General features: G+C 48.1%; 7 protein-coding genes across 7 annotated transcripts; 2 read left to right on the plus strand and 5 right to left on the minus strand.

The window, feature by feature from the left end:
• Window positions 1–6100: 6100 nt before the first annotated feature.
• On the minus strand, window positions 6101–66627 carry RSF1 (remodeling and spacing factor 1). Its single transcript, XM_056858730.1, has 16 exons — window positions 66428–66627; window positions 43307–43398; window positions 42337–42429; window positions 40825–41030; window positions 38715–38866; window positions 34409–36078; window positions 33834–34046; window positions 30650–30754; window positions 24449–24528; window positions 19918–19972; window positions 19182–19291; window positions 16626–16693; window positions 15386–15593; window positions 12926–13149; window positions 9177–9368; window positions 6101–6804 (listed from the first exon to the last, which is right to left on the minus strand). The coding sequence occupies exons 1-16, from the start codon at window positions 66615–66617 to the stop codon at window positions 6245–6247; spliced, it is 4218 nt and encodes a 1405-aa protein (XP_056714708.1). The 5' UTR covers window positions 66618–66627; the 3' UTR covers window positions 6101–6244.
• Window positions 66628–71601: 4974 nt separating this feature from the next.
• Window positions 71602–75671, plus strand: AAMDC (adipogenesis associated Mth938 domain containing). Its single transcript, XM_056858740.1, has 3 exons — window positions 71602–71749; window positions 74468–74563; window positions 75513–75671. The coding sequence occupies exons 1-3, from the start codon at window positions 71618–71620 to the stop codon at window positions 75651–75653; spliced, it is 369 nt and encodes a 122-aa protein (XP_056714718.1). The 5' UTR covers window positions 71602–71617; the 3' UTR covers window positions 75654–75671.
• A 6197-nt stretch (window positions 75672–81868) lies between these two features.
• On the minus strand, window positions 81869–112160 carry INTS4 (integrator complex subunit 4). Its single transcript, XM_056858743.1, has 23 exons — window positions 112043–112160; window positions 108935–109132; window positions 107074–107191; window positions 105758–105864; window positions 104396–104581; window positions 103793–103843; window positions 103076–103164; window positions 101791–101911; window positions 100022–100093; window positions 98330–98504; window positions 96266–96471; window positions 94753–94895; window positions 94527–94642; window positions 93409–93542; window positions 91901–92058; window positions 91193–91286; window positions 90584–90664; window positions 89517–89647; window positions 88537–88596; window positions 87545–87704; window positions 84849–84992; window positions 83009–83129; window positions 81869–82062 (listed from the first exon to the last, which is right to left on the minus strand). Exons 1-23 carry the CDS (start codon window positions 112097–112099, stop codon window positions 81869–81871), a joined length of 2916 nt encoding a protein of 971 aa, XP_056714721.1. The 5' UTR covers window positions 112100–112160.
• Window positions 112161–115696: 3536 nt separating this feature from the next.
• KCTD14 (potassium channel tetramerization domain containing 14) lies at window positions 115697–118951 on the minus strand. The gene is made up of 2 exons (XM_056858736.1): window positions 118904–118951; window positions 115697–116368 (listed from the first exon to the last, which is right to left on the minus strand). The coding sequence occupies exons 1-2, from the start codon at window positions 118949–118951 to the stop codon at window positions 115697–115699; spliced, it is 720 nt and encodes a 239-aa protein (XP_056714714.1).
• A 3445-nt stretch (window positions 118952–122396) lies between these two features.
• Window positions 122397–122774, minus strand: THRSP (thyroid hormone responsive). Its single transcript, XM_056858741.1, has one exon. The coding sequence runs from the start codon at window positions 122769–122771 to the stop codon at window positions 122397–122399; it is 375 nt and encodes a 124-aa protein (XP_056714719.1). The 5' UTR covers window positions 122772–122774.
• A 3852-nt stretch (window positions 122775–126626) lies between these two features.
• LOC130485526 (mid1-interacting protein 1-B-like) lies at window positions 126627–127022 on the plus strand. Its single transcript, XM_056858738.1, has one exon. It carries the CDS (start codon window positions 126642–126644, stop codon window positions 127020–127022), a length of 381 nt encoding a protein of 126 aa, XP_056714716.1. The 5' UTR covers window positions 126627–126641.
• Window positions 127023–135835: 8813 nt separating this feature from the next.
• Window positions 135836–136311, minus strand: LOC130485525 (mid1-interacting protein 1-B-like). The gene has a single exon (XM_056858737.1). It carries the CDS (start codon window positions 136233–136235, stop codon window positions 135843–135845), a length of 393 nt encoding a protein of 130 aa, XP_056714715.1. The 5' UTR covers window positions 136236–136311; the 3' UTR covers window positions 135836–135842.
• Window positions 136312–141588: the final 5277 nt, after the last annotated feature.

Below are 141588 nucleotides of genomic sequence, written 5' to 3' on the forward strand. Positions count from 1 at the left end.
GGCCTCCGGGCTATAAAAAGGGAGCAGGCCCAGCTTATACACAAAGAGCGCCGACCAGACCGTAGTGAGACGACATTGAACATTTTCATTAACAAAAATATTGGCACCAGCCTTAACATTTGTTTTGTTTTTTAAACTTCATTTACAAGGAATACAGTATTTAAACAGTCATGTACCGCAACGCTAAAAACACCAGCCGTTAGTCAACTGCAGTTAGCCCCAAGGGCAGGTCGGCCTCTCCGTTCCCAAGTTAAAATGCATCGTGTCTTCCATGCAAGCAGAGTTCACTGGTGTGGGGAGGGACAAACCAAAGAAGTGGGGGGAAAGCAACTCCAACTTTATGTACAATGAAGACGCTTCCAGATTTTTGTCCCCCCGAGATTATTCTCCCCCCCCCCCAGCTCTTACGGGCCACTTCATAGAAAACATTGTCTTTCGCGTGAAAATCATCGGGGGGGGGGGAATGGGTGCCCCGTTGCATGTATTACACAAATTCTGGCACCGGCGCACAGATTCTGAAGCGCATCTCGGGTTCCCAGCTTGGCCGCTTGGAACAAAAAAAGAGATGTGCCCTTTTGCCTACGTGAAAACGACCCGTGTAAAACATCATTCGGAAGGAAGCCAGCCCTAGATGTATACACAGCGCATAAAATCCACAGACTCCTTTTGCCCTCGGGATTGTAGCCAACTCATGATTCCATTTCTTTCTTTTTTTAAACGAGACAGTAAGTTTTCCTTAAACGAGACAGTAAGGGCACACATTTCACCGGGGTTTGTCGCCACGGCAGTTTCCCAGACGTTTCGTGATGCTACGGTGTTTAAAAAGAAAAGGGATCCCAACCATTAGAGAGGATAAATGTGCAGAAATATGGGGTGCTCCTCTGAATTGGTTGCTCTCGCAAGGAGGAAGAGCTCCGTTACACAGGGCACCGTTACACAGAGAGATCGTCTGTGAACACTCTTGGTGAACTGCATACCCAAGGGGGGATTTTTCAAAGAAGAGCTGCATATCGGGGAGCAGGGTGGGGAAGACGAAAGCAATCTGCTGCTAAAGGCGCAAGTCGGAGGGTTGTTAATGTTAACGCATAAAATCCACTTCCGTTAGTCACCCTTCGCTCTCACAGAAAGCATTTTGGCCTCCCCAAGGAAGACCAAACCCCTCCAAGGCAAACCAGCCTTTGACCCAGTGAGTCTCACGAGCAGGTCTAGCAAGATGCCCAAGTCGTTTCCGCCATATTCTTTGGGGGCTTTACAAATGCGAGCAAACTTCAGGAATGCCCATCTTGGTGGGGTTAAAACAGAGTGCCCGTCGCATCACAAGACGGGCACGTGAAAAGAAAAAAGCAGTCCTGTGAGTGAACATCGTATATGGCTACTTATGAAAACCTGACAAACTGACGCAGAACGAGCGACAGCTATTGGGTGGATCCCATGGATCCACTGCTCGCGCTTTGGTGCTCCCCTCCGGCGCAAGGAGCCTTCTGTCTCTCAAGCGTTTTGCGCCAACAGCTGAAGGAAGGCACCCGAGTTAGCGGAACGGATCTGTGGGTTCCATCCATCCCTTTGCATAAGACTATATAGCAGCCATTTTGCAGGAGGTTGACCGAACGATCCGTGTTTCAGGAACCTGCACGAATTTTGTACGAGTGGCAGCACGGATCGCAACGAATGGGATGCCAAAGCTGTGCCTTGTTGGGAAACTGGCTGTCCTCGGACCCAGGGCCATTTCTTGCCATGGAAACACGGCACACTTCATAGGATCGACTAAGGAGCACGTAGCTCTTAAAAACAGCAAGTCGATTCGCATTCCCACCCACCCAACCATTCCAGCACAAACTACCATCTAAATGCAGAAGGGCCATGGGAGTGTGCATGGCAGAAAGATGCTGAAAGGATGCACGAGAGTCTGAATTCAGTAGGAAATAGGGAAGTGGAAAAGGAGGTTCCTTTTCCACTTCCCTTCCATTACATCAAGCTTTGAGAAATAAATATTAAACCATAAAGCATTTTCCTCCAGCTGGTAAGCGCTGAGCCAGCAGCTGAGCCCGATAAACCCATCCATTTCGGCAAAAGGACATTATTCCTTTTGGATGGCTTGTTCTGCATCGACAGACTACCCAGCAAAAGCGTTACAGACACAGAGGACCCCTTTCAGTTCTTTTCAGATTTATCCAGAGCCTCTTTGTGAAATGGTATTCCCCGCCACACACAATTCCCCAGCGTGCACACAACCCGCACATGCCTTAGATCAAGTTTCTAACACACCTGCATGAAGAAGCTAAGCTAGGAATCCTGGAAGGGTACAAAATCTAATACATATGGTAAGTCATACTGCAAGTTTCTTGCATCATTGGGAGCAAGAAAGGCAAATAGGTTTTCACTCAGCAATGAGTCAACAATGCAAAGTTGGGAAGCAGCCCAAGGCCTTACTTCTGAGCAAATATGAAAAGGATTGGACTTCGATGCGCACGCCCCTCTTGGCATACCGAAGGCAAACTTCCCCATGTTACATGTGGGGAGAAATTAGTGGAGATTGTGCCGCTGGAATGGAACAAGTTCCAAAAGAGTAAAATAAGGTGCATCAAGGGTTTTTCGCAACACATTATCTTATCAACCACAGCTCATCAGGGTCTCATCTCAATTTTTAGACACGGATCCGACCTTGGGAAAATGTTCGGACAGCTGCAACAGATGTCCTATTACAGACCTGCATATTTTATGTCTCGACGTAAAGGATCAAGTCGGGCCAACGCAGACATCAAGCTAAGACGATACGCAGACGTGTAGCGCAGGTCTTAAAAAGCAGTGGCAGCAGGCAGACTGACATTGTGGCAGGTTAGTTCCCCCTCCCCCTCGACAGGCAGGCCAAAGAAGTACCTTCTCTCCTTACGGACCTCATAGCAGTTTGGTGGGAACAGTTTCAATGGGGAAAATGGTATGTGGGTTGTGTGTGTGTGAACAGCTAACCCCCACAGCTACAGCTCCAATAAAAAACAGGAAGGGCGGCCCTTGGCTACTTTTTTAGACTAATTTACATACCAGGGGCTCAAATCATACATCCATGACATCAAGTCTAGCTTTGCGTGTAGAAATCTTTAGACTACAAATGACAGCTGCAAAGCGTGGTGCTATTTTGGTAACCAAACGATGAAATTCCACTTTGCAGCCACATTTGGCTCCCAGAAATCAGGGCAATTAGAGCATCTACCTCGCCTTCCTTTGTTGATCCAACGAGCACAGCCGTCTCCCTCTTCCACAAAACTGAAACCACGTGACAGTTCTGTCTGTGGAGCCATTGCTAAGCTCACATTGCAGGAGGCAGACGTCAACCACAAGAAAGCCGTTTTTTACAATTTGATTTTCCATTGCAATCTGGGACCCCCTCCTTTCTCTTTCAAGTGCAACAAGGGTCCTTTCGTTAATCTAGTCTACTAGCAGCCACCCAGTTATCTATCTATCCATCCACCCATCTGTTTCCACGCTTGCCTTAGCAAGCTCCAAAAGGCTGCGCCGAAAAGTCAAGAATCAATCTCATTCAGCAGCACAAAAAACATCCCACAGCGGGTGTTATCACACGATCAGACACCATTTTGGTCCCAGGAAACACTGGTGCGATTAGACCAGGACGCATAAAGACACAAAATGGCACAATCCCAATATAGAAGAAGTTGCCTAGGACTTGGAAGAGGGATTGGGGGGGGGGGGAGAAAAGGAAGATAGGAAGGTTTGGGGCACTGCTAGGCATGAAATCGGAATCTGAAAGTGAAGCGGGACGGTCTAAAATTTAAAACCACGTGCTGTTAGGCACAAAGAGGGCTGTTTCTAGCTGGGCCCACGAAGGATACGCTGAGCGAAGCAGATTCATAAACTAAGTTCAAGATGCTAGCGTGACCAATACCTTTCAAAAGCTTTTGCACAAAATCAGCTGTGCAACAGCTGGATTCGCATGCAAATCCGGGCTTGTCCGGGTTTTGTGTCATTGCTGCCTTTGACACAGCTCCAGCTCCCACCGGCAGGACCCCCCCGACTGTCTTCCTGGCTGACATCAGCAACTCCCGCAAGTATAAGGAGTGTGTGTGTGGGGGGGCTACAGATTATGGACACTGTCTGCCCTTGCTAAGGATCAGAAATGCAGATGAGTGGGAGAAGTAGGGGGGCACGTCGAGTGGGTAGGAGCAACTTGATCTGGAGTATACAGAAATTGCTAAAGCACAGAATAATACTACGACTGGAGTTCCCTACAACACTAACATGGCGGTGTTAGAGGGTTTAAGGGACAGAGAAGAGCTATGGACAGATTTGGGGGCATCCCAAGGTTTCCTAGAGAGGTATTTGGTACAGACCAAATTGAATTACTATTAAAAACAGAAGAGCTTTGCTACTGACAAACTCCTAAAAATACAACACATTGGGGCAAAGAGGTGGGCAAGGGGGGGAGAGAAAACTCTTGTCTACATGCCAGCTGCATGTCTGATGCCGCCGTTGCCAGCAACGGACCCAACACCGGAATAAAACCTAGAGAAATTTTTTAAAAGAGAGCCGCGTGACCGTTTCAGATGTCAAAGCTGTGGTAGGCTGCACTTTAACACAATGTACCCCCAGAGTCTCCAACAGGTATGAAATGGAGAACTAGGTGGAAGTCCAAACCCTATTCTCGCTCACCTGCTCGTTACGGACCAGAGAGGAGGAGATATGATCTTCCAACCGGCATTACGCTGTCCATCTCCAAGAGTGGGGATATCTTGGGGACAAAGCGCTTTCTCCCAGTAATGTCCCTTCTTCAAAAGCATGGTTTCAGAGGGTAGCCATGCCGTTCTACTGGACTCAAACGGTCCAATTTAAGTCCAGTAGCACCATACAGGCCGACAAGAATTTGGGGGTATCAGCTTTCGAGAACCAAAGTTCACTTTGTCAGATAGCAATCACCATTCCAACTCGCATCTGACAAAGGGAGCTCTGGCTGTCGAAAGCTCGCACCCAAAAGTTCTTGTCGGTCTCGAAGGTGCTAACGGACTCAAATCGAGCTCTTCTAAAGCAGCTGGTCACATGATGGTTATTAAAAACGCGTGCTATGCCCGTATAAAGTGGCCCGCCAACAAACATGGACACTCAAAACAGGACACCTGGACAGACAGGTGAAGTCAGTCGCTCTCACGCCAATAAAACACTTGCACGAAGAGAAAGCCTCCGAGGACGAAAACCGCTTCAATGACGAACTTCAATTTGAAGTAGATACCTAAGAGTGTGAGAGGCGGGAGGGGTTCTTACCAGTGTCCAGCTGTGTCTTTACCCGAGTCTGGCGAAACGTATTTGCTATGAATCCCAACTCCTTCACAGCCCAACATGATATTCCCCCCCAACAGATAACATACACAGATTGTAACGAAAAGAAGAGCCTGATTTATGAACTCACCACCAGCGAGGTGTCAAAAGCTCATTACAGTACACTTCTTACTGGGGGGAAAAACCCCTTTTTAAAAGCTGTTTTATTAGGGGAACTGCGAATTAAAAGATACGAGAGCGTTTCTCTTCCTCGCTTCCTCCGCTTCTGTACGGTGTGGGTAATCCTCGGGGTCGACCCGGGCTGCTTTTCAGGAAGGCGATTACTAAAATGAACTACGGTAAGTTAACCTACAAGTCACAAAATGCAACGGTAAAGATAGTTAATTTCTCCCCCCCCTCCCCTTAAAACTGCATGTTAAATTGTAATCTAAGTTGTGAACATTTAAATATAATATATATCTCATATGAAAAAGTTGGAGCACAAGTGCTTTTCTGCGCCCCCACCCCACCCCTCCCATTCCCACACTCACCCCCAATTTAAATTTTGGGCCCTGGCCAGCTTGGAATGCTTTCTTTCCAACCACCCTACTTTTCTTCCCAGATGTTTCTGGGCGCTCATGAAATAGAAAGTCAAAAAATATACAAATCTCTCATTTACTACAAGGTCTCTGTGTGGATGAAGTTACTCAAGACCGGGGAACTGGATGAAGGAGGGGGGCAGAAGAGAATCAGAGCAGGGGAATTTACAGTAATTATCTTCAAAAGAGTTGCAAAAAAGACTGGTCACTTCATGGGAAAATGGGGTGGCGTGGGGTGGGGACCACAACTGCAGGACTGGTGAGATTCTGACTGCTAAAAAGTGATACTGTAGTGGAGTTTTCTAGGAAAAATAAAACACCTTTTAATAACTGGCCCGCTGGTATGAGCTACCGTGGAATAAATTAGCACAAAAATGGAAGTCTTATAACTGTTCACTGTTACAGACGTAATCAACAAGGTCAGTCACTCGCAAAAGTTCATCCTCGTCTTCCTCCGGCCCTACCGCCTCCTGGCCCCCACTTGTCCCATTGGGCGCTAAGCTGGCATTGGCTGTGCTGTCCTTGGGGGCGGGGGTCTTCTCGCCGGGCTTGCCAATCAAGTTCTCGATCGTTTTCCCAGGGCTCTGCCCATTGGTGGACGGCAAATCCACCAGACTGTAGTCCAACGGGCTCTCGACTTTCCCGACGTTGTCAAAGTCGTCCTCCTCGTCGCTTTCTATCCGGTAGCAGGGCTTCTTGGGGGCGTCTGGCGGCACGGGGGGCGACACGGGCTTGCTAGGGGGCGCCGGCTTGCCAGAGTCGCTGTCGGCGCTGTCTTCGTCGTCTGTTTCGATCCGGTTCAGCCGCTTCCGGATGGGCCGCTCGTCCTCGTCCCCATCGTCGTCTTCGGAGTACTCGTCCGTACTGTGGCTGCGCTTCTGGACTGACCTCTTGGACACCTTGGCTGGCTTGTCGTCTTCAGAGTCCTTGGTCAGGTAGCTCTCTGCAACAAGCAGCAGACTTAGAGCCATTATCATTGTCTGAAGTCAAGCAACGGCTACAACTACATTGCTTCCTCCCCCTACACACAGTAAACTCTACGCATACTGAAGAACGAGCTCCCCGTAACCCGAAGAAAAACGGCCACCATCTGCGGTCAAAGCTGTCTACTAAAACCACCCACCCAGCTTCTGTAGCAACGGACGCAAGAGGAGAGCTCAAAATTACGATCGAGGGTTGGATCCTGTTGGGTTGTTCCACTGACAGCAGCGCTTTGCTCCGTTGTAAGGAGCCTTCCACGGACACAAGAATAAGAGTTGGTTTTTATATGCTGACTTTCTCTACCTTTTAAGGAGAATCAAACCGGCTTGCAATCACCTTCCCTTTCCCTCTCCACAACAGACACCTGGTGAAGTAGGTGGGGCTAAGAAAGTTTGGAGAGAACTGTGACTAGCCCAAGGTCACCCAGCTGGCTTCATATGGAGAAGTGGGGAATCAAACCTGGTCCACCAGATTAGAGTCCACCGCTCAGGTGGAGGGGTGGTGAATCAAACCTGGTTCACCCGATTAGAGTCGGCCACTCATGTGGAGGAATGGGGAAACAAACCAGGTCCTCCAGATTAGAGTCGGCCACTCATGTGGAGGAGTGGGGAAACAAACCAGGTCCTCCAGATTAGAGTCCACCGCTCTTAACCACTACACCACACTGGCTCTTGTGTCAATGGAAGGCACCTTCAGCCAGAAGAAAACGCTGCTGTGAATGGAACGGATCTGTGGGATCCATCCACTTTTATTTTCAGTCTCTTCCTGTAAAGCCTTGAGGCTTGAGGCATCAAAGGCTCCGGTTCTCTTCAGGTGACTCGCTCAGGTTATTTGAAGTGGAGACAAACTGATTCCCAAGGTTTAACTAATACAAAATGGCTTGGGGTTTGGGGGTTTCAGGACCTACAGGCACAACATCTTCTAAGCCAGGGGTATCAAGCATGTGGCCCAGGGACCAGATCCAGCCCCTTGAGAGTTCTTATCCGGCCTGCGAGCCAGCCAAGGAAGCCACCCCACCCTGCTCCCTATCTGGACTGGTGAGCCGGCATGGGGCAGCCCCCCGCAAGTGTCAATGATCAAAGACTGTTAAATAAAAGAAAATACTGTAAGAGTGTTATTGTTTTAAGCATGTTTGTATTTTAAGTAAAAAATAATATCACTAATTGGCTTTGCCTGTGTTTTCTATGAAGTTTGTCTCTCTGGTACCTGGCATTAAATTTTATGGTACAAATGGCCCAGCCCGATGAAGTGACGTTTATGTCATATCCGGCACTCGTAACAAATGAGCTCAACACCCCTGTTCTAAGCAAAGCAACTGTGTTGCAGGTGACTAGAGAGCTTAAAGATTTGGAATCTTTGTTCATCTGAGCATAACACAGAATCACAGAGTTGGAAGCGGCCAGACAGGCCATCTAGTCCAACCCCCCTGCTCAATGCAGGATCAACCCAGAGCATCCCTGAAAAGTGTTTGTCCAGCCGCTGTTTGAAGACGGCCAAAGAGCTCACCTCCCTCTCTCTTCCTACAGGCCTCTCTTATAAAAATGCTTACACCTGCGAACCAATCAACAACACGTATGACGTATCAGAACAGGCTCAAAAAGGTTGGGGACCCCTGCACCAGACTGTGAACTGACAGGCTTTCCACCTTTCAATCTCTGTTTATGTATTTAAAACATTTATTAGCCACCTTCTTTCCAACTGAGCTGGAGGGGCAACCGTTGGTTGAACAAGCACCCCAAATGCCTACCACCACACCTACTGCGTCTAACCACAGTTTTAGACAGCATGGCAATCATTCAGAACCATAAGCAAGTGGGGATTTAGGAAGAACGACCGAGTAAATGAAAAGAGCAAGAGTCTAGTAGCACCTTAAAGACTACCAAAATTTCTGCCAGGGTACGAGCTTTCGTGAGCTACAGCTCACTTCTTCAGATACAGCTAGAATGTGAGTCCATCTAGCCTGCTAATGTCATTTACTTGCTTTGGACATTTACATTGCTGTTGTGTGTCTAATTCACTCTTCTCTACTTAAGGATAGATGGACTCACATTCTAGCTGTTATCTGAAGAAGTGAACTGTGGCTCACAAAAGCTCATACCCTGCCAGAAATTTTGTTCATCTTTAAGGTTCTATGGGACTCTTGCTCTTTTCTACTGCTACAGATGGACAAGCACGGCTACCCATCGTTAGTAAATGAAAGATCACCAGCGCACTTGACGTCATTCAATGTTGTTTTTGTCTCTCTCTCTCTTTCTCTCTTTCTCTCTCTGTCTCTCTCTCTCTCTCTGGGCAAACTCTACTGGGCATGTGCACAGGGCAACATATTTATTTTACCTTCACTATCTGAACTGGAAAGTCTGCGCTTGTGAACTCTTCTCAGCTCTTTCCCGTATCGGAAGCTCTTCTGAGAGCCATCGCTTTCGGAATCCTCCTTATAGTTGACTTGTCTCTTCTGATTCCGCCGAGACCTTCTCCGCCGGGTTTCCAGGTAATCCTCGTCGCTGTATTCCGACGAAGCGTTGCTCTCTGATTGGCGAAGGGGGCAGGGGGAGGAGGGAGGAAGAGAAACAACCACTCGAGTTAAGTCTGTGTAATGGAAAACCCTGCTGTGCGGACAACACCTCTGTTCAGACAAAGCCCTCTCCCAAAGGAAAAAGGCAGCCTTTGCCTGCCAGAGGGGTAACACATCCAAGAGAACTTCAGACTTTCTAGTTCTTTCTGATGCATGGAGCTTTGACTCTCAAAATCTTAGAGTCGCAAAAATCTTGTTGGTCTCTAAGGTGCTACTGAACTCGATTCTAGCTGTTCCCACTGAAAAACACTCTTTACAGAGGCTGAGAACTGGCTGCTGGGAGGGGGTGGAAGGTTCTCAACCCAGTATAGCATCAGGTTCCCAAAGAGGTTTAGTTCCCAGAGTCTCCATGAGAAAAAAATGACTTGCCCAGAGTCAAATGGACTTGCGGATGGCCACATCCTCAAATCCCCAGCTTGCAGAACATCTTAAGAACATAAGAAGAGCCCTGCTGGATCAGCCCAGTGGTCCATCTAGTCCAGCATCCCGTCTCACACAGTGGCCAACCAGTTCCTCTGGAGGGCCAACAACAGGGCACAGAGGCCAAGACTTTCATAAGAAGAGCCCTGCTGGATCAGCCCAGTGGTCCATCTAGTCCAGCATCCCGTCTCACACAGTGGCCCACTAGTTCCTCTGTAGGGCAAGCAACAGGGCACAGAGGCTGAGGCTTTCCCCTGATGCTGCCTTCTGGCACTGGTATTCAGAGGTTGACTGCCTTTGAATTTGGAGGTTCCATTTAATCATCATGGCTAGTAGCCTCTGATAGACCAATCCTCCACGAATCCGTCTAATTCCCTTTTACAGCGACCTATGCCTGTGGCCATCAGTATGTCCTCTGGCAGCCCATTCCACATTTTAGTCACTCGTTGTGTGAAGCAGGATTTCCTTTCGTCCATCCTGAATCTACCGCATCTATCTTAAGAGGCTTGCTGGGAAGAGGGGCAAAATTCCCAGAACAAATCCACAATACATAAACAATGCAGCCTCTGCTATACATTCTGTCTTCAGTAGTACATACATACCTGGTTCAGCCATTCAGCTGAAATTTCATCCTGTGAGCCCAGCGTCTAGAAGAGTCCGGCTGGGTGTTTGCCATATAGGTTGGATGGCTAAGGCTGTACACGTGGAGTTTATGTTAAACAAGACAGGCCCCACAACATACTTTGGGTGTGCTGCCCATGATTGAAAGGGCGCGTGTTTGAGTAGCCTAGACTACATGAACCACAAGACATTTTCCTTCTCATAAGAACATGAGAAAGGCAATGCTGGATCAGACCAAGGTCCATCAAGCCCAGCAGGCTGTTCATACAGTGGCCAAGCTCTAGGAAGCCCACAAATAAGACCACTGCAGCAGCATTATCCTGCCTGTTTTCCAAAGCACCTCATAGAATAGGCATGCTCGTCAGATCCTGGAGATAATAGCTATGCATCATGACTAGTATCCATTTTGACTAGTAGCCATGAATAGCCCTTTCCTCCATAAACATGTCTTCTTCAAGCCTTCTAGGTTGGCAGTCATCATCACATCCTGGGGCAGGGAGTTCCACAATTTAACTATGCATTGTGTGAAGAAATACATCCTTTTAATGTTTTGAATCTCTCACCCTCCGACTTCAGCAGATGACCCCACATTCTAGTATTATGAGAGCGGGAGAAAAGCTTCTCCCTGTCCACTTCCTCCATACCATGCATGATTTTATAGACATCATGTCTCCCCTTAACTGCTTTCTTTCCTAGCTAAACAGCCCTAAGCGTTTCAGCCACTCCTCATAGGACAATTGCTCTAGCCCCCTGATCATTTTAGTTGCTCTTTTCTGCACCTTCTCAAGCTCTGCAATAGTCTTTTTTAGGTGTGGTGACCAGAACTATACACAGTATTCCAAGTGTGGTCTCACCACAGATATGTACAAGGGCAGATGGGGGGGGGGGGGGGGAAACCAGCCACACCGGAAACCATTCACAGCCAAGAAAGTGCCAACCATGTTTGTTTATTTACCTTCCTTTATTGACAGTCTGCCTTTCTCGCCAAGACTCAAGGCAGATTACAGCATCAGAAAAACAACGCATCGATGCAGAAACAGTATAAGATACACCGTGAACAATGCAACAACCAGATTACAAAAACTAGAAAAACAATGAAGTGCAAAGAAGATCATACATACAGCAAACAGTGCGGCAAACGGCAGCCCCGTTTCTTTCGGGTGAAGGGCCCTCTTGACTAATTCCATATACTACAGCTCTATTCCCATGATAAAAACAGCCTCCTGAACAATTCCATTTTATACAATCTGCGAAGCGAAAGAAGTGTGCGAGCGATTGGGCCAGCCGGGGAGTTTCCCCGTGAATCGGGAGATCTAACCAATCGGCTTGGGAGTCACTATTTAGAAACATACGTTTCAATTTCCTACGGACAAAAAATGAAATTCAAGTATCCATAGCAGACCGGGTTTAGTTTTAATTTAGGGCTCAGTGACTGGAAGATTTGCCATACCTGGATGGCCTGGGCTAGCCCGATCTCATCAGATCTTGGAAGCTAAGCAGGGTCGACCCTGGCAAGTATTTGGATGGGAGACCTACAAGGAACATCAGGGTCATGACGCGAAAACAGGCAACGGCAAACCACCTCTGAACGTCTCTTGCCTTGAAAACCACACCAGGGGTCGCCATAAAAAATTAAGCCTGTACCCTGACCTGGATGGCCCAGGCTAGCTTGATCTCGTCAGATCTTGGAAGCTGAGCAAGGTCAACCCTGGTTAGTACTTGGATAGAAGACTACCGAGGAAGTCCAGGGTTGCTATGCAGAGGCAGGCAATGGCAAAACCACCTCTGTGTGTCTTTTGCCCTGGCCAGAACAGCCCAAGCCAGCTTGATCTCATCAGATCTCGGAAGCTAAGCAGGGTCAGCCCTGGTTACTTCTTGGATCGGAAACCACCAAGGAAGTTTGGGGTTGCTAACGCAGAGGCAGGCCATGATAAAGCATCTCTGCTGGTCTCTTGCCTTGAAAACCCCACAAGGGGCTGCCATACGTCTGCTGCAACATGACAGTCCTTTCTGCCACCACCAACTGGAGGATCTAGGCCAAATCCAGCTGCCTACCCTATCGCTGGCCGAGAGTCAAGGAGTCAAGAATCAAGAAGGGGCCGTGGCTCAGTGGTAGAGCATCTGCTTGGCATGCAGAAGGCCCCAGGTTCCATCCCCGGCATCTCCAGTTAAAGGGCCTAGGCAGGTAGGTGATGCAAAAGTCCCTTGCCTGAGACCCTGAAGAACCGCTGCCGGTCTGAGCAGACAATACTGACTGTGATGGACCCAGGGTCTGATTCAGTAGAAAGCAGCTTCATGTGTTCATGGAGAAAACTGGACTATCGACAGGACTGGCTAGCAGGCCTGGTTTGGGGAGGGGCAGATTCTGGGCTCACTATCCCTCATGCAAGGTTGCTGGTTTTTCTGGAGACCAATTCTCAACACTCAGCCCCCAGGGCTCAGCCACAAGCGGTGAGAGGGTCCGACTTACCAGAGTCCCCGCTTACATTATCCTCAGAGTCCTCCTCTTCGTCGTCTTCAGAGTATCTTTTCTTGACCGTTTTCCTCCGCAGCCGCCGGCTTTGCCTCATGGGCCTGGGACGGTGCCGCTGGGGCCGGCGGCGGCGGGATGCAGCATCGCTGTCATCATTGGAGGGCTGCTCCTCTTCGCTTTCGTCCACATTTTCGTCCGAGATGACAAACTCGTCCTGAGACCTGCGAGGGCGGGTCAGGGAGAAAGAGCATTAAAAACAGAGCATTTAAGTTAAAAAGAAAAGGGCAATCTGACGCGGTCAGAATAACCCGGCTCCTCTCCTCTCAGACTGTGTCCACGGCGGACATTCTGCGGGAGAAGGAAGGAGGGACGGCATGGTCCCTTCCTCAGACCCCACTTCGTAAGAAGAGCCCTGCTGAAAATGGTAGGATGTAAATATTATAGACAAAGCCATAGTTGCTGTGGCGGACAACCTCCTTCCATGACTTGATAAGGGAAATCTATCTTTCTTGATGCTACTGGATCGGTCAGTGTCCTTCGACGCCGCAGACCTGCACCATTTTATTATTTATTTATTTCATTTTTCCCCCAGACTTATAGCCCTCCCTCCCCATTAAGCCGGCTCAAAGCGGGTAACATCATTTAAAACATGGAATAACATTTAAAACATGAAATCACACTAAAACTCTAAAAAAAACCCAACATGATGGAGCTCTAATTCCCAAGGATACTGTAAGCGCCATACAAGTGGCACCCCTTCAATCTATATTGTTCCCATATTCGGGAGGTGGGGGGAGGCCAGTAAAGATGATCTTGGTGGCTGTCTTCAGTTGTAGGCCTGGTGGAAAAGCTCTGTCTTACAAGCCTGCTCTTAGGTCCCACAGGGCCCTGATGTTACCAGGCAGAGCATTCCACCAGGCTGGAGTCAGGGCCGAAAAGGCCCTGGCTCTTGTCGAGGACAGCCAGACATTCTTAGGGCCAGGGATCACCAGTAGGTTCTCATCCGCCGATCTTAACACCCTCTGAGGGGGTATACCAGGAGAGGCGGTATTACGCTGCTTGGCATTTAGAGACTGTACTAAGAGACTGGCCCTCTGGTGGTTTTGGTCTCCTCTGTGTGGTCACAGAATACATAGAATCATAGAGTTGGAAGGGACTATCAGGGTCATTTAGTCGAACCCCCTGCACAATGCAGGAAATTCACAACTACATCCCCCGTACACCCCCAGTGACCCCCCTACTCCATGCCCAGAAGATGGCAAAAAAAAAAAACCCCTCCAAGATCCCTGGCCAATCTGGCCTGGAGGATGTACTGGAAGGGGCCGAGCAGCTTTCCACGAGGGCAAGAATCCATTTTCCTCTCCGTCCCAATTATCAACTTATGCTGGATTTTCAGGAACAGGTTGGGAAGGGGGGCTCAGGCAACCCCCGCATGACAACTGAGGTCCCTGCTCGTTTGAAGTACATGCAACAGACTTGCACCATACAGAAAGCTTATCCATCAGAGAGCCTAGCATGCTAGCCTTTCAAGCGTGGAGCCCATGGGCACCTCGGCACTCACTGACACCTTCCCTGGCACCCACCAAGTGTTTTTAGAAAGTGAAAGAGGCCAGGTGAGGCTTTTGCCCAGCAGGGCTCCTGGTTGGCCCTTGGAGATTGGATTGGCTGTGCAGATTTTTAAGAAAGTGGCTTTGGCAGCAGCTGCCGCCACGGCACATACATCTGCACCATGTGACCGAAGGTAAGCTGTGGCAGCCGTTTTATGGCTGGCTCCAACCTCCTTAATTCACAGGATCAGCATGAGTTGGAAGCGACTTGCCGGTACTTAACACACACACACACATCACCACTTGCGGCAGTTATTTTGTGACAGCCATTCTGTGGCTGCGCCCACCAGGCCATGTCAAAATTCTGACGGTGCCCCTGCTTTAAAGCGATATTTAAGAGACCCCACGTGTTATGGCCAGCATCAAACTTTGAGAGAGGATCCTACCAATTTCACAGCACAGACAGGAGATTATCATGCTTTATGTAACCCACATTTTAAAAAAACAACTCATTGCAGCTTGAAAACTAGAATGCCAGGGAAGATTAGAATCCTTTTTGCCTATATGCTAGATTTCTAGAGGCAGGGGACTTGATTAGGGCGGTGGGAGGGAGAAGCATCCAAGCATATGATCTACTACTTCCATTCTATTACAGTTAAGAAAAGATTAAATGTTCAAGTCAGGCACTGAGAATCACTATGACCCAGGACAACTGTGGGAGTGGGTGAGGGAGGCAGAAGTGATTCAGTCAGAGCTGAGTACTTTTAAAGTCCCAAAGGATTCACGGGCACAGCACGAAGCCGCCACCTCGAGCAGCTAAGACATTTTCAAAATAAACAACCGTGGCGCTTCCAGGTTTACCAGCCGAGGCCAGACGCGCACCCCCTCCGTCATGGAAAGCGATCCTTACCCCTCGCTGATCCTGAACTCGTCCTCGCTCTCCTCCTCGTCCATGTTGCTGTCGCTGTCCAGGTCGTTCAGCCGCCGCCGTTTCTTGCGGCGAGCGGAGGCGGCCCTCGGGGGCCGCTTGCTCTCCTTCCTTTCTTCCTCCAGGATGGTGGAGATGTCCTTGCCGCGATGCCCCGTGATGTTGGACATGTCTTTGCCTCGGCCGCCGCCTGCGTCGTAGGAGAACAAGACGGCAGGATTTCAGTCCTGTCAAACTCTGAACCCTGGACCGCGCCAGTTGCTTTATCAACCCTGCCCCCACAGGCAGCCAAGAATGGGCAATGCATTCCTGCGGCTGAGAGAGGAGGAGAGACAGGCGTCTTCCTTTTTCATTACAAAACTTAAAGATGAGCAGCCTTCATTTAAGCAAGGCCAGAGGGGAGAACATAAGAAAAGCCCTGCTGGATCAGACCAAGGTCCATCAAGTCCAGCAGTCTGTTCCCACAGCAGCCAACCAGGGGCCTCTAGGAAGCCCCCAAACAAGTCGACTGCAGCAGCAGCATCCTGCATGTGTCCCACAGCACCTAACATAACAGGCATGCTCCTCTGATCCTGGATAGAATAGATATGCATCATGACCAGTATCCATTTTGACTAGTAGCCATGGATAGCCCTCTCCTCCATGAACATGTCCACTCCCCTCTTAAAGCCTTCCAAGTTGGAAGCCATCACCACATCCTGGGGCAGGGAGTTCCACAATTTAACTCTGCGTTGTGTGAAGAAATACTTTCTTTTACCTGTTTTGAATCTCTCACGCTAGTATTATGAGAGGGAGAAAGGCTTCTCCCTGTCCACTCTCTCCATACCATGCATAATTTTATAGACCTCTATCATGTCTCCCCTTATTCCCCTTATTCTTTCCAAGCGTTTTAACCACTCCTCATAGGGCAGTTGCTCTAGGCCCCTGATCATTTTGGTTGGGAGGACAGCTCCTAGGCCACTTGCACTCTAGGCCTGGGTGTTCAGGCCAAATGATACAGACTGGCGCAAACGCAGAATAGTGGCAGCATCTGAACCTAGGTCTAAATTCAAATAGCTGAGAATTTCGAAGGGCCAAATTTGGCCATGAGCAAAATTCTGTGCTACCTCCCACAAGTGCCATATAAACATTTAAATGTCTGATGCATTCGGACGCAGGAGGCGCATCCACCTAGTCAAGGTCACCCATCTGTTCAGCTCCACAGCAGCCCGATGATACATACCCCCTCCGTCCGCCTCCTTGATGTCATCCTCAATTGCCTCATCAATTGCTTCGTCAAATTCATCAAATCTATCGAAGAGGGACAAAGAGGACATTTTTAACCAGTTATGGTGTGAGCCCGGCTTTGTTGGGGAGGGCAGGCTAGAAGATTAACAAATAAATAAATATAAATAAAATATATTTCAAGGAAGGATTCAAGATTCTCAAGATGCAACCAGAACATTAAACAAATACTTTGCAACAGACAAATTGCAATTTGCATTTGGCTTTTACATATAAGGGGAGCTGACTCGCTTTGCCTTTTACTAGAAGGTATGTGAAGTATTTTCTGCACTGACAGAGGTATACAAAGTCAAAGTATTATTATTATAAGACAGAAAAATGCATGTTTTATAAGCTTTCCTATCAGAGACAAGACGACCAGTCTAAATGTTCAGGGAACGAAGTTTCGTTCCAATTGCTTAACACTGTTCTGTTTGCTGGCTCTCTTCATTTAATGGAAATATCTTGCACCAAAATTCCACATCGTAGTAATTGGGTTGGATGCAGGCCAAATTTCCCAATGGCAGAACGGGACTTTCCTCCTCCCCTCCCCACTGCCGCCCACTGATCTCCCCAAAATGCTACTCTACGGGGACAAGCCCCCCCCCCCGAGGAATGACCTGAGGGGCGCAACTGCAGAAGGGAAGGGAAGAAATGAGTGGAAATTGCCAATTTAGTTTGGATCCAACCCGCTGACAGTAGTGTCCTATGCTCAAGGGGGAGGGAAAGAAAATGAGAGGAAATCAATTTGTACCTCAAGCTCTTGGGACAACCGTCCACCAGAAAGCTCCCAATTAATGTTTTCAGGCCTCCTCCCCTGCAGACAACTTCACCAATGGTGCAACTTCCCTGCACTATTCTCTCTTGAAATTTCGATCAGACTCTCAAAAATCTGGCAGCATTTTACAGCATACACAAGCAGGGCAGGCCGACCTTTACAGATTTTTAGGTACGGAAATCCAGGCAGCAACTACGCCCTTCTGTTATTTTCTCCCCCTTATCCTTTGCAAAAAAGAACACCCAGCTGTTCTCTGGATGCTTCCAGTACCAGCCTGCATTTTATACAACCCTGCAAAATGTCACGAAGGGGGATTAAAACGTTGCTAAAATTCGTCTGACTCATAGCTGAGGCCAAGAGAGGGCTAATTTATGTCTTGTACGTTTTTTTATCGGTTCAAGTTTGGCTTCAAAGCGGATAAAACAAATGACCCCCAAAGCCAAACAAAGGCAGATGCAACAAAGACTGGGGGGAGGGGGGACATTTCATAGCCCTGGTGTTGAGCACGAAGCATCGTTTTTCCCAACAAGCTGCGACCCGTTCAAAGTGCTACGCTTGCAGAACGGTTTAATCCCCTCCTGGGAGGACAGTCGGATATCCTAGAGCAAGGAGTTGATTCTGCTGGGTCATCAAGTTTGCCTCATCTGTCAGGGCCGTGACAACTCGCCTGTGAAACCCAGCCCACCGCTTCTCGGTAACTGGGGCCGGCTTCTCCTGGAGTTGATGGTTACACCGACATCGCAGAAATAGCCCGGGGTTTGCCACCACACTGATTTTCAGGTAGCTATACCTGGAGTGTAGACACGCACCACCAATGCAGACTTTAAAATGTTATTTTAAAGGAAATCCCTGGAAATTAAGGGGTAAGGCACATTACATACATGCGTGTGCATTGGTGTATCAAAGCTCCATGGTTTTATTTTTAACGAAAAGCTATCTCAGGAGGTTGGGATTTTAACGAACTAGTAGTGCAAAGCACATGCCTAAACATTTCCCTGCTGGCTGCTTTTCAAAACCCAAACTACCCTCCCCCTCCAAGCTGGGTTCCAGATGCTGTGTTTACGAGGATAAATGCTGCCACTCCTCTCAAGGCAGTTGCAGCCTCTCAAGGCTACTTTTCATTATACAGGAACTGAGGCTGCTTTTCGTTATAAAGGAGCACTTGGGGCTTCGTTAAATGCTGGTGATACACAGTTTGCTGCTGAAAAAGACCCATGTTCTCCTGTGCAGGATCTCCATAATGTAAAATGGGGGTGTCAAACATAAGGCCCGTGGACCAGATCCGGTCCCTTGAGAATTCTTATTCAGCCCGTGGGCCAGCTGATGCAGCCACCACCCGTCCCAATACGGACTGGCAAGGCATGGCCAGGCCCGACCAAGTGACATTTATGTCCTATCCGGTCCTCGTAACAAATGAGTTCGACACCCCTGATGTTAAACATAAAAAACACTTTTTTTCCCTCACGGCACAAAGCTTTTCATTTTTTTCTGGATTTTCTCTCCTAGGCCTTCAACATTTGAGCAGAGGGGCACTGGGGCTGGGGGCCACGCATTTTGGTCAACCAATTCCCCCCCCCCCACCCAGTACTTTGGAAACAAACAGTTGTACAGAATCAGCCACTCTCCGTCACTGAAAAAAAATTGTCTTTTCTGTCTGACTGAATGGCTTTTTAATTTTTTTTACAATTCACCTTGAGTCTCAGCCGGGAAGGTGGGCTAGAAATGAAGTTCACTTACCTATAGCTTATGCACTTCCTTTGCCTAGTGGACCTCCTTTCGAGGAACTTTGCCTTTGATTTTTTTGAGTTTTTCTTCTTTTCCTCCACACTTTCGGGTATGTCTGGCTCCTGTTTCAAAGTCAGACTGAGCGTGAGGCGGAGTAAGAGACACGGCTGACATAAAAGCTTCTCTCTAACGTTGGAATGTCTGAGCGCAGCCTCAACCTGCCTGATTTTAATCGGAAACATCCGGCTGCAGGAAGAGCCGCGCAACTCACAACCACCCAAGCGTCTCACTGCGAGAAAGCCAGGCTCTCCAGACCTTATTTGCGAGCGAACTGAGCTCTCACCAAATGACACAGTTAAGGCACAGGTTGTAAGGGCGTTAGGCAGGATCCCGTATATCCGTTTTGCTCAACGTTCGCGCTCTCGTTCAGGGCAGCTACTATCAAGACAATTTGTACGCTGACTCTCTGGTGAACTCGCCCGAGGCAGGTTACCAAAAACAAAACCATTAAAAGTTATTTACAAATCTGGCATTAACACAGAAAGCATAAAAGCATAAACTGCGGATCAGCATAAAACAGCAGCTTCCAGACTGAAAACACACTGTCTGCAGGATCCGACCCAGTTAGGTTTCTAGCCCTCACTATTTACGAGATGCATGGGGAGATTTTGTTAACCAGAGTACAAGGAGAGGAGCAGACACAAGCAAAAAAAGGAAAAATAAGATCACTAGATCGAATTTAACTTACTTGCGGTGGAATGATGTTTTCAATACTAATCCCCACATACACGAGGCGTTCTTTCCTTTGAGGGGGATGCAGAGGGAGAGAAAAAGAAGACAGCAACAAGTTTACAAGGAAGTTCTTTACAATACCTGTGGTTTCCTGGTAGCTGCACCTTCCCGGACTCCCTACCTTTGTTATCTATGACAAGGACCTGTTTGCATTTATGAAGGCTAATGTACAATTTTTATTCCGGCTGCGCTCCAAGGAACTCAGATTGGCAAACATGGTTCTCCTCTTTCTAGTTTATCCTCACAACAACCATGTGAGGTAACCAGAGGGTGCGATGGGCACAAGATCATCCAGGAAGTTCCAGAGCAGAGCAGGGTTTGCTACAGCTATCCCCACACCACAGCTTGCAAATGAATTTGCAAGTGTGTTCGCAAACCATGGTACGAAGCTTACCATGGTTAGTGAAAAAATACCATTGTGGATGGAATGCTAACCCTGGTTTGTTTGCAAGAAAAAATAAGAACGGAGAAAGAGCTTGTGAAAAAGGGGAGAGCTCAAGATGGGAAAGCCCACAAGTGCTCCTTCTTTGGAGGTTTTTAAGCAGAGGCTAGATGGCCATCTGACAGCAAGGCTGATTCTGTGAACTTAGGCAGATCATGAGAGGGAGAGCAGGAAAGGTTGTGTCAGTGCTTGGCTCTCACGGCCCTTTCTTACATTCCCAGGGTAATGCCGATAGCCACTGTGGGGTCAGGAAGCAACTTTCCTCCAGGCAGATTGGCCAGGGATCCTGGAGGTTTTTTACCATCTTCTGGGCATGAAGCAGGGGACACTGGGGGAGTGGGTGTGTGTGGAAGTTTTGAATTTCCTGCATTGTGCAGGGGGTTGGACTAGATGACCCAGGAGGTCCCTTTCAACTCTATGTTTCTATGATTTCTAGAAGGCACTTCAGGTTATTTCATCATGATTAAGAGATTTGGCGGAGGGGGGGTGTCCTTTTGTATTCAGGCGACCTATGCAATATTTCATGTTAAAAAAGCTACTACAAATATGGATGGCTAATAACCACTGGGCTTATTTCCATGTCTGGGTTTATACATATCACTGTATACTATTTTAAAGCACACACCCCCGGCAGATAGTAAAATCTGCACACCAGGGCCAGGCACATCTGTGGAGGGTTCTGCCTGTCTGGAAAAATCCCCACGTATGCCGAAAAATCCAACCGTCCCCCTAAACATCCAAAATGGAGGCAAAAGACATCCCAAACAGTGGTTCCTGACATCTGCACATGAGTCGGGAACACACTGCAAACCAGAATAATTGCAAATACAATCAAAATGGCACCTGGATTGTCATGAGACTTCAGGTATTCTCAGAAGTTTCCCAACTGATAAGGACTAAACCCCAAACAAAAACAGTAGCGCTAAAATTCCTAAACCCAATTCCTAAACTTCCTCAATCCAATTAGTAGTAACAATATAAAGAATCCCCCAAATCAGGTAGAAAACTCTGTCAGTGGAACTTTTGTTTTTTGCCGTCAAGTCACATCTGACTTATGGCAACCCCTGGTGGGGTTTTCAAGGCAAGAGACATTCAGAGGTGGTTTGCCATTGCCTGCCTCCACGTCACTGACCCTGGATTTTCTTGGTGGTCACCCATACTAGCCAGGATCAACCCTGCTTAGCTTCTGAGATCTGATGAGATCAGGCTAGCCTGGGCCATCCAGGACAGGGCATCAGTAGAGTCAAAGGGGTCAAAGCAGCAGCAAAAATCCTAGGCCCAATTAGCAGTAATAATATAACGAATACACCCAAAGCTGGTAAAAATCCTTAGCAGCAGAACCAAAAGGGGTTAAAACAAAGCTACAGTTAGACATTACAATATTACACTATTCCTGCTGGATCAGACCAAGGCCCATCAAGCCCAGCAGTCTGTTCACACAGTGGCCAACCAGGTGCTTCTAGGAAGCCCAACAAACAAGAAGACTGCAGCAGCATTATCCTGCCTGTGCTCCACAGCACCTAATAGAATAGGCATACTCCTCTGATCCTGGAGAGAACAGGTATGCATCATGACTAGTATCCATTTTTACTAGTAGCCATGAATGCCCCTCTCCTCCAGGAACATGTCCACTCCCCTCTGAAAGCCTTCCAAGTCGGCAGCCATCACCACATCCTGGGGCAGGGAGTTCCACAATTTAACTAAGCGTAGTGTGAAGAAAGACTTCCTTTCATCTGATTTGAATCTCTCACTCTCCAGCTTTAACAGATGACCCCGTGTTCTGGTATTATGAGACAGGGAGAAAACCTTCTCCCTGTCCACCCTCTCCATACCGTGCCTAATTTTATAGGCCTCTATCATATCTCCCCTTAACCGCCTTCTTTCCAAGCTAAACAGCCCTAAGCCCTAATGCTCCTCTGAGACTGTAGAGAACAGGTATGCATCATGACTAGCATTCATTTTGACTATTATTATTATTATCATAGGCTACTGTATGCTCCAAGTATGATCTTTATCCCACCAAAAAGCTCAACATTGTCCATTTATATGCCCAAGGCGCTATTACCGTTGCACGTGTGTAAAACCAGGACAAACAGCTTGCTCAAGCAACCACAGTGCTAAAATGGAGGGGTGTCAGGTTAACAGCCTGAGCTGCAGTTGTTGAGAAAGCAGGGCTTGGAAGTCATTCTCGAAAAGCGCAAGGTATTAAGCTGCCGACATTGTGCAATGAAAATTAATTTCAGTGAAGGGGAGGCTCCCAACACAGACATAAAAGGAGACCCACACAGGGCCGATACAACGCTGAAAAAAGATACCTCCGGTACTGCAGTTAGCAAGTTGCTGCCCTTCCGCTTCAGTTTTCCCTTTCTCACAAAAGTCCTTTTTGAGCGTGCTGTGATCAAACACCAGATGACACCTTCATCTCTACTCTGCTATAACCTTTCTGCCCCCAGAAGATGAAGAGTTGGTTTTTATATGTCGACTTTCTCTACCACTTAAGGGAGAATCCAACCGGCTTACAATCACCTTCCCTTCCTCTCCCCACAACAGACACCCTGTGAGGTAGGTGGGGCTGAGAGAGCTGTGACTAGCCCAAGGTCACCCAGCTGGCTTCGTTTTTGGAGTGGGGAAACAAATCCAGTTCACCAGATTAACCTCCGCCGCTTGTGTGGAGGAGTGGGGAATCAAACCCGGTTCTCCAGTTCAGAGTCCACTGCTCCAAACCACCACTCTTAACCACTACACGACACTGGCTCACCACGCTACATGACACTGGCCCCGCCCAGTTTTAAAGGGGCACAATACCAAGTCCTCCATCAAACAGGTCATGGGGTGGAACATGCCCCTTTCTACCACTCCACTGCGCCATATTTATTTTTTCAAATACTTATATCCCACTTTTTCCTTTTAGCTCAGGTTTTGAAACCTGGCGCTCGTCCGAGGAGATGTCCTCCAAATTCAGTGGGTCTTCTGCTGGAGAAAGAGCGACTTCAGTGGGAGGAAGGAAGATGGTTGGATCCACCCCAATATCACCCGTCTGACTTTGACCGACTCTCCCAGCTACCTTTTCATGATTCACTCCACCTGGACCAATACAAAGGAGCCCCATGGCGCAGCGTGGTAAGCTGCAGTACTGCAATCAAAAGCTCTGCTCACAACCTGAGTTCTATCATGACAGAAGTTGGTTTCAGGGAGCCGGCTCAAGGTTGACTCAGCCTTCCATCCTTCCAAGCTCTGTAAAATGAGTACCCAGCTTGCTGGGGGTAAAGGGAAGATGACTGGGGAAGGCACTGGCAAACCACCCCATAAACAAAGCCTGCCTAGTAAACGTCAGGATGTGGCGTCACCTCATGGGTCAGTAATGACCCAGTGCTTGCACAGGGGACTCCCTTTACCTTTTACTTGACCAATACAACGATGCAAAGTTGTCTAGTTAAATTGTGGAACTCCCTGCTGCAGGATGTGGTGATGGCTGCCAATCTGGAAGGCTTTAAGAGGGCAGTAGACATGTTCATTGAGGAGAGGGCTACTAGTCAAAATGGACACTAGTCATGATGCATACCTATTCTCTCCAGAATCAGAGGAGCATGCCTATTCTATTAGGCGCTGTGGAACAAAGGCAGAAGAATGCTGCTGCAGTCATCTTGTTTGTGGGCTTCCTAGAGGCGCCTGGTTGGCCACTTGTGTGAACAGACTGCTGCACTTGACGGGCCTTGGTCTGATCCAGCAGGGCCTTTCTTCTGTTCTTATGTCTCCTTCAACATCAACCCTCTGTTTACAGACATGGCTCAAAACTTGTTCTTAGACCCTCCAAGGAGGACAGCCATTTGCTACTTTTTCCCTGGAGGCAAATGTGGTCTGTCAGTAACCGAAATGTCTGTTCCAATTTCCTCCTCTCGATTCTGAGACTCCAAAAAAAAGTCTAGGAAAGACACAGGAATAATCTAACCTAAAATAAAAGTACCACTCCAATGGCTCTGCCTCTCTTGGTTTCTGGGGTCACGGTGGCTACTAAGGCTCTGGCCAAAGGAAGAGGAATAAATACCTTCGTTCTGCTCGTTCTTTCTTTTTCAAGACAACATCCAGGTCCTGCAGCTGTTCTTCTAACTTCTCACAGAGTAATTTCTACGGGGAATTAAATAAACCAAACACGGCATTAGCAGGTTCAATGCAGCTAATCCCTTAACACGGACCCCTCCCCATTATCCCTCCAAATCGTGGCCGATGTTTCCAGAAGAGGGCTGATTGTTCTCCAGACAGCACGCAACCAGTGAAGGAAGGACATTAGTGTCAAAATGAGGAAACGCAACACACTGTTTTGGAAAGCCAACATATAATGCAAGATCAAGGCAAGGGAATCCATGGTAAAATAAGAATTGAGTCCAGTAGTACCTTAGAGGCCAACAAGATTTCCAGGGTAAAACCTTTCAAGAGCCAAAATTCCCCTCTGTCAGATACAAGAAGGAATGGAGATCCCTGAATTTGACGAAGGGAGGTTTGACTCTCAGTGTCTTATATCCTGAAGATCTTGTTGGTCTCTAAGGTGCTACTGGACTAAAATCTAGCTCTTCTACTGCAGACTGACAGGGCTAACCACCTGAAAATTGTAAAAAATAAATTCTAGACTACCCATTACATACTTGCATTGTCTGGCTGTATTGTTTCAAAAGTATCCCTAAACCCAGTCTTGCAGTTAAAGGCCTTCGCTCTTAAGGTATTGATTGGGCTGGATCCTGCAGCTCTGCTCCGATAATGGAGGCTCTGTCCTCCAACATGAGCAGCTCTCCACCAAGACTCTTCGATGTCTCTCAGAGCAGAAAGATGGCATGTAAATGAATCAAATACAAAACAGGCCAGCCCCTCCCTGAACTGTACACAAACACGGCTGCTGATGATGAGAGAGGAAGAGGAGTAAGAAGAGGGGGAGGGGGAGGTTTTTATATGCCGACTTTCTCTACCACAAGGGAGAATCAAACTGGCTTACAATCACCTTCCCCTCCCCACAACAGTTACCTTGTGAGGTAGGTGGGACTGAGAGAGTGCGACTAGCCCAAGGTCACCCAGCTGGCTTCATGCGAAGGAGGGGGGGGAACAAATCCAGTTCACCAGATTAGCGTCCGCCGCTCACGTGGCGGAGTGGGGAATCAAACCCGGTTCTCCAGATCAGAGTCCACAGCTCCAAACCACTGCTCTTAACCACTACACCACACTGGCTCTCAAGAAGTGTCCATCACACACCCCTGTGCAAATTTCTCCCACTCTGAACTGTGCCTTAAGCATAAAGCACTGGTGCCTTGAGCACCAATATGACCCATGATCAAGACTAACTAGGGGTCCTGCTTAACCAGAATTTTAGAACGGTTTGGCAGCTTGGTTAATCAGGAAACAAGTTTAGCTTTCGGCTGCAGTGGTGAGCTCCAGAAGACAGGGAACATGTGATTTCCTACAGTGACTCCAAATTTGCTTATGCAATCAAGAACATTATGTCCATGCAAGAACTGTGTGCTGTGGAAGCCTATGGAGAACTAGGGAAACAGAGTAACGCATGCGCACAAACGCTAGAATCCCCAAACGCCACAACGGGCACCAGAATGGAGAAAATATACAATGAACTTATAAGGAACTTGGTAGAATGGTGAGCAGTCTGGACATGGTTATCCATGGATACAGGATAGAAAAGATGGTAAATCTTAATAGACGTGTTTTTACCGAACAAGTCAAAGGGGCTCTTCTACTGCAGACTAACATGGCTGCCCACATGAAAATTGCAAAAGGAAGGCTAAAGAAGCAAGAGAGCACAAGCATACCTTGGAGATATTGCGGGTTTGGTTCCAGACCACTGTAATAAAGTGAATATCGCAATAAAGCGGGTCACATGAATTTTCTGGTTTCCCAGTGCATACAAAAGTTATGTTTACAGTATACTGTAGTCTATTAAGGGGAGGGACTGTGGCTCAGTGGTAGAGCCTCTGCTTGGCATGCAGAAGGCCCCAGGTTCAATACCCGGCATCTCCTGTTAAAGGGACTAGGCAAGTAGGTGATCTGAAAGACTTCTGCCTGAGACCCTAGAGAGCTGCTGCTGGTCTGAGTAGACAAGACTGACTTGGATGGATCAGGGGTCTGATTCAGTATAAGGCAGTTTCATGTGTTCACGTGCAATAGCATTATGACTAAAAAATGCAACGTATTGTAATAATAATGAAAAAGTTTGAAGTATTGCGAGAATTACCAAAATATGACACAGAGACAGGAAATGAGCACATGCTGTTGGGAAAATGATGCCAGTAGACTTGCTCGAAAACACAGTATCTTTGGGGTGCAATAAAGTGAGGCACAATAAACCAAGGTATGCCCGTACGAGGGGCATATCAGCAGCCCCATACTGAAATTTCGATTGATACTGGGATGAAAACAAGACATCAGGAAGGCAGAGGGGTAGCAATCCAGAATGACTTCCTACACCTGCACACTGAACGGATCGATATAAATGCTGCCCTTGAGAACATCACAACATGTCTTGGTGCGATCAATAATTGTGCTGAGGAACAGTTCGTCCCGGAATATACAAAGTGACTTTAAACTTTAAAATGTGCCACAGATGTGCTAGAAAACAAGTCACTGAGGAACGGGGACCACAATGTGATTGAGTTCCAATATGCTGAAGAGGAAAATTGCCCAGCATGCGCGTGACTCCAATCAAAAGGGATATTTTGTAAGAATGAAGAAGAGGGAAATGGAAGGTACTGTCTGGAAGTTTACAACCCCTCTAGGAAATCTGATGGCAGGGGTGGCACTCATTTGTGAGGAGGGGCGGATATAACATAAAGGGACAAGAGCGGCGGGAGGGCTCGCCTGGCCCCCGTGGGGGGCTGGCCGCGTCTGGCAAAGGGCGGCAGGGCAGGGGGCATGGGCCTTGGCTCAGGCTAAACAGCAGCCCTCCGGGGGCTGCATCCGGCCCACGGGCCGCCTGTCTGACACCCCTGGGTTAAGGAGTCAAGATGTGGGAGTTACAGGAAGTATAGGTCAGTATGTCAGTGTGGGTGAATATAGGAAACATGATGCAATTGCTGAGGGATGTCAGAGATATTTTTGTATGTGTAAACCAAGAGCTGAGTACCAATGCCAGGCCTTTGCAAAAGTCAGTGGGGAAATATTGATGTTGTAAATTCAGTCACATGTAGAGGTGAAAGAAAAGGACCTTGCATAAATACTTGGCTTCTTTTCTTTTTTTGTGACTGCTGTTCTGTCTCAAAGTACAAGAAGAAATTTTAAAACAGCAAAATACCAGCTGAACAAAATTAACATTGTTTCAAGTACTTTAAAACCATTAAAGCAGCCAGAGAGATACTGTGATACAAAAGACATAAAGAGGAGTTCTGAAACCAACCAAGGAAACAGTAGAGAAACTGAACAATTCTCTATCGTGTTCCGTTGCAGACGCTGGTGGAATATTTATGTTTGAATTATGGGGGGGGGACATTACCCGAAGAACCAAAACAGTCACATGGAATCACTAATATTAGACCACACTCAAAAGCCATAATGGAGTGATGGCCAGAATGAAAAAACGAAGCCTGCAAATTTGTAATAAACTGGAAGAGAGGGAATGTTAAGCAGATTTATAATTACATTAGACCAAGACTGTGACAAAGAGATCTCATGTCAACAACAAAACACGTTGGAGTGAAGGAGAAACAGCCGTCACTCTCCTCTCAAAAACATTAAAGAGCTGGCAGTTATTTGGCTGATGACTCAGAATTGACAAAATTAATCACCTGACTTCCCTAAGAACTCAAATATGTAGTATCATTTTAGGAAGCCATGGGACCAAGGGACTGGAAGGTAGCCAGAGTTTGTTAAAAAAGGATCAAATGGGTTGTAGTGGAAAGTCATCTCAGCCAAATTATGGCAACCCCCTCATGGTGTTTTCAAGGCAAGAGACCTTCAGGGGTGGTTTGCCTCTGCGTGAGACCCTGGACTTCCTTGGCAGTCTCCCAACCAAGTCCCAACCAGGGCTGACCCTGCTTAGCTTCTGAGATCTGAAGAGATCGAACTAGCCTGGGCCATGGGGTAACTCTAGGAAAATCACAGCTTTATTTTTTTACTAGAACACCTGAGTGAACACACATTATTGAGGTTAGAATGGCTTGACACACAGAAGAACAAGCCTTGCTGAGGAAGCATCAGCAAGGCCTCTGGCAAAGGGAAATCTCGCCTCACTAACCTTTCAAAATTCTTTGAGGGTGTCCACACACATGCAGATAGGGGGTGATTCCCATGGACACAGTACACTTGGATTTTCAAAAAAGCTTTGGACAGAGTCCCTCACCACATGCTTCTAAGGAAACTTAGCAGTCGTGGGATAAGAGGACAGGTCCTCTTACAGATCAGAAACTGGTTAAAAGAAAAGGAAGCAGAAAGGAGGAATAAACAGACAAGTTTTCATCACTGAGGGAAGCCAACGGTGGGGTCTCTTGAAGAGCTGCCCTTGTAACAACTGGGGAGGGGCCGTGGCTCAGTGGTAGAGCCTCTGCTTGGCATGCAGAAGGTCCCAGGTTCAATCCCCGGCATCTCCAGTTAAAGGAGCCTAGGCAAGTAGATGATGTGAAAGACCCCTGCCTGAGACCCTGGAGAGCCGCTGCCGGTCTAAGTAGACTATCCGGACTTTGATGGACCCAGGGTCTGATATAAGGCAGCTTCATATGTCAGCTTCATATGTTCACGTGTTCAACAATTGTGTTTCAATGACAGGAATGAGCTGGAACAACTGCTTAGGTCAATGAGTGTGAAGATGATACCAGGGGTATTTCACCTAGGATTATAAAATTTCTAAATCGACTGTGCAAAGAGCTAAAATGCAGCTCTCCCTATACTGGGTAACCAAACAGTGGTACAGCAGCTGAAGATTCAACTTCAGAAATTGCAAAAGGATCCTCATTGGGCTCCCTTCTCCCCAAAATATCCAAAAGTTCTTTGCATATATTAAAACGTAGAATTTAAGCTATCTGAAACCATAGGCTCAACAGGATATGAACTGTGTACGTTGAGCAAGTAAAAAGCATTCCCTGGTTCTTTGTTAAAACTCTGCATGTGACCCAATGATTCCAAGGAACAGAAGAGGCTCAGGTACGCCAATGCAAGTATCATCTCCTGCAATGAATAAATAAGGTCTAGAACTGACAGTACCAAGATGGCAGGAAGTCGAACTGGTATAGATGGCAGGGTATGAGCTTTCATGATTCCCAACTCACTTCTTCAGATACCAGCTGTGACTCACAAAAGGTCATACCCTGCCAGAAATTTTGTTAGTCTTTAAGGTGGTGCTGGACTCTTGCTCTTTTCTACTGCAACAGAGAGACTAACGTGGCTACCCATCATGGTACAGATAGCTTTCTGAAAGGTGGCTGAAGAAGATACTCAGAGGTTGGGGGGCGGGTAATAATTTATGTAAAGTTTGCTCCAGTTGCAAAATTATCTAGGTTACAGAATTTTACTGGTGTAGGGTTGGGATTGCCTGGGAGCAAAAATTCAGCTGCAATTTCGCTTTAAAAAAGATTCCAGCCCCAATTTGCAGGAAAGACAGGCTTTACATGAATGGTCCTTGTTTTTAAAAATTTCTAAGTATGCCCAGGCCTTAAGAGCTCATTTATTTGTTTTTTTATTTTACTTCATTAATACCCCGCCTTTCTCCCCAGTGGGGACCCAAAAGCAGCTTACATTACTCTCCTCTCTTCCATTTGTATCCTCACAACAACCCTGTGAGGTAGGTTAGGCCAAGAAGAGGAGTTGGGTTTCTATATGCCGACTTTTCCCACCACTTAAGGAAGAATCAAACTGGCTTACAATCACCTTCCCTTCCCCTCCCCACAACAGACACCCTGTGAGGCAGGTGGGGCTGAGAGACTCTATAGGAGCTGTGACTACCCCAAGCTCATCCAGCTGGCTTCATCATTGGGGAAACCAACCCAATTCACCAGATTAGCCTCCGCCGCTCATGTGGAGGAGTGGGGAATCGAACCCGGTTCTCCAGATCAAAGTCCACCGCTCCAAACCACAGCTCTTAACCACTACACTACTACTTAACCAAAGTCACCCAGCAAGCTTCCGCAGCAGAGTGGGGATTTGGACCTGCATCTCCCAGATCCTAGTCTGACATGTTAACCACTACATCACACTGGAGTTTGTGGGTGAGTGGGAGGTGGGGAGCAAGGGAAGGGTTTCTTTAAAAAGTAAAGACGAGACCTACGTGTTGACAAGGAGGGCAGAACCACTCTCCGTCAGGGATGATCATCAGTGGGGGCCGGAGACACGCAGTGTGGTAGCCACTGTCGCACGAGTCGCACAAGAGAATCTGTGGAAACAGGGCAAGAGGTTAGCATCTTTGCGCCCGCACTGGGGACCGCAACCGTTTTCAAACGTTTGCGTCAATATCCCGAAAACGTAGTGACAGAACCCAGACGAGCAAAGAGGACAAACCATTGGACTCCACTGGAATGCGTTTGCAAATCAGCCTGACTACCTTAAGCTCATTTCCTTTGAACATGCACACCAGTCCTGACACGGTCAGGACCCAGGGCAGGTCACAAGAGTCAACGCCATACCAAAACAAAGTCTCTGTTAATAGCATTCCATTTGGGTTCACTGTGAGCAAGCACAGGTTGAGAAACCACTTTGCCTCTTCTTTTCTGACCACGTTTGGAAACAGGTTGCCGGACATTGGTCCTGATTCAACACACTATGGGGGGGATCCTTAGGCGGTATGACAGCTAGATTCAAGTCTAGGAGCACTTTAGAGACCAATAAGTTTTTCGGCGTATGAGCTTTCGGGGTATGAGCTCTTGAAAGTCCAAGCTCCTTTCATCTGATACTTCCTTGGAGAAGAAGAGTTGGTTTTTATATGCTGACTTTCTCCACCTTTTAAGGAGACTCAAACCGGCTTACAATCCCCTTGCCTTCATCTCCCTGCAACAGACACCTTGTGAGGTAGGTGGGGATGAAAGAGTTCGGAGAGAACTGTGACTAACCCAATGTCACCCAGCAGGCTTCATGTGGAGGAGTGGGGAATCAAGGCCGGTTCTCCAGATCAGAGTCCACCGCTCTTAACCACTATACCATGCTGTCTCTCTGGAGGGAGACAGATGCTTCTGAAAGTTCCACGGGACACCTTGTCTCTGGCGAAGGGAGCTTTGATGATCGAAAGCTCATCCCCCCAAAATCTGGTCAGTCTCTAAGGTGCTACAGGACTCAAATCATAAGAACATAAGGAAAGCCCTGCTGGATCAGACCGAGGCCCATCAAGTCCAGCAGTCAGTTCACACAGTGGCCATCCAGGGGCCTCTATGAAGCCCCCAGACAATCAGACCCTTGGTCCATCAAATTCAGTATTGTCTGCTCAGACTGGCAGCGGCTCTCCAGGGTCTCAGGCAGAGAAAGGTCTTTCACATCACCTACTTGTCTAATCCCTTTAAGTGGACATGCTGGTGATTGAACCTGGGACCTTCTGCATGCCACGCAGATGCTCTACCACTGGGCCACGGCCCCTCCCTCTACTGCAGGCTTGTGCCCCGTGGCTTTTTGTCTTGCAAGCCTTTTCCAGAGGTCACCTGTGGTTGCCTTGCTGTGGAAAGGGAAAACCAGGGAAAGATCAGCTAACACCTCTGGAGACACGCACAGAGAAATACACGTAGCTGCCTTATACTGAATCGGATCATCAGCCCACCAAGGCCAGTATTGTCTGCTCAGACTGGCAGCAATTTTTCCAGGGTCTTAGGCAGAGGTCTTTCAAATCACCTCCTGCCTAATCCTTTCAACTGGGGATGCCGGGGATTGAACCTGGGACCTTCCGCATGCCAAGCAGAGACTTTCCCACTGAGCCCCAGCCACTCCTGCGGGGGGGGGGGAGGTTTTTTTTTTCTTATCTACTTCCTTTATACCCGGATTTCTCCTTTCCTCCGTTTGATCCTCACGACGACCCTGCAAGGTATGTTTGGCTGACAGCGTGTGACCGGGCCCAGGGTGATTCGACAAGTTTCATGGCAGTGTGGGGATTTGAACTTGGGTCTCCCAGATCTTGGTCTACACAGCCATGCTGACTCTCTCTTTCTGACCTCCGCTCCCATTGCAGCCGGCTGTGCCAGGGAGAGGGTGGGAGGGGATGTCAGTGGGGCCCCGGAAACAGCATGGCGCATTTGCACAAAGCAAAACTGCACTAACCACGGTTAGGATCCGAGTCTCAGGCAGTGGCGGACCTACATTTTTGGGACCCTGAAGCTTGAACTGTTATGGGGGCCCCTTTGCAACCAGCAACAATCAGGTGACATCGAACAAGGTCCAAAGGGCCTTGCTGCCCTTGCAAGGACCTCGAGGCCCAAATGGCGGAGAACAGGGTGGTGGGGTGGAGTCCTTGAAAATAGGCCAACAGTGAGCCCCTTCCCACCAGCAACGAGGTCTGGGTAACCGCTATCTTCTTCAGTGGGGTTGTTCTATGGCAAATGTATTGGTTCATCCTCTAACAGAGAGGTAGAAGGTCATCAGAAGGGGCTCGTTAGGATAAAGAGGTGAAAATCTGATTTTTGGCATTAAAATGCACAAGTGAGACGAGTGCAGCCTGAATTGAGAATTCAGATGTCTTCTTATGGTTCCTATGGGCTGTGGACTAAGGGCTGAGCTATAGAACTATTAAGCCATGCACCAACGAAAGATTCGAGGATCCAGCTGCCAAAATGTAGGCTATGAATAGATTCTGGACAGCTCAGCGAGCCCATACAGCTGGGGGTTCCGGTGCTGCAAGCCCCCGAGAAATTTTTTGAAATTTGACCAGTTATGGGGACGTTTTGAGGCCATATGAAATGGATATTAGAGCATATTCTAAGGTCAATATTAAGTACTTTAACCTAGGCTTATGATTCTATCACCAAAATAGCCTTATTTTAATCACAAACACTTAAAAAAACCCTCCATCAATTTTGTTGGAAAATTCACTTGTTAAAAAAAAAAATTAGGGGCCCTGAAGCTTAAGCTTCATTAGTTTCATAGTAGGCCGCCCCTTCCGCGGTGTTAAATAGAAGATACAATAACTTACCTTATTCGGACAGACTTTGTCCATGTGAACTGAAGACAGTTGACACACTATTTCATCTGATGTTGGAATGTCCCCAATAGAATTCTTGACACGATCAATGGATCACCCCTATTTTAATTAAATTACCTGCCACCATATCAAAAGATATGGTGGATGGAAATCCAAGAACAATGCTGGTGGTGGCCAAAGTATCTCTCCACCATATTTTCCTTAAAGAAATAAAGGCTTCCCATTTACTGCTCAAGAAATTGGGGTTGTGGGAGCTTGGGAAAAGGATAGGTTTCATAGTAGATCCGCCACTGGTCCCAGGCTTCCCCCAGTTTCGCCATGCCCAAAGCCAAGGACCTACCAGCTCCGGGTGGTTGGGGAGGCCACACTTCTTACACGGCTCGTCATCCTCGGCTGGCGCCGGCTCTTCCTCCTCCTCCTCTTCCTCCTCCCCCTCCCTCTCCTCCTCGGAGTTTTCTTCACTCTCCGACTCCTCACTTTCATCGCCGCTCGAGTATCTCCACCTGCCCCGAGTTCTAGTACCGGCCCACCGGACTTTATTTCGCTGCGCAGCCTAGAAGTCCAGTGACAAGAAATAAACCTAATTGGCTCATCGCTTAAAAAAAAAAAAAAGAAAGTAGAACCAGAAATGATTTTTTTTTTTTAAAAAACCCAAGTTGATACTTTGAATTTTGCTTCCCAGGTCAGAGAATTTAGAATGAGCAGTAAGCTATTACATATTTAAATACTGTTCCTACCCCCCACATCTTTCAAACGTGCAGCAACATTATTTATAACTATCCAGAACTATATAGATTTGCATAATTTACAGGGGGTGGGGGAGAGAAAATTAAAGTTCCTCAGCAAATTCGGGTTTTCTAGCAGCATTGGCAGTTGCCATCCTAAAACAGAAGGAAATTCGAACATCGTTTTTACCTTGCCAGCCTTGGAATTCACCTCCTTCTCTTGCTTTTTTGAGCCCTCTTTCTTGTCTGGCTTTTGAACCGGGGCTGGCTTCTCTTCCTCTTCCTCAGCCCGCTTTTTCTCGGGCTTCTGGTCTCGGGTCTCCACGATCTTGGGCGTCGGCTTTGAGATCCGGGGCGACCTCCTTAAGATGCGGCCGATGCTGACCACCTCCTCCTTTTCGGCCTCCTGAGCCTTTGATGGAGAAGGGTCGGTTTTCTTCTTGCTGGAAATTCGGATTGTGAGCTTGATCCCCTCCTTCTGCCGCTCAGAGGTGATTTCCCTGTTTTCTGTCAGACAGCTTTCTTCGTCGGAGATCAGCTTGTATTTACACTTGCTCTTCACAGGTTCTTTTTTACTCTCCAAATGTTCCTCGGCAGAACTTTGGGAGTTGTCCAATTTAGGCGCCTCTCTCCCCACAGCCTCAGACTCCTTCTGGGGTTTACAATCTTGCTCCCTGAGTCCTGATTTTGCATCGGGGAGTGTGCTTTGAGGATCGGAGTCCTCTTTTTCAGCAGCGGATTTCTCAGAGGAGAGGGCCAGAGCGGGCAGTGGAGTTGCACCTGCTCTCGTTAAGTCCGGTATCTCCCGGGGGTCATCTTTGCTTTTGAAACCCTCCTCGTCCAATGGGCCAACCAGCTCCCTCGGGGAAGATGTCTTTCTGGACTTATCAAGGAGTTCCTCGTGCAGTGGCAGTCTGTCTTTTTCTCTGACAGGTTCTTTAGCTTTCTTGAGGGACCTGCCAGCGACTGACGGGGCTGCCATGATCACCTCTGACGTCTTGGCGTCAAGCACGCCTTCCTTCGCTGGAGGACTGGTTTCCTCCTTTGAAGGCACTTTCTGAGAAATTTCAGGTCTCCTCCCACCAACATCCTTCCCTGTATGCAAAACACTTCTCTCCGCATCGCTCGTTCTTACTATCGTACTAACAGTTTCTAGAATTTTCTCCCCACTTATGCCGTTCTTCTCCTTTGGCAAGCTAGCAGAGTCCTCCTTAGTGTCAGGGGAACGATCCAACTTGTTATTTGGCATGATTTTCTCGCTGCTGACCTCCCCATTCACAAGGAACTTCCCATCAGTGATCGTAGGAACTCTCTTAAAAGTCTCTTCTTCTGGTTTCCCTTCCTCCTTCAAAACATCCTTGGTCGGGGTGATACATTTCCGCAAAGGCCCTTTCAGCGGACTGTCATAATCGTCAGTCAGCTTAATCTCCCGTTTTTTCAGAGGGATCTTGGCCTGCTGGTCATTTTTCAGCTTCTCACTTTCTTCCGCGGTTCTCTCTACAACTTCCTGGGGAGTTCTAACGTTCACACAGAACCCGAGTCTCTCGGGCTCGTGAGCGGGCTTCTCCGCACTGCTGTTCATGTCTTTTGAGTCTTTTGGCTCAAGCTTATTTTCCTTCACCTCCACTTTGATGGGCTTCACGTTTTCTTTAAAAGAGTCGCTTTCTTCTTTGGTAATTCGTGTTTCCCCGTTGTTCTCCATGGGTTTCTCGAGCTTCACTATAACTGGCAGTTTTATGATCTCTCTCTCCTCCATCTTCTCTAATTTTATCGTGTTCTCCCCTTCGGAAGCCACAGGAGGCTCTGATTCCATTGGCAGGTCTTCTTTTATCTCTTCTTTTTCTTTTATTAAATTGCTTTCTGTTTTCAAAAACAAAACAATCGTAAGCCAAATGTTTTTTCTAATTCCCCAAGACCGAACGGCTTGCAATTGCACCCAGCGCTCTACAGTGTAATGCTAAATATTGTGCAAAAGAAATTATTCAGATGAGGAAATAGAGGATTGGAAGGACAAGACAGCACAATATGTGTTGATGGCAAATCTCACGAACTATGTGAACAGAAGGCCAAGCAAAGAATTTCAAAACAAATGGAGATTATATTTCGTATCGACTTCTCAAAATCTGGTGTCATGGTACATACATATTGTGAGAACATGATTTTCTATGTCAAAATAGACTTAATAAGAATAAATTTAATCAAGAATAGTGCCATGTTGTATGTAGAAATTCGATGTAAACCAGTATAATGAAGAGATGATTAAATTTATTGAATTAGTTATAACTGTGTGACCAATTAAACCTATATGTTTTACTCAATGTTCTTATTTAGAATTTATCAACATATAGGATTAGAGTTAAACATAGAAAGATAGAATATATAACGTTTCATTATTTTAGAAATATAAAACTACCTAAAAACATACAGGGAGTGATGTTTTGCAGGGGTAGTTTAGAGTAAAAGAATGCATGAAAGTAGTTATAATATTTCAGGTTAAAAGTATACTGTGTAGCAAATTCAGTTAGGTTATTACTATTTGACACTTCTATGTTATTCATTTGTATCTTTTTAGGTATATTATGTTTTCTATTCTGTATTTTCTATATTTTTGTTCTGTTTCCATTATTAAATAACAAATATAAGTTTTTTAAAAAGCAATTATTCAGATGACACTTTTAACCAAGCGAACATTTTTGTTAAACGAAATTATAGCATACATCTACACTGCAAACATATATTTGTTTTGCACCATTTTAACCACCATGGTTTTGCCCAAAAGAATCCTGGGAATTACAGTTTGTTGCAGTGCTGGCACATCTCTATTGTACATCTTTAGCTTACCCCTCGCCCAGAACTACATTTCCCAGGGTTCTCTAGGAAGAGCATTAAACCACTTAAGTCTATAACTAAGAAAGGGAAGAGTCCGAAAGACTAGATAGAACAGACAAAGGCAGGGCCAGCCATATACCATCCTCTTGCCAATTACTATGCAACCTAACCTACGGTGTGCCAAAAAGTATACAGCAAGTGCTCCAAAGGAAAAGCGTTCACAGGGCAAGTAGCTTGAGATACAGGCAATAAACTAAGCCACAAGTCGCAGAGGATTCTCCTCACCCATCCCCTCAAGCTACTACAAATCTGATCTGGAAGGAAGTTTCATTCCCAATCTCAGAGTCTGTGAATAACTAAAAATCCAGCTTCGTCTGTTTGTTATCTTTGTTCATGCTCTCGAACTCATCCAGTTGCCTTATAGTGAATCAGACCCTTGGTCTATCAAGGTCAACCCTTGTCCACTCTGACCGGCAGTGGCTCTCCGGGGTCTCAGGTTGAGGACTTTCATAACACCTCCTGCCTGATACCTGGAAATGCCAAGGATTGAACCTGGGACCTTCTGCATCCAAAACAGGGGCTCTATCACAGAGCCACAGCCCTCCCTGCAAAGCTGTCTTATACTGAATCACAGGAAGCTGCCTTATACTGAACCAGACCCATGGTCCATCAAAGTCAGTATTGTCTACTCAGACTAGCAGCAGCTCTCCAGGGTCTCAGGCAAAGGTTTTTCACATCACCTACTTGCCTAGTCCCTTTAACTGGAGATGCCAGGGATTGAACCTGAGACCTTCTGCATGCAAAGTAATGTTCTACCACTGAGCCACAGCTTCTCCCCAGAGCACTGGCCCATTAAGGTCAGCATTGTCTACTCAGACTGGAAGCAGCTCTGCAGTCTCAGGCTGAGGTCTTTCACATCTCCTACTGCCTGGTCATTTTTAACTAGAGATGCCGGGGATTGAACTTGGAACCTTCGACGTGCCAAGCAGATGCTCTGCCACTAAGCCATGAACCCTCCCCTCTCCTGTGGCTTCTGAGATGACGGGCACAAGAGCCAGCTGGTGTTGCCCATTAGTATAGTGTAGTGGTTAAGAGCGGTGGTTTGGAGTGGTGGACTCTGATCTGGAGAACCGGGTTTGATTCCCCACTCCTCCACATGAGCAGCGGAGGCCAATCTGGTGAACTGGGTTGGTTTCCCCACTCCTCCACATGAAGCCAGCTGGGTGACCTTGGGCAACTCACAGCTCTCTCAGCCCTACCTACCTCATAGGGTGACTGTTGTGGGGAGGGGAAGGCGACTGGAAGCTGGTTTGATTCTCCCTTAAGTGGCAGACAAAGTCGGCACATAAAAACCAACTCTTCTTCTTCTTCATCCTCCCTCCCCTTCTTCTCACCTGCCATCTGCCCGACTAAGCAAAGACAACATTAATTTCCACCTGGCTTTCTAAGCTATGGGGGGTGCTGGGTTCTTAAACAGACAGCAACAAAACAGCTGCAACATTACCTCTTTGGGGTGCTTCATTCCATTCATGGGGATGAATGGTGAGTAGGCATCCCCCCACTGCTCCAAAGGATATTTATTTTAAGGCACCCCCACACCCGTTATTCGAGTAAAAATTTGCCAGAATACCAAGGCCACGACGCCTAGGCAAGAAAAGTAGCAAGACCTTGGGCTGATGCTTCTTCCTCCTTTTTGGCCTCTTCGTCTTCGATGCTGGGGCTCTCTCGCGAGGAGCTCTCCTGTTGCTGGTTTTTCAGTAGAGCGGGATCGATTTGTGCTTTCAGGAGTTCAAGCGTTTCAGCCAGCTCATTTCGGCTTCTGGATGAAAAATAAGAAGCGTGTAATACGACATACAAGGCTGGCTTCTACTGAATCAGACCCTTGTTCCATCAAAGTCAGTACTGTCTACTCACACCGGCAGCAGCTATTCAGGGTCCTAGGTAGAGATCTTCCATGTCACCTGCTACCTAATCCTTTAACCTGGAAATGCCAGGGATTGAACCCCTTCCGCATGCCAAGCAGAGGCTCTGCCACAGAGCCATGGCCCCTCCCATTACGTCAACAGCACCCTAAATCAAACAACCTGGCAGCCAACTTATCTGTTTTAGAATAGGTGAGATACATTCTTCACATAATGCATAGTTAAATTGTGGAACTCCCTGCCCCAGGATATGGTGATGGATGCCAACTTGGAAGGCTTTAAGAGGGGAGTGGACATGATAATGGAGGACAGGGCTATTCATGGCTACTAGTCAAAATAGATACTAGTCTTGATGCATACCTATTCTCTCCAGGATCAGAGGAGCATGCCTGTGATATTAGATGCTGTGGAACACAGGCAGAAAAATGCTGCTGCAGGCGTCTTGTTTGTGGGCTACCTAGAGGCACCTGGCTGGCCACTGTGTGAACAGACTGCTGGACTTGATGGGCCTTGGCCTGAACCAGCAGGGCTTTTTTATGTTCTTATGTGGTGATGGTTGCCAACTTGGAAGGCTTGAAGAGGGGAGTGGACATGTTCATGGTGGACAGGGCTATTCATGGCTACTAGTAAAAATGGATACCAGTCATGAGGCATACCTATTCTTTCCAGGATCAGGGGAGCAGGCCTACTATATTAGGTGCTGTGGAACACAGGCAGGATAATGCTGCTGCAGTCGTCTTCTTTGAGGGCTTCCTAGAGGCACCTGGTTGGCCACTGTGTGAACAGACTGCTGGACTTGATGGGACTTGGTCTGATCCAGCATGGCCTTTCTTGTGTTTTTATGTTCAGAGAACCCTTGACAATAATCGGGCTGCCGAATTCTGAACCAGATGCCATTTCCGGGCTTTCAAGGGCAGTCCAACGTAAAGCCCATTACAGTAATCAAACCGTAAGATTACAAAAGCATGGGACACCATGGCCAGGTCAGCCCAGTCTAAGGAAGGAGCAAGCTGGCGAGCCAGACACAGCTGACAGAAGGTGCTCTGGGCCACTACACCACCTTGCTTTACAAAGAACCAGTAGGTGCCTGCAGGCTCTAAAACAGGGGTGGGGAACATCAGGCCCAGGGGCCGTTTAAGGCCTGCGAAATCATTTGGTCTGGCCCTTCGTGGGTCCTGGCAGATCTCTAGCTCAGAAGGTTCTAAGACTGGTGATCCGCCCCCTCCCGTGGACAGGAATAGCCTCTATCCAAGGTGGATGTGAGTTGGTTTTGCTGAGAAAAGGAACCTTTTTCCCCCCTTGAAGAAGAGTCGTTAGCTATGGAGCTGCTAGGACCACCCAAGAAACTGTGTTAACCCTTTCCCACCCGGGCCATGGAGAAGCGTAATCCCTCTGTACTACAAAAAAGCTGGGGGAGGAAGTGGCGACAATGGAGGGGTTAAAGGGGGCAGGGCCAGAATGCGCGGCGGGGGGGAGTTCTTATCCAGTGTGTCCTCATTTCATCCCTGTAGGCGGAGGTAGCAGGAGCCGGCTGTAGAATCCGGCCCCAACCATGCGGAGCAGGAGCAACTCCGGTGTGCGGCTGGATGGCTACGCCCGGCTGGTGCAACAGACCATCCTGGGCCACCAGGTGGGCGAGTGCACCACCGGTTGTATGCCTGCCTGCTTGCCCGCGCCCTGGGGGGGTCATCTGGGGCAGCTGCCTGCTTGGGGCTTGGTTGGCTAATTTTAAAGTTGATAATTTTGTATGGCCCGTGAATGATATTATAAATATCCAAATGGCTCTTGGCGGAAAAAAGGTTCGCCATCCCTGCTCTAAAAGGTTGGGGACCCCTGCCTTAGAGCAAGGAAATACCTGACGATGCACTTCCACGAAGACCCATCCTGATCATCCTGCTCTTCCACGTACACCCGGACGTTATGCTCTTGGTCCAGCTGGTACCAGTACGTCAAGCCGTCCTTGTCTCTGCCGAGCGGCTGGAGGCGCATGGCATCCGCGTCTTCCTCGTTGATGATGTTCTTAAATTTCAGATTGTCATCGAACTGGCACTCGCAAAGGTACTACAAGGGAGCAGGGGAAAGGAGGGCAAGGTAAGCAGCACCGGAGGAGAGAGCGCTGTCCCTCCTGCCCACCCCACACGCCAGTATCAGACCTCATGACACAAGGGAGTAGATTTTGGTTCATTCTGAGATCCATTTTATGAGGTTACAAATGAGTTGACGGGGCAGGAGGATGATTTCGGCCTCTGTTACTACAGTGCGATCTTAAAAAATATATTATACGTCAGATACCAAAGCAAGCAGTTTGCACCTTTCAGCTTCCTTTCCTTTAAAAGAGACATCTGAGCTCCGTTATTTGGCATCGAACGGCATGCCGAGGCAGCTTTTTAGGCAAAGGATTTCCCTCAGCTGTGGCCTTTATGAAGAAGAAGAGTTGGTTTTCATATGCCGATTTTCTCTACCTTTTAAGGAGAATCAAACCGGCTTACAATCTCCTTCCCTTCCTCTCTCCACAACAGACAACTTGTGAGGTTGGTGGGGCTGAGAGAGTTCGAAGAGAACTGTGACTAGCCCAAGGTCACCCAGCTGGCTTCATGTGTAGGAGTGGGGAAACCACTCCCCACCCATCCACTCAAGCTGCTACAAATCTGATCTGGGGGAAAATTTCCTTCCCAACTTCAGAGTCCGTAAATAACTAAAAATCCAATGCCATCTGTTATCCCTGTTCATGCTCTTTAACTCCTCAAGCTGCCTTAAACTGAATCAGACCTTTGGTCCATCAAGGTCAACACTTGACCACTCTGACTGGCAGCAGCTCTCCAGGGTCTCAGGCTGAGGTCTTTCACATCTCCTAGGCAGAACATGAGAGGGAGGGCAGGAAGGGATAAGCCAGTGCTCGGCTCTCATGGCCCTTTCTTGCATGCCCAGAGAATTGCCAATCACCACTTTGGGGTCAGGAAACCATCTTCCTCCAGATTGGCCCAGGGATCACTGGGGTGTGTGGGGGGGAGGTAGTTGTGAATTTCCTGCATTGGCAGGGGATTGGACTAGATGACCCTGGAAGTCCTTTCCAGCTCTATGATTCTAATTTGCTGTGGTTAGGGAGGATATCCAAACAACGGCTGGCAAACCCCATTCCAACCACAGGCTGAAGGTCAGCACTAAGCCACAGTTTGCCCAATTCAGACATCGCGGCGAGAGGGCGCAAAGCAACTCAGAAGCGGAGACGGGAATCGGTGTGAGAGGGAAGGAGAAGGGAGCGCACAAATTCACAGCATGGCGCCAATCCTCTGAACAACATTTTGGCAATCAGTGGCGCTCACCCCAAGAAAGAGACCGCGCTGTTCTGAACAGCATGCACATTTACCTTTAAGATTCCCAGCTTGCATTCGATGCTCATGTCAAGATATCCTTTCTTCTCCATCTCCCACGCCCAGGTGCTGTTGAATTCTTGACACATCTACAAGACAGGATACTTATGTGTTAACTGTTGAGGGATTCAACAGGGGCATGCATATGCTGAAGCATACCTTTGGGCGTACAAAAAGGCACATGTATGCCACTCTGGGCTTGTTAAACGGACAGCAGGACAAACATTTAAGAAACAAAACAGCATTCCTACTACAGGTAAAAGTGTGCCCTCGAGCCGCAAACAACTCATGGAGAACCCATGGGGCATTCAAAGCAAGAGAAGAACAGAAGTGGTTTGCCATTGCTTTATACCCCTCTGGACTTCCTTGGTGGTCTCCCATTCAAGTGCTGGCCATGGCCAACCCTACTTAACTTTCGAGCTCCAGTGAGACTGGGCTAGGCTGGCGTATTAGGGCTGCTACAGCGTGCAGTACAGTGTGGTATAATGGCTAAGAGCAGTGGACTCTAAACTGGAGAACAGGGTTCGATACCCCACTCCATATGAAGCTTGCTGGGTGACCTTGGACTAGTCACAGTTCTCTCCAAACTCTTTCAGCCCACGTGGAGTAAATGTGGAGGCAAGCAATGGTGAACCACCTCCGAACGTCTCTTGCCTTGAAAACCCTACGGGGTCGCCCATAGATCAGCTGTGACTTGACCACACACAGGATTCCTATAAGGAGACAGCAAAGTCTGAAGATTCCTGATGTAAAAACAATTTCAGGTTGCAGAGAAGGAATTAATGAAAACACACTGGTAAAATCAAATAGGTCAAGATTAGGAGCATTGATCTTCATGATTAAGAGGTCACAAAGACTAAAACTGGACAAGGGGAACCTTCAACAGCCGCAATAGCAGGCATTTGATAGTTATCACACATAATCTGATACAAGGATTTCTAAATATGTAATGTCAAAACAGCATACCTTGATCAAGTATTTTTCCCATCGATCTGCTGTGACGGACTTCCCGATCTTCCTCATCAGTTTCAGATGAAGTTCTACCAATTCTCTGGGAACTACAAACAGCAAGAGAAGGAGAAACATTACACACATTCACACCTGAATTAAGTTCTAATGCTGGACACATAACACAATGTGAATCTTTGTGACCTTAAAACTAGGAGAACTAAACCTGGGAATAGAAGATGGACTATGAAGGGAAAGCGGAGGAGCTAGATTAGAGTCCAGCAGAACCTTAGAGACCAACAAGATTGTCGGGGTATCAGCTTTCGAGAGTCCGAGCTCCCTTCATCAGAAGGGAAAGCAGTAATTTCAGGCACCTTTCAAAATTGGGATCTGATGCTTCCTAGAACTGAAGGGTTGGAAACAAATATTGCATCAGCGGAAAGACAGAAGGTAGATCAAGGTCCGCTCGTGGATGGCTGTCTAATTTCTGGTAAACCGCTTATCGCTTGATGGAATTCTTGGAAAGAATGCTGGACTAGATATATCATGGTGCGATCCAGCAGGGTACCAGCATACCTTAGAGATATTGCAGGTTTGGTTCCAGACCACCGCAATAAAAGCAAATATCACAATAAACTGAGTCACAGGCATTATTTGGTTTCCCAGCGCATATAAGTTATTTTGACACTATAATGTAGCCTATTAAGAGTGCAATAGCATTATGTCTAAAACAACAGTGTACTATAATAATAATGAAAACACACATAAACACATGAAGCTGCCTTATACTGAATCAGACCTTTGGTCCATCAAAGTCAGTATTGTCTACTCAGACTGGCAGCAGCTCTCCCAGAGTCTCAGGCAGAGGTCTTTCACATCACCTACCTGCCTAGTCCCTTTAACTGGAGATGTCGGGGATTGAACCTGGGATCTTCTGCATGGCAAGAAGATGCTCTACCACTGAGCCTCAGTTCCCCCACCCCGGTTTGAAATATTGCAAGAATTACCAAAATGTGACACAGAGACACGAAGTGAGCACATACTGTTGGGAAAATGACACCGATAGACTCGCTTGAGAGCACAATATCTGCGAAGTTCAATAAAACTAAGTATGCCTGTCCTTCTAAAGTTCTTCAACAACACTACAGTTCCAGGGCAGCATAACAAAGAGCCATCAAGGGGTAGGCTCCCTGTGCTGGGGGCGGGGGCTGTTTGAGAGGAGGAGTGGAATGAATTGAAGGAAAGCCAGACTAAGATGAGAGGGAAGGCATGCCTGGCACAGATGCTGGGGGGTGGGGAGAGAGAAATGAGGGAGGGGCAGCAGCAACAGCACAGGCAACTTTAAAAGTCCCTTTACGCAACAGCTATAGAGATCACCGTTATGCAGAGATATTCACTATGTCTCGAGGGGGGGGGAAGGAATCCAAAGAGGAGATGCAACGGCAAGATAAAAAGTCACTGAGTCCCCACCCCTTTTTGAGGGAGAAATGGGCTTTCCTTTCCTCAACTGGTCACCTGCCTTTCTGGCAAATGTGTTCTATAGCTTAATAAAGAGTTTAGGGAATTTTGCCACTGATGCTCTCCTTTCAAGAATAAGACCTAAAACAGCAATTTCCAATGTGACACCCTTCAAATTGCTTCCAGGTCCCCACTTGCTTTGTGAGGATAACTTTGTAGGGATAACTCTTATAGGCCCTCCTCCCTGGGTGTGTTTGTATGTCAACATATTCTTATTGTGTGGGTGTTTATGTATATATATACACACAGAGAGAGACAATAAGAATATGTAGACATCTGCAATAAGAATACGTAGACATTTGCCAGGGATTGAGGGTGGGATACAATTCTAATTAAATATACTAATCAAATAAATTTGCTTTGTGAGGATAACTTTGTAGGGGTAACTCTTATAGGCCCACCTCCCTGGCTGTGTATGTCTACATATTCTTACTGTATGTGTGTGTTTGTGTGTACATACACACACACACTAAGAATATGCAGACATACAAACACAACCAGGGAGGAGGGCATTTTGATTCAGCTGATTCTGTTGATGCTGCTCAAGACCCCATTTGCCTTTTTGCTTGGGACGTTTAAGAGAGTTCCCCCCGAGGAAGCGTATGCAAAATGCGTAGAGGCAGTTTAATTATTAAATACTTTTCCCTTGCACCAATTGCTGTTTTCTGTCCACCTCCTGAAACCGCTGTTTCGTAATCGTGCCCACTGTCCTGTGTCAGAATTCCAATGGTGCCTGCGGTCTCAAAAAAACTGGCGGACCCCTGGACTAACAGCATTTCACTCATTCTAAAAGAGAAAATATTTCATAGAATCATAGAGTTGGAAGGGACCACCAGGGTCATCTTGTCCAACCCTCTCCACACTGAAGGAAATTTTAGTGCTCCGCAAAATTTCAAATTTTTCCATCAAAAATTTCTTTGGCAAAAAAAAGAAACACACCTGTTTCTCCCCCCCCCCAAAAAAAATTCTGTTTTTTTCTCTCCCAGGTCTTCACATATCTACTGTGGCAATTTTTACAAAGTTTGTTCACCTTCTAGAATGGTGCACATGCATCCGAAAGGTTCTTTTACCTTGGATGTCAGCGTAAAGCTATATCCAGGATTTCAACAGCAAGGGATGGCAGTATTCTCTTTTTTTGCCATTGGAGGAGGAGGAGGAGGAGGAGAAGTTGGTTTTTATATACCGATTTTCTCTACCACTTAAGGCAGAATCAAATTGACTTACAATCACCTTCCCTTCCCCTCCCCACAACAGACACCCTGTGAGGTAGGTGGGGCTGAGAGAGCTCTAAGACAGCTGTGACTTGCCCAAGGTCATCCAGCTGGTTTCGTGTGTAGGAGTGGGGAAACAAATCCAGTTCACCAGATTAGCCTCCGCCGCTCCAGTGGAGTGGGGAATCAAACCCAGTTCTCCAGACCAGAGTCTACCGCTCCAAACCACCACCCTTAACCACTACACCATGCTGGCTCCCTGTTTTTCTCTTCCATTTAAAAACCCTTTGGATTTGATTTACTTAAAACGTTTATATGCCAGCTTTCCACCCAAGTAAGGTACAAAGTGGTGCAAAGTAGTGCAAAGCTAACCAGGTTCTGTCCCCGCTTGCCACGGATGACTGAGCGTGGCTGTATAAACCTCTGCGCTGCTTTGGCAAAAAAAAAAAAAGCACTTTATAATTGGGCCACCGAGTAGCCTCTGAGATGCACAGAGTCCTCTGAAAAAGGGGGCTGCATCCATTCGCCAGCCAAGAAGAAGTAAACCACAAGGATGCAGAAGGGTTTTTTTGTTTTGTTTTTTAAATATATACCGAGTTGTGGATGATAAATCCCGGAGCATCTTGAGATTCCCGTCTCCTGCTGACAAGCCCTTCTCACTTGAAACGGGATTACTCATCCACAACTTTTGCACCTCGTAGGCTTTCTGCTTTTGTTTCCTGATGTGTGGAGCACAACGCTGTCAGCGCGAGGAAACAATGACATCATTCTTGGGAAGAGATCTGATGGTCCTCCCGGCTCGCAATCTGCCTAACTCTTAATGCGTTTTATTGTGAGCGAGGTAATGACCTGTTTGGGAAGAGGAAGGAGTAGAAGAACAAAGAAAATAAAATGACACTGGGGAGAGAGAGGCTTGGAGCCTCTCCTCCTGTTTGTTCCCCCACTTGCAGAAGGCATTTCTGGCCATGGGATGGGGAAGGGAATGTCTGATTTTCAACAACTCCCTCCTCCAGCAACAGACTACCCCCCACACTGCACCTGGAGGTCCACCAAAGGGGGGGGGACATAAGGAAAGTTCCTTTTCGCCTAGAGCTGCTCTGCTCATATTCATCAGGATTCACCTTGATCTTCTCAGCTGAGCAGCAACATACAGGTGTCTTGCACAGGAAAGTTCACCAACTTTTTGCCAGAGAAGCCAAGGCAGCTATTGCAGGCAGGAGGAAGAGGAGGGTCTCCCCGTGCCTTAGAATGGCGGACGAGCGGGTTGCATGAGATCCAACGGATGGCACCTAAACTGAGCAGGTGGTTCAAATGTCATCTGAGCCATGGAGTGGACCCATGTCAAGTGGAACAGTTTCCAGGGCCAAAACTCCGAATGTATTTTGAAGGGCTTTAATTGTCACTCGAGAAACTTTCCTTGCAATAGTGCACAACTTATAGAATCAAAGAGTTGAAAGGAGCCATACAGGCCATCTAGTACGACCCCCTGCTTAAAGCAGGATCAGCCTAGAGCACCCCTGACAAGTGCTTGTCCAGCCTCTGCTTAAAGACTGCCAGTGAGGGGGAGCTCACCACCTCCCTAGGCAGCTGATTCCACTGTCAAACAACTCTTAACTATAAAAAAATGTTTCCTGCTATCCAGCCGGTACCTTTCCTCCCACAACTGAAACCCATTATTGTGAGTCCTGCCCTCTGCTGCCGACAGGAACAGTTCGAATTCCTGTCATTTAGGGCACTGCAAGTCCCACCCGCGTCCTGACGCTGGCGGCCATTTTTGAGGCTTGTAGCTTTTTTTCTGATGGGTTATGCCTTGCAGACAGACAGGAGGGAGGAGACTACAGCTGAGAGGGGCTGTGGCTCAGTGGCAGAGCATCTGCTTGGCATGTAGAAGGTCCCCGGGATCAATCCCTGGCATCTTTAATAAAGGGGACGAGATGGTAGATGAGGTGAAAGACTGCTTCCCAAGATTCTGGACATCTGCTGCCAGCCTGAGCAGACAATACTGACTTTGACAGAACAAGGGTCTGACTCAGTATAAGGCAGCTTCATGTATTTAGACAATCCTAGCTCCCACTGAAAGTAGCACTGGGGAGAGCAGCATTCTGGTAATAATCCAGGCCTGCACGGTCAATTCCCTTCAATTTTGGCACTGCAACACCCACTGTCATCCCATAAGAAAGGCCATTCTGGATCAGACCAAGGCCCATCAAGTCCAGCAGTCTGTTCACACAGTGGCCAACCAGGTGCCTCTAGGAAGCCCGCAAACCAGACGACTGCAGCAGCACCATCCTGCCTGTGTTCCACAGCACCTAATAGAATAAATAGGCCTGCTCCTCTGATCCTGGAGAGAAGAGGTATGCATCATGACTAGTATCCATTCTGACTAGTAGCCATGGATAGCCCTCTCCGCCATGAACATGTCCACTCCCCTCTTAAAGCCTTCCAAGTTGGAAACCATCCCACATAACAACGTAAGACCATAAGAAAGGCCCTGCTGGATCAGACCAAGACCCATGAAGTCCAGCAGTCTGTTCACACAGTGGCCAACCAGAAGCCTCTAGGAAGCCCACAAACAAGACAGCTGCAGCAGCATTATCCTGCCTGTGTTCCACAGCACCTAATATAATAGGTCCCAGGTTCATCAGGTCCCAGAGAGAATAGGTATGCATCATGTCTAGTATCCATTTTGACTAGTAGCCATGGATAGCCCTCTCCTCCGTGAACATGTCCACTCCCCTCTTAAAGCCTTCCAAGTTGGCAGTCATCACCACATTCTGGGGCAGGGAGTTCCACAATTCAACTATGCGTTGTGTGAAGAAATAATTCCTTTTATCTGTTTTGAATCTCTCACCCGCCAGCTTCAGCAGATGACCCTGAGTTCTAGTAAAGCTTCTCCCTGTCCACTCTCTCCGTACCATGCATAATTTTATAGACCTCTATCATGTCTCCCCTTCACCGCCTTCTTTCCAAGCTAAACAACCCTAAGAGTTTAACCGCTAGCTCCCAAAGATGGTTCACAAAAACCAGCGCAGCCACTACAAGAAATTTAAGACAAAAGTTGTAGCCAAAGTAAGAATCATTGGTTCTTGTTGGGTTATCCGGGCTGAGTGACCGTGGTCTTGGTATTTTCTTTTCTGACGTTTTGCCAATAGCTGTGGCAGGCATCTTCAGAGGAGTAACACTGAAGGACAGTGTCTCGACACTGTCCTTCAGTGTTACTCCTCTGAAGATGCCTGCCACAGCTGCTGGCGAAACGTCAGGAAAGAAAATACCAAGACCACGGCCACACAGCCCGGATAACCAACAAGAACCAATGAACTCTGACCGTGAAAGCCTTCGACAAAGTAAGAATCGTCCCATGGAAAAGGATTCTGGATGAAAAACTGGATTTGGCCCTCCGTTACAAAAGACAGTTCTTTCCAGCACCAACCCCCCCAAGTGTGCACGGTGCTTTGTGGAACACTGTAAGCCGCAAAAGACAGGGCCCTGCCTTCAGGAGCTTACATTCTAAATTTAGGCAGGAAACGAGCAAGCGCCCATGGGAGAAGGGAGAGGCAAAGGAACAAAGACACCGCCATGATCCAGCACAGATCCAGCATAGACCTAATGGAATATTGATCTGCCTTCCTTACTGCCCTTACGGCAAAGAGCTGTTGAAAACTGGAAAGGCTGGAAAAACATTACAAGACAAAGCTGCTGGGCGGGAGGGGGGTGGGAGGGCGGGGAGAGAGATGAAAGGTGTTCTGCACATTTAACGTTTAGGCTCCACACACCGAAGGCGCTTTCCTGAATGCGGCCAGACCGCATGAGAACACCAGGGCCGCCAAAGGTAATCGGCAGAAACAGATTTCCTTTCAGCAGGATACCCCCCTTTTATTTGTTTTGTCAGCGGCTATAACAAAGTCCCCCCCAAAAAAACACACACGCTTCAGTCCAGTTTAACGGGCGCCAGGATGACAGAAGCCATAAATGTGCAACAGCGAAGTATCGAGAAATTTACAGTCTGCGATGTGGGCCTTATGAAGCTTCTTCTGCAGCTACCAATGCAAAAATGTGGGGCCCTTATTACTTCCTTCCACACCGGGGGTGTCCAACCTTTTTGAGCCTGCGGGAATACTTGGAGTTCTGACACGGCAGGGTGGGTGGAGCAGCAAAATGGCTACCACGAATGGCTGCCGAATGAGGCGGAGCCAGCCACCAAATGATCGCCACAGCTTAACTTCTGGAACACAGTGTGCATCCTTGCGCTGTGGTGTCAGCTGCTGCCAAAGCGACATTTTTAAAAATCGGCACAGCCAATCAGATCTCCAATGGTCCATCAGAAGCCTTGCAGAACAAAAGCCCCTCCTGGCCCCTCCCACTTCCTAAAAACACTTGGAGGGCGCCAGAAAATGAGTCAGCGGATGCAACGTTGGGGACCCCTGATTCTAGATGGACTCCTGTGAGAGTCACAGGGGTGCTGCGCGGGGAAAAGACTCTTCCTCCAGCACTGCAGGAGTGAACACATATGAACACATGAAGCTGCCTTATACTGAATAGGCCATTGGTCCATCAAAGTCAGTATTGTCTAGTCCACTGGTTCCCAACCGGGGATCCACGGACCCCCAGGGGTCCGCGAGAACTAAATTAAGGTCGGCGAAACAAAGTTATAAACCCATAATAAATTAATCTTTTCAATTAAAAGTTCTCTATTATAAAAAAAAACATAGTTAAACATTAAACTTAGAATAATATTTGAATAACAGTTATGATTAAAGTTTATTTTCAAATTCTCTGAATTTTTATTTTGAACCTTGGGGTCCCTGCACCGAACAAAAAAGTCCTAGTGGTCCCTAGTCAAAAAAAGGTTGGGAGCCACTGGTCTAGTCAGACTGGCAGTGGCTCTCCAGGGTCTCAGGCAGGGGTCTTTCACATCACCTGCCTGTCTAGTCCCTTTAACTGGAGATGCCGGGGATTGAACCTGGGACCTTCTGCATGCCAAGCAGATGCTCTAGCACTGAGCCATAGCCCCCCTCCACAGCTCTCCAGGGTCTCAAGCAGAGGCCTTTCACATCACCTATTGCTTGATCCTTTTAGCTGAAGATGCCAGGGATTGAACCTGGGACCTTCTGGGTGCCAAGCAAATGCTCTACCAATGAGGCATGGCCCCTTCATTGGGTACACACACTAAACAGGTGGCCTGCCTTTCAGAGACTGATAACTTCTTCCACCAAGCAGGCTATCAGCATCTTTACAGCAAACTCTCTCCGTGCAGCAGAGGACAGGAGGCCTATTTTTCATGTCGCAGTTCCAACGTTTAGAATACGCAGAATAGTCAGGCACCATCCCCATGGAACAAATACAAAGCAGAATAAAACTACCATGGACGTTAAAGCTTGCACAGCAAAGCATGGTTGAAGACTTTTGGTTTTAAATATGGACTATGTACAAATTAACATATGAAGCTGCTTTATACTGAATCAGACCCTTGGTCCATCAAAGTCAGTACTGTCTACTCTGGCCGGCAGCAGCTCTCCAGGGTCTCAGGCAGGGGTCTTTCCCATCACCTACTTGCCTAGTCCCTTTAACTGGAGATGCCGGGGATTGAACCTGGGACCTTCGGCATACCAAGCAGATGCTCTACCACTGAGCTACAGCCCCTGCCCTATGCACAATTTGCAACATATACCACATAAGCATTTGCATTTATTTATTTCTATCCCCCTTTCTCTCCCCATCCAGGATTCAAAGTGGCTTCAGAACACTGGTTTCCCCCTCCTCGGTTTTCTCACAACAGCAACCGTGAGGTAGGCCAGGCCGAGCATTTGCGACGGGCCCATGGTCAGCTGGTGAGCTTCTGCAGTAGAAGTGGGCATTAAAGCCCGGGGCGGCCAGAGTCCCAGTCCGACACTCCATCCACTACACCACACAAGCAAGCAGAGGACATGTTCATGGAGGAGAGAGCTATCCGAGGAGGGGGAAACTAGTCAAAATGGATACCTGTCATGATGCATACCTATTATCTCCATGATCAGAGGAGCATGCCTATTATCTTAGGGGCTGTGGAACACAGGAAGGAGCGTGCTGCTGTGGCCATCTTGTCTGTGGACTTCCTAGAGGCACCTGGTTGACCACCATGTGAACAGGCTGCTGGAGTTGATGGGCCTTGGGCTGATCCAGCAGAGCTTTTCTTATGTTCTTAGTGGTGTTCAAGTTAGTAAATCGGCACGCGGTACAGTATCTAATTCAAAAGATGCTCCCCCCACCCTTCAGAGCTTCTCCTGGAATGATTTCATGAAACAACACAATCCTAAAAGAACAGTTTATTGGAAGGTGAAACTCACACCATGCAGCACTATTTGAAGCAAAGGGGGAGGAAACCTATCATAGAGTGAGCCTAAGTTATAGACCATCTCCAAACAGCTGCTCAACGCAGAAAATCCCAAGAGCCCTAAGAATTATCATAGAATCATAGAGTTGGAAGGGACCACCAGGGTCATCTAGTCCAACCCCCTGCACAATGCAGGAAATTAGTACCCCTGGCTAACAGCTTACCTCCAAAGCACAATTCCAAGAGCTGCCTCTTACTCTTAAACCCCTCAATTGCCTATGATTGAAAAACATGACGGGCGGACTCCTTCCACGCAGTCTTTCTGCGGCTGATACCCTGTTCCAAACAACCCACCCTCAGAAGCCGAGTGGGTGCCCAGATAAAAAGAAGCAGGGTCTTTTCCACGGTATCACCAAGACCCTGGGTGCTTACTTGGTATTCCTTTAAGCTGTTAAAAATATTTATTATGATTATTATTAGTAGTAATAGCAGTAGTAGTAGTATTACTATTAGAAGAAGAAGAGTTGGTTTTTATATGCTGACTTTCTCTACCACTTAAGGAAGACTCAAACCGGTTTACAATCACCTTCCCTTCCCCTCCCCACAACAGACACCCTGGGAGGTAGGTGGGGCTGAGAGAGCTCTTAATAGAACTGTGACTAGCCCAAGGTCACCCAGCTGGCTTCATGTGCAGGAGTGGGGAAACCAAGATTTGTGTCCGTCGCTCATTGTAGAGAACTGGGGAATTGAACCCGGTTCTCCAGATCAGAGTCCACCACTCCAAACAACTGCTCTTAATCACTACACCATGCTGGCTATTATTTGCCTAGGACCCTGGAAACCTCTGATTGGTCTTTTTAAGGCCCCTTTCTGCTGGCTGAAAGATTTTTGTTTAAAAAAAATGGTTTTAGATTTGGATGGAAACTGCTTTGGAGGTCAATATTAGCTCAAGAGGCTGGGTATTAGTATTGGATTCCTGTTTTCCCACCCCGGTATTAATCAGTCACACAGACGCTATGATTCCTCAAAGCAACAACAGAGATGAGCAACAGAAGCAGAGATAGGGAAACAAAAAACTTAGGCATTTAAAGCCATTTTTTCCTCCTTAAGCATCACAACTACTCCAAAAACTGTCTGACCCAATCCTGCGTCAACACACAGCCTGGTGGCCAAAGGAAAGCTGGGACAGTAGTGGATAGCGTCCAGCTAGGATCCTGAAAGACCCTGGCTCAAATCCCCACTCTACCATGTGAAGGGTGACCATGGGTCAGTCACATTCTCTCAGCCTAACCTACCCCATAAGGTTGCTGCTGGGAGAAAATAGAGGAGGGGAGAATTATGTCCTAAGCCGCTTTGGGTTCCCCTTGAGGAGAAAAGTGGGATATAAATAAATGCATGCAAATGCAAATTAAGAATGTTAAGAAAAGCCCTGCTGGATCAGACCAAGGCCCATCAAGTCCAGCAGTAGGTTCACACAATGGCCAACCAGGTGCCTCTAGGAAGTCCACAAACAAGATGACTGCAGCAGCATCCTAATAGAATAGGCATGCTTCTCTGATCCTGAAGAGAATACACATGCATCATGACTAGTATCCATTCTGACTAGTAGACATGAATAGCCCCCTCCTCCATGAACATGTCCACTCCCCTCTTCAAGCCTTCCAAGTTGGAAGCCATCACCACATAAGAAAACCCCTGCTGGATCAGACCGAGGCCCATCAAGTCCAGCAGTCTGTTCTACACAGTGGCCAACCTCTAGGAAGCCCACAAACAGGTGACTGCAGCAGCATTGTCCTGCCTGTGTTCCAAAGCACCTAATAGAATACGCACGCTACTCTGATCCTGGAGAGAATAGGTATGCATCATGACTAGTATCCATTTTGACTAATAGCCATGGGTAGCCCTCTCCTCCATGAACATGTTCACTCATTTCATTCATTTAGTGACTTCATGCTTCTTTGATTCCAAAGACCTTTCACAGGAGACAGAATTCCAAATATCCTGAAGTTAGAATCCAACTATCCATCCATTGCAATGTGTGGAAGCAGTTATGGCCTGCTCAAGCCACCAAAAGCGGGGAGGGGCGGAGAATGCTTACATCACATCCTCTTTGTTTCTCCTCCTCTTCGTGTTTTCAAAAGTGCATAATAAAGCAGGTCCCAGTTTTTCCTGGCCACGGGTGCCCAAAGGCTGCTCTGTCTGAGAACCCACACTTGGTAGTTTGCTGAGTGTGTTGCTGTCAACCACAGCTAGGAGGATCAGACATGATGGGGGGGGGGGGGAAATGGGACAGCTGCAAGAAAAAAAGACCGAAGAAGGAAATCAGGGGAACAAGAGGGGAGCTCAGAAAGAAACCCAGGGTGGGAAAGACCAACAGAGGAAGGCAAGAGATACAGGAATACCTTGCTTTATTGTGCATCACAGATATTATGTTCCCAAGCAAATCTATCGGCACCATTTTTACAACAGCATGTGCTTGCTTCATGTCTCTGTGTCACATTTTGATAATTCGCGCAATATTTCAAACGTTTTCATTATTTGTTACAGTAATTTTTTTAGACATAATGCTATTGCACACTTAACTGACTACAGCAGTTTTTGAGTCATGGAGCACTTTTCAGGAGAGAAATTCGTCACAGGTAACGAATTTTCACCTAGCACCTATACACTAAACCGAATGACAGTCATATTTTTCTTTCCAATCTCTTCATGGAGCACTAGGGGATGTTTTGCGGAGCACCGTTTGGGATCCGCTGGACTACAGTATTGTGTAAACATAACTTTTATATGCACTTGGAAACCAAGGAATTAGTGCGACTCGCCTTACTGCAATATTCGTTGGGACCAAACCCGCAATATCTCCAAGGTATGCCTGCATAGCGAAGCGGAGTTGTGGTACCACAAACAGACCACACCCTATGGAGCAGAGGGAGAGTTAAGCTAGAGAATGCCATGAGGTGCAGAGGGGGGAAAGGGGTTTTCGTAGAGAACATGTACAGAACATCCAAGTTAAAACTGTAAATAAAATTATTTCCTGTGGTTTAGTGACGCAGCCCTTCTGTATTAGTGAAAAACGTTAAGAGCAGCTCTTAGGTCGATCTGAGTCATGAACTCATGGCGTAACCTATTCAGATCTTCGCGTTTTCATGTTCTGGCCTCCTACCTGTTCACAGGAACATCTAAGGAAGAGTTGTAAAGAGCGGAACAAATTGCTTAGGGAAGGTGTGTGACCTCTTGCCTTGGCAAAGGACCTGAACATCACTTCTTCCCAGACAGTGGGTCTCTGGAAGTGGGTCACAGGCCAACCCTCCCGAATGGCCACACCAACCCTTTGCATCCTTCTCCTTCTTTCCTCCTCACCAGCTTCTCACATTCTCATCTACCCCTCCCTCTTTGTGGCAATAATGAAGGGGGGAAGCCCTCCAGCAAACAGTAACTTCATAGAGGAGGTGCCGTGGCTCAGTGGTAGAGCATCTGCTTGGCATGCAGAAGGTCCCAGGTTCAATCCCCGGCATCTCCAGTTAAAGGGACTAGGCAAGTAGGTGATGTGAAAGACCTCCACCTGAGACCCTGGAGAGCCGCTGCCAGTCTGAGTAGACAACATTGACCTTGATGGACGAAGGATCTGATTCAGTATAAGGCAGCTTCATATGTTCATGGTAGGAAGGGGGAAAGTTGGAGAGTAGGTGGGAGCTGTTCAGCATGCCACAGGAAAACCAGAGAATGGAAAGAGACGTGTGCATGCGTGAACTCTGTCTTGGTGCTACTCCCAACCTCCTGGCCAACCCCCTGCAGAACCTCACTGCCCTCCACCTGCTGTGGGAGCCATATTGCACCAAGCCCCATGCTGCCAAATGCTTCACTGCCGTCTGTCATCTTCAGGTACCCCTCAAGCGCTCCTCCTCGAATTCCAGCTCTGGCCCAACTAGCAGAAGGGGAGAACTCATAGAGTCATAGAGTTGGTAGGGGCCATACAGGCCATATAGTCCAACCCCCTGCTTAATGCAGGATCAGCCTAGAGCATCCCTTACAAGTGCTTGTCCAGCCTCTGCTAAAAGGCTGCCAGTGAGGGGGAGCTCAGCACTTCCATAGGTAGCTGATTCCACTGTCGAACACCTTTTACTGTAAAAAAAAAAATCCAAATATCCAGCCGGTATCTTTCTGTCCTCAATTTAAACCCATTATCGCAAGTCCTATCCTCTGCTGCCAACAGGAACAGCTCCCAACCCTCCTCTAAGTGACAGCCCTTGAAATACTTAAAGAAAGCAATCATGTTCCTCCCTCAACTCCCCTTTGTTTGGGTTTCATAGTGGGGGCAACTGCACCCTTTGTGTGATGTTTGTTGGTTTCTCAAAAACATCTGGTTAGGTACTGCAGAAAATGGAATGCTGCAACAGATGAGGATCACAGCCATAGTTTGCCTGTGTGTGTCTGTGTTAAGTGCCGTCAAGATGCTTCGGACTTATGGCAACCCTATAACTGACCTTAAAAATGTCCTATCGCTAACAGCCTTGCTCAGGTCTTGCAGACTGAGGGCTGTGGCTTCCTTCACTGAGTCAATACATTTCATGTTGGATCTCCCTCTTTTTCTGCTGCCTTCACCTTTTCCTAGCATTATTGTCCTTTCCAGTGGCTCCAATCTTCTCATGATGTGACCAAAGTACGACAACCTCAGATTAGTCATTCTAGCTTCTAGTTCGGGATTATTTTCATCTAGAACCCACTGATGTATCTTTCCTACAGCACCAAAAGACCTTGGGCCAGCCCTGGATGGGTTACCGTACAAAGTAAATTCGGACTTGTGGGTCACCACACCAAAAAGTTGGGAACCGCTGACCTATATAATAAATCCTGCCTCAGTACCATAAACTGGCTTAATATAAGGGAATCTAGAATTCTAGGTTTTATTCCCTCACAACAGCTTTTCAGTACAGACCTATCAAGGAGTTACCACTTAACATACAGTAGGCTGTACCCTAGCTTTCATTTATGCACTTATCCCAGTGAGATCATGGCCAAGTTAAGATTTGAACTGGAAATATTCAGCTCTCCTTCTTTGCCACTGGACCCCTGAACACCAAAAGATGCAAAAGACACAATGGGCAATACAAAACTGAAGAAACAGGAGTTTATTGGTATGTTACAGGTTGAGTATCCCTTATCCAGAACGCTTGGGACCAGAAGTGTTCCATATTTCGGACCTTTCTGTATTTTTGAATATTTTTTAATATTTGCTTACACATAATGAGATATCTTGGGGATGGGACCAGAGTCTAAACATGAAATTCATTTATGTTTTATATATACTTTATACAAATAGCCTGAATGTAATTTTAAACAAAATTTTAAAATAATTTTGTGTACATTAAACCATAAAGGACGCTGCTGAGGGCCTGTGAGTAATGCCTGCATGTCGCCTCAAACCTTCCAGTTTTCGGATGTCCGGGAACTGTGGCCATGCATATACATCGCATGCAGAAGATCCCAGGATCGGCGTTCAGCATCTCCAGATAGCAAGTGTTGGGAAAGACCACTCTTTGCCTGGGACCCTGGAGAGCAGCTATCAGTCAGCACAGAGAATACTGACCTAGATGGGCCAATGCAATATTGAGCAGCTTCATCGATTCATAAGCCGTACGAACTTAATTCTCTCCACCAAATGACAGACAAAATACAAAGATCCAACAGCACTTGTGGAAAGATGCCCCATTTCAGGCATTATGGAAGGAAGGAAGGAAGGAAGGAAGGAAGGAAGGAAGGAAGGAAGGAAGGAAGGAAGGAAGGAAGGAAGGAAGGAAGGAAGGAAGGAAGGAAGGAAGGAAGGAAGGAAGGAAGGAAGGAAGGAAGGAAGGAAGGAAGGAAGGAAGGAAGGAAGGAAGGAAGGAAGGAAGGAAGGTTTTTATATGCCGACTTTCTCTACCACTTAAGGGAGACTCAAACCGGCTTACAATCACCTTCCCTTCCCCACAACAGACACCCTGTGAGGTAGGTGAAGCTGAGAGAGCTGTGACTAGCCCAAGGTCACCGAGATGGCTTCATGTGTAGGAGTGGGGAAACTAATCCAGTTCACCAGATTAGCTGCTCATGTGGAGGAGTGGGGAATCAAACCCGGTTCTCCAGATCAGAATCCACCGCTTCAAACCACCGCTCTTAACCACTAAACCATGCAAGGGAATATGGGAAGCACAGTTTCCCCCATTTAAGGAAGTGAAAGTTGGGGCAAAACGGAACCTTGGCTTACGTGTGAAGGTTCCTTCTACACTGAGGGAGGAGTACATCTTCATCAGCGGGTTTTGTCGTTCCTATGCTCAGGGAGGCAGGATCCAAAAAACCTTTGCTTCCTGTCACATGTGCTAGGACCGCCCTCTGATATCCAGTTCGAGGACTTCCATAGCAGAATTTTTAAAAACGGAAAGACAGATGTGCACCCAAAAGAACAAGGAGCAGCCACTGCAAAAAACACAGCTTAAAACCAAGAATTAGTAACAAGTACAACATGAAAATACTTTATTCTAATTCCCCTTATTTATTATTCCTATATATAACATATTGTTTTCCCATTTAAAAATTTTTTTTTAATTCAGCTTTATCTGGACACTTAACATTCTTCATCTTGATCCATTCTTCACCCTGGGCGGACAAGATGTACTCCTCCCTCAGTGTAGAAGGAACCTTCACAGGTAAGCCAAGGTTCCGTTCTCCCACTGAGTTCGGAGTACATCTTCATCAGTGGGATCTTCAAAAGCTGACGTTCACTGGGAGGGAGTCTTCATTGATCATTTGATACAACATTCTGGAGGACTCTCCTGCCGAATGCCGCGTCGGATGAAGAATAGGCTTTTATCTTGTAGTGTCTTATGAAAGTAGAAGGGCTCGACCAGGTCGCAGCCTTACAGATTTCTTCCACGGATGCATGGCCATCAAATGCTGCTGAAGTAGCAGTGCTGTGGACTGAGTGAGCGGTAATTCCTAACGGCACTGGTATGTTGCTAAGTTGATAGCACAGCTGGATACACAGTTTGATGTACTTGCTGATAGCTGCCTTTGACATTTTTTTGCAACCTTTATTGGGTGATGAAATAGAAACGAATAAAGACTCCGAGAGCCGGAAAGGTTCTGTCCTTCTCAAAAAGATGCGTAAAGCTCTTTTCACATCCAGAGTGTGCCAGTTCTTCTCCTTTGGATGAGAAGGGTGAGGGCAAAAGGATGGAAGGTGAAGTTCCTGTTGTCTATGGAACTTAGAATTTACCTTTGGGATAAAGGCCGGATCTGGACGTAGTACTACTTTATCCGCATGGAAGACGCAGAGGCTTTTTCTAGATGACAAAGCTGCCAGTTCTGACACCCTTCTAGCTGATGTAACAGCCGTGAGGAACTTTCAGCCTAAGGTGACCCAGGGAAGCCTCCCGTAAAGGTTCAAATGGGTGTTGAGTCAGAGCCTGGAGTACCACGTGAAGTCTCAAAGTCGGAAATCTATGAATTGTCGGAGGAGAGATGGCCGAGGCTCCTTTTAAGAAAGTGACTATGTGGGGATGCCTTGACATTGGGTAGCCATCCAGTTGGGGAACAACCGTCGCGATCGCCGTCACCTGTCATTTGAGAGTAGATGCCTTCAGTCCTTGAGCTAATCCCTCCTGGAGAAAGTCAAGCAAGTTGCCAGTGGAAATGGTCACTGGATCAGTATGTTTTCTCCCGCACCATCTAGCAAAGGCCTTCCAGGAAAAATCGTATATGCACCTGGTGGATTGTTTCCTGGCTTCCAACATGGTGTCGACAACCTCTGAGGTATAGCCCGTCTCTAGCAACCTTGACCTTTCAAGAGCCAGGCGGTCAGCTTTAACCAGGCTGGATCTGGGTGTACTAAGGGGCCCTGTTGGAGAAGGTCCTGGACTGGAGGTAGGGACCCTGTGCTACTTGTTGCTGCAGAATCGCCCCCCAAGCCTTCCAAGCTGGCATCAGTGAAAATCTGGATCGTGGAGATCGGGAGATAGTTCTGGCCCTTGGCTAGGTTGTGGGACCTGGTCCACCCCCTTAAGCTGTTCTTCACTTGACTCAGGAAGGTGAGGGGTGGGTTCCTCCTTTGAATTATCTGCAGTTGAAATGGCTTGAGAAACCATTGCAGGTCCCTCATGTGGAAGCGAGCCCATGGCACAATCCCTATGCATGCCACCATTTCCCCCTGCAGTCTGACTAAGGACGACAGGCCGGAGGATTTGGAAAGAATCACTGTCCTTGTGAATTTGACAATGGAGGAAATCTTGTCTGGTGGAAGGAAGACTGCATTCTGGTTTGTGTCTATGAACACCCCCAGGTGATGGATGAACTGGGACGGAGAGAGGGTGTTCTTGATCCGGTTTATCAGGAAACCGTGGAGTTCTAGAGCCCAGAGGACGGTCTCCGTGTGCTGTAAGGACAGTTGTTCTGAAGGAGTGCTCACCAGGATATCGTCTAAATATGGGAAGACATGGATTCCTAGCTCTCTCAGGTGAGCCAACGTCACCAGGACCCTCGGGGCCGATGAGAGACCAAACGGGAGGGCCCGAAACTGATAGTGATCAAGGTTGTACGCAAAGTGGAGTAACTTTCGGTGCTCGGGGTAGATGGGGATGTGTAAATACGCTTCCGTCAGGTCTATCAACGTCAGAAACGCTAGGGGACGGAGTGCCTCTGATGGACTTGAGCGTCTCCATCCTGAAACGTTTGAGCCGGATAAATTTGTTGACGTGCTTTAGATTTAGGATTGCACGCCAATCTCCGTTTCTCTTCGGAACGGTAAAGAAAACCGAGTATACCCTGGCGCACCGTTCTGTCTGGGGGACTGGTTTGATTTCTCTGATTTGAAGCAGGTGGTCTATGGCTGCTTGATTGCGGGATATCTTGTCTGGTTTGGAAGAGGAGGGGGAGAGATAGAAGCGGTTTGGGGGGGGATTTGCATAGTTCTAGGCTGTATCCCTCATGAATAATATTCTGCACGCAAGTGTCTGGGTGAAGGGAGTCCCAGGTATTGGCAAAAAGCTGGAGTCTTCCCCACACCGGACTGTCCCAGCAGTCATTGTTTCCCAGGTTTCTCACTAAATCTGTTGGACTTGTCCAAGTGTTGTTGGACAAGAAAATTGTTGGCTGGAATCCCTTATTAAACCTGGGGCCCTTGCAAAAGGATCCCCTTCCAGAATTCCAGTTATTCCTTCTGTTGTCCACTCTGCCCCTTGCGAGGGTGTGAGAGGTTCGGAAGGGACGAAAGGAAGAAGAGTAAGAGGTCTTACCTTCTTTTCTTATGTATTTTGGCAAGGCCTTTTTCTTGTCTTTCATCTCAACTAGTATGTCCTCTAGTTTAGAGCCGAAGAGCCTATCACCCTCGAATGGGTATCCCAACAGGATGGATTTGGAACCAAAATCAGCTGACCACGTCCGGAGCCAAAGTGCCCTCCTAGAAATAGAGGAGACTGCCAGTGCCCTGGCCGACATAGTCATCAAATCAAGAGTGCCGTCCGCCATAAAATTTACTGCTTTCAGAACTCTGTTAAGACCACTCAGCACCCTTTTATTGTCTTGTGGAGTCAGGTCAATTATTTTTCTGATCCACATGATGGATGCCCGAGCCACCAATGCTGCCGTAGCCGATGCTTGTATGGATACGGCCGAAGCCTCATGGGCCTTTTTGATAGCATAATCAGCTTTTCTATCTAGAGGGTCCCTGATGTTGCCAGCCCCATCCTCAGAAAGTAAGCCGGTGGATTGCAGAGCGGCGACTGGTACTTCAACTAAGGGAACCTGAAGGAGGTTAGAAGCTCGGGACTCTAGATTATACATTCTTCTAACAGCAGTGGGGAGCTGTCTGTTAGAGAGAGGCTTCTCCCATTAATTTTTGAGAAGGTCCTCAAAGTATTCAGGAAAAGGCACAGCCTGGGTATGGATCCTCAGTCTGGTGAAGAATTCCTTCATCCCCCTAAACTTAACCTTACTTTTGGAAGCCTCTGAGTCCTCATCCTCATGAAGATCTAAGGCTGCCAATAACTTGCTCAGGAACATCTGATAATCTTCCCCGGCAAATAACCGGGATTGTTGTTCTTGATTTTGAGTCTCCTCCTCCTCCTCCTTGTCTTCTCCTGAGGAGAACTCGCCCTCTTCTCTATCGCTAGAAGAGGGAGAAGGGGACCTGTTCCTGCTGGAAGAGGACAATGGTGCCTGCCTTGCTGCCTTAGTTGGCCAGGCATGGCGTATGTGGAGCATTCTCCACGTTCTGACTCAGAGTGGATGGAAGTCCTGGAACCTGGGGATGAGGCTCTGGATCTTGTAACGTCCCCACAAGAATGGTCGCTAATTTGGGCAAACTCCTCTCTCAATGCCTGCCACATTAAATTTATCAGACTAAAGTTGCCCTCCCCACCTTCCGCAATTAAAAAATGAACATTTTCAACATTACCCGGGGTAGTCCCAGTCGCATGAACTCCAGAGGAGCCAGCATCACTGGGATCAAGTTCGCCCTCGTAACCTCTAGAGGCCGAACAGGGAGTTGCGGCGGCCATCTTGTCCGTGCGCATCTTTTTCAAGCCGTTTTGAACGTCTCCCGGCTGGAGGCTCCGTTTTTGTGTCGCCGCCTGCAAATTGGGCCGATTCACCCGTTTTTCCCCTTTGCGGCTCTTGCACACCGCTAGGGGAAGCTGTCGGGGGGGAGGGAAGTAGTCCTTCAACTTGCTCCTCGTCTCCTGACATTAATTCCTCAGAAGCCCTATCTCCACTCTCAGAAATATTGTAAACGGAGGAGGGGGGAGGGGAGGGGGAGACAGAGGCAAAGACGAGGGAAAACAGTAGATACAAGAGGAAAAGGCTGCTGGGTGCACACAGTCCAAGATTAGGACAGAAATAAAGTTAGACAGGAATAATTATTGAAGTGCAAAGGCTAGGAAAGAAGGTTTGCTACAGAGCTAACCACAAATGCTGCTTCTCCAAGGCAGGAAGAGAACTGGATATCAGAGGGTGGTTCTAGCACATGTGACAGGAAGCAAAGGGTTTTTTTTTATCCTGCCTCCCTGAGCATAGGAACGACAAAACCCCCTGATGAAGATGCATTCCGAACACAGTGGGAGAACTATTTACAACGCTGCTGGAAATTACAGTTGCAAGCAACCAACACTCGAACAGTTAAAGATCTGCTTTTAAGATATGAATGATTTCAATTGCCCATGTTGAAAGCACCATCAAAAAAGAATCTTGCCTCTGAGAGTTTCCAATCTCACGACATTTGCCAAAAAAATCTCAAATGACCAAGCAACACCCTGCAAAGGGGCCCATAACTTGCGGGGGGTGGAAGAGGATTTGTTCCTATGCATGCAGTTTGTTACCCCAGAGTTTTAAAAAGTGCTGTTTTGTCTGAACAAATGCCAAAGAGCTAAAGGGGAGAGGCAATACTGTCCTTGATTCTTCGGAACTCCTCCCAACATAAAATAGGTCTCCTTTCCTTACCCTAAGCCCTCTTTACTGATTTCCCAAGGGATGAAATTGTCGCTGCAGAACTGTTTGGCTCTAAAACCAGGCAAAAGTAGGGTTAACAGCAGGATGCAGCCTTCTGAATGCCAAAGTGAACTAAGTCGAGATTTTCTAACAATAGGATTCGCCTCATTCTGCTGGGCAGGGATAGCGAGCATCTAAAACGCTGCCATCTCTGAAAGAGACTGATGAACACAGGCACATGAACACATGAAGCTGTCTCATACTGAATCAGACCCTTGGTCCATCAAAGTATTATCTACTCAGACTGGCATTGGCTCTCCAGGGTCTCAGGTAGAGGTCTTTCTCATCACCTACTTGCCTGGTCCATTTAACTGGAGATGCCAGGGACTGAACCTGGTACCTTCTGCATGCCAAGCAGATACTCTACCACTGAGCCATGGCCCCTCTCCATGGCTCTCCAGGGTCTCCGGCAGGGATCTTTCACATCACCTACCTGCCTAGTCCCTTTAACTGGAGATGCCGGGGATTGAACCTGGGACCTTCTGCATGCCAAGCAGATGCTCTACCACTGAGCCATGGTCCCCCCCCAAGTCTTTCCCATGCACCCCTATTTGATTTTCCTGCTTACCCTTTCAACCCCCTCCCCCAATATGTCTTCAGGATATCTACCTTCCTTCCCATTCCTGCCACCACAAGTTACAGGTTAGGCAAAAACAGATGATGCCACTAATCACACAGAACAATACTACAACAGCTTCCCCCTCTTCAAATTGCATCCTTCACGCATATCTGAAAATGAGCTTTTCACTTACTGTGGAACTCACTAGATGGTAAGTAAGCCTAGCAGCAGAAATTTTAAAAGACTTCTGCTTTTGCAAATCTGGACAATCTGCAGTCCTTTCCATTACAGCGATTTAAATTTACAAACCAAGAATACATACACAGGATCTCTTCAGTCAAGGCATCACTAATTTGGGTTAAGTGTTCTTGAATATGCTCTCTTGCTTAGGAACATAATAAGGGGGCCACACTCGATCAGACTACGCTCCACCTAGTCCAGCACTCTTTGCGAGAGAGCTGGCCGGCACTCTGCTGACCAGCCATGGTCTACCTTCTGACCCATCCTACTTCAAGGAAAACAGCAAGTAATCTACTCCCTCTCATCCTTCAAGAAGCCATTGGTCTCTCCTAGCACTGCTCCCAATTAATCTCCTAGGGCAGAGAGAAAAGAAGCAGGGAGTGCGTATCAAGGGTCAGGAAGATTTTTTTTTACACTACAAACATCAACAACTGGATCCGAGTCTGCTGCAAAAAGATAGTCCAGAAGGGGAGGGAACAAGAGGAAAAAATCAAGACCCTTCCCTCTTCTTCTGTGCGATACAGATAAGCAGTATATATGAACGCATCCCCCACAAGGGGGGGGGACCCAAAAAACCAATAAGGGGGGCCAAAGAAGAAAGAAGGCAACCAGTACGCATTTTGTACAAGCAAGGAAGGCCTGTTCGAGAAAGGGTCGGGAGGAAGCTGGTGGCAGGGGGAACTCTTCCCCACAAAGCAGCTCAAAGAGGAACACCCAACAGAGGCTGATGGGGAAAGGCACCAGGAAGAACTTCCACGCCAGAACACGGGGGGGGGGGGGGGACAGCAGGGAACAGCCCCTCCCACACAGCCTCTAAAACAATTAGATTTTGTATTTGTCTTATAAGGACACGCGCCCTCTTCTCGTTCACAAATACACACGTAATAGGTAGGTTTCCTTTACGCCCTGCCAAAGAACAAGAGGAAGAGGCCCATTCCCCAGGCAACACGTGGGTCAGGACGGAAACCCACCAAGGACCCCCCCCCCAACAAGGCTCTTCCCCGAACGGGGGTCGCCTTTCATCTTCCTCCTCCTCCTTCCCTGTGGAGCCGAAAGCCCTGCTCCATCTAGGTTGATCCAGACGTTCCTTCTCTCTCCCCCCCCCCCCGGAGCTTTTCCTCTGCTCCCATCTCGCTGGCTCCTACTGTCGCCTCCTCGGGGCAGAGACCTGCCTTTTGCAAAGGTGACGGGGGGGGGGGAGGGCAACACAAAAGGCAGCCCTCCCGTCTGGAGGAGGAAGAGGAAAAGCCTCCTGCAAAGGGGGAGGAAGGGAGCGGGGGGGGGGCAAGGGATCTTTGCCCCTTCCACACAAAGCCCCTTTTTCTTTATGGGGAAGGGGGCCATGAGGGTCTTTGCCCCCTCCCCCATAAAGAAAAAGTCGCTTTATGGGGAGGGGCTACGTCCCACTTTGGCAAGGGGTCTTTGCTACCCCATAAAGAAAAAAGTCGCTTCTCCACTCAATTGGGGGGACGGGTTGGGGGGGGCGTTTTGTGTGCAGGAGGGGGCGGCAATTCAGGGGAGGGGGAGCCCTTTGCAGAGACGACCCCACCCCCTTTTAGTTATGAGGAGGGATCGTGCGTTCGCCACTGAGGGTCTCCGAGGGGGGCACCCTCCCTCCTAGGGGAATGGACGAGGAAGGCCCAACGCTGGGGGGGGGGCGATTCGCAGCAAGCGGGGTCCCTCGGACGCCCCCTCCTCCCCGAACGGTCTCCCTGTGAGGAGGAGGAGGCGGCGGCTGAGGAGGCGAGGAGGGAGGCCTCGTCGGTCGGCAGCCGGCCCCCCGCGCTTACCCTGCTCGCCGGGCTCCTGTGGCGCCTGCAGGGCCCGCTCCAGCTCCGGGAAGGGCAGCTCGGGCAGGTCGAGGAGGGCGCCGTATCTCTCCAGGAAGGAGCAGACGACGGCGAAGTTGGGCCACGAGCCGGGGCAGAGCGGGGCGGCGGAGGGAGGAGGGGATGGGGGAGCCGCCGCCGCCGCCGCCATCTTGGAACCTGAGAGGATGGATGGAGAAGGAGCAGGGAGGGGGGGCCGGGAGGAGGGGGGCCGCCAGGCCGGCGGGGGGCGCTGCGGGAGGAGGCCCACAATGCAGCGCGCGCGCGGGGCTCCGAGGCCGGGAGAGAGAGAGAGGGGGGCGGGGACGTCTAGGAAGCCGCCTCTCGCTGGTTTCCTCCGGCCTGATTGACACAGGAAACGAAACGAGGCTGCGGGCGGGCGGGCGGGTAGATGGGAGGTGGGAGCTCGTCGGCGGAGGCGAGGGGCGGGGACAGAACGCCGCCCGAGCCAATGGCAACGGCGGCCAGGAAAGGTGTGCGGCAGCCGTGAAAGGGACGCGGAGAAGAGCTGTCAGTCGTCACAAAGAGGGCGTGGCTGAAAAGAGAAGGGGGCGGGGTCATGTGTTTGTTGGTGGGCGCGGCTTGGGTCTGTACGCCGCGGTGGCCAATGGAGGGTGTGAGGGGGCGGGGCTTGGCGGAGAAGGGAGGCGGGGCGGAGGAGGAGAGGGGGGGAAAGGCAGTTGGTAGCTTTGCCGTTAGGCAGGTAAGAGTGTGGAGGAGGGGAATGAGGAGTGGGTTGCGTGGCCTAGCGGGGAACGCGCCCGACTGGGAGTGGGGCGACCGGGGTTCGAATCTCCGCTCGGACCTTGAGTCTCCCTGGGGTCTCTTTAGGGAAGTTGTTTTCTAGCCTACCTCACAGGGTGGTGGTGAAGTAGAGCTGGGGAAGCATGGGCTCCAAGAAGAAAGATGGTGAATGTTTCCAGGCTGCCATGGGTTCAGATCCCTGCTGTTGCCCTGTCACTCAGTGGTTGGCTTGAAGCCACTTAACTCACGTTCAGCCAAGCCTACCACACAGGGTGGTTGTGGTTGTGGGGTAAAACAATCATGAGCTCCTAGAGAAAAGGTAGGTAGGTAATGTTTCCAGACTGCCATAGGTTCAAATCCTAGCTCTGGCCCTGATAGTCCATGGTTGGCATTGGGCCAGTTAACTCACTTTCCTAGCCTACCTCGCAAGGTTGTTGTCAGGTAAAACAATCATGAACTCCAAGAGGAAAGGTAGTTAATGTTTCCAGACTGCCATGGGTTCAAATCCTGGCTCTGGCCCAGACAGTCCATGGTTGGCATTGGGCCAGTTAACTCACTTTCCTAGCCTACCTCGCAGGGTTGTTGTCAGGTAAAACAATCATGTCAGGTAAAACAATCATGTTTCTAGACTGCCATGGGTTCAAATCCCTGCTATTGCCCCAACCCTCAGTGGTTGGCCTTGGGCCAGCCTGGCCCACCTCACAGAGCTGTGGTGAGGTGAGAGCATGAACCCTTACAGGGAGAATGAATAAAAAATCTAGGTAACTTAATGATTATTAGGATTGGGTTTTTTTTAAACGGGGTGGAGAGAGGTGGGTCCACACTCAGGTGCTGAAACTTACTGGGTGACGTCGACTTTGGGGCCAGTTCTGTCTCCAGCCTACCTTGCAGGGCCGTGGTGAGGAGCAAGAACCCCTTGAGGAAGGATGGGATCATAAGTCTCTCACTGGAGGGAGGGTTCAATTATTTACATTACACAGGATTGTTGTGACTTTTTTGACTTTAAATGGAAGGATGGACTGAAAATCTACAGAATTATTCCGGGATGAGTAGGCTTGCCAACTTACAGGTGGGGCCTGGAGATCTTCTGTAATTATAACTGATCTCCAGACTACAGTGATCAGCTCCCCCGGGAGAAAATGGCTGCTTTGGAGGGTGGGCACTATGGCATTTCACCCCTCTGAGGTCCCTCCCCAAACCCTGCCCTCCCCAGGCTCCATGCCCCAAATCTCCAGGAATTTCCCGACCTGGAGCTGGCAACCCTATGAGGATCACTTCTAGGACGCTTTTTTCTTTACCCGCCTTCAGGATTTAAATTAACCGGACTGTGCTTATTGCATGTGGCGACCTAAACTAACCTACTGCACAAGAGGGTTATAAGGATAAAATGGGGGAGGAGAGAATCCTGCATGTTGTTGTTGTTGTAATTTTATTCTTCTGTCCAACTCTCCCGGACAGAGCTGGGCTCGGAACGGCGAACAGGAAATTAACACATCAATACATTGTTGGGCACTGTGTGAACAGACTGCTGGACTTGATAGGACTTGATCTGATCCAGCAGGGCCTTTTTTGTGTTATGTTCAGTCTTCAAGCAGCAGCTTGATGAACACTTGTCATGGATGCTTTCAGCTGATCCTGCATTGAGCAGGGGGTTGGACTAGATGGCCTCTATGGCCCCTTCCAACTCTATGACCCTAGTTTATGATTCTGCAAGCAAACCCATCATCCTGTCTTTTGGTTGCAAATCTCTGTTCCATGCCCAAAGAGACACACCAACAAGAATGCTCCTGATCCTTGGTCTGATCCAGCATGGCCTTTCTTATCTTATGAAGAAAATGGCTGCTCTGGAGGACAGACTGTACAGCATTGTACCCCGCTGAGGTCCCCTCCCTCCCCAAACGCCCTCCCCTGGCTCCACCCCAAAACCTCCAGGAGTTTTCCAATTCCTTGGACTCTTTCATTGCATGGCGTTTTGAAGAATCTGAATCCTGCTTTTGTATGCGGAGAAGATGCTGCAATATCTCCCGCTGTACTGCAGTCTACCTTGGTCATTCCTACCCGGGACATAAAGGGTAGTAGCTCATTAATGGTGGTGGGAGGGAGACAGAATAAAGGTGCTTTTTTTTTTCTTGAAGCTGTCGCAACAGATAATCTTTGGCGAGTTCAGCCCCCTGAACGCTGGTTGCTCTCATTTTGACATTTGAAGCCACAAATCAACCTCCGTTCTTGCCAAGTTGGGGGAAGAGAATCTCCCTTTGGCTAGCCGGCTGCCGAGCTTGGCTCCTGAGCGAGGTTAAAAGGTTAGCGTTGCGTTATTTGATCTGTCAGCAGGTGTTCCTTAGGGCTGGGGGACAGGAAAAATCTGTTAATCCAGAGATTTCTTTTTGAGAGGGAGAAAAGTGGGTGTTTTTAATTTCCCCCCTTTAAGTGGTGACAGTAGTCCCTTTGCAAAGGATTTACTGGGAACAATTTAAAGAACAGTATGGGAGGTCATATACATCTCAGGCTGAAGTGCCTGGTGTACTGAAAACAAAGCAGTGAGTCATTCAAGATGATGAACTCTGGGGTTTGAAAATTGCTGGAGAGGTCATCTAGTCCAACCTCCTGCACAATGCAGGATATTCACAACTACCTCCCCCGCACACAGTGACCCCCTACTCCATGCACAAATGATGCCAAAAAAACAAACAAACACCTACAGGATCCCTGGCCTATCTGACCTGGAGGGAAATTGTTTCCTGACCCCAAAGTGGAGGATCAGCATTACCCTGGGCGAGTAAGGAAGGGTGTCAGGAAGTGTGCAGAAATCTCCTGTGTGGATTCTCCGTTGCTAACGCAAATGCCTCTGTGTAGTGTAGTGGTTAAGAGGGAGGGGCTGTGGCTCAGTGGTAGAGCATCTGCTTGGCATGCAGAAGGTCCTAGGTTCAGTCCCTGGCAACTCCAGTTAAATGGACCAGGCAAGTAGGTGATGAGAAAGACCTCTACCTGAGACCTTGGAGAGCCACTGCCGGTCTGATAAGACAATACTGACTTTGATGGACCAAGGGTCTGATTCAGTATAAGGCAGCTTCATGTGTTCAAGAGTGGTGATTTGGAGCGGTGGACTCTGATCTGGAGAACCGGGTTTGATTCCCCGCTCCTCCACATGAGCAGCGGATGCTGATCTGGTGAACTGGATTTGTTTCCCCACTCCTCCACACGAAGCCAGCGGGGTGACCTTGGGCCAGTCACAGCTCTCTTCGAGCTCTCTCTGCTCCACCTACCCCACAGGGTGTCTGTTGTGGGGAGGGGAAGGGAAGGTGATTGTGAGCCGCTTTAATTCTCCCTTAAGTGGTAGAGAAAGTCGGCATATAAAAACCAACTCTTCTTCTTTTTCTTTGTAGCTGCAATGAATGCAAAATGGAGAATGTTCTCCATGCGGGTGCGGTTTAAGAAGAAGCCGGGGAGATCCAATTGTGGATCTACCCGACATCATGGTTGTGTGGTGCCGCCTGCCCTCTTCCTTCTTTGTCTTCCGAACCACTTCGAACTCTGCTTTTCCTAGTCTCCCTGCTGCCCTTTCCTCCTCCTCGCCCTCCGCAGCTTTCTCCAGCTCCTGCGTCTCCCTGCTCTCCCCCTCTCTAGGATCAGAGCGTTCAGTCAACGGTAACCAGGAGCCATTTCATTATTGTCCCTGCCGTCACCCGTATAGATTTTAGACAGTCAAGAGCCAGTGGCTATAGCTGCCCTTTGTTTAAATTAGCAAAGGTTCAAATAAATTAACCGGTTCAGGGCGGCCGCAGCCCCAAATCCCCTTACCGCTAGACAATTTTACGCCAACTAAATCTCTACTGCTATCATAGTAAAGGCTTTCTGAGCTCCAAATCCTAGAGCCAAGGCAGATATGATGCCAGGAGATCTGGGAATGATCTCCAGTCAGCCAGAATTCAATCAGCCAGCAATGATCACCATTCAACAACAGTGCAGTAGGGCTAGGATTGCAGCACTAGAAAAACAATGCGAAAGAAATCCCGTCTCAGGCCTGGCATCCCATAATGCCGAAAGGGGGTTACAGGCAGAAGGCGCGGCAGTATGAAGGCAGGTGATACGCACAAGAGACTGTATTTCTATCCCTTACAGAAGCAACCGCCTGTGCTCTTTTCCTGAGAAGGGCGGGGTTTGGGGAGGGGAGGGTCTTCAATGCCATAGAGTCCAATTGCCAAAGCGGCCATTTTCTCCAGGTGAACTTATGATGAGGATCCTGACCCAAAGCCACATGTTGTTCACGGCTGTTCCAGCTGGTATCGTCTGGGAGGGCCTGATCCTGTCAAAGCCACGGTCTTGATTTCTTGGCTGCAACTTTTCCTTTTACCTTCCAGATCTGCTTTTCTTTTATCTTTCAGGTCTTTTTTTCCGTTCCATCCGACAATGTCTTCCCCAGAAATTGCTTCCCTCTCTTGGGGCCGGATGACGGTGAAAGGCTGCTCGGCCACATACAAGGACTGCAAAGTCTGGCCGGGAGGCAGCCGGAAGTGGGACTGGAGAGAAACAGGAACAGACGTAGGTATCTCCATGCCGGTCACATTTTTATCCCACTCTTCCTCTAAGGAGATCAGAGTGGCTTACATAGTTCCCTGCCTTCTTCCAGCATGGTGTAGTGGTTAAGAGCGGTGGTTTGGAGCGGTGGGCTGTAATCTGGAGAACCGGGTTCGATTCCCCACTCCTCCACATGAGCGAGGTAGGCTAATCTATTGAACTGGATTTGTTTCCCTGCTCCACACAAAGCCAGCTGAGTGACCATGGGCTGGTCACTGTTCCCTTAGAGCTCTCTCCGCCCCAGCTACCTCACAGGGTGTCTGCTGTGGGGAGGGGAAAGGAAGGTGATTGTAAGCCGGTTTGATTCTCCCTTAAGAGGTAGAGAAAGTCTTATAGATTTTAAACAGATTTTATAAACTGCATTCCCGCCCTGCAAACTTCTTCATCCCATGCAAGAGGTTTGGATTTTAAAAGGATATTTCCCTGTGTGCTTGAAGTTGGCTCAATCTGCATATGAATCGCAAGAAATTGCCTATTTTGCATTTGTATATGTCTCCAGCCTACCTTCTGCAACTAGTTATTGAGAAACTGCTTTCCAACTAGCTGAAGAAAGGCGAGGCAAAGAGGCATATAGGAACCAACTCTTCTTCTTCTTATCCTCACAACAACCCTGTGAGGAAGGTTAGGCTGAGAGTGAGCAACTGGCCCAAAGTCATCCAGCAAGCTTCTAAGGCAAAGTGGGAATTCGAACCTGCGTCTCCCAGATCCCAGTCCAGCATTCGAACCAGTGCACCACACTGGCCCTCGAAATATACTGCAACAAATTGCTGTGCACCTATTTATTTATTTACCTTATTTACACTCTGCCTTTCTCCCCTATGGGGTCCCAAAGCAGTTTACCTCATTCTCTTCTCAACAACCTTGCGAGGTAGGTTAGGTTGAGCGTGCGTGGGGAGTAAAACCTGGGTCGCCTAGATCCTAGTCCGACATTAACCATTGCACCATGCTGGCTCCCTTTTGAGGTCTCCTTTCATTTCCTGAACGAATTCCTTTCACCGATCGCTAAGCTCTGTCACTCCAGGGGCACAACTGTGTGTTTTTTTAATTGTGTTTTGGGTTGTTGTTTTTTAATGGGTGGCAGTGGGTGAATTGGAACGAAGGCCTCAGAGAACGCCCTACCGCTCCCCTTCCTAGTCCGTCTCTCCGCAGCTCAATCGTAGAGGACAAAATGGCAGGAGGCTGGAAATGAAAAGGTTGCCATAACATGTATGAGGGAGCATCGTGTTTCGGATGCAGTTTGCAGCAAGAGCAGGAAATGGACTCCCGGGGGCCGTTACTGTGCGCAGCCTGTCAGGGACAGAGCTGACTTATTGTTCTGCGGCTCTCCAGCTTTCACCATCCAACGGGAAATACAGCCGAGGTATGAAATCGGCTTTCTCTGAACAGGCCGTCTTCTCCTCTTTGAGAAGCCAATTCATAATCGCCAGGGAGGAAACGTTCCCCTCCCGGGCTGAGGCTGGCGATTTGAAATTCACGCTGTGGCAAATTGGCACCTTTACATCAGAGCCATGTGGCGGTGGGGAGGTTGGGATGGTGGTGGAGAGGGATTCTCCGACTAAGAAAACATCCATTGCAGCCTTGGCGTCAAGGGGCACAGGTTTGCGGCTGCATTCAGGATCCTGATTTAAAAAAAAAAAAAAATTGCTTAAAAGGGTTGTATGGTTTACTCAACACTCATAGAAATTCCAAGTGAAACCGGGGGTTGCTGAGAGGGAAGGAAAACTGAAGGGACAGCCATGCAGATGGAGGCTCCCTTCAGGCGCATATTTAAAATTACTTCCTCTCCGTCTTTCTCCTAAGGCTCAGTGGCCTGTGAGGAGAACGAGCCGAAGCAGTACTTGGGTCGAGAGTGTAAAAATGGATACTAGTCATGATGCATCCCTATTCTCTCCAGGATCAGAGGAGCATGCCGAATATATTAGGTGCTGTGGAACAGGGGCAAGACAATGCTGCTGCAGTCGTCTTGCTTGTGGGCTTCCTGAAGGCACCTGGTTGGCCACTGGGTGAACAGACTGCTGGACTTGATGGGCCTGGGTCTGATCCAGCAAGGCCTTTCTTATGAATGGCCTGTGAGGAGAATGAGCCTAAGCGGTACTCAGGGGTCGAGAGTGGCCTGTGAGGAGAATGAGCCGAAACGGTACTCAGGGGTCTAGAGTGGCTTGTGAGAAGAAGAGTTGGTTTTTATATGCCAACTTTCTCTACCACTTAAGGGAGACTCAAACGGGCTTACAATCACCTTCCCCTCCCCACAACAGACACCCTGTGAGGTAGGTGGGGCTGAGAGGATGTGACCTGCCCAAGGTCACCCAGCTAGCTTCATGTGGAGGAGTGGGGAATCAACCCCGGGTCTCCAGATCAGACTCCACCGCTCCAAACCACCGCTTTTAACCACTATACCATGCTGGAGAATTAGCCAAAGCGGTACTCGGGTCAAGAGTGGCCTGTGAGGAGAATGAGCCAAAGCGGTACTCAGGGGTACTCAATAATGCACTTTCAATCCACTTTCAGAACATTTTAATGATGGCTCGCAAGTGGATTTTTCCAGTTCACACAGTAAAATCCAACTTCAAAGTGCATTGAAAGTGGATTGAAAGTGCATTATTCGGCATGTGTGACAGTGCCCTAAAACACAGGCTGCAAATGACATCTGTGGCTAACTTTGACTGTCCTTTCCAAACGTAGCATTTCCCTGGTGTGCAGCCGGCGGACGTTGAAGAAGTCGTTCAGAAGGGGGCAAAAACCCTAGTGATTGGCCGTGGCATGAGCGAAGCTTTGCAGGTAATGGGGCCAGGGGTTGGGAGCGTGCCCCTCCCCCAAATCTCCAGGGATTTCCCAACCCAGAGTTGATAACCCCAGCTCCAGGCTTGTACAGGGTAGATTTGCCTCCTTGTGCTAACATGGTTTAAATTATTGTCGAAGGCTTTCACGGTCAAGAACCAATGGTACAAGACCGTACAAGAACCAATGGTTTAAATTATTAATTGAAATTAGAATTGGAAAATGTTCCAATTCAGACTTTCCTGGACAACCCCTGAGCCACAGCCCCTCCCCAAGACCTTGGTTTCATTTCAGCTTGTACTGCCGTAGTTTTCATATGCCCCAGAAATTCCTGGAGATTTGGAGGTGGGGACTGGGGAAGGGATGATTTGTGGGGGGGGTTTTTCATCTAGAATCTATGGTGTACCATAAAGTTTGCCCTCTGGAGCTGCCATTTTCTGCAGGGAACTGATCTCTGTAGTGTGGAGATCAGTTGTAATTCCAGGAGAACTTCAGACCCAATCTTAGAGTTGCCAACTCCGGGGTGGGAAATTCCTGGAAATTAAGGGGGTGGAGCCTGGGGAGGGTGGGGTTTGGGGAGGGACTTCAACATGATACAATGCCATACTCACCCTCCATGGACGTCATTTTCTGCAGGGGAACTGATCTTGATCATCTGGAAATCAATTGTAATAGCGGGAGATCTCCAGGTCATGAGAGGGAGGGCATCTTGGCCATCTTCTGGGCATGGAGTAGGGGGTCACTGGGGGTGTGGGGTTGGAGGTAATTGTGAATTTCCTGCTTTGTGCAGGGGGTTGGACTAGAGGACCTGGTGGTCCCTTTCATCTCTGTGATTCTATAATTCTAGGTGCCACCTGGAGGTTGGCAACCCTACACAGAGGGCTTCACGCCAAAGCAATTTTCTACATAAGTAACTAAATCCATGTCTCTCCCCCCCTCTCCTTTCAAGGTGCCATCCTCCACGGTGGACTATCTCAAGAAACACGGGATTGACGTTCTGGTCCTGCAGACAGAAAAAGCTGTGAAAGAGTACAATGCTCTGGCCACACAAGGGGTTAAAGTGGGTGGCGTCTTCCATTCCACCTGCTAGAGCAAGAGGCCCCACCCTACATCCCGCCATCTTGTGCCTTTATCTGAATAAAAAGAGTCCAGCTGGAGCCAGTGCATGGCTTCTGGGTTTTCTTTTTGGTTTTAAGCACAAAATGCAATATAACAGTTGTAAAAAAATGATGTATAAATGCAACAGCAGGGGTTGAACCAAAGTTTGTAGGACTTATCCACAAAAACAGCAAAAGCTAACCCATTGATCATCTTATTTGCCAGCATGGTGTAGTGGTTAACAGCAGTGGTTAGGAGCGATGGACTCTAATCTGGAGTTGATTCCCCACTCCTCCATATGAAGCCTGCTGGGTGACCTACGGCTAGTCACAGTTCTCTTAGAGCTCTCTCAGCTCCACCTACCTCACAGGGTGTCTGTTGTGGGGAGGGGAAGGGAAGGTGATTGTAAGCTGGTTTGAGTCTCCCTTAAGTGGTAGAGAAAGTCAGCATATAAAAACCAACTTATTATTTAACCCCCGTTTCAAAGTTTAGCTTGGCCGCTTCACAATTTTTTGGTCCGGAAATTCACAACTACCTCCCCTCCGCACACATAGTGACCCCTGCTCCAAGCCCAGAAGATGGCCAAGATGCCCTCCCTCTCATCATCTGCCTAAGGATCATGAACAAGTATTGCATGTTGTATGTGTTGTTTTATGCTGTTTGGCTGAATTTGGGGAGCTTTGGAAGAAAAAATACTGAACTAAGCCACCCCTCCCATTCTGGCAATGCAAGACCTCTAATCGGACAGCTTCAGCCTCCGTTCTCGAGGGAACTACCGCTTGGCACATGTTGGCTCCGGAATCCATCAAGGCCCCGGCGGAGGCGAGACATGCCGGACGGAAGATCACAAAACAGTTCCCTTCGCTCCTGTCGTTCCTTTGTCTGTCGCGCCCAGCAACAAGGAATGCCACCCTCCTTACATCAGCCGACATAAAGCCACCCCGGCAAACTCGGTGAAAGCACGGAGCCATTTCTGGGCTCAGTGCCAGGAATGTCTGGCCCTCCCAGCTCCTGCCAAGCAAAGGCAGATCGTTCTTATCTCTGCGGCAGGGAGTGTAGGAGAAGCCGGCGGAAAGTAAAGAGACCGGGGGTGGGGGGCTCGTTTACGCGTCGCACTTTTTCCTCCATGCTGTAAAAGCACACACAGAAATTGCAGCTATAGGTCAGATGCCCCAGCAGAGTTGCCAACTTCCAGGGGGAGGCTGGAGATCGCCCAGAATGACAACTGATCTCCAGACTACAGAGATCAGTTCCCCTGGAGAAAATGGCAGCTCCGGACTCTGTGGTATACCATAGATTCTAGGTGAAATTAGGGTTGCCAGGTCCCTCTTTGCTACAGGTGGGAGGTTTTTGGGGCAGAGCCTGAGGAGGGCGGGGTTTGTGGAGGGGAGGGACTTCAATGCAATAGAATCCAATAGCCAAGGCGGCCATTTTCTCCAGGTGAACTGATCTCTATCAGCTGGAAATCAGTTGTAATAGCAGGAGATCGCCAGCTAATACCTAGAGGTTGGCAACCCTAGGTGAAATCCCTCCCCAAATGCCCCCTTCCATAGGCAACGTCCTCCAAATCTACAGGAAGTTCCCAGGCCGGAATGGGCAACCTTACTCCACAGTGGTCTAGCCATCTATGCTGCAGATTGGAAAGCGCTATCCGGGAACTCGTGGCCCATAATGCCACACTCTCCGGTTGTTGCTCACCCGCAAGACAACAGCCAGTATGGTCTAGTGGTCAGATCTGGAGGACCCAGGTTCAACTCCCAGCTCTGGCCTCGAAGCTTGCTGGGTGACCTTGGGTCAGTACATCCCCATCCCCCCGTCCCCTGCCACTCTCAGCAGCAGAAAAGCAGGTTATGAATAAATGATGTCAACACTAAAAATTACAGGGAAATGTTTTTGCTTGTTCATTTATTGCAGAAGCCAATTAAAAGGATGTTATTCACTTGGAAATGTTATTTAATGAATGAATCAAAGTTTCATTCATTATACAGACTAAACATTTCCACTCCAAATTTTTATAAATATATATGTATGTATGTGTATATATAGAGCTGCATGCCTTTACCCTGTGTTGCTTGAGAACCTACGACTCAGAAGATTTTGAGGATAGCGTTGGGCCTCACAAAGTTCCCAACCTCCAGGTGAAGCCTGGGGACTGCACAGAATCATAATTTATCTCCATACTGCAGAAATCAGCTCTGGGGAGCAGACTATATGGCATTATACCCTACTGAGTCCCTCCTAGAGGTGCCAGCCTCCAGGTGGGACCTGAGGACCCTTCAGCGTTACAGCTCATCTCCAGACTACAGAGATAAGCTCCCCTGGAGAAAGTAGGTGCTTTGGAGGGTGGGCTCTATGGCATTAGACCCTGCTGAGGTCCCTCCCCTCCTCAAACCGCCTCCTCCCCAGGCTCCACCACCCCCAAATCTCCAGGAATTTCCCAACCCAGAGCTGGCAACCCCAGTGAAGGCAAACACAACGTCAAACCACCCACTATTCCATGCGAAAAGGAATCTAGTAACCAAAAGTCGCATCGAATGGCCACACTATAGTACTACTCAGTATCAAAACATATACACAAAATTCATTCTAAACCATTAATGGTGCTGGCTAGCTGCCAACTCCCGGGTATCAGTTCACAGAGTCTTAAGAGTTACAGCTACAAGCAACGGGGAGCGTTTAGAGCAGCGTCACAACATCCAGCCCGTTCGTCAAAGCCAGAAACCAGTCCAGTACTTGCCAGTCAGCGTCACACTTCATTGTCCAGGTAAGTCAGTCCAAGGTCAAGGGTTTCGGAGGTCCAGGTAGCCGGCCCAAGGTGTCAGGTCACGGAGAGCCGTCCAGGCGTAGGGGTCAGCATGTTGCCCAGGTATGCACTGCGTTGCTTCCTCGGCTCTGGCCTGCTCAGCTGCTGCTTTTCTGGCATACTGATTACCTGTCAATCCTCCTGCGAGGACTCGCTATCATGCCGCTAATGCTGGTAGGCTTCCAGCCGGGCACTGTGTCTTTTAGCCACCAGTGCCTTTCTCTGCTGTTGCCTCCACCTGTCAGCCCTTGACGCTGCCTCAGTAGCTTGAGGGCTCACAGCTAGGCCAACAGGTCCGGGATCTGAGCGGGGTGGTGGTGGTGGTTCTGCCACAACCGACGGCAAGTCCTGAGCCTGCTCGGGAGAGCCACCAGCTTCAGGGCTGTCAGCCTCCTCGCCAGACCGTGCTGAGTCAGGCCCCACTTCAGGCTGCAAGATCAGAGGCGGCTCCAGTGGGGCTGAATTCCCCTGGTAGAGTTCCTCCTCTAAGGAGGAACCATTCCCCAGGGGCTGCCCCATGTCACTAATGTTCGATACGTGGACATCTACTAATCCTATACATATCTCAAGACTCACAAACCATAACAAACCAATACATACAGAAATCTCGAGGGTGGCATATAGCCTAAACCACACCTCATAGACTATTGTGCACATATAGAACATTAGTGGTTTAGTATGTATTTTGAATACTTGTTTTGATACTGAGTAGTACTATAGTATGGCCATTCTATGTGACTTTTTATTACTAAACCCCAATAAAGGGACAGGGATTGCGGCCTGCACTACGGTAATGCTACTTATCAGTATACTCCAGCCTAGGTAGTCTCCTGAGACCCTGGAGAGCCACTGCCGGTCTGAGTAGACAATACTGACTTTGATGGACAAAGGGTCTGATTCAGTATAAGGCAGCTTCATGTGTGTCCACTACTTAATGTACCATGTTCAAAGGCTTGTGTTGTGTTTCAGCTGTATTTAAGATTTCAGCTTGTTTTCTGATTGCTGTTGTCCAAACCCTAGTACTCTGTTCAAGTTTTTTTTTTAACCACTGGATGTGGTTAAACAAAGATGGTGAGGGGTCTGGAGACCAAGTCCTACGAGGAAAGGTTGAAGGAGCTGGGTATGTTTAGCCTGAAGACGAGAAGACTGAGAGGGGATATAATAACCATATTCAAGTACTTGAAGGGCTGTCATATAGAGGAGGGTGTTGAGTTGTTTTCTGTTGCTCAAGAAGGTCGGACCAGAACCAACGGGTTGAAATTAAATCAAAAGAGTTTCCGTCTAGACATTAGGAAGAATTTTCTAACAGAGCGGTTCCTCAGTGGAACAGGCTTCCTCGGGAGGTGGTAAGCTCTCCTTCCCTGGAAGTTTTAAAGGAAAGGTTAGATGGCCATCTGTCAGCAATGCTGATTCTGTGACCTTAGGCAGATGATGAGAGGGAGGGAATCTTGGCCATCTTCTGGTCACTAGGGGTGTGGAGGGGGGAGGTAGTTGTGAATTTCCTGCATTGTGCAGGGGGTTGGACTTGATGGCCCTGGTGGTCCCTTCCAACTCTATGATTCTATGTCCCATTCTGTTGATTGTACTGGACTCATGCTATGTAATACGCCTGGAGTCTCAGAGAGAAATTCAGACTATAAATAACCTAATAAATATAAACTCGGTTCCACAAGCCACAAGGAAAAGCTCTTTGTATGTCCAAGCTCAACGCGGTGGAGAGCCACCGTGGTGTAGTGGTTAAGAGTGGTGGTTTGGAGTGGTGGACTCTGATCTGGAGAACTGGGTTTGATTCCCCACTCCTCCACATGAGCGGTGGAGGCTAATCTGGTGAATCGGATTTGTTTCCCCGCTCCTACACACAAAGCCAGCTGGGTGACCTTGGGCTAGTCACAGTTCTGTTAAGAGCTCTCTCAGCCCCACCTACCTCACAGAGTGCCTGTTGTGGGGAGGGGAAAGGAAGGTGATTGTAAGCAGGTTTGAGTCTCCCTTAAGTGGTACAGAAAGTCGGCATATAAAAACCAACTCTTCTTCTTCAGAGGGAGAGGGAGAAAAATCAGGCTAATGCTTCTACAAGGACAGAACAGTCAAGTTATTGAAGCAAACATTTACTTTTAGAGTTGTCATCTTCCAAGTTAAGAAATTCCTGGAGATTTGGGGGTGGAGAGATTATTATTTATAGCCTACCTTTTGGCACGATGGGGACCAATTCAGCTTGCATCGTTCCAATCTGAGTGGACAATACTAATTGTGGTGGACCGATGGTCTGATTCAGTATAAGGCAATGGGAAGGGGCCACAGCTCAGTGGTAGAGCACCTGCTTGGCAGGCAGAAGGTCCCAGGTTCAATCCCTGGCATCTCCAGTTATAAAGGACAGGATATGTAAAAGAGTCCGACCTGAGACCCTGGAGAGCTGCTGCCAGTCTGAGTAGACAAATACTTACTATTGATGGATTGATAGTCTGATTCAGTATAAGGCTCAGTGGTACAGCATCTGCTTGGCATGAAGAAAGTCCCAGGTTCAATCCCTGGCATCTCCAGGTAAAGGGACTAGGGAAGTAGGTGATGTGAAAGACCTCTGCCTGAGACCCTGGAGAGCCGCTGCCGGTCTGAGTAGACAATACTGACCTTGATGGACCAAGGGTCTAATTCAACATAAGGCAACTTCCCACGTTTGTGTGTATTCACGGTTAACCAATAATGTCCATATTGCCCTAGTGAAAAATACTCCCTTTGCCCTTCCACCCTCTACACTGGACAAACAGGCCAGCCCTTGCATCAAAGATTGAATGGACATAAGTCTGACATCAGAAACCACAACATTCAGTAACCAGTGGGGGAACATTTTAACCTTCCAGGACATTCAGTTGCTGTTTTAAGAGTATCAGTTCTCTTACAAAGGGATTTCAAAGGGAGATTAGAAAGAGAGACTGCTGAATTATAACTAATTATGAAGCTCAAGACTCTGCATTCTCCTAGACTTAGTAGAGATCTGAGATTCCTGTCTAATTACCAATGCTGATTTCTCCACACCTACAACCCCTCTGCATATCACACCAGATCCAATCATGCCTGCTAATGTCATTTACTTGCTTTTGACATTTACATTGCCATTGTGAGTCTAATTCACTGTTCTCTAAAGGATAGAGGGACTCACATTCTAGCTGTGTCTGAAGAAGTGAGCTGTGGCTCACAAAAGCTCATACCCTGCCAGAAATTTTGTTAGTCTTTCAGGTGCTACTCGACTCTTGCTCATTTCTACCACTTTTCAAAAGTGAGGGAAACATTTCGGGCGACACTGAAGCCTGACTTATCTGCTCTGCCACACAACTTCCCCATTCGATCACTTTCGATCTTTCCTGGTAAACCCAATTAATCTTTATTAAAAAAAAACTTTTGAGAAGCCTTCACCGCCTGGCTGGCTTAGGCATGATGTATACTTTGGCAGGTTTGCTGAACGGGATGGTCCCTTCGATGCCATTCTCAGATGGCGGGAGAAGCTCCGCACAGTCCGCCCATGGGGCACGAGAGAACCGCGAGGGGGTTTTGTGTCTGTCGGAGCTGTACGCCAGCAGCAGCCGCACTTCGATCTGACAGGGCTCTGGGTAGAGAGGAGAAGAGACAAAACAAAAAGGAAATGGTCATCTTTACCTCTGAGCAGCTCGTACATGGGAGAGAATCACAACAGCCTGCCCCTTCCCTCTAAAACCAAGATGGCAGGTTGCTGGTTGGCTAGGTTTGGACTTTGCCAGCATTCATCCCGCTGTGGCTCTCTGGACTGGGAAGTGCAGGTCAGGCTGATCTGGCAAAAGGAAAGGAAGAGTTGCTGGACAGGGGCAGACGGGCTGGGGGAAGGCATTAACACAGCTGTCTGGAAAGGGCTCTGGTCTCTGGCTGCCAGCAAATGTCACAATGCCATTCCTTTCACACACTCATTTACATAGTAGACTGCGTTCAACATTCAGCAAAAGCTTGTCACCCTTTTAAATTAAAAAAAAAAAAGAAAAGTCCCCTGACTAGAGACTATCTAACACATTTTTATCCCAACCCAGTAACTCAGGGCGGAAAACATGGTGCAGTGTTTACTCCCCACTCCTCTACCTGAAGTCTGCGGGGTGACCGTCAGAAGGATGGTTGATGTTTATTTGGCAAGGTCTCATATGTCTTTTAATGGGGGGAGTAGAGCGCAGAGCATACGAGGTTCCAGCTTTGTGGCTTAGGTCGTTTTCTGTTTTTACAACTGCTGTTCTAATTCAATTCTTGTGCCCACGAGAAAGGGTTCGTAACCTGAAACCTGTCAAGATCTTGCTCCAGCATTTAATTTATGGTATTCTCTCGGAGATTGGCAGTTGTGAAATAGATCTTTTGGGGGGGCTTTTGCCCACTGTTCACTATGCTGGCTGGTGCTGTCCTCTTGTTTTTCCAGCTGCAGAGGGAAGCAACAGACTCCCCGAGGCTCCGGTTATTACTCAAGTGAAACCTACACCACAGAGATTACCCAGTGCAGAACAAAAGACATATTGAACGAGAAATACGGTATCCTTTACCTGTCCAGGCAGTATGCGAGAGGTACACCTGAGTAATTAATCTGTGCCTTCCTGGTCCAGGATTTCGAAAGTCAGCCAGCTTAGGGTGAATCACTTGGGACTGCCCATCAGGATATAATACCTAGAAGAGAAAGGCAGAAGGAGTAACTTCGGTCACCTCCGGTGCAACTACTGAGCATTCAAGAATTAAGGATGAAGAAGATGCAGGACCCAGCAGGATGGGACCAGAACTTGGAGGTGAGGGGGAAGATGATCGGCAGGCCTATCAGGGAGCCTAGGCAGGTGGGCCAATCAGGGAGCCTTGGCAGGCAGGTAGGGCAATAAACCTGGAAATGCAAATGCTTGTGAAGACCCTGGAGGGCCTTACAGACCAAGCCAGAATCTGCCAGGCAAAGACCCAAACCTGATTCAAAATCATTTATGGCCAGTCAGGGCGGAACTAATGGACTCCTTGAGTGGGCGGAGTTATGCATAACATAAATTCCAGTCTTCTCTTTGGATCTTCAAGTGGCTGCCACAAGGAATAGCCGAACATGGGCCAAGAGGTCTGTACAGTGCTGGTTCTAGTCCCTGGCATTCCTGAGAGGATTCACACGAGATAATGGGTATGTGTAGCCTGGAGAGGAGATGATTGAGAGGTGATGTGATAGCCATCAAGTATTTGAAAGGCTATCGTATTGAGAATGGAGCGGAGTTGTTTTCTGTTGCCCCAGAACGTCGGACCAGAACCAACAGGGTTGAAATTAAATCAAAAGAGTTTCCGTCTAAACATTAGGAAGAACTTTCTAAGAGAGCGGTTCCTCAGTGGAACAGGCTTCCTCGGGAGGTGGTGGGCTCTCCTTCCCTGGAGGTTTTTAAGCAGAGGCTAGATGGCCATCTGGCCCTGACCTGGATGGCCCAGGCTAGCCTGATCTCAGAAGCTAAGCAGGGTCAGCCCTGGTTAGTATTTGGATGGGAGACCACCAAGGAATACCAGGGCTGCTATGCAGAGGAAGGCACTGACAAACCACCTCTGTTAGTCTCTTGCCATGAAAACCCCAAAAGGGGTTGCCATAAGTCGGCTGCGACTTGAAGGCACTTTACACACACAGATGGCCATCTAACAGCAAGGCTGAATTCTGTGAACTTAGGCAGATTGTGAAAAGGAGGACAGAAAGGGATGCTGCCTCTTCAGAGTCCTGCTCGAGGTGGCTTACAATTAAAAAAAAAAAAACACAGTATAAAACACAAGCCACTAAAAAATACAATGGTGGATCAGAGAGAAAAGCAGCAATTTTAAGGAATCTCAGTTTTGGTGGCCACCAGCATCAATTGAGAGTAGGGATGCCCTACCTCCAGATGGTGGCTGGCGATCTCCCGCTATTACAACTGATCTCCAGGCAACAGAGATCAGTTCCTCTGGAGAGAATGGCCGCTTTTGAAGGTGGACTCTATGGCATTATACCCATCGAAGTCCCTCCCCTCAACAAACCCCACCCTCCTCAGGCTCCACCCCCAAAATCTCCAGGTATTTCCCAAATTGTAGCTGGCAACCCTAGTTGAGAGGTACATCTCTGACGTGATGCACAGTGTAAGAACTCACGAACATGAGTTTAAGGGCTTGTGTCAGGGAAGACAGCCATTGATAGGTCTATTGGCCATGTAGGCAAAAGGGAAACCCCATGTGCAGAGGTAGTATGCCCTTTAATCCAGTTGTTGGGGGAGGGGAAAAACAGGGCAAAGGTCCATCTTTCATCAGTTCACCATCTGCATGCTCTCCTTACGAGTGCCCAGAAAAATCTGGGAAAGTGGACCTTACATCTCTCGGGCAAGCGTCTCCTTCGGTTCTTCGCTCCGTTACCTGAACTTTAACTGTGTTCTGAGGATCCTGCACGTGTTCCAGAGTTGCGTCGACGTCCAAGGCAACAACCAACCCCGATGTGAATCGCAGCGGGTTGTCCGACTCTCCCGCTGGTTCGATAATGGTGGCCGTCGCTCGGTGGATCTGCGGAAAGAAGGGAGCAACGGCAGTCAACCTGAGGCAAAGTCCGACAGTCCTCTTGAAATTCTGTCTTTTGGTAAACGGCGGTAGACCGTCTGCAGCACAGGTACCAAAACATTCTCAAAGTTATTTGAGCAGGAATCGCTGCAGGAAGCCTAAACCCAAAGAGGACAGCAGCAGAAGCAGATGCAGAAGAAGCAGCAGAAGATTCTTCATCATCGAACTGGCTTACAATCACCTTCCCTTCCCACAGCAGAAACCCTATGAGGTAGGTGGGGCTGAGAGAGTGTGACTAGCCCAAGGTTACCCAGCTGGCTTCATGTTTAAGAGTGGGGAGACAAATCCAGTTCACCAGATTAGCCTCCACCGCTCATGTGGAGGAGCGGGGAATCAAACCCGGTTCTCTAGATCAGAGTCCACCACTCCAAACCACTGATCTTAACCCACTACAGCTGGCTCTCTGACCCTCCTCGAGCAAGAAGTACCGTAACACACAAAAGGCACAAAACGTGAGGGCAGGTGAATTTAAAATCTGTATTAGAGCCACCCAGGAAGTATGAAGACTACTTCCTTAGACCTGGAGTGTACAGCTGGTAATCTTGTGGACCACATCTGGCCCATCTTGAACTTTACAGACTTTACCACTCCTCCCTAAGCCACACAGAAGCGCACGTAAAAACCCGGTCTGTTCCTTCTGGGCATCCGCTGAGTCAGAAGATGAGCTCTGCTCTGCGTTTGCAGAAGCATCGCTTCTGGCTCAACAGCACAACCAGATGCCGACGTCTTCCGACTGTGGGGCCAGATTTCTTTCTCAGCCCCAGTTATGGCTTTGCTGGGGGTCCTCTGGTTTTTGAGCAGCTCAGTCAAGGAAGATCTGCCTCCTCAGCTTGAAGAAGTTGGCTGTACTGATCTTAAATCCTGAGTTTCTGCCTTGAAATGGTTGATTTTAAAAGTCTCTAACTAGCCAGTTAAGCTGTCAATGAAGTCTTTTTAATCATTTAGCTGCTTGAATCTGCTTTATGTAGCTATTCCACAGCAAACATTTTCAATAAAAGAACATAAACATCCGCCAACTCATTTTGAAAAATTGGCTGGGGCAGAAATTGCATTAGGTACAAACGACTCCCAGTTTTCATTGCTAAAAAGTTGTCCTGATAGAGTATAGCAAATCCTCTGTGGTCCCCGAAGTAGTTAATGAGACGTTTTGATGAGAAGTTTTATGTTTTGCTCCATTAACCTGTATTACAGTGGGGAGAAATGTCTCTTTCTTTCTTCTTTCTTTTTGGCTTGGAAAGGGATTGTTACAAATGAATCTGTGCTTGGTTAAATTCACTCCATCTGAACGTACGAGTTCGGCTTGAAATTTTCTTGTAGCCGCACAAGCTACCCTAATGGGCTAGTGAATATCAGAGGTCTATTTGCAAAAGCCAATTGAGAGAAATACTTTCATCTGTATTATGGCTCTAAAACATCATGACTGTGTATTGTATTATTTGATAGATCCTGCTACTAATGAAAAGCTCACAAAAACTCCCTGCCAATAAAAATGTATTACATTAGGGTGAAAAGTTTAAACTTAACTCTTCACATACTGCTTTTCTCCCTGTGCTACTTTTTCAGTTTTAGGGAATTAATTGTGTAGGGCAGGGGTCTTCAGCCTTTTTGACCCTGATGACCCATTGGAATTTTGAGAGAATAGCCCTCCCTCATAATACCAGAGCGTGGGGTCATCTGTGGAAGATGGAGGATGAGAGATTCAAAACAGATCAAAGGAAGTATTCACACAATGCAGTTAAACTGTGGAACTCCCTGCCCTAGGAAGTGGTGATGGCTGCCAACTTGGAAGGCTTTAAGAGAGGAGTGGACATGTTCATGAAGAGAGGGCTATCCATGGCTACTAGTCAAAATGGAGACTAGTCATGATGCACACCTATTCTCTCCAGGATCAGAGGAGCATGCCGAATATATTAGATGCTTAGGAACACAGGCAGGAGAATGCTGCTGAAGTCATCTTGTTTGTGGTTCTTCCTAGAGGCCCCTGTTTGGCCACTGTGTGAACAGACTGTTGGACTTAATGGGCATTGGTCTGATCCAGCATAGCCTTTCTTATGTTCTTATGAGAGGGGGGTGGTGAGCACCACCTCAAAATGTCACAGGAGGTGGAGCTGAACCCAATTCACCAGAATCTGGATAACCCAATTTACCAGATTAGCGTCCGCCGCTCACATGGAGGAGTAGGGAATCAAACCTGGTTCTCCAGATTAGAGTCCACCACTCCAAACCACTACACCACGCTGGCTCCCAAATTCAATCCCTCGCATCACCAGTCCAAAGATCACAGGGAACAGGATCGAGAAATACCTTTCCCTGCCTGAGATCCTGGTTTCTCTCCCATTGAGATCTGGGCTTAGGTCACTAGGTAAGCTTTGCATGCAGAGGGTCCGAGGTGAAAGGAACAGTGGAAAGACACTGTTGGAGGTCTCGGAGAGCTATTACAAATCTGAGTGGACAAACTGGGCCCAATGGCACAAAGAGGCATCGGAGGAGGTACTCACCTTCTCCGGGAGTGGGAGGCGAAGGAAGCTACTCTGCCGCAACACCGTCTGAAGGATCTTGACAACTTCAGAAGGTTTGGAGGTCACCAGCCGGGGCATCAGATCTAAGAGCTTGTCCACAAAACTGTCTTGCATGTGAGGGAGCTCAGCGATAAAACACCTGCAGAGGAGTGAGCGAGCATCACAGAGAGGGGGCATCAGGATTCTCTCACTCTCTCATGCACACAAAAATGAGAAGCTCCCCAACTTTTGCCATGGAGGAAGGAAAACACCCGCCTGAATTAACCAGAACAGCAAAAACCAAAATGTGTTTCCAAGCAGGGCTGCAAAATTTGCAACGAATCAACAAAGAAGAAGAGTTGGTTTTTATATGCCGACTTCCTCTACCACTTAAGGAAGAATCAAACCGGCTTACAATCTCCTTCCCTTCCTCTCCCCACAGCAGACACCTTGTGAGGTAGGTGGGGCTGAGAGACCTCTTAAGAGAACTGTAACTAGCCCAAGGTCACCCAGCTGGCTTCATGTGGAGGAGTGGGGAAACCAACCTGGTTCACCAGATTAGCCTCCGCTGCTCATGTGGAGGAGTGGAAACCCGGTTCTCCAGATCAGACTCCACCGCTCCAAACCACCGCTCTTAACCATTACACCTTGCTGTCTCTCTTAACCACTACACCATGCTGGAGCTGTTCCTGTTGGCAGCAGAGGATAGGACTCGCAATAATGGGTTGAAATTATGGGTGGAGATGTACTGGCTGGATAGTAGGAAAACTACTTTTACAGTAAGAGTTGTTCAACAGTGGAATTGGCTGCCAAGGGGGGTGGTGAGCTCCCCCTCACTGGCAGTCTTCTAGCAGGCTGATCCTGCATTGAGCAGGGGGTTGGACTAGATGGTCTGTATGGTCTCTTTCAACTCTGTGATTCTATATATATAAAATACAATCCCTTTAATAAAAGAACCCGAGAGAGCTCAAAGGGGGGGAAAACACACATACCTCTGAAAAGAGTCCACTTCTTGTAAAAACTTCTCACACATTCCAAAGAGAGGTTCTGCCCTGGTAATAAAGGTAAAATAACTGCTGTATTTACAAAGGCTTTTAAAGTTTTCCATCGCAGTTCCTTTGGATATGGTGTGTACATGTGCAACACAACCTCTCTCCCCCTCTGCTCCAGCAACGCCATGCTCAGTTTGAGACGGATGAGCAGACGCTGGAACGGAACATAAGAAAACTTCCTGACACCGAGACAGAACGTTGACCCATCCAGCCCAGCTCTGTCTTGTCTCTCCCAGATCAGGATCGAATCACTGCACTGCCTCTGCTTCATTGATAGCACCAATCTATTGGTTGCTCAGTAAAGCAACTTTTTGGACCTCACACAGTTAGCTACTAGAACTCAGGGACATCCAATGAAGCAGAAGGGGTAGCAGATCCAGGATGGACAAAAGGAAATATCTCTTTACACAGAAAGTGATTAAAATGTGGAATTTGCTGCCAGAGGATGTAGTGATGGCCAGAGGCACAGACGGCTTTAAAAGGAGATTAGGCAAATTCATGGAGAACAGTTCTACCAGTGGCTACTAGCTGTGGTGACTAAAGGGAACCTCCATGGCCAGAGGCAGTCAACCTCAGAATCCCAGTGCCTTGAGGTAACAGGGGAAGGCCTCAGCTTCTATGCCCTGCTGTAGGCCCTCCAGAGGAACTGGTTGGCCATTGTGTGAGACACGATGCTGGACTGGATGGACCCTCACTGGTCTGATCCAGCAGGGCTCTTCTTAGGTTCTTATCAGGGGAAGGCCTCGGCCTCTGTGCCCTGTTGTTGGCCCTCCAGAGGAACTGGTTGGCCACTGCGTGAGACACGATGCTGGACTATCAGATGGACCACTGATCTGATCCAGCAGGGCTCTTTGTTATGTTATGATCTACTCTTTCCCGCAAGTTCCTGCTGCCTCGCAGGGCCTGGACACAACTCTTACCCTCTCGAAGTCCGCGCCGTCACGATAAGCTGCAACGCTTTCGCCTGCAGCCTCATGTGGTGGATAATGACCACCTGCCTGTGTTCGACGCCGCTGTACATGAACTCCATCTTGTAGGTTTCTTCCATGATCTAGACAACAAGCAGCATGTTCTTAAGGTGGGCAGATTGGGCTACTGGTGTAAGAGTCTAGTTTTTAAAACCAAAGGGCTTTTTAAAGATCTGTACCTTTACTGCAAAAAAAAAAAATCCCTTATGTGACTAGTCTGACACACTGCAGCACACACACACCCTCTATAATAGCGTCTTTAAGAAACCCAACTGCTACTGCGATGCTCCACCAGTTCCCGTGTAATGCTTTTGAAAAAAACCAGAAAATTAGAACAGATGGATCCGGAGATATTCCACTACATTCCACTACAGAGTGGGGGAAAAAATTAGAAAATTAAAATAGATGGATCCGGATCTGGAGATATAGTGGGACTCTCTGGCCAGTTCCACTACCAGCAGAAAGAGACCTCCCAAAATGCAAGAGACTCTTGTGGCAGGGGAAGGTTTCTTCCACCAAAAAGCACCTCCTCTAATGGAAAGCATCTACAGAATGTGAGCCACATTCTTCAACCTGCCCTTTAAACCAAGAGGCAAAAAAATAAACAAAAAACCATAAAGGCTCCAGAAACCTCATCGCTGGCAAAGAAATGCTACTGGTATCTGCCGCTTTTAGAACATTCACATAAACAACAAATTCAAGCAAGTTTAAACAGCAGTTTTGGAGATTAGGCACAAGAACCGTTCAGGGGTGCAGCGGGGACAGAATTCACTGGAAACACGGAAGCATTCAAGACCCTGGCTCAGAAAGCCCCATAACTCCTCTTTTCCCTCAGGAATTCCAGTATTGGAGGCTCCGGAATAATTTCTTCTTCCTCCTCGATATTGAGCTTTCCGCCTTCTGCAGGCCAGCACCACGTTCTGGAGGAAAGGAGGCCTGGCCAAGAGAGGCCTGGAGGAAAGGAGGCCTGGCCTCACCGAAACGCCTGCTTGGGCTCCCCCACCCCTTCGCTGTCTTACCTGTTTCGCTGCAGCGGATGCCAGGGCGTTCTGTTTCAGGTACAGCGGTGCGGCCACGTTCCACAGCTTCTCCTGAAGCGCCTGCAAGAGACACCCCAACACCTTCGCAGCTCGTTCAGGTAAAATAAGAAAGGAGTCACTCGCCAGGCCCTCAGGGCCAGGCCATCGCCAGCTTGGCCAGGGATCCTGGAGGGGTTTTCTTCTGGGCATGCAGTAGGGATCACTGGGTGTGTGTGTGGGGGGGAGAATTTCCGGAATTTGCAGGGGGTTGGACTAGATGACCCTGGTGGTCGCTTCCCACTTTATGATTCTGACTTAGCTGCAACTTGACAGCGCTTTACACACACACACAATAAAACTGCGAGCCTCCAACTTCTTTGCTGTTCTTAAGAAGTACAAATTGGCAATTTCTCACTCAGCAAATACACAAGGCCTTCTCTTTTTAGAAAATCAGTCAAGCTTCACTGCCTCGGAACCGCTTACGCATTATTCACGCCCCACACCTAAGGACAGGGAAAGACTAGCACTCTCTGGAACATGCGCGCTTCAAAACATGCGCCAGCAAACGCAGTCGCGCGGCCTGGGTCATTCATCAGGAGGAAGGCATACCTTAATAAGCAGCAACTGACACCGGAGGTAAGCAGCGGAGAAGTCCGCCATCCCCGCCAATTCGGACTGGAGCTCTCCGAACCTCTGAAGGTCCCTTGGACAAAGAAGGGGGGGGGAGAAATACCAAGAGAGGGTCAAACTCAAGCTATCTTTCCAAGTTACAAACCCCTGATTTTACTCGGCCTCTGGGTGTGTATTAAGTGCCGTCAAGTCGCTTCTGACTCATTGTGACCCTATGAATCAATGTCTTCCAAAATGTCCTATCATCAACAGCCTTGCTCAGATCTTGCAAACTGAGGGCCGTGGCTTCCTTTACAGAGTCAATCCATCTCTTCTTGGGTCTTCTTTTCCTGCTGCCTTCCACTTTTCCTAGCATGACTGTCTTTTCCAGTGACTCTTCTCTTCTCATAATGTGACCAAAGTACAATAGCCTCAGTTTAGTCATTTTACCCAGAGATGGGGTGTTTACCGGGGACTCTCCCCCTCCCATAGGGTTGCCAGGTCCACCACCGGCAGGAGGTTTTTGGGGTGGAGCCTGAGGAGGGCAGGGTTTGGGGAGGGATACTTATTCTCTTGATACTTATGGGCCAAGTATTCCCCTTCTCCTAATCCAAACTGGCATTTCTGCACTTTAACAGTGGAGAATGAGTTGCAAGTACATTCCCCGAGGCAGAGAATGAAAGGGAAGCCTGTTTCCTGAAGCCTTACCGGATAGTGAATTCCAGCAGCTCCTGGGTGCCCTGCGGGTCTAAGTGCTGAAGGTTGAAAACTCTCTCCAGGCTCTGCTGCAGGAACTCCTGCGAAGGATCTTCCTGGAGAGCGCAAGTGGCCAAAACAGGTGAGGACGCCAGTTTTTTCCCAGGCAACTAAGCAGAGAGAGAGGAGGATGCATGAGAGCCAGCATGGTGTAGAGGTTAGAGTGTCAGACCAGGATCTGGGAAACCCAGGTTCAAATCATCTGCCACGGAATTTATTTATTCAACTTTTATGCCGCCCTTTCCCAACTTTCAGGTCAGTTGCAGAGTGGCTTACGATAATTCCAACACAGTTAAAAACCCCAACGATTTACAATTTAAAATCACATTATTTCTTTAAAATTCCAAAGTTGCCCTAAAACCAAATAATACCGTAACAGCAAGGCGGAAATTGTCGCTGTACTTAACCAGAGGCCTGGCGGAACCTCTTGGGTCTTACAGGCCCTGAGGAATTGCTTGAGTGAAGCCTGCTGGGTGACCCATGGGCCAGTCGCGCACTAACTTTCCTCCCACTTATGGGGCTGTTCCACTGGAGAAAAATCCCCTTACGTTGGAAGAAGCCTCCTTAAGCCAGGGGAAGGTTTCTAACTTTGCTGAATGGATTGTCAGGCTACAGGGTACATAAGACTTGCCCTGCTATACAGACCAAGGCCCATCAAGACCAGCGGTCTGTTCCCACAGTGGCCAACCAGGGGCCTCTAGGAAGCCCACAAGCAAGACGACTGCAGCAGCACCATCCTGCCTGTGTTCCACAGCACCTAACAGAATAGGAATGATCCTCTGATCCTGGAGAGAATAGGTATGCATCATGACTGGTATCCATTTTGACTAGTAGCCACTGACAGCCCCATCCATAAGAACGTAAGAAAGGCCCTGCTGGATCAGACCAAGGCCCATCAAGTCCAGCAGTCTGTTCACACAGGGGCCAAAGACGTGCCTCCAGGAAGCCCACAAACAAGGCGACTGCAGAAGCATTGTCTTGCCTGTGTTCCATAGCACCTAATATAATAGGCATGTTCCTCTAACCCTGGAGTGAGTAATCATCATGCATTTCCAAGGGATTACAAAGAATGGTGATTTCGCTGCATAAAAACTCTGTTGGGAAAAATCAACATAACCAATTAGATGGGAGGGGGGAACTGAGTGAGCGCAGATACTTTTTGCACTATTTGGAATCCATTTTCATCTTTTGCCAGCCGACATTCAGCTCTTCAACCTCCATTTAATACTAGGAACTTCAGGAAAGACGTGACCTAATAAACAATGCAGGTTCAGGAAACAAATCTGCAAAAATCATTTTGTTATTAAACTGTAAAAGTATACGTATAACAATCATTGTAAATATTTTTTCTCTGTTTTCTCCTCCTAAAAATCCCTCTTGTTGGTTATGTTTTGTTAAAGCATGGCTATACGTATTTGAAGTCTAACGGAGTAATAAGTTTTTTAAAAATTAAAACTTACTCTCAAAGGAGGTACAAGGTGACAGAGACTGTCCCGAAGGTAAGCGTAGTGCCTAAACGTGTGATCTGAGAAGAGGGCTGGCATCGTCGGGCACGATTTGGCAGCGTTGAAAATGAGAACCAACACGGCAATATCTGAGTGGAAAGTTCAGGAAAATGAGGATCCCTCCTGAACAACTAACAAGGCTTTGTAAATATCCCTCCGGAGAGGATATACTCCAAGGAGTAGCTGGAATGAGTTACAAGCCAGTGTTTGTAACTAACTACAGAATACAAGCCACATAGCGGTGCAGAGATTCCTTGGGCCATGTCTACACTACAGGCTCCAGCCAATTTAATTGCATGGGCACCTCTTATTCCCTCTGCACAATTCTAGAAAATCAGGAGTGCAGAGTCTCTTACAGAGGATCACCACTACCCTTACAAGTCAGACACTTCTCAGGTTTCTTTAGAGCAGTCACACCGTTTAAATGGTAACGGCTTCCTCTTTAAGTTTCTCATGTATCAAAATTAATAACTTCCATTTGCTCATATAGAGAAAGGTAAAATAGGGACTTTGGGGACAGGGCTGCAGTACAAACATACTAGTGGGGACTTGTGGGGGGGGGAGAATCTCACTTTCCTCACCCTCGCAATATCAACTTTGCCTTCCCATGGAAAGCCATGGAGAGGGGCTGTGGCTCAGTGGTAGAGCATCAGCTCAGCATGCAGAAGGTCCCAGGTTCAATCCCTGACATCTCCAGTTAAAAGGACCAAGCAGGAGGTGATGTGAAAGACCTCCGCCTGAGATCTTGGAAAGCCATGGAGAGGGGCTGTGGCTCAGAGGGAGAGGCTCTGCTCGGCATGCAGGAGGTCCCAGGTTCAATCCCCGGCATCTCCAGTTAAAAGGACCAGGCAGTTGGTGATGTGAATAGACCTCAGCCTGAGACCCTGGAGACCCACAGCCAGTCTATTTCCTTAAATGTTAAGGGAGCCTAAGAGATTGAATAGCCCTCGAGACGTCTGAAGGCACACACGGGACAACCCTGAAAGCGGATCTAAGCGACAACCCCAAGTCCACCATATTTTTCTCTTTTCAGAAAGAATAAGGGTAACCTTAAAAAACCAGAAAAAAGATACAAGCTGGGTCATCCATGTCAGGTTCTGGGGTATCAAAGAAAGGGTGGGTCCCCAGCAGTTCAGGAACGAGTGGAAGCACCAGCGTGGGATGCCTGCCCCCCAGGAACTTCAGGCACCTGCAAAGACACAGCAGTAAGACCAGCGAGCCTCTGAAATCTGCAAATAAAGGGTCGTGTTCGTGATAACCCATAAACAAAAGAGCTGCGATTGAACCGATGACACTTACTTCCAGATGGAGTCCCGGTCGGTGGGGTACTTAGCGAGGTTTTTCAGGAGCTCCACCAGGGCGAGGTGGATTCCTTCTTTCGTCGAGACATTGGTGCAACACAGCACCTCGTGGAGAGCCTCCCGTATATCTCGGGAAGAATCCTAAGGCAGAGACACACAAAAGGAACGTTTGTGTCTGTGAAGACAAGCAACTCCTACAATGGACATAAGAACATAAGAAAGGCCCTGCTGGATCAGACCAAGACCCATCAAGTCCAGCAGTCTGTTCACCCAGTGGCCAACCAAATGCCTCTAGGAAGCCCAAAAGCAAGACGACTGCAGCAGCATTGTCCTGCCTGTGTTCCACAGCACCTAATACAATAGGCATGCTCCTCTGATCCAGGAGAGAATAGGCATGCATCATGACTAGAGAAAGGTGGTCAGTGACAGAACCGTGCTGGGGCGTTTGCATATAAAAACCAACTCTTCTTCTATAAATAAAATTAAATAAATCCCCATTTCTTCCCCTATTTTTGAATTACAGTAGCCATCACTTGCTGCCAACATCCATATCAGGCAGCTATCGTTGGTGCCAACCTTCAAACCACGGTTTGCAAAGTAACTTCCAACCACTAACTGTGCTTTGCTAGAGCAACCTAGAAATGTAAAGAGCCAGGGTGGTGTAGTGGTTAAGAGGGATAGACTCTAATCTGGAGAACCGGGTTGGTTTCCCCCCTCCTCCACATGAAGCCAGCTGGGTGACCTTGGTCTAGTCACAGTTCTCTCTGAACTCTCTCAGCCCCACCTACCTCACAAGGTGTCTGTTGTGGGGAAGGGAAGGTGATTGTAAGCCAGTTTTATTCTCCTTAAAAGATAAAGTCAGCATATAAAAACCAACTCTTCTTCTAGAAAGTGAGGTTGAAGGAGGGACAATATAGGCACATGGCATGTTCCACACCTCTGTATATGAATCCAACCTTAGATTGTAAACAAATGTGTAGTAATTACATAAGTTAAGTTGCAAAATGTTATCTCCTAAGAAGATAAATAGACACAGGTCTCTTTACTCCCACTTTTGGTATGAAGAGTGTATTGAGCTCCAGTAGAGGTTGCTGCTAATTGGACTCATTTCAGCATTTATGTTAGATTTCGCTGTTTATTATTGTTACATTTATGTCACATGTTTAGTTCATGGTTCTGTTATATTTATATTATTTATATTATTTATATTTATATTATATCTTCTTAGGAAATAACATTTTGCCACTTAACTTATGTAATTACTACACATTTGTTTACAATCTAACATTGGAAAATATCATTGGTCACAGTTGCTGTATTTTTATGATACCGTTTTGTGATTGCAGCACAAGGATTTTTTTTGTTCGTTTATTAATCCAACCTGGCAGGAAGTGGGGGGGGGAGAAGAGCCACAGGCCAGGGAGCCAGAGAGGGAAAGCCTCAACTCCTACAATGACAATTCTTGGTCTAACCACAACCAGGGACTCGCTTCCGAGAGGGGAAAAACTCGCCTCCAAGACCCCCAGCACGGTGTCCAGCTGGTCCTCTCGGAGCGTGATGTTGTTGGAAATCTTCCTCATGGTGTGGATCGACTGCAGCCGCACCTCTTCGATTTCGTCGTTGAACATGTCAACCAGGAAGTCGAGGCACTTCTCCGCGAAGGAGGGCGAAGACTGGGCCAGCATGCAAAGGGCTTCCACGGCCGCGATCCGGACCTCTGAAAGCAGGACGGGAAGGCAAAACACGACATTGAGGAATGAAGCTGATGTGAAGGGAAGTGGGGAATCAGAATTTGTCAGACTCTTTGGCCCCAAGGACAGCTGGTGCGGGCTATTTTCTACCCCAGGGGTGCCCAATGTGGTGGCCATGGGTTCTATGGTGCCTGCCAATACCTGTCTGCTGCTGAGAACCAGCGTAGTGTAGTGGTTAAGAGCAGGGGTTTGGAGCGGTGGACTCTGATCTGGAGAACTGGGTTTGATTCCCCACTCCTCCATATGAGTGGCGGACACTAATGTGGTGAACTGGGTTGGTTTCCCCACTCCTCCACACAAAGCCAGCTGGGTGTGACCTTGGGCCAGTCGTAGCTCTCTCTCTCTCTCCGAAGAAGAAGAGTTGGTTTTTATATGCTGACTTTCTCTACCTTTTTCAAGGAGATTCAAACCGGCTTACAATCGCCTTCCCTTCCTCTCCCCACAACAAACACCTTGTGAGAGAGAACTGTGGCTAGCCAAAGGTCACCCAGCAGGCTTCATGTGGAGGAGCGGGAAATTGAACCCGGTTCTCCAGATCAGAGTCCGCCGCTCCAAACCACCTCTCTTAAACCACAACACCACGCTGGCTCTCAGAACTCTCTCAGTCCTACCTACCTCACAAGGTGCCTGTTGTGAGGAGGGGAAGGGAAGGCGATTGTAAGCCGCTCTGAGACTCCTTACAGGTAGAGAAAAGCAGGGTCTAAAAATAAACTCTTCTTCTAATATGGTACACCCAGGCGGGGCAGCTTTTAAAGGGCACAGCTGAGATATTACAGACATTTGTGTCTATTTTTGAAGCTATTTTGACGCTAGTGTGATACTATAACAAAGGGAATGGAAGAAGAAGAAGAGTTGGTTTTTATATGCTGACTTTCTCTACTACTTAAGGGAAACTCAAACTGGCTCACAATCCCCTTCCCCTCCCCACAACAGACACCCTGTGAGGTAGGTGGGGCTGAGAGAGCACGACTGGCCCAAGGTCACCCAGCTGGCTACGTGTGGAGGGGTGACGAAACAAATCCAGTTCACCAGATTAGCCTCCGCCGCTCATGTGGAGGAGTGGGGAATCAAACCCAGTTCTCCAGATCAGACTCCACCGCTCCAAACCACCGCTCTTAACCACTACACCATGCTGGCTTCCTGTTTTTCTCTTCCATTTAAAAACCCTTTGGATTTGATTTACTTAAAAAGTTTGTATGCCAGCTTTCCACCCAAGTAAGGTACAAAGTAGTGCAAACTACAATATACATTCAGGCAAATGAAAATATTTTAGATTAACGAAATGTTTGGTCATGATTCCTATGGTGATTTTTATGATGAATAGTTTAACGAGAAATGGTAATCATTTTATATCTATATGTTAGCAAATTGTTTGATATATAAACTTTAATACGAATATATATTTAGATAAATGTAAACATACTTGACTAATGAATATGCTTGTTAAATAACAGTTCGAATACTGACTATGTTTTTGAATTTATATGACCAAAACAGTGCTTTTTTATATTGGACGGTTTTCCCCTATCCCTTGCCTTTTCCTTGTATCCCCCAATTAGAATAATAAAAAAAAAAAACCTAAAAAAAAAAACACCACCGCTCTTAACCACTACACCACGCTGTAACAGAAGATATTGAAGGCCGTCGACTGTCTCCTATGCAAGAGCACCCTTTCCTCAGCAAATGTGGGTAACACGCAAATTCGCCTGGATTTAAAATTGGTATGTTAATGGGGGATAAAAGGCACGAGGTCAACATGGATTCTTGGAAGAAACTACACAAAAAAAGGCACTCAAGTGTGTCGGCAGGAGAGCTTCCACGTACCGTACATCTCGTCTTCCAGGCCATGGACGAAGGCTCCGCAAGCGCCCGATTCCATTAAGTTCACGGCCCCTGTGTCCACTTCTTCTTTGGGAGCGTCGTCCCCCCATTTCCTGCCACTCGAGAACTCCCCGGAGCTGTAAAGCTCCTTGGCTCGTTCATGGGCCGTGCGCTTCCTCTGTGGATGTCACAGATTAGCATGACAATCAGGGTTTGGAAAGACAAGAAACACAAAGCTGGAAGGGACCTCCAAGGTCATCTCGTCCAGCCCCCTGCACAATGCAGGAACTGAAGAACCTAAGAAAGGCCACGCTGGATCAGACCAAGATCCATCAAATCCAGCAGTCTGTTCACACAGTGGCCAACCAGGTGCCTCTAGGAAGACGACTGCAGCAGCACCATCCTGCCTGTGTTCCACAGCACCTAATATAATAGGTATGTTCCTCTGATCCTGGAGAGAATGGGTATGCATCATGACTCCAGGCGGGAGGGCAGCCAGCGGTAGGCCCAAGCAAACAAGGCGCCAGGGAGGCGTAGCCCACAGTTGATTGGCAAGGGAGGAAGGGAGGAAGGAAAATAGAGAAAGAGAAAAAGGGAGGGAGGGAGAAAGAGAGAGAAAGGGAAAAAGAAATGGAGGGGGAGAAAGAAAGAAAAGGATGGAGGGAGACAAAGAAAGACAGAAAAAGAGGTAGAGAAAGGAGAAAGTGACAGAAAAAGAAAAAGAGAGAAAAGCCTTCCCCCACACACACACACCTGCACACGCCGGCCCAGCGTGACCAGGCCCCAGCCTCCCCGCCTCCACACACACACGGCGGCGACCAGGCCCCAGTCTCCATACCCTCTCCCCCCCAGTCCACAAAAGCCCCCCCCAAAGCCCGATTGGCTCCCACATGCATGCTCTGCTGCTGGGAGCCGCCGGCCTCTTCCCCCCACCCCTCGCTGCTCAACAGCCGACAGGCAGCGAGAGGGGCTTACAATGTGCCGCAGCGTTCCTGCATGCCGCAGCCGTAGGGGGCAGCCTTGGGGGAAGCATCCCTCCCCCTCCCCTCTCGCAGACCAGTTGGTCGGCGAGAGGAGGTCCAAAGGGCACCGCAGCGCCCCTGTAAGCCGCGGCCCCAGGAACACCCTCAGGGAGGGCCACCCTGCGCCCCGCCTCCACGGCAGGCCCCCGGAGTGCCCGAGGGCCACAAAAAATGTCCTCGGGGGCCGCATACAGCCCCTGGGCCTGAGGTTCCCCATCCCTGCTCTACAATATCCTTATTTAAGTGTGGTGACTAGAACTGTACACAGCATTCCAAGTGTGGTCTCACCATAGTCCGCCATGTGGCGGAGTGGGGAATCAAACCTGGTTCTCCAGATTAGAGTCTGCCGCTCATGTGGAGGAGTGGGGAATCCACCACCCTTAACCAGATTACAGTTGGCTGCTCTTAACTACCACGCCACACTGGCTCTCTAGCCTCCAAGCCCAAATGCTGTCATTCAGATGGGCAAAGTCTTGTTTCCAGGAAAGGAGGCGGGGGAGTAATGACTAGTCTACAAAGTCCTCTCCAACACAGATGGCGCTTCAACTTTCATTGGCTTCCAAGGACGCCTCCTGGCTCAGAAACTACACGAGGGGGGGAATTAAAAGAAACCCGCTGGGCATGTTAGGACTCACCCCAGAAGGGGGGGGGGGAAGCACACATATTTCCATACCCTGAGGTCAGACATCAGCTTCTTGTCCAGGGTCTGTTCTAAGAAGTGAGAACTAACTTGCTGCATGGATCCCTGGAGGAAGGGAAGAAAGGAACCAAGTTAGAAACAAGGCAATTTGGAATATATTGCAGGTAAAGTAAATGCCCTGACCTGCATGGCTCAGGCTAGCTAGACTGATCTCGCCAGATCTCGGAAACTAAGCAGGGTCGGCTGTGGTAGGAGAAGGAGGAGGAGGAGGAAGAGAAGGAGGAATAATAATAATTAAGATTTTTAAATGCTGACTTTCTCTACCTTTTAAGGAGTATCAAACCAGCTTACAATCTCCTTCCCTTCTTCTCCCCACAACAGACACCTTGTGAGGTAGGTGGGGCTGAGAGAGAGTTCAGAGAGCTGTGACCAGCTCAAGTTCACCCAGCACACTGCATGTGGAGAAGTCGGGAAACCAACCTGGTTCACCAGATTACTCCACCGCTCTTAACCACTACACCACACTGGCTCTCTTGTACTTGGACGAGAGACCACCAAGATAGTCCAGGGTTGCTACCAGAGGCAGGCAGTGGCAAACCATCTCTGTTCATCTTCCCTGACCTGAGTGGCCTAGACTGATCTCATCAGGTCTTAGAAGCTAAGCAGGGCAGCCCTGGTTAGTATTTGGACGGGAGACCACCAAGGAAGTCCAGGGTCACGACACAGAGGCAGGCGATGGCAAACCCCTTCTGTCTGTTCCCTTGGAAACCCTACAGGGTTTCCAGGAATCAGCTGTGACTTGACGGCACTTTCTTCTACCATTATTTAAAGTGCCAAAACAATAAGACACCGTAACTAGAATGGCAGAGTCCTGCCAGCAGGCTTACGATCTAAAAAAGACAACAGTTTAAGCAGCTGGGGCGGGAGAGGGTACAAGTATCCGGGAAGGAGCCGTTGGGAGAAAGAGGATGCATTTAAGGGAAAAGCGGCGGCAAGAGAGGAACGACGGAAGCATGAAAGAGAAGTAATCTGAGGCTCAGCTAATAATGGGGAAAGGATCAGCAGAGCGTGAAGAGAGCAAACAAAGAAAAAAGACAGAACAATCTGCGTTTTGAAAAACAAACTAATGGCAAACCTCATGTTGCATCCGCTTGAAGCAGGAAGCGGACTTATCGCTCGAGCACAATGACACCGGCACTGTTTCTAATACATTCATTAATGCCATATGCTTTTAAAAATAGTTGGAGACTCCCCCCCAAAAAAATCAGATGAAAAGCATGGACACATCGTGTGACCGGAACAGGCACCGTGAGGCTCCCGTCTTGCAGATTCCTAGTAGCTTCTCCTCCAACCTTGAGAGGGAGAGGTTCGCTAAGCCATACAAAGAAGCAGCTCAGAGATAAAAAGCAGCGGGACATGATGAATCCCCTTGCATTCTACGGTCCTGACTGCAGTAGTATTGCGCCCCCCCCCCCAACAAGAAGAGTTGGTTTTTATATGCCGACTTTCTCTACCACTTAAGGGAGACTCAAACCGGCTTACAATCACCTTCCCTTCCCCACAACAGACACCCTGTGAGGTAGGTGGGGCTGAGAGAGCTGTGACTAGCCCAAGGTCACCCAGCTGGCTTTGTGTGGAGGAGTGGGGAAACCAACCCAGTTCACCAGATTAGCCTCCGCCACTCATGTGGAGGAGTGGGGAATCGAAGCCGGTTCTCCAGATCAGAGCCCACCGCTCCAAACACCACTCTTAACCACTACACCATGCTGGCTGTCAAGGAAAAACGGAACTTCGGAACTTACCAACAGCTTAGCGGCCTGGACTCTCACCACCCACGAGCCGTCACTGACCATGTGGCAAATCTTTCCAAATGCGTCATCGACCAGACGGATTTCTTCGTTAGATGAAGGGATTGGGACAATGCTGGGTGGGGGGGGGAGAATGGGATGCAGAGACGCATCAGACATGCTGCTGTATAGACATATCGTAGTAAAAACAGCTGCCTGACTAATGGAGAGCAGAAGATCCTTTGGGGAGAGATCGTGGCTCAGTGGTAGAGATTCTGCCTGGCATGCAGAAGGTATAAACCAATAATCCTAAAGGCGAATGAAGGTACTAAAATGTCCAGTAAACAAACCTCTGTCAAGTAGTACCCTCTGTCTGGGAGTATTCCTTGTTAATGATTTCTAACACGAAATTACCCATATTTAGATTTCTAATTCACCAGGGAAAGTTCCAAATCATATGCAACTTAGGTTTCAACTGTTTACATTTATAATTGAATCAGAAAACTTACAAATGATACATCACAGTTAATACAGTGATAGTCCCAAACAAATATACAAAAAGCTAATTCAACAGGTAGTGTTCTGTGTTTCAGATTGTGTTCTGTGTCGGTTACACTCAAACCACAAGTCAAATAATATTTCAAAATAAATTCCAAATATAATGTACAGTCTTATCACAGTCAGTTCAAATTTCCGATTATACAAATTTAACCAATACTAAGTGGTGAGCTTATGCAGGTTTTAGTATCCACATATAGTCTTCCTTTGATCAAATTCAAACAAGTTGCCGGGTATAAATTTGTTTCGTACAGTGACTTCTTCAGTAAATGCTCCACTGCAGAAGGTCCCATGTTCAATCCCTGGCATCTCCTGTTAAAAGGATCAGGTAGGAGGTGACATGAAAGACCTCTGCCTGAGCGCCTGGCGAGCTGTAGAGAAGGGGCTGTGGCTCAGTGGTACAGCATCTGCTCGGCATGCAGAAGGCCCCAGGTTCAGTTCCCGGTATCTCCAGTTAAAAGGACCAGGCAGGAGGTGACGTGAAAGACCTCCACCTGAGACCCTGGACAGCTATTGCTAGGCGGGTAGACAATACTGACTTTGATGAATTAAAGGTCTGATTCAGTATAAGGCGTTGTGTGTTTAGTTTTCAAAGACCTCTGCAAACAAAGGAAGCAAGGGAAGGACAGTCGTTCACCTTTCCTCGGACACAGATCTCCCAAATGCTGCTATAGCAAAGAACATGATGCTCATCCCTCATCCACGCACCTTATTTTGGATCTAATTTATAATTCATACCTACCTTTCTGGGTAAAGCTGACTGAGGACCCAGGTAAGCTGAACCGCGGCACTCCGGACCTGTTCGTAATCATCTGTTAAGAGTTTACAGGCCTGAAATGAAGTTTCCAGCCAGATATTAGCCATGTGCCTCTTTAAACAGTAACTCGTATATTTCCAGCTAGATTTGAGTCCAGTAACACCTTAGGAGACCAACCAGATTTTCAGGGTATGAGCTTTTGAGAGTCACAGATCCCTTCGTCAGATACCAAAGCTCTGACGAAGGGAGCTTTGACTCTCGAAAGCTCGTACCCTAAAAATCTGGCTGGTCTCTAAGGTGCTGCTGGACTCAAATCTTAGTTCTTCTACCGCAAACCAACATGGCTACCTTCTGAAACTATCACATATGTCCAATTACAATGCAACTGTTTTATAATTATCTATTTTATTTATTTTTTTAAATCTATAGACCACCCTCCTCCCCAGCAAGCCAGGCTCGGGACCCAACATGAAGCACGAGGTTGACTTTTAATTTGCTGTCGTACAAAATTGTTTTTTTCCTGTCTCTTTTTGTTGAGATCTGATGCAAAAGGGATAACGGAGGAATTTGAGAACACCAATTTTTTTTTGGGGGGGGGGGCGTTAAGTGAAGGGCACCCAGACCCAGGCGTCATCGCCAGAGTTCCTCCCAAAGACCCTCCCAACGGGACGGCCCTGGCTGCATTTATAACTCTGTAATTACCTGGCTGTAAATTGTCTGTTGCAACTTCAATCCTCTTTCGTGAAGCTGGAGCTTAAAACAAATAGAGGAAACAATAAATACACCCCTTAAAAGAATTTGAAACAGTTATTACAAAGCCTCTACTTTTTTTTAACCTCACTAAAATATTTCAGCAGCAAATTTTACAAAAAAACAAAACAAACCCTAGATGCAAAGATGATTTTACAGAGATAAAAAAACGTTTTTCAGCTGCCGTGCAAACTCTGGGCAAATACTGTCCTGGAAACCACCAAGCACTGCAGTCTGAACAACTTATTTGCTGCAAAAGGTAGGAAAAGAGAAAGGAGAGAAAGGTGAAAGGTTGAGAGAAGAAGGAAGAAGGGTTGGTTTTTATATGCTGACTTTCTCTACCACTTAAGGAAGATTCAAATCAACCCTGTGAGGTGGGTGGGGCTGAGAGAGTTTGAAGAGAGCTGTGACTAGCCCAAGGTCACCCAGCTGGCTTCATGTGGAGGAGTGGGGAATCATTTCCTCCCAATTGCTGCAAAAGGCAGCATCTTTTCCCCAAAATGAAACGGCTTCCGCGCAGATTCTCAGCCGCCACGAGACACCATCCACACCTACCATCGCCTTGATGGCTGCGGTCCTCACTCGAGAATCTTGGTCGTTGAAGTGATCCCCTATGATCTTCTGGACGTCTTTGGCGGGCTGGCCTTCTGCTTCTTTCAAGGCGCCTTTTTCCATGGTCCCCAAGCATCCAATCAGCAGGAGGCATCTGTTCCGCACTCCGTGGGAGGAATCGGTCAGATGCTGAAGAGCGAAAATAGATCATCAATCAGAATAACAGGTTATCAATCCTCCTTTATCAGAGGAGTCCCAGTTTTCAAATGGACACCATGGCCATTTATGCAGGGGTATTTAGCTCGCGATCCCTGCTGGACTGCTTTGAGGCTTCCTTTTCATTATTCATTATTTTACCAACCTTTAGAGGTCACTTCGCTCCCTCCTTGTTCTTCTCCCGCAGTTCTAAGATGCTGCTTTATAACGAACTTAAATTCTGCTTTGAGGAAAGAGCGAGGCAAATTCTTGCCATTTCCATGCACAGCCCTGACTTCGGGTTTCTCTCCCTACACCCATTCTGGCTTCTCCCTCCCATCCAACCTCTTCCCTCAAAGCGAAGCACAAAAGAGGGGAGTGAAACCTTCATGAAATGTGCAGGAAGGCACCAACCAAAGAGAGGCTGGAAGGCAGCTCCTGGCAGGGAGCTGTTGAAGAAAGGTGAGGAGGAATACCCAGCTTTGCAAAAGCACATGCACAGAAAGGGAGCAGTCCCTTTAAGAGCAGACCCGTCCCCTCCCAAGTAGACTGCAACAAGGCTGCGTTTTCAGGGGGAAGAAGAGCACTCATTTTCCCTGCAAGAAGCCCCCAAGTTCAATCTCCGTCTCCATTTATAGGATCTCAGGGATCAGATCCTGGGTAAGACCCGAGCCCTTGAAGAGCCACGGCCAAACAGAGTAAAGGATACTCAGTCAAACGGACCAATGGGCTGACTCGATACAAGGCAACATTCGTGAGACCGGAGCTTTGGTTTATTACATTGTAAGTTATCTGCGCTTGCTGCCATATTGAAAAGAAGGATCCGATTATCGGGCTTTTGCTGAACTCAAGAAATCCATCCGTCACTTGGCTTTTAACTATTTCAAAACTGCTTTAAAAGAAAACAGAAATATTTTTAAAATAGAAATTTTAAAAAGTGAACACATGAAGCTGCCTTATAGTGAATCAGACCCTTGGTCCATCAAAGTCAGTATTGTCTACTCAGATCACCAGCAGCTCTCCAGGGTCTCAGGCAGATAAAGGTCTTTTACATCACCTTTTTGCCTGGTCCCTTTAAGTGGAGATGCTTGGGATTTAATCCGGGACCTTCCGCATGCCAAGCAGATGCTCTACCACTGAGCCATGGTCCCTCCCAGCAGCCCCGCTTACCTTGCAGGCGACGTCAACCAGGCGTACCCGTACCGCTGGGCTCTCTTGGAGCTTCATCCCGATCACCAGCAGAGTATCCAGCAACTGAGCCAGGACCTGGTGTGACTCTGAAGAGGAAAAATGTGGTCACCGTTGACAGTCACAATGGCCAAAAAGAAAGGTTCTTATTCATGAAGATTCTTATTCATGAAGCTGTCTTATTCTGAATCAGACTATCGATCCATCAAAGTTAGTGTTGTCTACCCAGACTGGCAGTGGATCTCCAGGGTCTCAGGCCAAGGTTTTTCACATCATCTATTACCCCACCATTTTCACTGGAGAGGCCGGGGATTGAACCTGGGACCTTCTACATGCCAAGCAGAGGCTCTACCACTGAGTCACGGCCGCCTCCCTAAATGAACCAGGCCAGGAGGGAAAGAGAAGAGCAAGGAATAGAAGACCAGAAGAGAGGCAACATCATTCTCTAGCAACCTTTGGCAAAGCCCTGGCCTGGATAGCCCTAGGCTACCCTGAACTCGTCAGATCTCAGAAGCTAAGCAGGGTTGGCCCTGGTTAGTATTTGGATGGGCAACCTCTAAGAAGTACCAGGGTTGTGATGCATAGGCAGGCAATGGCAAATCACCTCTGGGGGGGTTGTCATAACTCAGCTGTGACTTGACAGCACAAAAAAGTAGTTGGGAAGAACTTCCTGACCATTAGAGCAGTGGCTTCTCTTTAAACACATAAAGCTGCCTTTCACATCACCTACTGCCTGGTCCTTTCAACTGGAAATGCTGGGAACGAAACCTGGAACCTTCTGCATGCTGAGCAGATGCTCTAGCACTGAGCCATGGCCCCTCCCCGCAGCTCTCCATTCTCAGGTGTAGGTCTTTCACATCACCTACCACCCAATCCTTGGGATTGAATCTGGGACTTTCTGCAGGCCAAGCAGATGCTCTACCTCTGAGCCATGTCCCCTTCCCTTATACTGAATCAGACCCTCAGTCTATCAAGGTCAGTATTGTCTGCTCTGACTGGCAGCAGCTCTCCAGAGTCTCAAGCAGAGGTCTTTTCACATCACCTATTACCTGATCCTTTTAGCTGAAGATGCCAGGGATTGAACCTGGGACCTTCTGCATGAAAAGCAGATGCTCTGCCACTGAACAACGGCCTTTCCCTTCTGCACACAAGGCAGAGGCGCCCCACTATTCAGCCAGAGCCCTTCCCTGCTTTGTATTCTGTTTGAAAGCAGAACACACAAAACCCTTAAGTAAGAGCTGGGAGGATTTGAATCCTGCATCAGATTTGGTTTGGAAAAAATAACAATAGCCATGTACTCTCGTTTTGAAGTGTGTTCACAGCGTCGTCCAGAATGCAGTCGGGAGAAAACCCAGGAGTCTTGGAGAGCAGGCCCAGCAAGGAAGCCACCTTCAGTCTGACGGAGGGGTCGTTCTCCTAGGGCGACACAAGGGGAGAATGGTAACGCCAGCAACCTATGCTCCTCGCCCCACCTTTCACCGTCTGGGTGTCCGGGGCAGATTATTCACTTGGTGCTTGTTGCATGATATTTCTTTAAAAACAAAAGTCCGATTGGAATATGGACTTAAGTCCTTTTCTTTTTTTCCTTTAAAAAAACTTTATTAATTGAAAAAAAATAAACAAAGGCTATTGTCACATACACGTAAACAAAAAATCCAGTATTTGGAATTCATGGAGTACAAATAACATTTGTTCAAAGTTAAAATGTGACATGATATTTGATCTAGAGGGGGTGGGGAAGATTGAGAATACCCTAATAAATAACAAGCTGAACTATAAGTCAGTGATTTGAACAAATCCCACCCCACTGAAGAAGTAAGTCAGAATGCAGGTAAAATTGAAGCATGCCAGCTCAGCTAGTTCATTGATTGCTTCTGAAAAGGGGAAAATCAACTACCTTAAAAATCATGACATGGCTGCTATATAAAATAATTTAAAATATGGCAGGTGGTATACTATACCCACAGCCTGATTTTCTGAAAGGCAGCACAACTTAAAAAGTAAAGGCCACAAATACAGCAGTTTCAATGCAGCTCCAATGTTTCACATGTGCAAAGATTCCCCCACTCCCTTATACAACGCACATGAGAATCTGTTGACTTAAGTCCCCTTTTCTTAGCACGCCCTAGTCACTTTCCTGACTGGCCTGTGAGGCAGATTAGGCTGTGATAATAAAATTGGAACGAAGAGAACCATGTATACTACCCTGAGCTGTCTAAAGATAAAATTATTAGATTTGAGAGACAGGTTTATTTCCATCTACACACACGTACGCCCTAGCTCAGCTCTTGGTTTGGGTTGCTTCACAGCTGGGAGCAAACAGTCCCCTGTAAAGGAGAAAGAAAGATGCTTTTTTCGCTGACTGCCACATTGGTACATGTGACATTGCTTTATACTGAATCAGACAATGTTCTTTCAAGGTCAGTATTGCCTACTCAGACAGGCAGCAGCTCTCCAAAGTCTCAGGCGGAAGTCTGCTTCTACTGCCTGCTTCTTTTTAACTAGAAATGCTGGGGATTGAACCTGGGTCCTTCTGCATGCCAAGCAGAGGCTCTACCATTGAGCCATGCCCCCTCCCCCTGGCTCTCCAGGGTCTCAGGCAGAGGTCTTTCAAATCACCTACTGCCTGGTCCTTGTAACTGGAAATGCTGGGGATTGAACCTGAAACCTTCTGAGCAATCCAAACAGATGCTCTACCACTGAGTTCTTTCTTTACATGCAGATGCCTTCTACTATCAAAGTGTTCTGACTGGCAACGGATCTGTACTTTGAATACACATGAAGCTGCCTTATTCTGAATCAGACTATCAATCTATCAAAGTCAGTATTGTCTACTCAGACTGGCACTGGATCTCCAGGATCTCAGGCTGAGGTTTCTCACATCATCTATTACCCCACCGTTCTCACTGGAGAAGCCGGGGACTGAACCTGGGACCTTCTGCATGCCAAGCAGAGGCTCTACCACTGAGCCACGGCCCCCTCCCTAAATGAACCTGGCTTTTACTGAGACGGACGCTTGGCCTACCTCATCCTTTTAACTGGAGACGCCAGGGATTGAAACCAGGACCTTCTGCATGCCAAGCAGATGCTCTCCCACAGCACCGCTACCCCCTTCCTGAGCCTTCAGGCCTATCAGCCAATCCGAAGCTCTTTCCATACCTTATAAAAATGCTCCAGCAAGATGCGGATGACACCTTCCACGCTTTCAGCCTCGACTGGCTTCCTGGCAAACTGCAGCAGGTACTGCAGCGCATCAGCAGGCAACGTGGCCTTGCACAGATCCACGTGGAGAGCTGCGGACTTGCTTGGCTTGGTCAGCCGGAGCTTCTTGGCTGCGATTTCTTCATGTTGCTGTTGCTGAAAGGTAACGCAAGCATTAGGCTGTGTCCATGCAAGAGTGAGGTGAGCAAAAGAAGAAGAGTTGGTTTTTATATGCCGACTTTCTCTACCACTTAAGGGAGACTCAAACCAGCTTACAATCACCTTCCCTTCCCCTCCCTACAACAGACACCCTGTGAGGTGAGTGGGGCTGAGAGAGCTGTGACTGGCCCAAGGTCACCCAGCTGTCTTCATGTGGAGGAGTGGGGAGATCAGACTCCACCGCTCCAAACCACCGCTCTTAACCTCTACACCCCAGAGGTACTGGGGAGAGGTCTTCTGTTGTGTTTATAAACACACAGAGACACACTTTTTTTTTTGCAGTCAAGTCACAGCTGACTTACGGCAACCCCATACGGTTTTCAAGACAAGAGACATTCAGAGGTGGTTTCCCATTGCCTGCCTCCACTTCAAGCCCCTGGTATTCCTTGGAGGTCTCCCATCCAAATATGGCCAGGGTCGAGGCCAAGAGTGTGTGATTGGCCCAAGGTCACCCAGCAAGTTTCCATGGCAGAGCTGGGATTCAAACCTGGGTTTCTCACACCCTTGTCTGACACTTTAACCACTACACCACACTTGCTCTCTCTACACACACACACACACATGAGCAAAACTATTCTGTATAGCTCTAATACCTACAGAAAAGCTCTCCTGAAAAACTATTTTACATAGTTTGCCAAATGACCTCCTCAGCCAAGCAATTCCAGAGGGTAGGTGGGGAACAGAGAAAGCCCCTGCACAGTTGTTGAACTTCTGCATGAACACACATAGTGGTTTTATACTGAGTGAGGTTACTGATCCATCAAGATCAGTCTTTTATACTCTGACTGGCAGGTCTTCAGGGTCTCAGATGGAGGTCTTCCACTACAACTGCCAGTCTCCAGGTGGTAGCTGGAGATCTCCCAGAATTACAACTGGTCTCCAGGTTACAGAGATCAGTTCCCCTGGAGAAAATGGCTGCTTTGGAAGGTGGACTCTATGGCACGATACCCCTCTGAGGTCCCTCCCGTCCCCAAAGCCAACCTACCACTTGGATTGCTGACCCCCAGGAGGGGTCTGGAGATCTCCCAGTATTACTACTGATCTTCAGGTTACAGAGCTCAGTTCCCCTAGTAAAAAAAATGGCAGCTCTGGAGGGTGGACTCTGTGGTACCCCTCCCGAGACCCAACCTTCTACCTTCAAATCTCCAGGAATCCCAGAGTTGGCAATCCTACCTATCACCTTTTAACTGGAGATGCTGGGGATTGAACCTGAGATCTTATGTTGGAATGAAGTTGTGTTTAGTCTTTAAGGTGCCTAAAAAGTCTCATGTGAAGGGCTAGAGTCTAGCTGCTAGACTAAGAGATTGTTAAGAGCCAGCATAGTGTAGTCGTTAAGAGCAGTGGTTTGGAGCGGTGGGCTCTGATCTGGAGAACTGGGTTCAATTCCCCACTCCTCCATGTGAGCAGCGGATGCTAATCTGGTGAACAGGGTTGATTTCCCCACTCCTACACATGAAGCCAGCTGGGTGACCCTCTCTCAGCCCCACCTACCTCACAGGGTGTCTGTTGTGGGGAGGGGAAGGTGATTTTAAGCCTGTTTGATTCTACCTTAAGTGGTGGAGAAAATCAGCATATAAAAACCTTCTTCTTCTTCAGTTGTAATAGCAGATCTCCAGCTACCACCTGGAGGGTTGCCAATTTTTACACATGTTGGTGTCTTGTATTTGTTAACTTTGAATATAGCTTTTGATATTTGAGCCGACCTTGTTTTGTTTTGACAACCTCAACCTCCAGGTACCAGCTGGAGATCTCCCGCTATTACAACTGATCCCCATCCAACAGAGATCCGTTCCCCTGGAGAAAAGGGCCGCTTTGGCCATTGGACTCTACGGCATCCAAGTCCCTCCCTAAACCCCGCCCCAAAAACCTCCCACCGATGGAGAAGAGGGACCTGGCGACCCTAAACCCCACCCATTGAGCTTCATGGCTGGCGAGGGTTGATCTGTACCTCGGGCTCTTCCAAACATGTAATACTTTTTAATATCCAAACATGATATATTTTTTAATTAAGCGCTTAACGGCTTCTATGAGTGAGAGATTGTAAGATGTTATAGGGGCTCACACCTGATGCACTTTTATATGTGTTATATTATGTATGTATATCTGGTATATTGTCGAAGGCTTTCACGGTCAAGAGTTCATTGGTTCTCGTAGGTTATCCGGGCTGTGTGACCGTGGTCTTGGTATTTTCTTTCCTGACGTTTCGCCAGCAGCTGTGGCAGGCATCTTCAGAGGAGTAACACTGAAGGACAGTGTCTCTCAGTGTCAAGCGTGTAGGAAGAGTAATATATAGTCAGAAAGGGGTTGGGTTTGAGCAGAATCATTGTCCTGCAAAAAGTATCAAAGGTACTTTGGCAGGACAATGATTACCTTTGATACTTTTTGCAGGACCATGACTCAGCTCAAACCCAACCCCTTTCTGACTATATATTACTCTTCCTACACGCTTGACCCTGAGAGACACTGTCCTTCAGGGTTGCTCCTCTGAAGATGCCGGCCACAGCTGCTGGCGAAACGTCAGGAAAGAAAATACCAAGACCACGGTCACACAGCCCGGATAACCTACGAGAACCAATATATCTGGTATGTTTTTTATGCTGGTCTTGGACCGTATTAAACTCTCTTGGTACTTTGGACCTCAGGCTCTGTTTAGAAACAGAGGAGCACTGCATGCAAAAAAGAAAAAGAGTGGGCAACCACAGCCACCAGGGACCCCTTGATGACTTGGAGGAAGGGAAGCAGCAATTCCGGGGTGCGCCAGACCCACCTGCGTGCATCCCCTTCCCTCCAGCGCTAAACGCCAAGCTCCCGCCCTCTGCCCCCCTCACTCCCCTCTCCACCCATTACCTGGACCACCACTTTGGAGAATTCTTCATAGACTCTCTTCTTCAGGTGCGCCGCCATGTTGGACGGACCCGGAAGCTCCCTGGGATCCGTTTTGCAAACGCTTCTGAACCCTCGCGGCCACCGTCGACGCCCGGCCCTCCGAGTGCGCGCCGGAGAGACGCGGCTCTCCAAGCGTTCTAAACACACCCACGCTACTTCCGGTTCCCCGTCGCCTTTCATGGCACGCCTCTTATGTGCGGGGCGGAAGTCGAGGAATTAAATAGGGGTCCAAAATATTGTCGAAGGCTTTCACGGTCAGAGTTCATTGGTTCTTGTAGGTTATCCGGGCTGTGTAACCGTGGTCTTGGAATTTTCCCCCCCAAAACTCCAAGACCACGGTTACACAGCCCGGATAACCTACAAGAACCCATAAATAGGGGTCCATTGGTTCTTGTAGGGTATCCGGGCTGTGTGACCATGGTCTTGGGATTTTCTTTCCTGACTGTCCTCCAGTGTGACTCCTCTGAAGACGCCGGCCACAGCTGCTGGCGAAACGTCAGGGAAGAAAATACCAAGACCACGGTCACACAGCCCGGATAACCTACCAGAACCCATAAATAGGGGTCCATTGGTTCTTGTATGGTATCCGGGCTGTGTGACCATGGTCTTGGGATTTTCTTTCCTGACTGTCCTCCAGTGTGACTCCTCTGAAGATGCCGGCCACAGCTGCTGGCGAAACGTCAGGGAAGAAAGTACCAAGACCACGGTCACACAGCCCGGATAACCTACGAGAACCGATGAACTCTGACCGTGAAAGCCTTCGACAGATAGGGGTCCGTGTAAAAAAATATATATATTCAAATCGCACCCAGCATTTTGGGTTGCTTCTTCTGGAAGCCATCAGAGCAGGAAAGTGGGGCGGGGGGGGGAGCATGAACCCTACCCCCCTAGTCATAATGAACTACTTTTTTTAGGGTTGCCAACTCCAGGTTGGTATAGAAAAGACAAAAAACAGCACACATTTTAAATGCAATTAAGTCTATTAAGTGCAGAAGGTGTACGGAGAAAACACACACAACAAACAATACACAGGGCACAAAGGATCAAAAGGATTCAATTGGATAAGGTAAGTACTAAATATTGTCGAAGGCTTTCACGGTCAGAGTTCATTGGTTCTTGTGGGTTATCCGGGCTGTGTGACCGTGGTCTTGGTATTTTCTTTCCTGACGTTTCGCCAGCAGCTGTGGCAGGCATCTTCAGAGGAGTAACACTGAAGGACAGGGTCTCTCAGTATCAAGGGTGTAGGAAGAGTAATAGATAGTCAGAAAGGGGTTGGGTTTGAGCTGAATCATTGTCCTGCAAAAAGTATCAAAGGTAATCATTGTCCTGCCAAAGTACCTTTGATACTTTTTGCAGGACAATGATTCAGCTCAAACCCAACCCCTTTCTGACTATATATTACTCTTCCTACACACTTGACACTGAGAGACACTGTCCTTCAGTGTTACTCCTCTGAAGATGCCAGCCACAGTTGCTGGCGAAACGTCAGGAAAGAAAATACCAAGACCACGGTCACACAGCCCGGATAACCTACAAGAACCAATAAGTACTAAATGTTACTGCTTAACAATAATTTAACAATTTCTTTTGCCGAATTCAGGCTTCCAGGTAAGTGCAATTGTTCAAAGGTTTAGAAGGCATATGAACAACTAGAACAGCTGGAGAGAAGGTGAAGATGGACGTGTTGTCTAGATCATTATTCACGTTTCGCCAAAGCTTCATCAGCTGATCAATTGCTCAATAAAAATTCTATACAATATATGACCACAATAGGAACAATTCCAACTGCCCATAGGCTTGACGGTGAATCAGTGTAAAAGTGCATCAGGTTGGTAACATTCCGGGAGATTTGGGGGTGGGACCTGGAGAAGGGAGGGATCTCATCAAGGTATAAGGCCGTACAAATCATCCTCCAAAGTAGCCATTATCTCCAGGGAAACTGATCTCTGTAGCTAGCGTTGCCTAGAGCGGTTCCTCGGTGGAACGGGCTTCCTCGGGGGTGGTGAGCACTCCTTCCCTGGAGGTTTTTATGTAGAGGCTAGATGGCCATCTGTCAGCAATGCTGATTCTGTTACCTTAGGCAGATCATGAGAGGGAGGGCATCTTGCTCATCTTCTGGGCATGAAGTATGGGTGGTGGGGGAGGTGGTTCGGAGTTTCCTGCATTGTGCAGGGGGTTGGACTGGATGACCCTGGTGGTCCCTTCCAACTCTATGATTCTATTCTATGATTCTAATATCCGCATAAATAATTTTTTCTTCTGTTCCTGTTGGATTTTTGTCATTCCATATATCCGTGGAGATGCCCTTGTGGTGGGTTATATTTTTTGAGAACTGATTCTAAATTCAGAAATGCACACACACAAAACAAAGTTGGAGGCAAAAGATTTTTCATTTTTAAAAGGTCAGGAAAGAAAGTTAAATCCAGTACTTAATTCATTTTTTTTTTAATGCCGGAGCTAACATTTACATCAAAGTGTATATTATCCTAGGTGTAGAGTCTGGTTGCAGTTGTGGAAAGACACTCTGTAAATGCTATAAAAGATATAATTTTAAGACTAACATTTGGAAATAGAAACAGGTTCTGGGGCGGCCGGAGCTCATATTAAGTAGAGGCATGTCTAGGGCCTATATAACCAGTCATTGTTTTATCAGTGTGACCAATACTGTTGTGTTATATCACAGAATGACCAGATCTGCATCTCAAAACAGCACCTGCAAATACTAAATCCAGGTGGCCCTGCTTGTCCCATACAAGTGAAGCCATACAAAGATTCCCATTAGAAGTGTAAATGGACCTTACAGAGGAAATAAATGGAGGTATGAAACTAAAATGCACGCCCCCTCCCCACAATGCCCCAAAGTCATTGCCAATCAGACACAGAGCAGGAGATTAATCCATCCCCCCAAATCAGCCAGACTTCCAGCAAAGTCTATCCACCAAATCATCCCCATTCAGGTGGAAAAACACAGGCCTTTTATGCATGGCTGTTTCCCTCGTGGTCACCCCCCCGCCGCCTACTTCGGGGCTTTATTTTGATTATGCATGCATTTTCCGACCATCTGAGGTTGCCTCCTGCGTGTTTTCCCATGTTTTCTAGATGCTGGCTAAACAGCATCCAGAAAACGCGGGGAAAATGTGTGGGGAGAATCAGACGACTTCTGATGATCGGAAAATGCATGCATAATCAAAACAAAGCCCTGAAGTAGTGTGGGGGGGTGACCGCCAGGGAAATAGATAGGGTTGCCAAATGCCCCCTTGGCTCCGGCGGGAAGTTTTTGAGGTGGAGCTGAGGCAGGGATTGCATGCACATGGCCACTCCAACGCAATCGCATCAATTCCAGTTCACACCCGGACGCACCGCATCGCAACAGGCCTTCTACCACTCAAACCGAGTGGCAAAAGACCCATTGCGATGCGGCGCTTCCAGGTGTAAACTGGAAGTGACGCAATTGTGTTGGAGCAGCCATGCGCGCACATGATCCCCGCTTCCGAGCAGGGCAGTGAATTGGCAGCCAATTGTCCGCCAATCTAAGCAACCTGGCAACTTGAGAAACAGCCAAGCATAAAAAGCCACCATGAAAAAAAAAAAAAGGACCAAGTCACCGCCATTCCTTTACCACCAAGTGAATAAAAATTTATAGAAGTAATCAATGGATTTGAAGCGGAAGCCTTTCTCCGACGCGTAGACCTGGAAGGAGATCCTATAACCTTTGGCTTCCACGTCCATTTTTATGCAGTCCAGTAAGTCGGAAATGCTTGGTGAGGCCTTCCAGGGGCCAAACTTGACCACCGGCTTCTTTTCCGTGTCCAGGCTGTTGAGGACATCTTGGGACTTGGCAACGTCTTCCTCAGTCTTCACCACGCACACCATGATGCCGGACTGGCGCGAAGCCATCGCCTCAACCCGAGCAATGCGGATCATGAGTTCTATATTCTCCATGTAGTGGGGTACTTGGGCGAGGAACTGTTTTCTGGCTACCTGCTCGCCGAAGATCTGCGGGGAGTCGTCCAACTCTTTGATCAAAGGCTCGATGCCATAAAACAAGGCTTCCTTGTAGACATCCTGGACGCACTGCGTGGGCACCTGGTTGCTGCGCAGGTATTCTAGAATGTACTTAAAATAAGTCCCGGGACGATCTATGAAGTACCTCCCTTCGGAGTCCGTTTGTGGCTTTGGCTGTCCGGAGGCAAACATCTCGGCCAGCTTGGATCGAGGATGTTTTTGCAAAGTGCTCAAAGTGGTCGTGAACGTCTCCCCGCCGACGTTTAACGCAACGATTTGCGACTGCGAGCCACAAACAGGGCAGAAAGAAATGGCATGTGTTACTATACTTTCTGATTCAGCCTCACGTATTACATAAGAACATAAGAACCTAAGAAAAGCCCTGCTGGATCAGCTCAAGGCCCATCAAGTCCAGCAGTCTGTTCACACAGCGGCCAACCAGGTGCCTCTAGGAAGCCCACAAGCAAGACAAGTGCAGCATTATCCTGCTTGTGTTCCACAACACCTAATATGACAGGCACGCTCCTCTGATCCTGTAGAGAATAGGTATGCACCATGACTAGTATTCATTTTGACCAGTAGCCATGGATAACCCTCTCCTCCATGAACATGTCTACTCCCCCTCTTAAAGCCTTCCAAGTTGGCAGCCATCACCACATCCTGGGGCAGGGAATTCCACAAGTTAACTATGTGTTGTGTGAAGAAATACTTCCTTTTATCAGTTTTGAATCTGTTCCCCTACAGTTTCAACAGATTACCCCATGTTCTATATTATGAAAGAGGGAGAAAAGCTTCTCCCTGTCCACATTGAGAAAGTAGGACAACTTCATCAGGAGGTGGATATCGCAGGCAGCTGATTTCATGCCCCATTCAAAAGTAAATAAACTGACATTTTCAGTGTAATCCTGGGGTCCCCAATGTGGTGCCAGTGAACCAAAAAACAACAAGAAGTAGAAGAGTTGGTTTTTATATGCCGACTTTCTCTACCACTTAAGGAAGGATCAAACCGGCTTGCAAGCATCTTCCCTTCCCCTCCCCACAACAGACACCCCGTCAGGTAGGTGGAACTGAGGGAGCTCTAAGAGAGCTGTGACTAGCCCAAGGTCACCCAGCTGGCTTTGTGTGTAGGAGCGGGGAAACCAACCTGGTTCTCCAGACTAGTCTCCGCTGCTCATGTGGAGGAGTGGGGAATCAAACCCTGTTCTCCAGATCAGACTCCACTCCTCCAAACCACCGCTCTTAACCACTACCAGACTCCGCTCTTAACCCTAACCAGAATTGTTTCCCCCCTCGTACACACGAAGCCAGTTGGGTGACCTTGGGCTAGTCACACTCTCTCAGCCCCACCTACCTCACAGGGTGTCTGTTGTGGGGAGGGGGAGGGAAGGTGATTGTAAGCAGGTTTGAGTTTTCCTTAAGTGGTGGAGAAAGTCGACATATAAAAACCAACTCTTCTTCTCTGTAAAACCAGATTCCTAACATCAGCTGGTACCTTTCTGCTTGCAATTTAAACCCGCAATAATGGGTTTAAATTGCGGGAGGAAAGGTACCGGCTGGATATTAGGGGGAAAGTTTTTACAGTAAGAGTTGTTCGACAGTGGAATCAGCTACCTAGGGATGTGATGAGCTCCCACTCACCGGTAGTCTTTAAGTAGAGGCTGGACAAACACTTGTCAGGGATGCTCTAGGCCAGTGGTTCCCAAAGTTAGCAGTACCACCCCCTGGGGGGGGGATTACCTAGGGGGCACTAAGAGGCAAGGGGGGTGCTAGAGGTGGGCCCCTTCAACTGTGTTGTTGGATAGGGTAGGGGGCGCTGGGGTTGAGTTTGTGGAACCAAGGGGGCAGTGGCCCGAAAGGTTTGGGAACCACTGCTCTAGGCTGATCCCGCATTAAGCAGGGGGTTGGACTAGATGGCCTTCATGGCCCCTTCCAAGTCTATGATTCTATGAGATTGGCATTCAGGGGGATTCCAGCTTCTCCAGTAACCTTGGAAAAGTTGGTAACCCTTCACAGGAGGAGGAGGAAGAAGAAGAGTTGGTTTTTATATGCTGATTTTCTCTACCTTTTTAGGAGTATCAAACAGGCTTATAGTCTCCTTCCCTTCCTCTCCCCACAACAGACACCTTGTGAGGTCGGTGGGGCTGAGAGCGTTCAAAGTGAACTGTAACTAGCCCAAGGTCACCCAGCTGGCTTCATGTGGAGGAGTGGGGAAACACATCCAGTTCACCAGAGTAGCCTCCGCCGCTCATGTGGAGGAGTGGGGAATCAAACCCGGTTGTCCAGACTAGAGTCCATCACTCCCAACCACTAAACCATTCTGGCTCTGGCTGGAAGCTGCTCCCCAGGGTCTCAGGCAGAGGTTTGTCATATCACTTTCTACCGTGTCCTTTTAATTGAACACATGAAGCTACCTTATACTGAATCAGACCCTGGGTCCATCGAAGTCAGTATTGTCCACTCAGATCGGCAGCAGCTCTCCAAGGTCTCAGGCAGAGGTCTTTCCCATCACCTACTCGCCTAGTCCCTTTAACTGGAGATGCTGGGGCTGGAACCTGGGACCTCCTGCATGCCAAGCAGATGCTCTACCAACTGAGCTATGGCCCTTCCCCATGGCTCTCCAGGGTCTTAGGCAGGGGTCTTTCACATCACCTCCTTGCCTGGTCCCTTTAACTGGAGATGCTGGGGATTGAACCTGGGACCTTCCGCATGCCAAGCAGAGGCTCTACCACTGAGCCACGGCCGACTTTCTCTACCCTTTTAAAGGAGAATCAAACCAGCTTACAATCTCCTTCCCTTCCTCACCCAGTTGGAACTCACCGATTGCAAGTTGCTTCCGTTGTGTTTCGCTTCTGCGGACATGGTCATCTTTTCTCCTCTCCTCCGACAGAACCGCAGGAAGGCAGAGGAGATCTTTGGGCTGGCGGGTTAGGCAGAGACCGGCGGGCTTGTGTATCCTGGCTCTCCTCTCCACTGCCAGAGGGTGACTCACTCACCCACCCACACCTGACTGTGCTGCGCTCCACCGTGAAGCAACAGATGTGCTCCGAGGTCTGCCAGCTGATGTCCAGCAGCAGGTGGAAGTCTGGCTTCCCCTCTCTGTTTGGGGAGGGACGCCGGGGAGGTGTGTCTTCTCAGAGTTTTCATGCGCCTCCTGCACGAGCGCATAGGTTGGGACCAAGACACAGGAAGGCCATTCTCCCCCCGCCCCAGGTGTCCCAGCTTTCAGCTCTCCACTCTGCACAAGTTAAAGTGACCCGAAACACTCCCTTTCGGTGACTGTCCTTTGCCAAACCGGTTACACCCTGATTCCGCGGCTTTGCCTGGCTTCTTTGTCCTCCGCGTTTAAAGGCACAGTGCCCTCGGCTTGGCAACGTTCCCCCACCTGCCTGCAAAGGCCAGCATGTTTCCGTGGGGACGATCTAACCTAAATATTGTCGAAGGCTTTCACGGTCAGAGTTCATTGGTTCTTGTAGGTTATCCGGGCTGTGTAACCGTGGTCCAAGACCACGGTTACACAGCCCGGATAACCTACAAGAACCAATGATCTAACCTAAGTTTGTACTCATTTTGTCAGGACTGGCGTGGGCCTAGCACATAACTACTGAAGCATGTAAGATCCATGAGGGTTTACATCAAATGCACACACGCTCTTCGGGGTTGCCAACCTCTAGGTACTAGCTGGAGATCTGCTATTTCAAGGGGGGGAGCCCTTCTTTTATTTTTATTTTCCAGAAGTGAGCCGTGGGCACATCTCCTCTTCTCTCCCCACCCTGACTGCCTGTCCAGATCCATAGGAGAAGGGCCATAGCTCAGTGGTAAAGCCTCTGCTTGGCATGCAGAAGGTCCCAGGTTCGATCCCCGGCATTTCCAGTTAAAGGGACTAGGCAAGTAGGTGATGAGAAAGACCTCTGCCTGAGACCCTGGAGAGCAGCTGCCGGTGTGAGTAGACAATACTGGCTTGATGGACCAAGTCTGGTTCAGTATAAGGCAGCTTCATGTGTTCAACTGATCTCCAGCCAATAGAGATCAGTTCACCTGGGGAAAATGGCCATGTTGGCAATTGGACTCTATGGCGTTGAAGTCCCTCCCCTCCCCAAATCCCACCCTCCTCAGGCTCTGCCCCAAAAACCTCCCACCGGTGGCGAAGAGGAACCTGGCAACCCTAACCTCCAGGTGGTGGCTGGAGATCTCCTGCTATTACAACCAATCTCCAGCCAATAGAGATCAGTTCACCTGGAGAAAATTGCCGTGTTGGCAATTGGACTCTTTGGCATTGAAGCCCCTCCCCAAACCCTGCCCTCATCAGGCTCCGCCCCAAAAACCTCCCACCGGTGGCGGAGAGGGACCTGGCAACCCTGCCTTCAATGCAGGCAGAATAATGGACTAAAACAAAACCAGGACAGTTTATTTGTAAATTCATTTTGTCCATAACATTTTATTGACAGACAGCCCCTGTGCTCAAAATAAAATAAAACAAAACGGGCAACTGCAAGTGTTTTGCAAATATTAGACAGCAGTTGCAATGCCATTAGCAGAGTAGATGCAGACCATTTTGAAGCACCCCCAATAAAGGACTTTTACCTATAGCTCTATAAACTGCCCCTGTGTACATAAACAGGTGCAGGAATGCTCCTTTTAGACGTGACACCTGTGTAGATACATGCGTGCCAAGAACCACCACCCCTTCCTCTCTTTTCCTTTCCATTCACTTAGTCTGCATAAAGCATGCACACATTCCTCTAACTGCAACAGGTAACAGCTGCCGGCATTTAGCTCGTTATCTAGTTGAAGGGACTCCGATGTTCCCGGCAAGGGGACTCTCTGTTCAGACCTAACGCATGCACAATTAGTGGATCGCTCGCTGCCAAAGTTGCTGAGTTGTTGATTTCAATAGCCAAGAATAACACCATGGGAAAATTAGAAATGTATCTTTATTGAACAATTGTTAGAAGTGTATAAAGGTTGATGAATGCTGAACTACAGTGTGATTCTTTCTGCAGTGTGATTCTTTTGGTTTCGGCTGGAGAAACTTGATCCCAGCTTGTACTGTTAAACTGGTACCATTAAATAGCATAAGCTGTAAAAGTAATTCCTGATCTCCAGTGCGTTATCCTTGATCAGATCTACCTGGGGTAACGTTTTAGGCACAACAATTTCAGATCAGGCATAAATAATAAATTACACTTAAAATACCCCAGTGGGTTTTTTTCCTTTTTAATCATGATCGGTGGCTGCAAAAAAGCCAAGGCTTCTTGATATTGGAACACGCAGGTTGGCAGTCCTCCAGAGGGGTTTTTTTTTTTTAGTGCATGGCTGGGCTCCACGCAGCCTCCAGGCTGGAATGATTGAAATGACCTGTGGAATAAATGAGACAAAAATCACTTTCAACTAGGGTTGCCAACCTCCAGGTACTAGCTGGAGATCTCCTGCTATTTCCACTGATCTCCAGCCGATAGAGATCAGTTCCCCTGGAGAAAATGGCCACTTTGGCAATTGGAGTCTATGGCACTGAAGTCCCTCCCCTCCCCAAACCCCGCCCTCCTCAGGCTCCGCCCCAAAAACCTCCCGCTGGTCACGAAGAGGGACCTGGCAGCCCCACTTTCAATCCTGTTTCACACATGCAAAGGGTTTCTCTTGAAATCGCTGGGTTTGCACAATATTACTCTAGATCGGGGTGTCGAACTAGTTTGTTACAAGGGCTGGATATGACATAAATGTCATGGTCATCCCTCGCCAGCACAGATTGGGACGGGGGGGTGATGTTGTGTGGCTGCCTTGGCTAGCGAGCGCACAGTGGGGTTGCCAGCCCAGATTGGGACGGGGGGGGGGTTGCCTCAGCTGACTTGCGGGCTGTATAAGAGTTCTCAAGGAGCTGGATTAGGGTTGCCAACCTCCAGGTGGTCAATATGATGCATAAATTATAGTCAAACACAGCTTCTTAGATATTCATTTGAAATTTGTATTTTCTTTTCTTTGATTATGTTACTTTCTTCGATTATATACACAAAACATACGTATGTACAGAAACTTATGCAGGATAGGAAATCACAACATAATGCGGCTGCAATGCAATATAAGGTCCATGATATTTATGGTGACTGAACAAGAAGTGAAACAGGAGCGCATCACCGGAAACCTGTATCACCCCCACCCTATATACCAGAGATGGACTTGGTATTGCATTGAAGCCATACTACCATTATGATGGACTTTGCCGGCGGCGAAGAGGGACCTAACAACCCTAAGGCAATGGCAAACCACCTCCAAACCTTTGCTCTTCACTGCATGCATCTCACCGGCTGAGAATATTTCAGTTCTGGTTAATCTGACCCATTATCTCGTTGTATTTTGTAGTCACCACTTCGGCTCTCCTGGTCAGCTGGGTGAGGATGCGGTGCAAGTTGGAGACGTGGTAATAGAAGAATCCTTCAAGATCGGCCTTCTCTTGGTCCTCCTGTTCTCTCAGCCGGGTGGCGACGCTGGGATCTTGCCCCTCGAGAGGTGCCAAACCGCCTTCTACCATCCTCTTGATGGATTTCAACAGCATGAAATATTCATACAGGTCTTTATCACCAGAATCAGCCTCGGTGGGGTCGTCTTGGTCGTCCAAGGAAATCCCTCGGAGGAGGCTGGGGAACATCACTGCATGCTCCATCCTGCTCACGGCCGAGAAGTACTCTTCCATGGCTTTAAGGAGAGGCTTTTTCCAGAGTTTGAAGCTCGCTGGTTTCTGGAGGTCCCTACAGGGATGCGCCAAAAGTTAAGAACTTTCAACCCTGTTGAGGCCAATTTATACAGTGAGAACATGTGACATTATCAGTCGCAGAGCGCATGTCTAGGACATTTCCTTGCCAAGACAAAAGCACTCCTCTGTCCCCAGCAAATCAGTTTCTGAATCCCAACTGATCTGGGTCATTGGTCTTTTCAGAGTTTAGCAATGTGAATGTATTTACAGATGGGCCTCCAGTCAAACTAGAGTTGGACCTAAGTTTAGGAATTTGACCCCAGGTGGTAACTCAAATGCAAATCGAACCTCGGGGCAGGCGTTGTGTGGAAAATTCCCACCAAACTTTGAGCGAGGCCTTAACCCCCTCCCCCAGATTAGGAAATGCTGAAGTATGAAAGCTGTCTCAATAAGGGCAAGTGGCACAGAGAAAGGCCCAGCCCCAAAGTTGAGAAACTCTGAAATATTTTTTCTCAGCAAAGCAACAGACTTGGCACCTTCTCTCTGGCCATTTATGCAGGGTCAGTTTTGATGCTTGCTCAAAGCTCTTTTTTTAAATGCTAACTTTAACATGCCTATTCATGGTCCTGATGCAAAAGGAGAAATTCCACCCACCCCCCACTCGCCTGCTCCTTCGTTCCTTCCGTTAGCAACCACCATTTGCATAGCTAACGCGGGGCTGTGATTTTGCACGCTTCCTTGAGGGGATTCTTCGAGGCAGGGGCGGAACAAACACAAAAGGTCGCATTAAAGGGGCTCTTAAGAAACGCGAAGCAGGTATGCGCTGGCTTTGCAGTCACTTCCTGAATGACGGTTCAGGGTGAAAAACTCAAAAAAAATACGCGGGGCACTTCAGCCTAGAACACGCTGCTAATTACCAATCATAAATGGCCTCTGTCTAGTGCATTTTTATCCTGGCTTTCCTCCAAAGAGTTCAGAGCAACGTATGCAGTTGTCCCTTCCCCATCCTCACAATAACCCAGTAAGGCTGAAAGTGTGTGACTGACTCAAGGTCCCCCAGCAAGTTTCAGGTCAGAATCAGGTTTGGAACCCAGGTCAACCATATCCTAGCCCTGGTGTCCCCAACATGGTACCAGTGGGTGCCATGGCGCCCTCCGACACCTTTCTTGGTACCCACCAAGTAGGGTTACCAGCTGTGGGTTGGGAAATGCATGGAGATTTTAGGCGTGGAGTCTGAGGAGGGCAGGGTTTGGGGAGGGGATACTTTAATGGAGTATTATGCTATAGAGTCCACCACAGAGAGCCAGTGTGGTGTAGTGATTAAGAGCGGTGGTTTGGAGCAGTGGACTCTGATCTGGAGAACCGGGTTTGATTCCCCACTCCTCTACAGGAGAGCTGGAGGCTAATCTGGTGAACTGGATTTGTTTCCCCCCACTCCTCCACATGAAGCCAGCTGGGTGGCCTTGGGCTAGTCACACTCTCAACCCCACCTACCTCACAGGGTGTCTGTTGTGGGGAGGGGAAGGTGATTGTAATCCGGTTTGATTCACCCTTAAGTGGTGGGAAAAGTCAGCATATAAAAACCAATTCTTCTTCTTCCTCCTCCTCCTCTTCCTCCTCCAAAGCAGCCATTTTCTCCAGCTGAACTGATCTCTGTGACCTGGGGTTCAGTTGCAATAAAGGGAGATCTCCAGCCAGTACTTGGAGGTTAGGAAAACAGAAGCAGCAGAAAATGCAGAGATTATTATGCTATTGTAGAAAAGTAGAGATATTTAGTATTCATATCAAACTACATGTATGTAACATAAAACATATGATACATCAAATAAAGAACAGAATTAATCCTTAGTATACACACTGATATACATAAGTGAGTTCATATAAGAACAAGTGCTAGTTGCACTGAATGCAATAACAATGGTCATGTATAAAACATTTGCCAACCAAAAATGCTATTCAGTGTCTTGTGGTTCCAAGGTTCATAAGGTGTGGTGTCTTTACAGAGGTCCGGTTATCACTCTGTTTCGGCTAATGAGCCTTCTTCTTAAGTACTTGGAGGTTGGCAACCCTAACTGTGAGTCATCCAGACTGGTATTGGATGCCAGTTTCCAAACAGGACTTGGCAAGGAGCATTTCTCGACCCTGCGCAACTGAGCAGAGGCTGGGGAGGCCCTGCCAAAGAACAAACACTGAACAACAGCCCGGCGATTCTTCTGTTTGCGAAATTGGTTCGTGCCGCTGTTTGCCTGAGGATCCGGCAGCTGCAGAACCTCCTGTACGTTGGATGCTAAAGTGATCCACAGGCCAACTAAATATTTTACTCGTTCAATTTTAATTTAAACACTTCTGTCCCATTAGTGATCATTTCAGAGGATTGCCGCATTGGTCTGCAGTAGAGCAACTAGATTGGAGTCCAGCAGCACCTTAGAGACAAACGAGACAAAGGTAGCGGTCGAAAGGAGTTTTGACTCGCAAAAGCTTACACCCTTGGAAATCTCATTGGTCTTTAATGTGCTACTGGACTCCAATCGAGTTGTTACCCCACCAATGGCAACTCGAGACGGTTAGAGAGCCAGCGTGGTGTCGTCGTTAAGAGTGGCGGACTCTGATCTGGAGAACCGGGTTCGATTCCACACTCCTCCACATGAGCGGCGGACTCTGATCTGGAGAACCGGGTTCGATTCCCCACTCCTCCACGTGAGCGGAAGACTGTAATGTGGAGAACCGGGTTGGTTTCCCACTCCTCCACATGAAGCCAGCTGGGTGACCTTTGGCTAGTCACAGTTCTCTCACAACTCTCTCAGCCCTCCGCCCCACACCACCACACAAGGTGTCTTGTTGTGGGGAGAGAAAGGGAAAGCGATTGTAAGCTGGTTTGATTCTCCTTAAAAGGTAGAGGAAAATAGGGATATAAAAAACAACTCTTCTTCTTCTGTTGTTACATTTTGTGGTGGGTTGGTCTTAGGTTTGGTCTTGGTTTTATTTAAACTGTTTTACAAATTGTAATCCCTAATTGCCATGAAAATCAACTGCGTGGCCAGTCGTTTTCTTTCAACCTTCCTCACAGGGTTGTTGTGAGGATAAAATAGGAGTGTGGGGAAAACGTGTAGGCCACCCAGGATCCTTTGTGGAAGGGTAGGATTCAAAATGCTTCAAATAAATCAATTCTGCTGTGAATCACCTTGGGCATAGAGTTGGAATATAAATAACGAATCAACAAATGCTCAGAGGAGATGCAGCTACCAAATGTTCCAACTGACCTTAAAAACATAGACAGCCGATAACTTTTCAGGGTCTTATGGACCTGAAAATATGTACTCGGCCTAGCTCTTTTGGGCTATCCCCCCCCTCCAAAAAAAGTGCTTAGTCCTATACCCTTAGGGTTCCCTACGGTCAAAATGCAGCACAAAGCTGTAATTTTCCTTCATGGATTTCACACACCACAGTTTCTGTGGCTTGGGGAAAATGTTTTGCATAAAATGGTGAAGGGGTTGCATCAGCGTGTCTTCTCAGGCTTGGCACACCTTTGTCTGGTATTGATCGGTTGCCAAAGAGCACGGCTTTGCTTGGTCCCAGCATGGGGAAACAGTTCAGTCCTATTTTGAGAAGATTCTGATCTGTAAATAGTTGCATTATTGACCTCTGGGCATGCAAGAAGAGGGCTGCAGTTTGATCAGAAGAGGAGTGCCTCTAGCTGGCACGGATCCGTCCCAATCACACTCTCGGTGACTGACCGGTCTTGCTGCTTAAATTGCTGCCGGTGAGGCTGGGACTTATGAGCTCTCTCTGCTGCCAGCTTCTGGTTATTCTTCTTCGGGTCCTCCAGAAACCAGCCGGCTCCAAGCACCTGAAAATCCTCTCCTAGCAGCCATGGAAGGGTACTTCTCTGCCGTCCGCAAGATGGAGCAGACGGTGATGTTCCCCAGCCTCCTCCGGGAGGTCTCCGTGGACGAGCACGACAGCGGATGGGAAGTGGCAATGGGGGACAAGGACCTCTACGAATATTACTCCCTGCTCAAATCCATTAAGCAGACAGCGGAGGTGGGGCCCTTGGCTCTGGACACCCACACCTCGCACGTTGCTGCCGGCCAGAAAGAGCAAGAGGGCCAAGAGAAGGCCGATCTCGAAGGACTCTTCTACTATCACGTCTCGGGCCTGTACCGGGTTCTCACGCGGCTCACCGAGAGGGCCAAGACGGTGACCTCCAGATACAACCAGATCATGGGGCAGCTGAGATCTCTCAGCTGGTGAGGAACCGGAAAGGTGAGCAACGGTCAAACCAGCTTTTTCCAATGAGATAGATCACGATAGGTAGCTATGTCAGTCTGCCACTAGCAGTAGAAAAGAGCAAGAGTCCAGTAGCACCGTAAAGACTAACATAATTTCTGGCAGGGTACAAGCTGAAGAAGTGAGCTGTGGCTCACGAAAGCTCATACCCTGCCAGAAATGTTGTTAGTCTTTAGGGTGCTACTGGGCTCCAGCTTCTTAAAAAAAAAAAACCCTTTCTTCCCTTCTCCCTCCCTCCCTGCTCAGGTTCTTTAATCTGCTTGACAACCTCTGGTAGAAAGTAGATCCCCCCCCCCCAGCAAAGAACATTATTTCTGGGTAAATTATTTGGAGATTTCCCCCCCCCCCCAAGGAGTCTCTACTCTCAGAGGGTTGAGCACATTAACTCCCTCTTCCATGAGAACCTAAGAAAGGCCCTGCTGGATCAGACCAAGGCCCATCAGGTCCAGCAGTCTGTTGACACAGTGGCCAACCAGGTGCCTCTAGGAAGCCCCCAAACAAGACGACTGCAGCAGCACCATCCTGCCTGTGCTCCACAGCACCTGATATAACAGGCATGCTCCTCTGATCCTGGAGAGGATATATATGCATCATGACTAGTATCTATTTTGACTAGTAGTCATGAATAGCCCTCTCCTGAATGAACATGTCCACTCCCCTCTTGAACATATGAAGCTGCCTTATACTGAATCAGACCCTTGGTCCATCAAAGTCAGTATTGTCTACTCAGACTGGCAGCGGCTGTCCAGGGTCTCAGGCAGATAAAGGTCTTTCACATCACCTACTGGCCCAGTCCCTTTAACTGGAGAGGCCGGGGATTGAACCTGGGACCTTCTGCATGCCAAGCAGATGCTCTACCACTGAGCCACGGCTCCTCTTACAGCCTTCCAAGTTGGCAGCCATCACCACATCCTGGGGCAGGGAGTTCCATAGGGTTGCCAACCTCCAGGATGTAGCTGGAGATCTACTGCTATTACAACTGATCTCCAACCGATAGAGATCACTTCACCTGGAGAAAATGGCCACTTTGGCCATTGGACTCTATGGCATTGAAGTCCCTGCCCTCCGCAAACCCTGCCCTCCTCAGGCTCCGCCCCCCAAAACCTCCCGCTGGTGGCGAAGAGGGATCTGGCAACCCTAGAGTTCCACAATTTAACTGGTGTTGTGTGAAGAAATGCTTCGTTCTGTCTGTTTTGAATCGCTCACCCTCCAGCTTCAGCAGATGACCCCGCGTTCTGGCATCCGTTTTATTTTTTCCTTGCCCTTTCTCTCAGCTGCTCTCAATGTCCTGTGCCCCCTGAGCATGCTAATTCCTCATCAGGCCATTTTCCAATGTCATGTTTCTCTGCCTACCTGGGGAGTCCCTCATCTGGGGGGTGCTGGCATTGCCCGTTAAGAATTGCAAGTAGTGGGAGATGATTTGGAAATTCCCACTCCATATGGCTTAAGTTGAGTTTTTTCTTCATACCTAAGGGGTCCCCCAACCTTGTCTGTGGCTAGCGTACTACTTTCGGCTTTGAGATTTGGCACTGGGGGGAGGGGATTTACTATCAGATGTGGTGATGGTGGTTAGGGGGTCTGGAAATGGAGGTCCCTGGCCAAATCTTCCCTGGCTTTCATTTCCACCTTAAAGGTGTGGAGGAGAGGAGAATGCAGCCTCAGGGGCAGCAGAATTTGCTGGCAGAATACGTAGCGTTGCCATCTCCGGGTTGGGAAATACCTGGAGATATTGGGGTGGAGCCTGAGGAGGGTGGGGTTATTGGGAAGGGTATAATGCCATAGAGTCCACCTTCCAAAGCAGCCATTCTCTCCAGGTGAACTGATCTCTGTCACGAAGAGATCTGTTGTAATCATAGAATCATAGGGTTGGAAGGGGGCATGAAGGCCATCTAGTCCAACCCCCTGCTTAATGCAGGATCAGCCTAGAGCATCCGTGACAAGTGCTTGTCCAGCCTCTGCTTAAAGACTGCCAGTGCGAGGGAGCTCACCACCTCCCTAGGTAGCCGATTCCACTGTTTAACAACTCTTACTGTAAAAAAAAAATCCCTTAATATCTAGCCGGTAGCTTTCTGCCTGCAATTTAAACCCATTATTGTGGGTTTAACTTGTAGGCAGAAAGGTACTGGCTGGATATTAGGGAAAAAATTCCAGGAGCTCTCCAGATGCCACCTGGAAGTGGGCAACCCTAAGAATACATTACAGTAGGATGTGTATAGCCCTCACTGTTATTCCCATTCCTGCAGCAACATTTATCCTCAGCTCCCCTTCTTGCTGGTTAGTGCTGCGTATATGACACAGAATTTGAGCAGTGAGTTTTCTGAAATTCAAGCCTTTCTCTTATCACTTGTTTCACAGGGCCACTGCGGCTATGTTCATCGGGTTTCTCCTCCTCGAACGAATTCGTTGAAGAAACGGTTGAAGCGGCTGGATCGCCTACCAGCCAAGCAAAGTCACTTTAACAGCGACAACATATGGACATTTCAAGTATGGACTGTGATGGATACAAAAAAGCTTGCACTAGTGGCCTCCAGCTTTGCTTCTGAAGTTCCTGCCATTTGAAAATTGCTTGTAATTTATAAAAGAACTAAAGCTTTTTGTACCTGCAAGTATATTATTAACAGTGGGTGATGAGCCCAGAAAACTAATAAAATTGTTTTGTTTTTCTTATATTTTTAATATGTTATTGTTGATGATGACGAGGATAATAATAATAGCCCCTGGTGCTAAAGTATGAGCTAAACACGTCACTGAGAGCAATCTTAGGCAGAGTTACCACTTTTGATTTCACTCTTGATTTCGGCCCATTGAGTTCACCCTTCTAAGCCCATTATATATTGATCACATTTCTATTCCACCCATCCTTCAAGGAGTTCAGGGCAGAATACAGATGTTTCTCCTTTCTCAATTTTCTCCTCACAATAGCCCTGTCAGGTAGATTAGACTGAGTGAGTGACTGGAAGGGGAGGGGCTGTGGCTCAGTGGTAGAGCATCTACTTGGCATGCAGAAGGTCCCAGGTTCAACCCCCGGCATCTCCAGTTAAAGCAGTGGTTCCCAACCTTTTTTTGACCAGGGACCACTAGGACTTTTTTGTTCGGTGCAGGGACCCCAAGGTTCAAAATAAAAATTCTGAGAATTTGAAAATAAACTTTAATCATAACTGTTAGCTAAACATTAAACTTATAATAATATTTGAATATATATTTTTATAATAAAGAACTTTTAATTGAAAATATTAATTTATTATGGGTTTTTAACTTTGTTTCGCGGACCTTAATTTAGTTCTCACGGACCCCTGGGGGTCCACGGACCCCTGGTTGGGAACCAGTGAGTTAAAGGGACTAGGCAAGTTGGTGATGTGAAAGACCTCTGCCTGAGTCCCTGGAGAGCCATGGAGAGGGGCTGTGGCTCAGTGGTAGAGCACCTGCTCGGCATGCAGAAGGTCCCAGGCTCAATCCCCAGCATCTCCAGGTAAAGGGACTAGGCAAGTAGGTGACGTGAAAGACCCCAGTCTGAGGCTCTGGAGAGCTGATGCCAGTCTGAGTTGTCAATACTGACCCTGATGGACCAAGGGGCTGATTCAGTATAAGGCAGATTCATGTGTTCATGTGTGACGGGCCCAACGACACCCAGAAAGTTTCAAGGAAGAATAAGGATTTGAAAACAGGTCTCCCAGATCATAGTCCAATGCAGTGTTGAGTTAGTGGCAAACCAATCATTTGTTGGTTGGCAGTCAGAGGTTGGAATATGTTGGAAGAGCTTTGAGGGACGCATCATACATAACCCCCCACCCTTGGCACTGCATGATCTACATTCAGGCCAGAGTTTTCAGGGGCACATTGTACCCAGAATGTTCCTGCTTTAGAGGGTGGGCTGTATGGCATTATACACTGTGAGGTCCCTCCTCTCCCCAAACCCCTCTCTCTCCAGGCTCTACCCTCAAAATCTCCAGGAATTTCCCAAGGGAGAGGTGGCAACTCTAGCAACAGACTAGATAATCCTTGTGAAGCTATTAAGTGTGTCCCCTCCATGTTTCCCTACCCCCATTGGGGTTGCCAACTTCCAATTGGGACCTCCAGTTGAGGCCTGGAATTATGACTAGTCTCCAGGTGATAGAGATCAGTTTCCCTGGAGAAAATGGCAGGTTTGGAGGGTGGACTCTATAGCATCCCATCCCTGCTGAGTTCCCTCCTCAAATTCCACCCTCCTCAGGCTTCACTCCCCCTCAAATTCAGGAATTTCCCAACCAGAGGTTTGCAACCCAAACCTCCACCCATGACCAAAGCTCCATATTCAGGTTTTCCTCCCTCCTCTTTGGCTCTGGTTTAAACAGCTTTCTGGAACATTCCTGGAGGTGGCATTATGCTGGTCTTTATGATGGTGGTAAGCTCTCCTTCCCTGGAGGTTTTTAAGCAGAGGCTAGATGGCCATCTGTCAGCCATGCTGATTCTATGACCTTAGGCAGATCACAAGAGGGAGGGCATCTTGGCCATCTTCTGGGCATGGAGTAGGGGTCACTGGGTGTGTGTGTGTGGGGGGAGATAGTTGTGAATTTCCTGCATTGTGCAGGGGGTTGGACTAGATGACCCTGGTGGTCCCTTCCAACTCTACGATTCTATGATCTGGCCTAGGGTTGCCAGCCTCCAGGTGATGGCTGTAGGTCTCCCGGTATTACTACTGATCTCCAGGCAACAGAGATCAGTTCCCCTGGATAAAATGGTCACTTTGGAAAGTAGACTCTATGCCACAATTATACCCCATTAAACTCCCTCCGTTCTAGTGTTATCAGCCTCCAAGCAGCGGCTGGAGATCTCCAGCTATTACAATTGCTCTCCAGGCAACAGAGATTAGTTCACCTGGGGAAAATGGCTGCTTTGGGAGGTGGAATCTATGGCATTATACCCCCATTGAAGCCTCTTCCCTCCCCAAACCCCGCCCTCCTCAGGCTCCATCCCCAAAATCTCCAGGTATTTCCCAACCCAGAGCTGGCAACCCTAATCTGGCCTGAATGTAGGTCATACAGTGCCAAGGGTGGATATGGGTACGGTGTGCCCCTCAAAGCTCTCCCAACATATTCCAGCCTTTGGCTGCCACCCCACTAGGGTTGCCAACCTTCAGGTGATGAATAAAGAACAACAGAGTGGCCAAACAACAAATGATATGCAAGGGTGACCATTGTTATAAATAGCAAAAAAGTGCAGCAAAATGCAAGAACATGTAACAAGACACAGCTTGTATACAAAATACAATCATATACGAAATACAAGAGTACAAAAATACAAAAGTACCAAAGCGTCCAAGAAATATGGTCCTTTTAGTTCACAGTGTGAACCTAATTAGGGCTATCCACCTGTTTGCTTTATAGTATGAGTTCCTGGACATATAGAGCTGCTGTAGAGTTCCCTAGACCTGTATCAAGAGTGTAGGAATACAGGGATCCGGTAATCTTCCTGTTTCGATGATTAATCTTCCTCAGAATAGGACGTGGACTGCTCAGTGGCTAGTTCACATGTGTGTGAACTACACTCTTGATACAGGTCAAGGGAACTCTACAGCAGCTCTATATGTCCAGGAACTCATGCTATAAAGCAAATAGGTGGATAGCCCTAAAGGTAAAAGGACCGTATTTCTTTGACACTTTGGTAATTTTGTATTTTTGTAGTCTTGTATTTCGTATATGATGGTATTTTGTATACAAGCTGCGTCTTGTTACATGTTCTTGCATTTTGCTGCACTTTTTTGCTATTTATAACAACGCTCATCCTTGCATATCATTTGTTGGCCACCCTGTTGTTCTTTATTCACTACCTACATAACAACAGGCTAACTTTGTATTGATTCCGCAACCTTCAGGTGATGCCTGGAGATCTCCTGCCATTACAATTGATTTCCAGACCACCGAGATCAGTCCCCCTGGAGAAAATGGCCAATTTGGAAGGTGGACTCTATACCCTCTCCAAACCCTGCCCTCCCTAGTCTCCCCCCCCCCTCCAAAAAAAAATCTCCAGGTATTTCCCAACCCAGAGCTGGCAACCCTACACCTCACAAATGACTGGTTTGCCACACACTCCCAACTGCTGTTCCTGATTAGCTTTATGGTGTAAGAAGAACATGTCCCTACATGACAGAAAAATAAAGAAATGTACTATTCTGCCAGTGTGTCCGGCACCGGCGTGACGCAGTGTGTGTTGCACTAGGATCTGGGAGAGCTGCATTCAAATCCTCATTCTTCCTTGTAACTTTTCTGGGTGTCGTTGGGGCAGTCACTAACTCTCAGCCTAACCAACCCAGCTGGGCTGTTGGTCGCCATAAGTCGGCTGCGACTTGACGGCACTTTACACACACACATTCTGCCCTGAACTTGCAGGGTGGGTGGGAAAGAAACCTGATTGATAAGTAATGGGCTTAGAAGGGTGTTCACACTGGTTAAGGCTGCACTCGGCGAGGTGTTTTGTCTACACTTCAGTACCACATATTATTACTACAATTATGATTATTAGCCAGCAAGAAAAATGTCAACGATTCCTTAAGAAAAACAAAGCCTTTTATTAGCTCTCTGGGGCTCACCACCCACTGTTAATAATATGCTTGCAGGTACAAAAAGCATTAACTCTTTTATAAATTACAAGTGATTTTCAAATTACAGAAACATCAAAAGGAAAACCAGAGCCCCACGCCAGGCGCTCCATTTTATCCATCAAAGTCAGTGCGTGAAATGTTCCGATATCGTGGCTGTTAACGCAACCCTGTTCAGCCGCCAGGCGATCCAGACCTCTCGGGGTCAGCCGCTTCCACAGTGTCTTCAAAGAATCCGTTCAAGAAGACACCCGGCGAACGTAGCCACGGTGGCCCTGTGACATGAATGGCAAGAGAAAGGCATGAGTTTGCAAACGGTCACTGCTCAAATTATACATCGTATTCATAGCGCTGATCCACAATGCTATTCCACCGGGTCACCATAAGATGTGACTTGTGAGCACATCACTTACACATACACCCAATCACCTACACAGTGTACTAAGGAGAAATTTGGGAGTGGGAAAGGTGGATAGCAGTGAGGGAGGGGCCATGGCTCAGTGGCAGAGCATCTGCTTGGCATGCAGAAGGTCCCAGGTTCAATCCCCGGCCTCTCCAATTAAAAGAACTAGGCAAGCAGGTGATGTGAAGCACCCCTGCTTGAGACCCTGGACAGCCGCTGTTGGTCTGAGTAGACAGTACTGACTTTGATGGACCAAGGGTCTGATTCAGTTGAAGAAGAACAGTTGGTTTTTATATGCCGATTTTCTCTACCACTTAAGGCAGACTCAAACCCGCTTACAATTCCCTTCCCTTCCCCTCCCCACAACAGACATCTTGTGAAGTGGGTGGGGCTGAGAGAGCTCTAAGAGAGCTGTGACTAGTCCAAGGTCACCCAGCTGGCTTCACATGTAGGAGTGGGCAAACCAACCGGGTTCACCAGATTAGCATCCGCCGCTCAAGGGGAGAAGTGGGGAATCAAACCCGGTTCTCCAGATCAGAGTCCACTGCTCCAAACCACTGCTCTTAACCACTACACCACGCTGGCTCTTCATAAGGCAGCTTCATGTGTTCACACCTCGCTGTTGTGCGTTATGCCAGCAAATTCTGCTGCCTCGAGGCCTCATTCTCCTCACCTCCACACCTTTCATTGGGAAATGGGGGCAGGGGCAGATCTGGCCAGGGTTTCCATCTCTAGACCCCTGTAACCATCACCACATCTGATAGTAAAGTGGTCAGTGTTCATCCCCACTCCCCTCAAGACCAATTGCAAAAGCAGAAAAAACAGACATGGTTTGGTATCTCTACTTACAGAGGGGATTCCCAGGTAGGCAGGAAAATATGACTTAAGCCCTAGAATTCTGGAGCAGGAAAGTCATGGGAGATTTCCAAATCATCCCATACAATTTGCAATTCCTCATGGGCCCTCGCTATGCTATAAATTGGACAGCTCCTAGCAGTCATACAAGCACCAAAAACAGCCGCCACCCGCCTCCCCGACAATGAAGGAATTTCTACTTTCTTGGTGAACTCTCCAGGTAGGCAGAAGACTACGGGCAAAAACGCATGGTCGCTTTAGCCTCCTTTATTCCCTGTTTCAGCCAGGATTCAGCCAGGATCGAACGCATGCATGCATGCGTTCGATCCTGGCTGAATCCTGGCTGAAACAGGGAATAAAGGAGGCTAAAGCGTCCATGTGTTTTTGCCCTATAACACTTGCAAATAGCCTGATGCGTGTGCTTAGGGGTCATGGAGCAGCTGAGAAAAAGTGAAAGGAACAATAAAATCGATGGACGAGGGAGTTACTGTCCTCAGATCCCTCACAGTTTAAGGACTTCTGCAGGGGAAGAATTGGGATCGGGGGAAATCTCCAGATCATTTCCCCTGACATAAATTTTTTAGCTCCTCCTCTGCCAGAGGGCAAAATCTTTTTTTGAGGGGCGAAATCCTATTTTCTATCAGTAAAGGAAGTTGCCAAGCAGACTGAAGAACCTGAGCAGGGAGGGAGGAAGAAGGAGAGAAAGGGTTTTTTTGGAAGAAGCTGGAGTCCAGTAGCACCGTAAAGACTAACAAAATTTCTGGCAGGGTATGAGCTTTCTGAGCCACAGCTCACTTCTTCAGCTCGTACCCTGCCAGAAATTCTGTTAGTCTTTAAGCTGCTACTGGACTCTTGCTCTTTTCTACTGCTAGTGGCAGACTGACACAGCTACCCATCGTGATCTATCTCATTGGAAGAAGCCGGTTGGACCGTTGCTCACCTTTCCGGTTCCTCACCACCTGAGAGACGTCTCGCTCTGGTTGATCTGCCCCATGATCTGGTTGTATCTGGAGGTCACCGTCTTGGCCCTCTCGGTGAGCCGCGTGAGAACCCGGTACAGGCCCGAGACGTGGTAGTAGAAGAGTCCTTCGAGATCGGCCTTCTCTTGGCCCTCTTGCTCTTTCTGGCCGGCAGCAACGTGCGAGGTGTGGGTGTCCAGAGCCAAGGGCCCCACCTCCGCCATCTGCTTGATGGATTTGAGCAGGGAGTAATATTCGTAGAGGTCTTTGTCCCCCATTGCCACTTCCCATCTGCTGTCGTGCTCGTCCACGGAGACCTCCCGGAGGAGGCTGGGGAACATCACCGTCTGCTCCATCTTGCGGACAGCAGAGAAGTACCCTTCCATGGCTGCCAGGAGAGGATTTTCAGGAGCTTGGAGCCGGCTGGTTTCTGGAGGACCCAACGAGGAATGACCAGAAGCTGGTAGCAGAGAGAGCTCATAAACCCTGGCCTCACCGGTGGCAATTTAAGCAGCAGGGCCAGACGGATGTCAGTCACCGAGAGTGTGATTGGGATGGATCCGTGCCAGCTAGGGGCACTCCTCTTCTTCTGATCAGACAGCAGCCCTCTCCCTGCATGCCCAGAGGTCAATAATGCAACTATTTACAGATCAGAATCTTCTCAAAATAGGACTGAACTGTGTCCCCGTGCTGGGACCAAGCAAAGCCGTGCTCTTTGGCAACTGATCAATACCAGACAGAGTCGTGCCGAGCATGAGAAGAGACGCTGATGCAACCCCTTCACCATTTTACGCAAAATGTTTTCCCAAAGCCACAGAAACCGTGGAGCGTGAAACCCATGAAGGAAAATTACAGCTCTGAAAAGTGTTCTGGCTTCTAGATTCCCTAATGGTGTAGGGCTAAGCACTTTCAACCCCCCCTACCCAAAAATATATATATCCCTAGGCTGGACATAGGGTTGCCAACCTCCAGGAACTAGCTGGAGATCTCCCGCTATTACAACTGATCTCCAGCCAATAGAGATCAGTTCACCTGGAGAAAATGGCCACTTTGGCCATTGGATTCCAAGGCATTGAAGTCCCACCTTTCCCCAAAGCCCACCCTTCTCAGGCTCCTTCCCCCAAATCTCCAGGTATTTCCCAACCCGGAGCTGGCAACCCTATTTATTTATCATATTTATATTCAGTGTTCCTCAGAGCCTGAGATACTGGGCTCAGAAAATGGGAACCTCATTGACAGCCAATGTATAGTCAGTGTGTCAGACTAGGATTTGGGAGATTCAGGTTCGATTTTCCATACTGCAATGGATGGTTTCTGGGGGATCTCGGGCTCGTCATTCTCTTACAGACTAACCTACTTCAGAAGGCTGTTCTGTGGATAAAATGGTGATCAGTCCCCATTGGGGAGAAAACCAGATTACAAATAAATAAGAGCAACATATATGAGCATGTTATTACACTCATGCCCGTAGGGTTCACAGCTCCAGGTTGTGAAATACCTGGAGATTTTGAAGGCGGAGACTGTGGAGGGCAGGGTTTGGAGAGGGGAGAGGGGAGACTCCAATGCCATAGAGTCCACCTTCCAAAGTGGCGCTTTTCTCCAGGGGAACGGATCTCTGTCGCCTGGAGATCAGTTGTAATAGCATGAGATCTCCCGCCGCCACCTGGAGGCTGGCAACCCTACACACCCACTTTGTGAGCTCTGCAAAGGATGTTTTACGTGAGTGTGTGACAGTGGTTAGCGCGTATCAGACGACGACAAGGCAGATCTGGAAACCGGATTCAAATTCCCACTCTGCCCTGAAGCTCATTTTCTGTCCTTGGGCTGGTCAATTTCTCTCAGCTTAACCTACTTCAGAGGTAGGCTGTAAGGAGACAACAGAGGAAGGAGGAATCATGGATGCTGCCCTCAGCTGCTTGTTGGAAGGGCCGATTTAAAATGGGCTAGAAGGCCCGACTCAGTGGCTGTCCCAGAGGGCAGTTCTTGTGTCCTTATCATAGGGTTGTCAGGTCCCTCTTTGCAACCGGTGGGAGATTTTCGGGGCGGAGCCTGAGGAAGGTGGGGATTGGGGAGGGGAGGGACTTCAATGCCATAGAGTCCGGTTGCCAAAGCGGCCATTTTCTCCAACTGAACTGATCTCTATTGGCTGGAGATCAGTTGTAATAGCAGGAGATCTGCTATTACCTGGAACTTAGAGCAACCCAACTAAACACCTCTGCACTGGTACCTAAGGTAAGGAAGATAGTGCAGGAATCTCTGGCAATAACAGCTAACAACACTGACAATGCTAGTGAAATGACAAGGTGTATTTGTGCATTAAAGGATAGCAAGAGCACTAACAAAATAGTTACAAATATATACAGAGATAATTTCAATAGTCCACACAGGTACAAAGTTCCAAAGTTCCAAAAACTGCTACAATGGCAATGTAGTAAAGGCTTTTCTTGATTAAAGATGAATAGGAAGACGATCGTTTCTTTTTTCTTCTTCAGTTCCGTTCAATGTAATTTTTCAATGCATGCACGCAAGTACATCCAAATGCGATTCTTCTTCTCCCATTCAGGATGAAAGAGCAACTATGTAGACTTCAATAAATTAATTCCAATACAGGATCCCTTGTATCAAATACATAGTTGTACAGACGTTTCTACTAGGTAAACTGTTCCCAGTGGGATACCACAAGAAAAGCCTTTACTACATTGCCATTGTAGCAGTTTTTGGAACTTTGTACCTGTGTGGACTATTGAAATTATCTCTGTATATATTTGTAAATATTTTGTTAGTCCTCTTGCTATCCTTTAATGCACAAATACACCTTGTCATTTCACTAGCATTGTCAGTGTTGTTAGCTGTTATTGCCAGAGATTCCTGCATTACCTGGAAGTTGGCAACCCTACCTTATCAACATCCTGGTCCCTTCTAAGCTGAAGAACCAAGTGAACATTTCAAGCTCAGTCCTCTACCTGACAAACATCTGGTGAAGTTTACACAGCGACTTTATTCAGACTTCTCTTTTCTCCCCAGTGGGGACCTGAAATGGCTTCAAACATCTTTTCCCAAGACCACGGTTACACAGCCCGGATAACCTACAAGAACCAACAATCATTCCCCCTATTTCCACTTTACCCTCACAACAACAGCTGGGATTGGTAGGCCTCCAACTATGGCAGGGAAGTTTTGTTGCCTGCAGCCACTCCAGCAGCAAAAGAATTTTTTTTTTTAAAATCCCACATTACGCACGGTGTGATGTCACTTCTGGGGAAAACCTGGGAGTGATGTCATGTTACTCTAGGGATTGACGGAAACTCTATTGTTTTACCATAGAGTTTCCAGTGATTTCTAGAGTGACATAAAATCACTTCCAGTTTTCCCTGGAAGTGACATCATGGTGCAGATGATGGCAGCACCTCCCATGTCCCCACCCCTACAGGTTCCCTGTGGGGCTGGGGGGAAGGTGGCTGGCCTCGCCTGCTAGGTGAGATTCATGGCTGAGGGTGATTTCAGCCTGATCTCCCCAATCCTAGTTTGATGCTCTGACCACCGTATTGCATTGGGGTCCCTCCCCCGCAAGAAGTTGTGTTGGGATCAGTGTGTTATATGGCTTGCAAATGATATGGGGGGGGGGGAGCTATAAAATGGCCAGGTTCATGGGTGATTCCTAGGGTAGCCAACCTCCAGGTGGTGGCTGGAGATCTCCCGCTATTACAACTGATCTCCAGCTGATAGAGATCAGTTCCCCTGGAGAAAATGGCCGCGTTGGCAATTGGACTCTACGGTATTGAAATCCTCCCCGCCCTCCTCAGGCTCTGCCCCAAAAACCTCCTGCCGGTGGCGAAGAGGGACCTGGCAATCCTGTTGATACCCCTTTCTCCAGGATGGTGAAAATCAAGTGAAGAGCTCAAAAAGGATGCATCCAAACCGGAACAATGTGCATCATAAAACCATGGAAACGAGGTCTAATAAAGCATAAAGTGTTTTATACTCGGGGGGGGGGGACTTTCTTTAAATATACACTGATGGAATCTCAGCTGGTGGTTGCTGACCAGGCAAGAGGTCTTGGGGTCATAGTGTACATCTTGATGAAAACCACGTCTCCATCTGCAACAGGGATGAAAAGGGCATGTTCTATGTTGAGGGTTATTAGGAAAGAGTCTGAAAATCAAGTGGCCGATGTTGTAATGAGTTTGTCTACAATCGTGTTGCGTCTGTCCTTTGGAAACTGTCTCCCGTCCTCAGAGCCCAAGGAGGAGAAAAGAGCAACCCAGATGATATAAAGTCTGGAACGTGTTCCCTAACATGGGAAGGCAAAAGCGTTTGAGGGGGAGAAATCAAGACAACAAAGTGATAGAGGTGTATAATCGTATGCCCAGTTTGGAAAAGGTGGTATGGGGCCACTCCCTATAATACTAGAACTCGGGGTTTCCCGATGGGATTGATGAGCAATAGATTCAGGACAGATGACTGGAAGCACCTCTTCACACAATGCATGGTTAACTTGTGGAACTCACTGCCACAAGATGTAGCACTGATCAGTAGCTTAGGGTTGTGCTACACGTGCTGCAGAAGGACGTGGTAGGAGTCTGACTTTGGCTGAGCCATTTCAGAGCATCAGTGTGCCCCTCCCATGTAAAAACTTTCTAGACCCACCCTTTGCAAGTTGTCCTAGTTTTCCCAATGGATAAGGAATTATTAATATACAGGAACTTTGAAAAATGTGAGACCTCTCCTACAGTCAGCACTCTGCCACTTCATTCTGCAGCCTGTGTTGACCAACCTGTGGAAGCCAAGACTACTTTGCATGGCCCAGTCGGTCACCTCTTTGTGGTCACCAGCATTGGCAGAGACTTTCTTCAGGCTTGACCTGGCCCAGAACAGAATGGGGTTATATTTGGATATTTGATCACAACAGAGACTTTGGCAATCGGGCAGTCTTTCAGTTAGCCAGAGAGAGACAAGGGTGATGTCTTTCTATACACAGATGGATCTCCTGAGCCCTTAGCTGCTTGCAAAAGCCGTCTAGCCAAACAGAGCATAGCATGGGATGACCTGTTCCTATTTGGGTAACGGCGGGTTCATGTCGCCTGCCCCAGTTGTCAGAGACCAAGGCACTGAATGAGCATGAGCCGACTGAATGACAGTCACCTCAGAAAGCCCACGACGGGTAGCTGTGTTAGTCTGTCGGTAGCAATAGAAAAGAGCAAGAGTCCAGTAGCACCTTAAAGACTGGCAAAATTTCTGGCAGGGTGTGAGCTTTCGTGAGCCACAGCTCACTGCTTCAGATATAGACAAGAGCAAGAATGCAGTAGTACCTTAAAGACTGGCAAAATTTCTGGCAGGGTGTGAGCTTTCGTGAGCCACAGCTCACTGCTTCAGATATAGACAAGAGCAAGAGTCCAGTAGCACCTTAAAGACTAGCAAAATTTCTGGCAGGGTGTACTTTCATGAGCCACAGCTCCCTTCTTCAGATATAGACAAGAGCAAGAGTCCAATAGCACCTTAAAGACTAGCAAAATGTCTGGCAGGGTGTGAGCTTTCGTGAGTCACAGTTCCCTTCTTCAGATACAACTAGAGTGTGCGCCCAGCTATCCTTAAGCAGAAAAGAATGACTTGGGCACACAACGGCATTGTAAATGTCAAAAGCAAGTAAATGACATTAGCAGGCATGATTGGATTAGGTGTGATATGCGGAGGAGTAATGTGTGTGTGTTAAGTGCGGTCAAGTTGTTTCCGACTCATGGC

The sequence above is a fragment of the Euleptes europaea genome, chromosome 12 (assembly GCF_029931775.1).
Source record: "Euleptes europaea isolate rEulEur1 chromosome 12, rEulEur1.hap1, whole genome shotgun sequence".
In the NCBI taxonomy this organism is placed as follows: Eukaryota; Metazoa; Chordata; class Lepidosauria; order Squamata; family Sphaerodactylidae; genus Euleptes; species Euleptes europaea.

What these genes read in the sequence shown, in the direction of transcription:
- AAMDC (XM_056858740.1), top strand. Translation starts at nt 71,618, where the DNA reads ATGTCTTCCCCAGAAATTGCTTCCCTCTCTTGGGGCCGGATGACGGTG. An exon ending in GGAGAGAAACAGGAACAGAC is followed by an intron (nt 71,750 to 74,467) that starts GTAGGTATCTCC and finishes TTCCAAACGTAG; the next exon opens with CATTTCCCTGGTGTGCAGCC. An exon ending in GCATGAGCGAAGCTTTGCAG is followed by an intron (nt 74,564 to 75,512) that starts GTAATGGGGCCA and finishes TCTCCTTTCAAG; the next exon opens with GTGCCATCCTCCACGGTGGA.
- KCTD14 (XM_056858736.1), bottom strand. Translation starts at nt 118,951, where the DNA reads ATGACCATGTCCGCAGAAGCGAAACACAACGGAAGCAACTTGCAATCG. An exon ending in ACGGAAGCAACTTGCAATCG is followed by an intron (nt 116,369 to 118,903) that starts GTGAGTTCCAAC and finishes TGTGGCTCGCAG; the next exon opens with TCGCAAATCGTTGCGTTAAA.
- LOC130485526 (XM_056858738.1), top strand. Translation starts at nt 126,642, where the DNA reads ATGGAAGGGTACTTCTCTGCCGTCCGCAAGATGGAGCAGACGGTGATG.
- INTS4 (XM_056858743.1), bottom strand. Translation starts at nt 112,099, where the DNA reads ATGGCGGCGCACCTGAAGAAGAGAGTCTATGAAGAATTCTCCAAAGTG. An exon ending in GAACACACTTCAAAACGAGA is followed by an intron (nt 105,865 to 107,073) that starts GTACATGGCTAT and finishes TTTCCTCTTCAG; the next exon opens with AGTCACACCAGGTCCTGGCT. An exon ending in CTGCTGGAATTCACTATCCG is followed by an intron (nt 91,287 to 91,900) that starts GTAAGGCTTCAG and finishes TCTTTGTCCAAG; the next exon opens with GGACCTTCAGAGGTTCGGAG.
- LOC130485525 (XM_056858737.1), bottom strand. Translation starts at nt 136,235, where the DNA reads ATGGAAGGGTACTTCTCTGCTGTCCGCAAGATGGAGCAGACGGTGATG.
- RSF1 (XM_056858730.1), bottom strand. Translation starts at nt 66,617, where the DNA reads ATGGCGGCGGCGGCGGCGGCTCCCCCATCCCCTCCTCCCTCCGCCGCC. An exon ending in ACAGGAGCCCGGCGAGCAGG is followed by an intron (nt 43,399 to 66,427) that starts GTAAGCGCGGGG and finishes TGCTGTTTGTAG; the next exon opens with TTCCCAGAGAATTGGTAGAA. An exon ending in TAATGTAAGCGGGGACTCTG is followed by an intron (nt 9,369 to 12,925) that starts GTAAGTCGGACC and finishes TTCGCCAATCAG; the next exon opens with AGAGCAACGCTTCGTCGGAA.
- THRSP (XM_056858741.1), bottom strand. Translation starts at nt 122,771, where the DNA reads ATGGAAGAGTACTTCTCGGCCGTGAGCAGGATGGAGCATGCAGTGATG.